Source organism: Ictidomys tridecemlineatus, chromosome 15 (assembly GCF_052094955.1).
Source record: "Ictidomys tridecemlineatus isolate mIctTri1 chromosome 15, mIctTri1.hap1, whole genome shotgun sequence".
Classification (NCBI taxonomy): domain Eukaryota; kingdom Metazoa; phylum Chordata; class Mammalia; order Rodentia; family Sciuridae; genus Ictidomys; species Ictidomys tridecemlineatus.
Genome location: NC_135491.1, coordinates 17,611,573 through 17,748,868, shown reverse-complemented (window position 1 = coordinate 17,748,868; position 137,296 = coordinate 17,611,573). Strand labels below are relative to the sequence as shown.

Genomic DNA, 137,296 nt, shown 5'->3' with positions numbered 1-137,296 from the left:
ACGACCGACCGACCGACCGAGGCAGGGTGTCCTAGCCCCTCTGTCACTTCCCATACTTGAGTCCTCTAAGGAAGGAGAGGCACAGTCCCCATGAGGAAGGATGTTTTACCGCCAATCTTTATGCTGTTAATCTTCCTCTTAAACTTCTCCAGACACAAGTGACGGTTTGCAAAGTGACTATGCTTTGGGGGAAAGGGAAATAGTCACTTTCCGGAGATTAACGGACATTGGGTTTGAACTGACCTTCTTTCCTAGAGACCCAAAATGTCACTGCTGGAGTTGTAGGAAGTTCTGTCTCACCGAGGGACTGACAGGTCCTGAATGCATCCGACCACTATTTCCTCAATTCTGAGATGAATCCTTGGAATTCATTGAGCAATTGGAGGAATTCCAACTTGGTTCCCCGACTCAGAGACTGAGGAAGATATGGTAGGAAAATCCAAGTGGAAGCCACTAGAACTCTCTCTACCCATGAAAATAATCACAAAAAGCAATGCCACATTCCCGACAGGGTGGCAGAGATTGGGGCCACCATGAAGGACTTGGCAGGTGCAGGGGTGTGGTGAGTCCCCTTACTTCCCCATTCAACTCACCTTTTGGAGACATAAAGAAATCTGATGAATCTTGAAGAGTGACGTTGGACCGTTATAAACTTAATTGGAGGGTGACTCCACTTTCACCTGCTATTCCGAGTGGGTTGTGAGTGCTGCAGTAATCACGCATCTCCTGGCACCTGCATGCAGTTATTGATCTGGAAAATGCTTTTCTACTTATACCTATTAGAAAAGACCATTTGAAGTCGCTTGTTTTCAGCCAGCAAAACCAGCAACACACCTTTGCGGTCCCACCTCAGGGTGGTATCAGTGCTCTAGACCTATGTCATAGTAGCATCTGGATTGACCTTTCTTTCCCATGGGACATCACGCTGGTCTGTTAGAATTGATGATATTGTCGTGATTGGAGCTGATGAACAAGACATAGTAACTACGGCGGCCACGTTGGTAAGATCCTTCCACACTGGAGGGGAGAAATAAATCGCCCAGAATTTTAGGGGTCTGTAACTTCAGCAAAAGTTCTTGGGGTCCAGTGATCTGAGGCAGGTGGAGAGCCCTTCCTAAGTGAAGGAAATGTTGCTGATGCTAAGAGAGAGGCCCAGTGTCTGTGGGGCCCTTTGGATTCTGCAGTCAACATCCAGCTACTCTGGGAGCCCTGCTGGGACTCATTTACCAAGTGACCGAAAGGCAGTCAGTTTGGGATGGGACCTGGAACAAAAGAAAGCCCCATGTCAGCTGAGGACCGAGACAGTAGAGCTTGTGCTGTGGCGGATGGGGAGGCTGTTTGCATACCCTGGAAGGCCTTGCAGGTGAACCCCATTGTGGACCTCTAGAATGTGGGGGGCCGCACCCTTCTTTGAAAATACTCTGCTGTTGAGAAAGAGCATTTGGCTTTCTCCTGGGCCTTAGCAGAGACGGAAGGCTGGACTCTGGGCCACCAAGATACCATGTGGCCTGAGCTACCCATCATGCCCTGGTGTTGTCTCACCCAACAGCTGCGAACTGGGTGAGCAGCAAGTCCGACAGCACTCCAGGGTCCAATGGAGCCGGTGTCACTGGGAGCAGGTGGGTCCTGAAGGTAAGTTGTAGGAGAAATGGTTCATGCTCATGCCTTTCCACGGCCTCTCTCTTAAATGACACTCTCTAAAATGACACGCTCTCAGCAGTTCCCTAGGGCCAGCTGTCACAGGAAGAAAACCTCAGGATGGTTCCCACAGAGTTCTGTGTGATCCGCAGGCATCATGCACACATGGATGGGCAGCTGCAGCCCAATGGCCTCGCACAGGACACCCCTGAAGGAAGGAGTGTTTCCTGACCAGCCGTGCACCTGGTGGCACTGTGACTTGGAGGAAAGATGTCCACAAGTGTGGGTCTGCATTTAAAGTCAATGCCTTTAACGATGTGTGCAACGATCGTCATAATCAATTTTAAAACATTTCCATCATCCCCATGCCCTATAATTACCCATCTCCCTGTTCACCCATTTCCCTCTAAGCATAAGCAATCATTAATCTCCTCCCTGTGTCTAGATTTGCCTATTCTGGACATTTCATATAATCTTTGACCTTTTGTGATTGGCTCCTTTCACTGGGCATAATGTTTTCAAGGTCCCTCTGTGAGGTCGAATGTATTGGTAATATATTCCTTTGTGTGTGTGTGTGTGTGTGTGTGTGGTACTGGGGATTGAACCCAGGTCCCTGTGCAGGCCAGGCAAGCACTCTACCAACTGAGCTATATCCCCAGCTCCACATTCCTTTTTATAGTTTAATAATATTCCACTGTAAGGTTTTAGTGTATTTCATTTATGCATTCATCAGTTGATGGATATTTGGGGATGGATATTTTGCCTCTTGGTTATTACGAATAATAATGCAATAAACATTCATGCACAAGTTTTTGTGTGAACATGTGTTTTCATTTCTCTTAGGAAATAGAATTATTAGGTCAACTCTATTTTTAGCAGTGTGAGGAAACTGCCAGACTGATTTCCAAATTGGCTGCACCATTTTACACGCCAGCGATGGATATGCACGAGGGCTCCAATTTCTCCACACCCTCACCAAGGCTTGTCATTATCTGACTTTTTATTCCAGTCCTCCTTGTGGGTGAGAAGAGTCTCTCATTGTGGTTTGGGATTGCATTTCTCTAAAGTCAAACACTGTTGAGCATCTTTTCATGTGTTGATTCGCCATAGGTATATTTTCTTTGGAGAAATGTCTACTCAGAATCTTTCCCCATTTTTTAAAAATCACATTGTCTTTTTATCATTGAGTTGTAAGAATTCTTTATATATTCAGAACACAAGATCCTTATCAGATATATGATCTATAAATATTTTCTCCCAATTGGTGAGTTGTTTTTTTTTGCTTTCTTGATGGTATCTTTGAGCACAAAATGTTTTTTTAAAAATTTTGGTGTGGGCTGGGGATGTGGCTCAAGCGGTAGCGCTCTCGCCTGGTGTGCGTGCGGCCCGGGTTCGATCCTCAGCACCACATACAAACAAAGATGTTGTGTCCGCCGAGAACTAAAAAATAAATATTAAAAAAATTCTCTCTCTCTCTCTCTCTCTCTCTCTCCTCTCTCACTCTCTCTTTAAAAAAAAAATTTGGTGAAGCCAGATTTATGTTTATGGTTGTTGCTTTTGTACCGGTGTTCTATCTAAATGTCTATTTGGGGCTGGGGTTGTAGCTCAGCGATAGAACGTTTGCCTAGTGTGCACAAGGCCCTGGGTTTGATCCACGGCATTCAGGGGGAAAGGAATCTGTTGCCATAAATGAGGACATGAAGATTTACCCTTGTGTTTTCTCTTTGGAGTTTTATAGTTTTAGCCCTTATGTTTATGTCTTGCTCCATTTTTGGATCAATTTTTGCCTATGTTGTGAGGTGAGCATCCAACTTCATTCTTTTGCATGTGACTATCTGGTTGTTAAACCACCATTTGTTGAAAATGCTATTTTTTCCCTGCATTTAATAGGCCCCAAATCCTTGTTGAAAGTCAGGCTACATGGCTGGGGATGTGGCTCAAGCGGTAGCGCGCTCGCCTTGCATGCGTGCGGCCCGGGTTCGATCCTCAGCACCACATACCAACCAGGACGTTGTGTCCACCGAGAACTAAAAAATAAATATTGAAAATTCTCTCTCTCTCTCTCTCCCTCTATCTCTCCTCTCTCTTTAAAAAAAAAAAAAAGAAAGTCAGGCTACAGATACCGGGACTGACTTTGGATTCTCAATTCTATTCTGTGGATCTTATGACTAGCCTTGTTCTTTCTTACTATTGTTTTGGACTAAGTTTTGAAATCCTGAACTTTGAGTCTTCCAGCTTTGTTTTTTTTTTTTTTTCAATTTATCTTGGGTCCTTTAGAATTGCATATGAATTTTAGAATCAGCTGATCAATTTCTATAAAGATAGGTATTGCATTAAATCTGTAGATCGACATGGGGAGTTTTATCATATTAACACTAGTAAGTCTTCCAATCCATGAACATGGAATGTTTTCCCGTTTATTTGTATCTGCTTTCATTTCTTTCTATTTCTGTTACATATATTTCTAAGTGTTGTATTCTTTTGGGTGTTAATTATGGATGTAATTGCTTTTTAAATTTTATTCTTGGATTGTTCTTTGCAAGGATATAAAAATACAATTGATTTTCATATTTAATCTTGTATCATGAAATCTTGCTGATCTTGGTATTATTCACAGTAGTTTTTTTTTTTAATAGAATCTTTAGGATTTTCTATGCACGAGATAAAATTCTCTGTGCATACAGGCAGTTTTTCTTCTTTTCCATCCTGGGTACCTTTTACTTCTTTTACTTGCCTAACTGCCCTGGCTGGAGCCCTTATTATCATGTTGGGTAGAAGTGGTGCGAGTGGACATAGTGAATTCTGGCTTTCACTATTAAATACAACGTGAAATGAGGGTAATTTTGAGGTTTTGTCTGTGTCCCCTCTTATATTCCTGGGGATAGAGCCTTGCTCCTGCCAGGCAAGCACATACCATTGGGCTACACCCCAGTCCCAAGCTGGATTTTTAAGAGGTGCCCTTGACCGTGTTGAGGAAATTCTCCTGTGTTCCTAGTTCACTGAACGCTTTCTTTTTATCACGAAGGGCTGCTGGATTTTGTCACAGGCCTTCTCTGTACCTATCAAAATGATCATGTGGTTTTTGTTTTTTTTTAAATTCTATTAATATGATATATTATTGATAGACCCAGCCTAATTCCCTCTTAAGACTGGGAGCCATCTCGCGCCACAAAGTCATGAAAAGTTAATTTCGGTTTTACTATAAATTTCTGTGATTTCTGAACCTGCCTGGAATGCCTGCCCGTGCCTGGAACTCACCCCTGCCCGGCTTTCCCTGACCAGAGAGCAGCCCTCTCTGAAACTGTAGTGGTGCCTTATAAATTCTGGCTTTCCCTGGCCAGATAAGGACCCTCTCTGAAGTCTCCTGTTCCCACGGTTTTTGGGGAAGAGGCGGCCCAGCCGGTCGAAGTTACAAGCTTGCTTTAATTTGATTTCAGCTGGAGTCGGTGGTCTTTTCTTTTTGTTCTGGTCTCACAATTATACTAACCGATTTTGAGATTTCTCTTAGATTCCTGGAGTAGCTTCCATTTGGCCATGGTGTGTGCTGGGAGTCTCCCTGAGAACTCTCTGGGCCTTTCAGATGAGGAGCCCCTAATGCAACACGGCGGCAGGCAAGTTGCCAGTGGGTGGATATCAAGTTGTTTTGAAAACCTTCTAATTGGTCCTCCTGCCTTCCCTGCTCCTGGACAGTCTGTGCCCCCCATGAATCTTACGCAGGGTGGACGTGCGTGCACAGTAAGGCGATCACCTGACCTTTACTAGGATGGGCCCCGGGAGCTTCCTGGTTTAAGGTAACTGACTCTCACTCTCTATATAAGCGAGACCCAGCTTGCAGTCAAGTGCTTCATCTTTGTCACTGCTGTCTGTGTGTGTGTGTGCGTTTTAATCTCCGACGACGAACCTTGGCCTTTCAGTGTGTAACTCTTTATTTTGCTAGGTTTGGTTTGCTGTTATGTAGAGGATTTTTGCGCATCTCTGTTCTTAGGAGATATGGGTCTGTAGTTTTCTGGTGATCTCTTTTTTTGTCTGATTTTGGTAAAAAGGTAACCTTGGCCCTGTAGAATGAACTGCAAAGTGTTGCTTTTTCTAATCTCTGCAAGAGTTTGAGAAGAAATGGATATTAATTCTTCAAATATTGGAAGAATTTTCCAGTGAAACTGAAGCAGGCCAGAGACCCCACCCCCACCCCCGCCCCCACCCCCAAAGACCCTTGCCATGATTAAGCTTCTCTCCTAGTCAGATCCGCAGGATGTCTGCAGAGGTTACTGTGGTTGGTAGTTTCCCTTTTCTTGTAAATGCCAGGTTTGCACATGAAAGATGTGAGTTAGTCTGCAAGGCTGTTGTACAAGAAGATGTTATCTCTGTTTTCTGGCCTTAAGAAAAGCACTTTCTGAGAATTAAAAAAAAAAAAAAAGGAAAAATATTTTTATGTACATCTCCAAACCCCTCCTGGCACTGGGTATAAAGTTCAAAGAATTTCCAAAATCTTTGTTCCAAGGAAGAATTCTAAGGCGAGAGCCACCTCTGAACCCTGCAGTCAATAAACCTGCCTCCTCTGTCTGATTGCTAGGCACCCAATCTCTTCTGTCCTCCCTCAAAACCTTCTGCCTCTGGATGTCACTGTGGGGAGGGATGCGTTTCTGATTATCTCTTCAACCTCTGCACTTATGGGCACTCTGTTCAGATTATCTATTTTTTTTTTCTTAGAGTCAATTTCAATCATTCATTTATGTCTTTCAAAGAATTTATACATTTGCTATGATTTGAATGTGTTCCCAAAATTCACGTGTTGGACCCTTAACCCGCAGGACAGCGGGGTTGGTGGGTGGGGTCTAAGGAGACCTGAGGCCCTGAGGACTGTTTCAGGTTGCTCCCTAGGAGTGGTTAGTTATCAGTTATCCCGAGAGCAGGTCCTCTAACTGAGTCTGCCCCTCCTGGGTCCTGTCACCTGAGCTCAGCGCCCTTCACTTTTCCACCTGGGGATACCACAGTCAGGAGGCCCTCACCAGGTGCAGCCCCTTGATCTTGGCTTTCCCAGCCTCCAGAACCGTGAAAAGTAAATTTCTTTTCTTTATAACTTACCCAGTGTCAGGTATTCTGTTGTGGCAACACCAAACAGACCAAGACACCATCTAAATCCCATAGTTCATCAGCTTACAATTATTTCTAGAATTCCTTTATAATGATTTTCATTTTTGTGAGGTCGGTAGTAAAGTTCCCACTTCCATTGCTGATTCTAGAAAGCTGAGTCTTGCCAATGTCTTGGCTGGTGGCAGAATCACGAGCCACCACACACCTTGTAGATTCAAACAGCAATTCTTTATTCCCGAACTCATACCGGCCTCCACACACGTTCAGGGGAAATCTCAGTTCTCCCGCTGCCCAATCCACCTACTCCAAGAGGCTTTTTTCCAAATACTTTTTGAATCTCACGAGAACTCAGCGGGAACTCAAGCAGCAGGAGCGCCCTATTCCCAGCAGCAATAAACTTAAACCTGGAACTTCCTTAAAACCCATATTGTCTTAAACCGGGAACGCCCTAAACTTGTCTTAAACCGGGAACGCCTTAAACCCAAGGACAGGATACTCCCTAAAACCTGATCAACTCTAAACCCGGATCCGCCCTGGTCCTTGAGCAAGGTCACCTTACTAAAGCATACATGCAATGTCCCAGCGAATGTCCTCTAAGCAACATGGGGTACGCTGGCAAGGAAATTTCGATGCGTCAATCCTACTTGGCAATGGCCCTCAGCAGAGTCTTTTTTTTTCCTTTGTCGATCCCGCTAAAATTTTGTCAATTTTGTTGATTTAAAAAAATAATCCTGGGGCTGGGGCTGGGGTGGTGGCTCCGTGGTAGAGCGCTTGCCTCTCATGTGTGAGACCCTGGGTTCGATCCTCAGCACCACATAAAATTAAACAAAATAAAGGTATTTAAAAAAATAATAATCCATGCTCCATTTCCTTGATGTCTCTCTGGTATGTTTTTAAGTCTCCGTTTCATTCGTTTTCACTGTGATGTTTATTTTTATTTTATTTTTTTTTTATTTTTTTTATTGGTTGTTCAAAACATTACAGAGCTCAAGACATATCATCTTTCATACATTCGACTCAATTGGGTTTTGAACTCCCCAAATACATAATACAGACTCACTTCTGTTACATACTCACATTTTTACATAATGGCATATTAGTGACTGTTGTATTCTGCTACCTTTCCTATCCCCTACTATCCCCCCTCCCCTCCCCTCCCACTGTGATGTTTATTATTTCCTTCCTTCTTCACAGTTTTGGTTTTGCTCTTATTTTTCCAATGTCTTAAGGTGTTTTATTGACTGAATGTCTGTGTCCCCAGCTCTGTTCATACGCTGAAGCTCTAACCGCTCGTGTGACAGGGGACACCAGTTGGAGCTGGGGCCTTGGGAGGTAAGGAGGGAGGTCGGTGAGACAAGGTCCTGAGGGTGGGGACTCCCGTGGAGTCAGCGTCTGTCTGAGACTAGGAGGAGGGACGAGCTTGCTTCTCCCCAGCAGCCCACGAAAAGACAGCAAGAGGCAGGCCCTCTCTAAGCCAGGAACCAAGTCACCCAGCTCCTGGATCTTTTGGACTTATCCGCCTCCTATGAGTGAGAAAACAAATTCCTGTTGTTAAAGACACTGAGCCTCGGGCATTTTGTTATAGCACTCCATGCCCACTAGATGGGAGATTAGAGTATTGATTTGAGGTCTCTATGTGTTTGCGGGTATAAATGTCCCTCTAAGCCCCGTGTAGCTGCATCCTATAAGTGTTAACATGCTGCATATTGACTCCTGTTTCTCTGAGTTATTTTTTTATTTCCCTTGGCTTTCTCCTTTGACTCATCGATTATTAAAAGTGTGTTGTTTAATTTCCACCTCTTTTCTACATACCACCTGGGAATAAGGACAGTTTTCCCCTTTCTAATAGGTGTGCCTTTAACTTATTACCTTATAACACTGGCTGAGATTTCCAATAAGATATTGAAAGAAATGTGGACCGTTTTTTACTTTTTCCAATCTTAAAGGGGAAAGCATTTATTTTTTACTATTAAGTAAGATGTTAGCTGGAAGATTTTTGGAGATGCTCTTTATCAGTTTGGTGAAGTTCCATTTCTATGCATAGTTGGCTACTGTTTTTAAAGCAACACATATTAATGTTTTATCTTGTCATTAGTTTTTCTTTTTCTATTGTTATGATCATATTTTTTTGATCTTTAGACTATTAATATAGTGGATAACATTGGTTTTCTTTCTTTCTTTTTATTTATTTATTTATTTTTGCACCCGGGATTAAACCCAGAGGCACTTAACCACTGAGCCACATCCCCAGCCATTTTTATTTTTTATTTTGAAACAGAGTCTCATTCAGTTGCTTAGGACCTCACTAAGTGGTTGGGACTGACTTTGAACTCACCATCCTCCTGCCTCAGTCTTCTAAGCTGCTGAGATTATAGGTCTCTGCCACCATACCCAGCTCCATTGATTGAGTTTTAAAAATTGAAACTACTTAGTATGAATCCCACTTAGCCGTAATTTATTATTCTTTATATGTGGAGGTCAATTCTTTGTTAATATTGTGTTGTGTGTGTGTGTATATATATATATATATATATATATATATATATATTTTTTTTTTTTTTAAATCTGGTGCTGAGGATCACACCCAGTGCCTCGCGCATGCCAGGCGAGCGTATGACCACTTGAGCCACATCCCAGCCCTTGTGTTGAATATTTTTGCATGTACATTCATGAGGAATCTTTTAGTTTTCTTATTATTTGTACTTTTTTTTTTCCTCAGGACAATTCTGCCTTCATAAAGCAAGTTGGGAAATATTCTTCTTCTTGTATTTTCTGAAAGAAGTTAAAAAGTTGGTGATTTTTCATCTTTAAATTGTTTATGGAGTCCTTTGATGAAACCACGTGGGCCTGGAGATTTTAAAATTTGTATTATTAACTATATATGAAGTTTATTTAATAATTATTCACATTGCCTAAGGCATCAATGGAAAGTCTTGGTAACTAGTGGTTTTTAAGAAATTGGCTCATTTTATCCAAATTTTAAATTTTATGTGTATAGAGTTATTCCTAATATTTCCCTATTACCCTTTTAATAATTGTACGGTTTGTACTGAGATCTTCTTTCCCAATCTTATACTAAGAATTTTTATCTTTCTTCTTGGCCATAATAGAGATTTCTAAACGTTACTCATCATTTCAAAGAACCAGCTTTTGTTTTCATAGATTGTTGTCTATTTCTTTTCTGTTTTCTGTGATTTTTGATTCATCATAATTTTTCCTTGTGATTGATTCTGGTTTATTTTCTTCTTTATGTTCTAGTTTCTTAAGATAGACACTTAGATTATCGACCTGAGATCTTTATTCTTTTCTAATATAAGAATTTAATGCTATAAATTTCCATCCCAAAAACTTCTTTAACTGCATTCCACAAATTTTGGTATTGATTTTTATTTTCCTTCTGTTAAAATATTTCCCAATTTCTCTTGAGACATCTTCTTTGACCCATGGATGCTTCTGGAACGTCCTGTCTGTTTTTCAGGTGACCAAAGATTTATTTTCCTGCTGACTTCGCTTATTAACTTCTAGTGTAGTTCTATGTGGTCAAAGAATGTCATTTTGCATGATTTCCCACTTTTTCAATTTCTTGTTTTATGACGCATGAGACAGTGTATCCTGGTGACTAAGCAATATAGACTCAGTAGAAACCATACTTTCAATTTTGATCTTTTCCCAGGCCAGCAATGTGTACCATTAGGTATGTAATAGGCATGTTCCTTCCCATTCTTGTGGTTGTACATGATGTGGAGTTTCACTGGTCGTGTGTTCATATACGAACATGGGAAAGTCATGTCGGATTCTTCTACTCTTTCCTATTCCCTTCCCCCTCCCTCCCCTTCATTCCCTTTTGTCTAATCAATGAGCTTCTACCCTCCCTCTCCTTTTATTGTGTGTGTATCCACATGCTGCAGTCTGGCTGGGCACAAATCACGAGCCACTCAAGCAGGAACAAACTTTATTTCCGAACTCCTGCTAAGGCCACCCACACGGCCTTCTCCCGGGACACACCACACACCAACAGGAAATCCCTCCTCTGCCACTTCCCCAACCAACTCAAGCTCTCCAGGAATACCCAGAGAACTCCAAAGTAAAGGCGAGGTGGACCGCAGGGGTATATATACAATTGAATACACAGCTTAACATAACCATCATCATCTCAATGGCTTGCTGGCGTCACCTCTCAACCACTCCGTTCTGGCAAAACAACTCGGCTGTGGCTCTCAGCATCCACATATCAGACAGAACATTCAGCCTTTGGTTTTTTGGAATTGGCTTATTTCACATAACATGATAGTGTTCAGTTCTATCCATTTACCAACAAGTGCCATAATTTCATTCTTCTTTATGGCTGAGTGATATTCCATTCTCTCTATATACCACATTTTCTTTATACATTCGTCTGTTGAAGGGCAATTAGTTTGGTTCCAGAGCTTAGATATTGTGAATTGAGCTGCTATAAACATTGATGTGGCTGTGTCCCTGTAGTACGCTGATTTTAGCTCATTTGGGCATATGCCAAGGAGGGGGATAACCGGGTTAAATGGTGGTTCCATTCCAAGTGTTCTAAGGAATGTCTATACTGCTTTCCAGAGTGGTTGCACCCATCTGCTGTCCCACCAGCAATGTATGAGTGTATCCATTTCCCCGCATCCTCACCAACATTTATGGTTACTTGTATTCTTAATAGTTGCCATTCTGAACTGGAGTGAGATGGAATCTCACTATGGTTCTAATTTTCATTTTTCTGATTGCTGGAGATGATGAAGTTTTTCATATATTTGTTGACCATTTGTATTTCTTCTTCTGTGAAGTGCCTGTCCAGTTCCTTTGTCCATGTATCGACTGGGTTATTATTATTATTTTGGTGCTAAGGTTTTTGAGTTCTTCTATAGCCTAGAGATCGACGCTCTGTCTGAGGTGCAGGTGGCCAAGATGTTCTCCCGGTCTGTGGGCTCTGTCTTCACGAGATGGTTTCCCTTGCGGCGAAGCTTTTTGTTTGACGCCATCCCATTTATGGATTCTTGATTTGATTTCTTGTGCTTCCCTAGTTTGATCTTAACAGGCTGCATGCAGAGCTGAGCAAAGTTTAAGGTCATCAAGGAGACAGACACCAAGTGAATGCAAGACACCCAGTTTATCTTGCTTTTAGCAAAGGCAGCCTTGTGAGTTGCTGGCAGCCATTGTGTCCCCCAGCAGGGAGAGGTGAACCTGAGAATGAGGACAAAAAATAGAGCCATGGGGAGCTGACAGGATGGGCAGAGACACATTCTTTCCACCACCCTCTGAGCATCTTAGATCCAGCCACACCTGAAGCTACATATATATATATCTGGACTTTTAAATGACACGTACCAACAAGTTCCATCTTTGTCATTTAAGTCTATTTAAAATTGGGGTTCTGGCTGCTGCAATAGAGTCAAAACAACTAAACTGACCCTGCCATAAAATATAATTTGTTTACATCTGAAGCGAGTTTGTTAGGGGAGGTTAGAGGCCCCATTCATAATAATAGCTGACTTTACTGAGCACCTATTACGTGCCAAGTGCTCTTTATTTTTTGCAGCTTGGAGGAAGGAAGCTGGGGCCTCACGCCTGCCGGGCAAGCTCTACCACTGAGCTGCCTCTCCCCCCCACTGCAGCAGCAGCTGCTGTTTAAACACCACCTGTGTGGTCTCTTACAACCCTCACAACCGCTCTGCAAGGCGGCTACGAAAACTGACCGAGGTTCTCGATGCCGTCCAGAGAGCTTGGGCAGCTGCCCCAAGGCCACACAGGAGCAGGAAGCATCGGCAGGAGAGCAGCGTTGACCACCCTCTGACCACAGAGGCTCTGAGCACTCGCCAAGTGTCGGGGAGAAAGAGAGGTCTGCTCCCCGGGTTTCTGCGAGTCCAGTTACCAAGAACCACCGCACGGCCCTCCTCGGCCAGTCAGGGACGGCCTTCCTCATCTTGGACTGTAGGTGGCCCACTTCTAAGTGCCCCCTCCTGGTCCTCATCCTGTCCTCTGTGGTCACGGGTAGTAGGCTCTGTCCCCCACACCAAGACCAGAGATGCTGGGAGCGGCCGTCTGGGCCCCGAGTCTTCTCTCTGACCATGTCGCTCCGTTGTCCTGCCGTGAGCTGATTGGCCCCCACACTGACCCCCCGACCTCACTTCAAAGACCATCTTGGGCTAAAGGGAAGCCATGAGACAGACTTCATTACCGGTGCCGTGCTGCTGTGTCCAGCTCTGCCTTTTGACTTCTTCTGGTCTCATCAGAAGTTCCAGAGGCTGATTTTTGAAATGCAAGTGTTTTTGTTTGGGGGTGGGTGGACAGGTACCAGGGATTGAACCCAGGGGCACTCGACCACTGAGCCACGTCCCCAGCCCTATTTTGTATTTTTTAAATTTGGAGACAGGGTCTCACTGAGTTGCTCAGCGCCTCACCTTTGCTGAGGCTGGCTTTGAACTCCTGATCCTCCTGCCTCAGCCTCCTGAGCCATCGGGATTACAGACGTGCACCACTGAGCCCGGCTTGAAATGCAAGTCTTCTTCATTAGCAAAAGCCATGTCAGGAAGAGATAGAGCAGACTCCTGCCTCCTGCTTCTGTAAAGGAGACAGAAAAATCTGTACCATAAATTGAGTTCATAGAATCTTCTGGTGTGATGCCGTACGAAAGAAGGAACGGACAAGATCATCCCTAGTGCAACCTGAGGAGAGCCTTGCTCAAATTGTTCTCAGCATAAAAATCAAAGTCCTAGTTTTGTCTGAAGCCACACTTGGCCTTGATGCTCATCGCGCCAAACTGGTCCCTTCATTCCTACTCTGTTGCCACCTCCTCCAGCAACATCGCTCAGATTTACCTTCTCTTTTGGCAAAGGGCTTTGCACATGCTGTTCCTTCTCCCTGAAACACAGTTCCCTGCATCCTTTGTCCACCTAAATCTCCTCGTCCTTCAAGTTTCAAGTTTCACGTCCCTAGGGAAGCCTTCTTGGGATCCTTTATATCATATGCTCTCGTGGGTTCCGTGCTTTTCCATCGTAGCCTTTATCATATTCCCGTGTGTTTGTGCCCCGCTCCTTAGGACAGAGCTCTGCCAGGGCAGGCACCGGGTCTTGGTCACTGCTGACCGGTCACGTGCTCACGAACTAGCATTTGCTGTTTTCTGTGATGTAAGGTCTGGCCACGGCTGACGTCAAGCTGTGAATGCGATTTCAAGCAACATTCCTGGAAAAGTGAGTGAGTGAGTGAGTGAGTGAGTGAGTGAGTGAGTGAGTGAGTGAGTGCCGTTAGTCCAGCAGAAGAGGCCCCTCGGCCGGCGCCTGGGCTCAGCACACTGTCCACCCGACTGCAGCTGGATTTGAAAAAAAAAAAAAAAAAAACCACAGCATTTTACATCAAGTAAAATCTATTCCTTCCGTTTGAGTGTCTTCCAGTGACACCCGGGATGGAATTTAATCCTCGCTGTGAAGGATTAAGACCAGAGAAGACAGTTAAGAGGGAACTGCTCACAGTGCGTTAATCCTTTCCTGGGTTATGGAGCCGGGGATCATCCTGTGATTCTAGCATCTCGGGAGGCTAAGGCAGGAGGATCGCAGATTCAGGGCCCACCTGGGCAGCTTAGCGGAAACCCAGCCTCAAAACAAAAAACTAAAAGGGGCTGGGGTGGGGGAGCTCAGTGGTCAAGCGCCCCTGGGTACAGTCCATGGTTAAAAAAATAAATAAATAAAAAGAAGGAGAAGGAGAAGGAGAAGACTGTGGGCAGGAGAGGCCACGGCCACGAGGTCTCCAGGGAAATTGGGAATCTAACTGGGAACGGAAGCAAAGGGCGCTCTTGTCCCACTGTGGCCAAGGCCCTGGCTGCAGTTGTGTCCACTGTGGGAGGAAAGGAGGACCTCAGGAGGCGAAGGGGAGGTCTGGTGGAGGAAACGTGTGCCCAGCAGGCGTCAGGCCCCTGGTGACTGTCCCCATTACCTGGATGGTGAGAGGTGGGACGTGCAGGCAGAGGGCGGCCCAGCAGAGCGCCTGGGAGACCCGGTCTGGCCGCGTGGCACAAAGTAATACCAGGAGTGTGGCCAGCGCTGCCACTTGTGAAGGGGACTCGTGGGGCAGAAAGGCAGCCAGGTGCCGGCATCAGCGCCTGGGCCAAGGCCTGAGGGCTTCGGGGACTTCTGAGGCTGCGCTGCCCATCACAGGCCCCAGGGCCCAGGAAGGCAGCGGGGGCCTGGGTGCTCTCCAGGCTCTCTGCCCAGGTGGCCTTGACACTGCTGCCCCACCCCAGTGGGCACAGCCCGTGGTCACCCCGACGTGGCCCAGCTCAGGTTGTGCGGGCACTCCGGAGGGTGGAGCGATAAAGCTTGGCAGATGTGCTGTGGATCAGGGGGACCCGGTGTGACTCATGCCACCTCCACCCTGGACGGCACAAGCCGCGAGTCTTGGTGGCCACGTGGTGCTCATTATGCAGGCGCACGGACAACAGGAGCGGAGGGGTCACAGAAACTGCCACCTAGGTTTCAAAGGACACATCAAACAGCTTTCCCACCCAGGCAAAAACTGGCCACGGAGATGGACCCACGAGAGTGCCCACGGAGACGATGCCCAGTGCAGCCACGGGAGGGCAGCATGCCACTCCTCCCCGGGTGCCAGTGCGCGACCCTTGAGAGCTGAAGCATGTGCCACACCCAGCAGAGCCAATGGAGGGGGCTCCCCAAAGCCTTAGTGACCCCTCCTCCCCAACCCCTAACCTGCTCCAGCTGCCAGACCTAGAGTTTTAAGGTCTAACATCTGCCCTGCTGGGTTTCAGACTTGACTGGAGCCTGGACACCTTTCCTACTGCCTCCATCTCCCCTTTGGAATGTGTAATAGTCTGTTTTTGTTACTATAACCAAATGCCCGAGACTGAGTACTTTATGAAGAAAAGAGGTTTAGTTAGCTCACAGTCCAGGAGGCTCCACAGTGCGGTGCCAGCTTCTGTTCAGCCCTGGTGGAGGCCTCATGGCGGGAGTGTGTGCAAGAGAGACAGAGAGAGAGAGTGAGAGAGGTCACATGGTGAGAAGGGAAGGCAGAGCGAGGGGAGGGGCTGGCAAGTCACTGTCACAGAGCCAACTGGGATCCCCCAGATCTGCTCCATCCCTCACGCGACCCACTCTGCTCCTCCTCTCAGGCTCCCACCACCTCAGTGTGACCCACGGAGGCCTGAGTCTTGGAGGTGAAGCTGGAGCCACATCCAGGTCACAGCTGCATGGGGGTGACCCTTGGCCTGTCCACCGTGGGCCTTGGTGGCGGATTAACTCGTTCTAGGTTGACCCAGGGGAGGGCGGGGGTCTCAGATGGGCCTGTGGCCTCTAATGCTGAGCTGACTTGGGGCTCGGGCGTGGGGGTGGGAGGAGACATTTTATATGTGAGAAAGACCCTCGTTTCGGAAGCTAAACCCCGTGCAGCAGTTGGAGGTCTCCCCGATGTTCGTGTTGGAGGGTACCCCGCTGTGGGGCGGGGGCTGTTAGGAGCTGATTGGGTCCTGGGGACTCTGACCTCAGTGAGCACATTAACGGTGAAGGAAGGAGTGGTTGTGCTAGGAAAGCCAGTCCTCTCTGCTGGCTTGCTCTGTCACACCATGGATGGCCTCTGCCATGTCATGACCCCCTGGAGGGCCCCCACCCAGGGCCGAGCAGATGCCCACACCACGCTCTTGGACTTCAGAACTGTGAGCTAAATAGGCCTCCTCTCTTCATAAGTTACCTGTCCGAGGTATTTAGTTATAGTCACAGAAAGCAGACCAAGACAGGAATACGCCAGGGGACAACTTCCCCATGTTCCCTGGTGTTCAACATGTCTCTAGTGGGCAGTGAGGGCTGGGCAGACCCTCGAGTAGTGACCATTTGTGGTTCATGAGAGCAGTTTTTAAAAAATGAAAATAAGTACAAGAGGAGATATTTCAGAGCATTAGCGTTTGTCTCCAGTCACCAACACTAAGTGTGATTGTGGGAAATGTGTGTGAGTGTGTGTGTGTGAGTGTGTGAGTGTGTGTGTGAGTGTGTGTGTGATTGTGGGAAATGTGTGTGTGAGTGTGTGTGAGTGTGGTGTGAATGTGTGTGTGTGTGTGTGAGTGTGTGTGTGAGTGAGTGTGTGTGTGAATATGTGTGTGAGTGTGTGTGTGAGTGTGTGTGTGAATATGTGTGTGAGTGTGTGTGAATATGTGTGTGAGTGTGTGTGTGATTGTGGGAAATGTGTGTGTGAGTGTGTGTGTGAATGTGTGTGTGTGTGTGAGTGTGTGTGTGTGTGAGTGTGTGAATATGTGTGTGAGTGTGTGTGTGAGTGTGTGTGTGAGTGTGTGTGTGAGTGTGTGTGTGATTGTGGGAAATGTGTGTGTGAGTGTGTGTATGTGATTGTGGGAAATGTGTGTGTGAGTGTGTGTGATTGTGGGAAATGTGTGTGTGAGTGTGTGTGTGTGAGTGTGTGTGTGTGAGTGTGTGTGATTGTGGGAAATGTGTGTGTGTGTGTGTGTGTGAGTGTGTGTGTGTCCTGGGTTGTGATATAAAACAACTCTTTTACCTTCCAATCAATTTGAAAGCCACCATGGCAGACGGCGATCTTTTGTAGTTCAGTGGCTTTGTTCTGTTTTCTGTGTCCTCACTTGGACTTTCCCAGGTCCCTGTCTCTTGCCCGCAGGGACCTGAAGGTGACCCACCGAGCTCCCAGACTGAGGAGAGGCCAGGCCGAGGGAGGCCTGGCTTGGAGGCTGGGGACTTCCTTTTCCTGTCTCCCCGCCTCACCCCAACTCTCAGCCCAAAGTGGTGTTGTCCTTGCCATCCAGGGGCCCCACCTGGTGACAGCGCAGGTGGGAGGGGGAGCACCGGGCTGGGCTTGCTGTCCCCATCCTCCCTGCAGGACCCTGGAGCTGAGTGGAGGCTGGGGAGGGCTGGAGCCATCAGGGAGGTCACGTGTCCTGCGGGAAAGCTTGGGGGCTCTCTCTGGCTGAGTCATGACATCGTAAATCAGACGGCGTGTGTGTGTGTGTGTGTGTGTGTGTGTGTGTGTGTGTGTGTGTGTGTGTGAGAGAGAGAGAGAGGGAGGGAGGGAGGGAGGGAGGGAGGGAGAGCCCCATTTACAGAGACAGAAACAGCCCAGAGCGGGGACTGTCACACAACCGTGGCTGGAATCTGGACACTGCGTCCCTGGGGTGGTGACGAGACCTCAGCCTGGTGCTGATGACACGGGGCTCCTGGAGGACACCCACTATCAGCAGAGCGCCAGGCCCCAAGTCCCTCATGGGGGGATCTTTGGTGGCTTGGGCTATTGTCACAGGGGAGAAGACCGAGGGCTCCATGGACTGGGGGACAAAGGAGCAAGGCTGCCATTCGGTGCCTGGCCAGGGTCCCTGGGCTCCCGGGTCTCCAGGGCTCAGCGGACCTCCTCTGTGCTACCGTTTGTGGGCACCGGGGTGACAGCTGTGGCACAACAGGGCCGTGACAAGACGGTTGCCGGGAGAGGAAGTGGCGCAGGGAGGGAAGGGGCGACGTGCAGCAGGGTGGCCGGGGGCTCTGCCGGAGGAGGGGACCTGAGGGCCGGAGGAGCCAGACTCCCCACGTTCTCAGGGACAGGTGTCCGGGCGGAGGGGACAGTAAGCACGGTGGCCCCCGTGGCCCGAGGAGGGAAAGAGCTTGTTACCTTGGAAGAACAGAAAACAGGAAGTGAGAATGGGGTGGGGGGACAGGGGCAGGTCCCCGCAGAGCCCGGCCAGCCTCTCCTCCTGCCTGGGCGGCTGCTCACCGCCCCTCACAGGCCACCTTCCCTGCCACGTCCCCTGAAGGTCCTCTCCCAGCCGCAGCTTCCTGCCCCCGGCCATGCCCTGGCTCTCTGGCACCGTCTCTGCAGGGCCGCCTGTGTGTCACCGTGGATCTGCCTTGGCTCTGTCCCCGAGGTGCCTCGACTTCACTACCATCCCCCAGGGCCCTCCGAGGTGCTCCCCCGGCCACCCCAGCTGGGCCCCACGGCCCTGGTAGCAGCAGGACAGCTCCTCACTGGGGCTTTGTGTCCAGAGAACACCCGAGGGACATTCATCTCCCTTCTCAGTTTTCTTTTGGAAGCCACCTTCCCTTCTCTTACGTGGACCGATTTGGTCGGGGTCCACCCCTTCCTCAGATCTAGCGATGAGCACATCATTCAAGTAACGCCAATGAGAAACAGCTGCAGGACTTCTCTGGAACGCTTGGGAAAGCAGATCTTCATTCTGCCTTAGTGACTTGTCTGTTAGGCTGCTGGGGACCATCCCTGCCTCACGAGGAGAGAAACTGCATGGAAACGAAGCCAGCATTGAAGAAAGCAAGAGAAGAAAAGAGGCACTGGTTGCCTGTGAATCAGTTTAGCACCAGGATCCAGCCATACCTGAAATCCCAACTCCCCCCTCCCCCAGAGTTTCTATTATAAAACCAAATAAATTCCTGGTTTGGGTTCCAGTCACTTGTGGCGGGGGGGGGGGGGGGGGGGGGCTGATTGAGAATAAGATGGGCAGGGAGTCAAGTTTAGGTACTTTCCCCCTCCAGGGATGTGGGCAGGTGCTTCCTTTCCCAGAAACCACTCCCCCTCTACAGACTCCCGTCTTAAGAGACCTGAGTGTTTGAGGTTTGTGCAACCCGAGGCAGAAAAGCAGAATCAAAGCAGGAGGTCAGAGGTCGAGCTGCTGCAGGAGCAGCCCGGCACCCCTCCCCCTGGCAGCAGGAACTGGGAATCTGCATTATTAATAAGAGATCCATTTCCCTTTACTCTCCTCCTGGGTGGGCAGAGCCTTCATTTTATCAGCCTGAATTTATTAACTCTGGCCACGTGTTCAGGAGAAGCAACCTCAGCCTCTGTGTGGCCCACGCCCGACAGGGTTCTCCAGTCCCTGGTTAGGAATTGGTGCTGGGAAGGGCTGTGCCACTTGGGACCCAGGACAGGTGAGAGGGAAACCCCTTGGGGACCGGTCAGCGGGAGGCTTGGGATGGGGGGGGAGGGTTTTGCCTTTAGAAAAGCAACACAGGACTCAGCAAAGCCCTGAGCAACTCAGTGAGAGCCTGTCTCAAAATTAAAAAAAAAATCAAAAAAGGGCTGGGGGTGGGGCTCAGGGGTAAAGCATCCCTGGGTTCAATCCCCAGTCCCCCCCACTAAAAATAAATAAAAAACAACACAGGAGAGAGAAACTTCATTTCCCCCTGGCCAGAGAGAGTGTGGCCACGTGGAGAGGCCTTGATTGGCATGGAACCAGACTCTCTCACACTCTCCACCCAAAGCAGACTTACAGCACTCCAGGGTTTTCTCTTTCCCTGCATCTGTGTGGGAGAAGAGCGGGTGGGTGTGACATTTTTCTGGCTTAACAAAGGAAAAACTCACAAATATTTATCCTTTTTGGGGTCTGCGTGCCAATTGAAGCATTAGTCCCGGGGTGAAGAATTATTAAGGCAACACAGCAGAATTACACACTTGGGAGGGTTAAGATTTCCTTACGCAAGATGTCCCGATGGTCTCTGAAGTCCCTGCCGCCCGCCCGCAAAGAGCATTTGCCAGAGGAGTTTTCTGATGCAGATGATTTTCTGCAGCTGCAAGGAAAGAGTCCATCCTCCCCACCGCATCTCTTTGACATAGCTTTCACTAGCACTCAGAAGAGCTAGAATTTCTTTAGTTAGTACAAAGAGCAAAATCAGAGAGGCTACACACTTCGATGAAGGACAGGAAATGGGCAGAGTCCATTTTTAGCCAAAGGAAGTGTCAGGTTGTGAAGCTTTGCATCTGTAGAAAACGATGGCTGGAACGATGGCAGCCATATTGCTGCCCTGAGGGATGATTAGGCCAACATGCCCAAAATCCTGAGTCCAGGAAGACACCATTTAATTGATAGATAGATAGCATCTCCTTACCTTTGTGGAACTAGTTGTTTTTGTAAAATAATAAAGGCCTTCATTACTTGCAGCCAACATAAAGGTGCACCTTGGTCAAAAGTCAGCAAGCGTGCATTTAGCTGGGCACAGTGGTGCACACCTGTAATCCCAGCGGCTTGGGAGGCTGAGGCAGTTCAAAGCCAGCCTCAGCAACTTAGTGAGGTGCTAAGAAACTCAGCGAGACCCTGTCTCTAAATAAAATGCAAAATAGGGCTGGGGGGTGTGTGGCTCAGTGTTGGAGAGTCCCTGAATTCAATCCCTGGTACCACCCCCGGAAATAAATAAAAATAAAGTGGTGTTAAAATTGCATATAAACCTTGCATTGTTCTTTCATACACTTTACTTACTTATTTGCGGGGCTGGGGATCAAACCCAGGGCTTCACACATGCCAGGCTCACACTCCGACTCCGAGCTCCCTCCTCAGCCTATGCTTCAAACCACGTCTAGCTCACTTCTAACGCCTCAGACGATGTGAACGGTCTATCAATCCTTGTTCTACTGCTTTAATTAGGGGACAATGACAGTGGGGAGCAAAAAGGGCTATACAACTTCAGAACAGATGCAATGGTTTTTCCAGATTATTTCCATCTCGGACTCCGCAGGAGCAGGCCCCACGAGCATCCTGCGGGCTCAAACCTGCAGCAGTCTGTGTCTCTCTCAGTGACATCCCAGCCAGGCCCTTCTCTCCCAGCCATGTGGCACCCAGAGGTGTTGTCCTCCATGGCTGGAGATCACCAGGCCACACTGCAGGCCTGGGAAAGGGAAGCGCAAGGAGAAATGGAGATTGTCTAAAGCGGGAAGGTTACAATGAGAAATCAGAGACGCCAACACCCTGCCCCGAGGTGGCCCTGCCTTGCTCTGGGTGGTTTGCAAGGCTCCTCCAGGTGCCCCTCACAGCCACCCTGAGGTGGGTGCCTTCTTGTTTGCAGATGTGGAATCCCAGCCCCTGGAGAGGGTGCACAGTGTCTGCAGGGAGCGGCAGGTATGAATCAGAGTCGCCCCTTCCAGGCAGGAAGTCAACAGAGAAGGGCTTTGTGGGTGACAAGGATGAGTCACAGAAGAGCCACAGAGACATCTGGTTAGAAAAGCCTAATGGCAGGAGCCGGGCTGCTGTTGGCCTGGGGAGGAAGGAGGAGGGACCCGGAGGATGGGTGGCAGCACCAAGCGGCTGGCCGGCCATTCAGGCCAGAAGGCCACAGGCCCAGGCTTGGACTCCAGAGCGCTCCCCTCATGACCCAAGCATCACCACAGCCATTCCGTGAGTGTCCCATCCTCCCCACGGTGTCCCAGCAGAGGGACAATAAAATCAGAACAGGGGACTGAGGTTTGGGGACCATCCTTGGGGCACCGACCTCCCGCCTGCAGGAGGACTCCAGCTTGGAACGCCTGGAATATTCCACTTGACACGCGGAATGTTCCTTTAGCGGGGCTTTGACGGGTCCTCCCCAGGGTTGACTGAGACACACCCACCCACACCAGAAAACGGACTCGGGCGTGTCTGGGTGTGACCTCCTCCACACCCAGGGGCATGCAGGCAGATCAGGTGACCCTGTGACAGACCACGGCCCTGGGGACCGTCCTCTGAGACCTCTTGCCATGACAGATCACTGCAGAGGAGGTACAAGCCAAACATGAGACCCCCTCCCTCGAGTCATCCCCGGGACCCTCACTTGGGTGGCAGCTGCACTGACCCCGACCCCAGCTGGAGAGGACAGCGGGACCCACGCACCCCCTATGGGAAGCCCTGCCTGTCGCCGCAGGCATGTTAAATGCCTAAATCTGCAACATGGGGATGGTGGTGGTATTTAGTGGAGAACCCACAGAGGGGTTGGGACACACACGAGCCCGTCTAATGTCAGCTCTTGTGAGAAATAGGATATGGCTTTGATTAAAAGAAAAAAGGAGGGGGGCTGGGGCTGGGGCTCAGTGGTGGAGCACTTGCCTAGCATGTGTGAGGCCCTGGGTGCAATCCTCAGCGCCGTGTATAAATGAATGAATAAAATAAAGATAATATTTTAAATCCAAAGCTGGATACTGTGAGATAAGCCTGTAGTCCCAGCTACTCCGGAGGCTCAGGCAGAAGGATCACCTGAGCCCAGGAGTTGGAGACCAGCCTGGGCAACACAGTGAGGTCCCATCTCCAAAAGCAAAAAGCACACAGATCAACAAGTAAGCAATAAGCCGGGGCACGGGGGCGCACGCCTGTCATCCCAGCGGCTTGGAAGGCTGAGGCAGGAGGATCGCGAGTTCAAAGCAGCCTCAGCAAAGGCGAGGCCCTAATAAGCAACCCAGTGAGACCCTGTCTCTGAATAAAACACAAAATAGGGCGGGGGATGTGGCTCAGTGGTTGAGTGCCTCTGAGCTCAATCCCAGGTCCCTCACCCCCCCCCCCCGCAAAAAAAAAAAAACAACGAAAGAAGAAAAGAGAGAGGAGAAGAAAACATTTTAAGAGCCAAGAGGAGGGTGGAGACGGGCGTGGAAGGAGAAGGCCGGCGGCAGGTTCAGGTTTCCAGGATCCCCACCGCCGGAGCAGAGGGTCTGGCCTTGAGGAGTGACGGCGGTGGACGTGGCCGCCCAGGGGCTGGTGACAGTCGGACACCCGCCGCGGCATGGGAGCCAGTGACCTCAGCCTCCGAGCCTCCGTCCCGCCCTCCCGGAGCCCCGCAGCAGGGGCCGTCTGCGGGCAGCAGCGTCTCTCCCCTCGGAAGGCGGCGCTGCGTTCCCGGGTTCGCTCTTGGCAGACAAATCAAAAAGCTATAAATAGGCGCATCTCGGTTTCTCATAAACGCGTTGAGTGTGCCTTGGCGTCCTGCCCAGGCTTCCTGTCGGGGCGCGGGGCGAGGACCGCTGTGCAGGGTCTGCGGGTGTCAAGGTCACGGTCACGCGCAGAACCAGAAGGAGCCTCGGCGGCCCGGGCACCAGGTGTCGCCCCTCCCACCCCCAGGCCCTCCTTGGCGTGGGCTCAGGGCCGCTCTGGGCCTCGTAGCCCTGCCCAGTGACTCAGGCCCAGCCGCTGCCCGGTTGCTGCCCTGGACCCGCCCTCCCGCCAGCCTGCGTTAGGTCTGTCCGTCTGCAGAGGAGTTCTGGGAAGGCTGTGCCAGGCCGCGGGGGGAGGCAGGCGCAGGGCCAGTGAGAGCCCTGGGCAGCCCCGGTCCCCTTCCACCTGGCTTCACAAAGTTCTCAGAGGCCGCAGAAGCAGATTCCAGACTCCGCGGCCTGGGTTCAAGTCCTGGCTGCCCCAGGTCACTGCGGGCTTTATCTACCCACTCACCGCTTCCACTTCCCCATCAATGAAATGGAGATAAAAACAGTGACCACCCAGCAGGGTTGCTGGAAGATTGAACCCAGGGGTGCTTAACCACTGACCACATCCCCAGTCCTTTTTATTTTGAAATAGGGTCTTACTAAGTTGCTGAGGCTGCCCTTGAACTTGTGAGCCTCCTGTCTTAGGCTCCCAGGTAGCTGGGATTACAGTCCTGCACCCCCACACCTGGCTTGCTGGAGGAATTGAATGGATGATGATGGTGATGGTCACGGTTATGGTGATGGTGGTGACAGTGATGGTGATGATGATGATGATGATGGTGATGATGATGGTGATAATGGTGATGGTGGTGATGGTAATGCAGGTGATGGTGATGATGATGATGGTGATAGTGGTGATGGTAATGGAGGTGATGGTGATGATAGTGATGTGATGGTGATGATGATGATAATGATGATGGTGGTGATGGTGATGGTGAGGATGATGATGGTGGTGGTGATGGTGGTGATGGTGATGGTGATGGCTATAGTGGTGATGGTGATGGTGGTGATGATTATGGATGGTGATGGTGATAGTGGTAATGGTGGTGGTGGTGATGGTGATGGATGATGATGGAGGTGATGGTGATGGTGGAGATGGTGATAGTGGTGATGGTGATGGTAGTGATGGTGATGGTGATGGTGATAGTGATGTGATGGATGGTGATGATCATGGTGGTGGTGGTGATGGTGGTGATGGTGATGGATGGTGATGGAGGTGATGGTGAAAATGGTGATAGTGGTGATGGTGATGGTGGTGATGGTGATGATGATGATGGTGATGAATATGGTGATGATGATGATGGTGGTGATGGTGGTGATGGTGGCAATGGCAATGGTTGTGGTGGTGATGGTGGTGATGGTGATGATAGTGGAAGTGATGAGGTGATGATGGTGATGGTGGTGATGGTGGTGACAGTGGTGGTGACAATGATAACGATAATGACCTTCTAACAAGGGATAAAGTAGGCACATAGTAGCTGCTGTGAATAACAATTTGCTACTATTAGTATTTTTCTGCCGGACTCTGTGATAGTCAGAGCAAGGGCCCTGGAGCCAGGCTGGGTGTAACTCTCAGCCCCTCCACTTAGAGTCAACGTAACCATAGACATGGAGTTAATCTCTCTGTGCCTCAGTTTCCTCATCAGTAAAATAGGAGGGGTGATTAGGAGGATAAAATAAGTGAACCCTGGCCAGATCCTGAGAATAGTGACCAGTGACTATAAAATATTCCGTTATTATTACAACTGTTCATAACACTGATGTTTTAAGAAGTGTGTGCTCCTTCTGCCCAGGTGGCCAGGCCGCCGTGATGTAGCGCTGGAGCTGCTGAAGGACGCCTCATCTTCCCTTGGGAAACACCTGCTGAGGATCAAGACAACGCAGAAAAGAGTGGACTGGAGATATGGAGGGAGAGAACTCGGAAGGACATTCTGTGAGCACCTCTGTCTAACTGTGCCTGAAGCAGAACCTTACCCTGGGGCTTCTCAATTCCAAGAGCCCATAAATTTCTTCTTAGCTTAAACCACTTTGCTTGAAATTCTATTACTTTCAGCCAAACACATCCTAACACAGGCTGTAGGAGGGCTCAACTAGTAGCTGGGGAACATTCGTGAGAGGGTGGGCGATGCCGAGGAAGAGGAGTAATACTGCTTGGGAGGAGCAGGCTGTGGGAGGCCAGTGGGCCTCCTGGGTTGGAGTGTATGACTGACTATGTATGGCAGAGTGGCTGACTCCCCCTCCTCCCCAGGAGTGCTCTTACCCTGTGACTTTGCCTTTCTTCTCATCAAGACATGGAGTCTGTCTCCTACCCCTTGAATCTGGGCCAAGCTTGCAGCTTGTTTGGCCCCTAGAACAAGGCGAACGTGACACTCTGCTAGTCCCAAGCCCAGGCTTTGGAAACCTTGCGGCTTCCGTTCAGTGTCTTGGACATTTGCCATGATCTCGTGGACCTAACTGGGTCAACCTGAGGGAGGATGGGAGGCCGGCTGCTGCCAGCCAGCCTCCTGAAGCAGAGCCACTTAGCTACCCAGAGCTGACCACGGAGGTACGGGACAGCCACGCCATGGCTAGAAGAACGGCCCTGCTGAGCCCAGACTCTACCACCCGCCTGCGGAGCAAGGAGTAAAGCACAGCCCTGTTTGAAGTCCTGGGTTTTGTGTGGCTTCTCATGCAACCGTAGATAATTGTTTCATCTGGTTCAACCCGGTTTTGCCTGGGAATCTTCCCAAATCCTGACGTTCAGGTCACATGCAAACTGAAGCCTCCCCAGCCCAGTCCCTGGTGACAGTGTGCTCTTGCTCTGTCTGGGCTCAAGTGGCCTTATAACTTCACGAGCTTTCTTGGATCTTTGCCACCACCTTGTGGACAAGGCTGGGCTGGCCCTTTGGAAGACAAATCCTGTGGAGAGGAGCCCAGTTGTCCCAGCTAAGGTTGACATCTAGCTCGGGGAAAACAGACTCCCAGATAAGAGATCCCAGCCAAGATCAGCAGAGCCAAGCCCAACCCGCTGCTGATCAGAGAAGCACCAACAACTTCAGCCAAGACCAGCACAGCATAGTTTGGAGACTTATAATAATAAATGCTTTCTGAAATCCAATCAGGGGGGATATTTTGTTTTGCAGCCCCAAAGTGATAGCTGAATTTTGCATCCATGGAAAAGTGACTTCACCTCTCTGGGGTTCAGTTTCCTCCTGTGAAAAATAGGAACCTCTTGGAATGGTTATAAAGATGCCCGGAGCCCATGTTCCTAAAGCTCAGATCCTGTCTTAGTCCCTTAGGCTACTGGGATAGATTGCCATAGACTGTGACTTAAACAAACGTTTAGTTCTTATGGTTCTGGAGACCAGGAAGTCTAAAACGAAGAAGCAGCCAGGTTTGGTGTCTGGTGAGGGCTGCTTCTGGGTTTGCAAATGGCAAAGAGCAGAGAGCAGAGAGAGGTAAAGTGAGCTCTTTTGTGTTTCTTGCAAAGACATGATCCTATGGAGGATTTGATGACCTCCCGAAAGACCCACCTGCTAACACTATCCCTTTGGAGGTTAGAGTTTCAGTGAATGGAGTTTGAGGGACACAAATATGCAGTCCTTAGCCACTGGCGGAGACTGGAGCAGTTCAATGGCAATGATTTTTAAACAGAGGCATAAGGAAAGGCAGAGTCAGCTGAGAAACACTCCTTTCACCCAGAATCTCCTTGCCTTGTGCAGTTAGCTGTGGATTACTCCAAGGTAGATGTCCAATTGCTCATAGGCTTCCTAGTCCCTGAGTCCTTAACACCATCAACACAGAGACGTTCCTTGGTGGGAGAGTCAAAGGCCCTTAGAAAGAAGCGCCAGGAGCTGGGACCCTGAGATCCTCCTATTCAGGTCAGGTGGCAGCACAGGTAATAACAAGTTCTGGACTCAGACCTGGATTCTGAGCTAGTCTCTGCCACTTATCTGTCATGTGACACTGAGCATCCAATGGGACCATTCTGATTTTCCATGCCATCTCTGTAAAATAAAGATCATCAAACCTACTTCCTAAGATTATTATTCATTCATTTCTTCCTCCAATCTGTTGACATAAATTTATTGAGTTCTTACCATGTTCCAGCTCTTTCAGGAGCTGGGGACATAATGGTGAAACAACAATTCCTGACTTCATGGCGCTGTGAGTTTAGCAGGCTAAAGAAAATATTAATTCTTAGTGATAGAAACAAGTGAAAAAATACAAAAATGACAAGTTTTTTTTTTTTTTTTTTTTAAAGTAGATCGTATCAGTCAGAATGTGCTCAGTTATGCTGTGGTAACAAATATCCCCCAATGTCTTAGTGGTTTACAATAACAAAAGTTTCTTTCTCACTTATGTGCTGTGTCTATTGTGGCTTAGTTGGAGCTCTGCTCCCTGTCTCTTCAGTTCCTCAGTCCAGGCTGGCAGAAATACCTCCATCTCAACTTTCTGGGTTCTTCACAGAGAGAAAGAGAACCCTGGAGGATTTTACTCTGGCTATTAAATGTGGTAATAGCTTCTGTCCACCGGTCATTGGCTGAAACTAGTTGCATGCCCCTCTGCACAGTAAGTCCAGAAAGAATCCTTCTTGCCGCAACCCGGCTGGGCACAGAAACACAAACCGCTCGAGCAGAAACAAAGTTTTATTTTAAAAAGGCCGCCAGTGACCCGTGTGCGTCCCGCTAGCCAGCCGGTCCACACACCCGTGTGCGTCTACTGGAACCGGGGCCCGCACCTCCCCCCGAAATACCCTCCTACTATCCTTCCCCAACCAATGGGAACTCTCCGGGAGTCCCGTAACATGAGTCCCATAACAGGCCGAGGTGAACAGCAGGAGTCCAATTTCCATATGAACGTAAATCTTAACATAATCATATCATCTCAATGGCTAGCTGGCAGTCACCTAAAACAAAGGTGCCATGTATCATAATACTTTTGCTGTGGCTCCTAGCACCTTCTCTCCAAAGCTTTGGAGGTGGAAATCCAGGAGATTCCCATAGCTGCACTGATGGTTCAGAAAGTGTGTGTGGTGGGAAGGTTTCCATGATGGTGCCAGAGCTGAGACCGGAGGATGAGAGCTAACTAAGAGGAGGGAAAGGGAGTGTTTTCTCGACGGAGGGCACAGAACAATGAGGAGGTAATGGTGGCAGAGAGGTGGTAGGGAAAAGGGAGGAGTGAGCAGCTAACTGCCTGTCTACACGTCCTGTAGACCACAAGGAGAGGTGGTTCTGACTCAAGGAGAAATGAATGGCCATTACCAGGGTTTTAGGCAAATGTAGGGTGGTCTTAGATTTGCTTAAGAATTCAGGGAGAACATGGCCAGACACCCACATAAAGGCCAAGAGGGTGTGTCTGGAGCTATTGGGGAGGGATATGGAACCTCTGAAATTCTCTAATAGGACTGCAGATTCAAATCTGCATTTTTACCTAAATATAAGTGAAGAGGTAGATCCCAATGATCCTCTTATCTGAGCAAAGAAGCAGTGAGTATATATGAGGTTAGAAATTCAGAGAAGTTGCCAGGTGTGGTGGTACATGCCTAAATCCCAGCAACTTGGGAGGCTGAGGCAAGAGGATTGTAAGTTGGAGGCCAGCCTCAGCAACTCAGAGAGATGCTCAACAACTTACTGTGGACTTACCTCAAAATAAAAAGGATTGGGATGTGGCTCAGTGATAAAGTGCCCCTGGGTTCAATTCCCAACCAATACCAAAAAAAAAAAAAAAAAGAAAGGAACTCAGAGAAGCCCATTTATTATTATCATTTTGGCCAGAAAATACTATTTTGGGCAGTAAGTAGATTTTTTTTCTTTTGGACAGGAAATTTTTAAGAGAAGTAAATTTAAATATTAACCTCAGGTAAATAGATTATTAGTGTGTACAAGGAGTCAGAATTACAGATGCTTTTTGGGGCTAGGTCTATGGCTCAGTGGTGGAGTGCTTGCCTCGAATGTGTGAGGCACTGGGTTCGATCCTCAGCACCACGTAAAAAAATGAAATATAAAAAGTTATTGTGTGCATCTACAACTAAAATTTTAAAAAATAAGAAGAATTACAGATGCTTTTTGGCAGTTCAAATTTTCTTTCAGAGGACACGGCTTCAATTTCTGAAACCTGACCTGTGGCATTAATTAGTCACATGCCCAACAATTTGCCTTCTCTTCCTAAAGGGATTACATTTCCCAGCTTTCTTTGCAATTAAATGGGGAATCATATGACTGAGTTCTAGCCAATGTAATATAGAGAAAACAATTGACCCTTCTAGGCCTAGTGGTATCCTTGATACCTGATTTTATGTACTGTCTGCTCATTCTGTAGTGATCTGGGAAACCAACACTTCAGATGAAAGCCTGGATCCCTGAGTCACCTGACTCAACTGGAAGAAGGTCATTGAAGCTGCATCTGATTATAATGTGAGCAGGAATCAAACCTTTGTGTTGATTCTGGAGCCTACTTATTACTGCGGCAGAACTTATCCTATACTGACTAACCCAGAATCATGCAGAACTTCTTTAATACAGTAACATCTGCCAGGACAATTTCATGATGTGAAAAGTGTCTGTATTCAGGTTGCCTTGTGGAGTTGTGCAAGTCAAGCACTGTGCAAAGTATCCAGCCAAGAGACGAGTAGGAATCCAGTCCATGCTCTATTCACCAAGCCAATAAGTACCCTCATATAGGGCTATGTCCATGTGGAAAGAGCCTTTATAAAATTTACACTGAGATGATACATAGGCTGTTGGCAGCCTTGCCTGCATTTCTGTGACTTCAAAAGAAAAAAAGGGACTATTTTCCCCTTCTCATCTCCTCCTCAGCAGGTCAGAGGAGCTAGATAGCAAGGCCAAGTACAGTAGCCCCACCTTATCCACGGGAGATGCATTCCACAGCCCCACTGGTGCCTGGATCATGGATAACACTGAACCCTATAGATACCTTTTTCCCCTATACATCAGTACCTATGATTAATTTACAAATTATGCATAATAAAAGATTAACAATAACTCATAATAAAATAGAACCTTTATTATTATACTGTAATAAAAGTTATTTATTGATAATACATTTATTAATCACTTCTGGAATTTTCTATTTAATATTCACAGGTCACAGTTGACCACAGGTAACCAAGAACATGAGTGACTGATACGGTAGAAAGTAACACGGCACAAAGAGGATACTTTCCTGGAATAACATTTATTAGCAATTTTTTTTTTCAAAAAAGTAAGCCTGAGAGATTTTTTTTTTAAAAAATGACGATACAGAAGGGAAAGGGCAGAATGGATGGTTAAAAATGGAATAGCCAGGCTCAGTGGCGTGCACCTCAAGTCCCAGCTACTTGGGGGATTGAGGTGGGAAGACTGTTTGAGCCCAGCATTTTGAGACCAGCCTCGCAACAAAGTAAGACCCAGCTCAGAAAACAAAGATTGGAGTGTGGAGCACACTGTGTCTTATGCTGTGCTCTGCAGTGAGGCAGAGGGTGGCCAGGGCAGGCCTGACCACTTGGTGGTGACCATTTCTCATTGTCCTATTGGTCACCTGCAAAGTGGCTGCTACTTCTCTTCCCACCCTGTCAGAATCACCACTTTAAATGGACATTCAATCATGTCCCTCCACTGCTCAAAACTCTCCGGGGGCTCCCATCTCATTTCTAATAAAGACCTGCTCCTGAAAGCTGGGCATGATGGTGCACACCTACAATCCCCGTGGCTTGGTAGGCTGAGGCAGGAGGATTGCAAGTCTGAGGCCAGTCACATAAATTTAGCAAAGCCCTAAGCAACTTGGCTAGATCCTGTCACAAAATAAAAAATACAAAGGGCTGAGGATGTGATATGACTGAGTAATTAACTGCTCCTGGGTTCAATCCCTGGTACCAAAAAAACCCCTGCCTCTGGTCCACAAGACCCTACAGGATCTAGCCCCTGGATATTTCCTGGATATCCTTCTCCATCATGGCTGCCTCTATATCCTAGTTAGCTTCATTGGAGCCGCAAACATGCCCCCCACCCCCAACGTGATATATACTATCTCTACAGGCTTCCTCAACATAGCTGCTATGTTAGTCAGTTTTTCATTACTATAATAAAATACCTGAAACAATCATCTTTTAGGGAGGAAAGGTTTACTCTGTCTCAGTTTCAGAAGCTTCATCCCATGATCGGTTAATCCAGTTGCTTTGGGGCCTGTGGGGAGGCAGCACCTCATGGTGGGAACACGTGGTGAAGAAAGCTGCCCATTTCATGGTGTCGGGAGAACAGGAGAGAGAGACAGGGTCCCTATATCCCATTCAAGGCCATGCCCCAAAGACCTAACTTTCTCTCATTAGGCTCCACCTTCCAAAGGTTCTACCACCCCCAATTGAGCCACGGGCTGGGGACAAAGTCTTTAACACATGGGCCTTTGGGAAACACTTATCCAAACCACAGCAGCTGCTTATGTCATCAAAGCAGCAAGACTCTGTGCTCCGGGCTGCCGAGGCAGGTCTTCTAGGACCCAGCCTCCTCGGGAATGGCCGTCTAACGCCGTCAGCACACGCTGTGGTCAGAAGCAGGGTCACAGATCTGGTCCACACAAGGGGCAGAGGATTGCACAAAGATGTGGATACCAGGAGGTGGAAAGTCACGGTCACCTCAGGGGCTGCCCGTCACAGTACAACGCTGACGGCCTCGGCTGTGGGTCACGAGACCTTCAGTGCTGTGTAGACCAGTGGGGGCACAGGCTGCTGGTTGGCACCTACTCTTCCCCTTCCGGCTGCTGCCCAGTGGGGGCTACTGTAGGTACAGGACATGGGCTGGGGGTTTCCTAGGAGCCAGCAAGGAGCCGATATTTCCTTTCAGTGTCCCCTTCCCAAACTCACTGCGTGACCTCAGCAGGTGATATGTGATATGACTGAGTAATTAACTGCTCCTGCCTCCCCACAGGCCTCCCGCACCTGGATGTTCTCAGCTGCAGAACAGGGCTCTAGTGGCAGCAGCCTCGTGGGTGGCTGTGGGGACATGATATTGGTGAAGGTGCAAGTTTTAGCTACGCCTCCTGAGGGCCAAAAAGGTTGATTCTCATCATCATCATCGTATCCTTGGCCTCTGCCTCCCAGGGAGTCCCAGTGAATGCTCAGGGGCCTTCCCCTCGTCCTGCAGGAATCTGAGGGTCTCTGGGTACCAGGCCTAGTGTTCTGGTGCCTGGTGGGGGGTGCTCTGCCCTGTCCTCCAGGACCCCAGGGCTGCCCTGGGAGAGTCTCAGGTCTGTCCTGTCACTGCTCCACAGTGAGGTTTAGAGCCATGAATTTTAAAAGGCGTCCTGTTTCCTCTCTCCCCCGGCACCCTGCTCGACAGTGTGAGCGTTTCTGGAAACAGCCAGGCCTGGTGACTCCCCTGCAGAGCCAGGCCTGGCACCTTGACCCACTGGTGGTCCTGAGGGGGCTTCCTCCACTTTTGCAAAAGCCCGGCAACATGAAGGGTGTTCAAGCCACCCTGGGCCCAGACTTGAGGCACGGTGGCTTGAAGGCTGGGACAATGAACAAGCAGGAGGGGCCAGGCAGGCCTGTTGTCTCCATGTTGTCCTTGGAGAGTGGATTGACAGGAAGCCGCGACTGACCACACCTGAGACTCCCCCGAGACCAGCCGGGTGCCATCCCTCACACTGCAGCAGGGCAGGGCCTGCTGTTGCCCGGGGCCCATTGTGGCCCACAGGGCATCTCAGCGGGGGACGGGGGTGGGCACGGGGTGGGCAGGAGCTATCGGTGGGACAGCGGAGGCCATAAAGGAACAGGAAGCCGGGTCCCCTTGGGCAAGCAGGCTCGCTTTATTTCACCAGCAGGACGGAGTTCTTCCTCTTGTCCCAGGCAGGACGGAAGACCCTGAAGAGTAGCCCGGCCAGGGCCAGGACGAAGACCATGAGCAGCATCAGCTTCAGCCCCTTGAGAACCGAGTCGGCCTCCTTGGGCGGCACCAGGACCTTGCCCACCTGCCACTGCTGCTCCTCCTTCTTGTTCTGCTCCTCCAAGGCCTCGGGACCCATCACGGGGCTGAACTGGGCCATGAACTCCTGGTGGACGTAGCACTTGTACGTGGCCGGCTGGAAGATCTGCAGCTGCCTGCCGCCGGTGGAGGTGTCCAGGACGGTGTTCATGCCCTGGCCGACCAGCTGGCCCCGCCAAGTCAGGGGGATGCCGTTGACTTCCCACATGATGGGCCTGCGGGGAGGACAAGGTCAGTGCCACGCTCTACAGGGAGGTGGCTGGGCGGTGAACAGGGGAGGGCGGGGCTGTCTTGGGAGCCCCAGAGTGCCACCCCTTCCTGGCTGGGTGACCTGAGCCACGGCCTCTGTCCCTTCCCGCCTCTAACCATGGAAACACAATCAAGCATTGCACCTTTCATGGAGTTATTTGGAGACACCAGCAAGACCACTCCCTAACTAGTCCCCTGTGTCCCCTCCTCACCTACCTGACTTCACCTCCTCCCCTCCCCCGAGTCATCTGCCCATCCCACAACATGACCAGGGCGTCCAAAGAACAGACAGTGTCCCAGATGTCCCTCAGACATGCTGGGTGCCCTCTGCCTCAGGACCTCTGGCCTGGCTGTCCCCTCTGCCTGGAACGCTGTTCCTCGCTCCATCCACATGGTTCCTTTGCCTCCTTTTGGTCTTGGATGCAATGGCATTGTCTCAGAGAGGCCTTCCCCGACCCATTTCCAATTTCCATGTCCTCCTCCTCTCCCTTTGACTCTTAACATCATCTAAAATATTGTGTTTTATTTGTCCTGAAATAAAAATACAGTGGTTCTGCCAGAGGGCGAGGGCGTGAGTATGTCTGCTCAGTACCAGGTCCCAGGCCCTGAGGACCGTGCTTGGTACATCAGGGAACAGGCCCCCAGCAAGGCTGGTGCCGCTGTGGTGGAAGGACAGAGTAGCCCAGGGGACAATATCCCAGTCTCCTCATGAGGCCAAGGCCCAGCGGTGAGGCCTGGACTGTCACTGGCCCTCTTAAACATCACAATGACACCCTGGGGCTGGGGTCAACCAGGCCTCAGGTGCTGACCACTCCTTCCCCCACCAGGTTGATACCCTCCCCAGGACATCAATTGCCGAGGTAATTAGGTGAAAACGAGGTCATGCTGGGGTAGGGTGGAGTCCTCCTGGAAGAGGAGGCTGGACAGGGAGGTCAGACCTACAGGAAGAAGGCCGAGCGGCGACGACGGCCAGATGCAAGGACTGGAGCAACACGGGGACAAGCGTCAGGATCTCTGGCTGCCACCAGCCCCCGGGAAGAGGCAGGGAAGGACTGAGGAGGAGCCTGGCCCCACGGACACCTGGGTTCAGCCTCTCAGCCTCCGGGAAGGCGTGAGAATAAACGTCTGTTGTCGTAAGCACCCAGTTCAGGGTACTTTGTGCATCACGAATGTGACCCCAGCCTACGGATGAGGAAACTGAGGCTCCGAGGGAAGCCCTGGGCCCAAAGTCACCAAAGTCTGGAAAATGGCAGAATCGGAATTGCGAACCCAAGGTTGGCGGAATCCAGAGCCCAAGATCAAAATCTCACCAGAAAGGCCGTCCCCTCCGTCCACTCCGTGCCTTAGAAACAAGGGCCCGTGGTGGTCTCTCTGTGCTGTCCCTCCCTTCTTATCTCATTCCCTGGGCCTGGGACCTGGGAACTCCTTGTGTGACACGGAGTAGGTCTCCCCAGAGAGGGAGAGGGGTCCGCACTCTGTTCTGCCTTCGTGAACTGGGCTGGTCTCAGGAAAGAGGCCGCGGCTTTTATACTTAGAGGAGGAGGGAGGGGGACAACAGGGTCCCAGAGCGAGGGGGAGGAACGGAAGTCACAAGAGGACCCAGTGCAGGTGCTGAGGCCAGATCCCACAGAGCTCGTGTCCACCGAGGCCCTCGGTGCAGATCAGGCTCCACCTGACCACGGCCCCAGGCCATCAGGAGCTGCCCGCCCTGGGTGTCTGCAGAGGGTAGGAGGACCCCACGGCCAATCCTCATTAAAAAATGACCTCCTTGGTGTCCCCACCTCCTGAGGCAGGAGGGTGGAGTGGGAAAGGACATTGTCCTGGGGTGGCCACCGATGCTGCCACCCGATGATGGGGGCAGGGTGGGAAGCGGGGATGGGGAGAGGAAGAGGCGCGCAGATTTCCCAGGGGCTCGGGGCCGGAAGGCCAGGACATGAGAGTAAGCTCTGGGGAACGGGCACTGAAGGACAACTGGGGGCCACTGTCCTGTCCTCTAGGGCCTTGCTGGCCCTTCTAGATGGCTCAGGGCCTCTCAGAAGCAACCCACCCCCACGCCCAGGTTCTTGGGCAGCCCATTGCTCTGCCAGGGCTCCTCCCAGCCCACTCTGGCCACCTGGGCTGTGTCCCCTGGGCTCAAGCCCGAGGACCCCTGAGCTGGCCGGGCCGGCCTGCACAGAACCCCGCCCTCCCTCCCTGCACAGAGGAACCACAAAGACTGCGGGGCTGGAGGAGCCCGGCCGGGGGCCAGGACAGCGCTGGTGACCAGGTCCTATCACCTGTAGATGGATCCCAAGGAGCAGGTGAGCCACAGAGCTTCCGACTCCTTGCTGAAACTGAAACTGTCAAAGACCGTGTACTCGTGGCGGTAGGAGCGTTGAGGGTCGCAGGGCGCGAAACAGGCCTCCACCTGCATCTCGGGGCGCAGGCGGTTGGACTTCAACTTGGCCTGTCCCAGGAAGATCCCACAGGGGACGGGCTCCTCCCGGGGCTCCCGGATGTAGCAGTAGCCCAAGCGCTTGCGCTCCCCCGGCACGTCGCAGCGGTTACAGTCCTGCCAGGGCTCCCAGTGCGTGAAGACCGTCTCCTGACGACCCAGTTCCAGGGACTCGTTGTGCAGGGGATCTTGGTCCAGGCTTTTGTGTGTGATGTGCAGGGAGCTCACATCCTGGAAATCAATCTCGTACTGTGTCTCCTGGGTGCCATTCTTGTTCCAGCAGCTGTAGAGGCCCGTCTGGGAGGGCAGTGGGTCTCTAATGAGCAGGTGACCTACGGGTGTGGTGACCATATTGGAAACACTGGTGTTGGCGGTGGTCCAGCCACTCCTGGTCTGCAGGAAGAAGTAGTACCAGTGTGCCCCAGCAGAGCTGCATTGCAGGAGTACGTCGTTGCCGGACAGCAGGGCCTTCTGGCATTGCTTGCCATGGGGACAGCTGACAAATTTGTAGATCCCCCGCACCGGGACAGCAAAGCTGAGCAGCAGCCACAGGGTACTCAGCATGGTGGACTGAGGCTGTGGCAGCGGGCTGAGCCCCACTCTGGACATTGTGAGGTCACTCACAAACTCAGACCTCAGCCCTGAGCAGCGAGATGAATGGCAATCTACCGCAGGGGGCTGTGAGGTCACCATCCCCTTTTGATTTGTGTCCAGTTGACAACCCCATTTAATTTCTGTTCTCCTGTTTTGCTGAGACAGGAAGAAACTTAATTGATCTCTTCAGGGTTTTCCCTACCACCTACCTCCCCTTGGCTCTCCCAGGAGGTGAATTTACATCGCCAGGGATGGTCAAGAATTTAAGAGTGTCACACGCGAACACTCAACACATTTTTCCTGAATAGGTGCTAAGTTCCAATTATGCTTCTTAGCACTTGGGACACAGCAGTGAACAGATCCTACCTGATTAGTGTTCTGAATTCCAACACTTCTCCCACCAACCCTATCTCTCTAGACATGCTGCCCCCCACTTCAGTTTCTAAACATGTTATTTAAGCCGAGGGGCTCCTGCCTCAGGACCTTTGCACATACTAGCTCCTGGCTCTTTCCCCAGATAGCTGCATAATTCAATTCATATTAAACAAACATTTTTTATAAGTTGCTCCCTTTTCAAATCTTTTCCTCAACTCCTTTACAGACCTGAAAATAAAAATTATTGTGTGGGCTTGATTTTCTGCCATTCACTCATCTTACAGATGTTCACTAAATGTCTATGGTGTGCCAGCCACTACTCACTCTAACCATAGCAGTGAGCAGGTTAGACAAAGCCTCTCCCTTTCTTAAGCTTATATTCTAGTGTAAAAGATAGGCAATAAACACAATGTCACATATGCTTAATTCCATTACTCATGGCAGTTATGAAATGTAGTTGCCAGGAACACTAAAAATACGTGAATATTGAATAATTGCCCCGAGGAGAAATATGGGGTTAAGTTCCTCTGAGCCCCTGGTCACGACATTTTTGTCAACCAATCAATATGTGTAACCTTGTTTTGTGTGCATTTTTGTTTAAAGGCCACAATCACTTAATACATAGGTAATACAATAGTGTTGATTTGTTGACATTGAACTCTGGTAGCACTAAGACTCCTGAGCAAATGTGTGTGTTTTTTTCTTTTTCCCTTTTTTTGGTACTGAGAACTGAACCCAGAGTTGCTCTACCATTACGTTAGATCCCCATCCATTTTTTTTTTTTTTTGAGACAAGGTCTTGCTAAGTTGCTCAGGCTGGCCCCAACCACGTGAGCCTTCTGTCTCAGCCTCAGAGTTGCTGGGATTACAGGTGTGTACCACCATGCCTGGGACACATGTTTTCTTAAACAGGCGTATCACAGCACAAAATGGTGAAAATCATGGACTAAATAGATCACCAAAAGGTTGCTTCTGAACAGCACGCAAGCTGGAATGAGAAGGCCGAGTGTCACCTTGTTTGACCTTGGGCTGGGTATATTAATCGCTTTGTGTGACTCAGAGTTCTCGCCACCCTGCACACGATGACAGATGACCATGAACACACTATGTGCATGGATTTCAAAGTTACAAATAAAATTCAGTGAATAGGAGGCAAATTTGCAAATACACAATCTGCAAATAATGAGAACTGACTGTAACCATGACTGCTCAAAAGAAAGCTGGCAGGGAAAGGAATAGGAATAGAAAGAATAGTGTGCGGGCGAGAGCTGTTTTAGGCAGAATAGCCAGGCACTTTCTGAGGATGTGAGGTTTCCCAAACAACTGGATGGAATAAGACAAGGAGCCTCGTGGCTTCCTGGTGAGTGTATCCAAAGGGCACGGGAACCAGAGTGGACAAGGGAGAGGTGGTGAGGTCAGGGGTTCATCTAGGTCTTTGCTAAGGTCTCTATTTGTCTCCTATCATTTCCAGTCACACCCCTGCCCCCTGCAGGGCCAAGACTACAAGCAATAGTTGAAGAGATATGAACTGAAAGCATTCCAAAAATTGATGAAAGACATTAAACCACAAATCCAAGATCTTTAATGTCACACAGGATGAACTTAAATGAAACATACCTAGGTACACGGTAGTGGAAGCACTGCTGAAAAACAAAGGGAAAAATCTTTTAAATACCAGAGGAGAAAAAGATGATTATTTTCAAAGCAACAAATATAAGATTTTGATTGAGTTTTAAATAGAATAACCGAAGCTAAAAACGATGGAATGATGTCATTGAGGCACTAAAAGAAGATAAGTGCCAACCTAGAATTCTATGCCACAGTAATGATATTCTTCAAAGATGGAGGCAGAGTAAATATTTTTCAGGTGAAAGCTGAGAAAAGTCACCACAACAGAGCACATTCGAGGTAATACTCAAGAGGATTCTCCAGGCAACAGAAAAATGATCCCAAATGGAAGTAAGGTAACGAAAGAATGAAAATCACCAGAAGAGCAAAGAAGTAGATACAGGGAGTGATTTTTTTTAATGACTTAACTTCTTTTTGTAGCTTTATTTTTTATGTGGTGCTGAGGATCAAACCCAGGGCCTCACACATGCTAGGCAAGCGCTCCACCACTGAGCCACAACCCCAACTCTGGATTTATTTTTAAATAAAGGAATGTGGAAGAGTTGAAAGTGAAAACATGGTGAAATATCACGTGAAAACTAACCCCAAAATCCCCAGATAAATCAATAACAGAAAGCAGACAAGAAAACCTAGAGTATTAATAGACAAAGAGACATTTTATAAAATGGTTGATCCAATAAGTAGATATTAACAATCCTAAGTTTGTAAGAACTAAAAATATATAAAGCAAAACCATGACAGTTTAAGTGAAGAACTAGACAAATCCGCAATCACAGCTGGCAATTTTAACATACATTTCTCAGTAACTGACAGAACATGCTAACAAAAATTCAGTAGAGATGTAGGAGACTTGAGCCACATGATAAACAAATGACCTAATTCATGCATATGGAAAACTGCACTCAGCAACTGCACAACATACATTCTTTTCATATGCATGCAAAACATGTGCCTAAGAAAACCATATTCTAGGCCATAAAGTAAGTCTTGATAAATGTTCAAAATTGGATCATATTTTTTGTCTGTGGAATTAAATTGGACCTCAATAACAAAAAAGAAAACAAGAACTTGTGCAGATATCTACAAATTATGCAGTATAATGTCTGAATAACCAATGGGCCAAGAGAAATCACAACTGAAGATAGAAAGTAATTTTTAACTGACTATTGATAAAAATATAACCTGTCAAAACTTTTGGGATGCAGGGAAGTTGTGCCTAAGTGAAATTTATGGCCTAAATACAAGTTTAATGGAAAAGGATGAAAACTAGTAATCTCAGGAAGCACCTTAGGTAAAGAACAATGTTTAACCCAACAAACACAGAAAAGGAAATAATGAACCAGAAACCAAAGAAATAGAAAACGAAAGCACCATAAAGGAAAACAAACAAAGCACATTTGGTTCTTTGAAAAGATGGATGAGGTTGTTAAAGCCCTAGAACAAGACTGATCGAGAAAAAAGGGAAAAGGTATATCTCAGTGATGAAAAGAGAGACAGTACTACAGACCCTATGGATCTAAAAAATAATGACAAAATATGATAACTTTTAGCCAAAACTTATGAAAATTTGGACTAAATGGGTAAATTCATGAAAAAAAAATCAACAACTTAGCATAAGGAAAAAAAATGAATAGACCTATATTTACAACCAAAGAGACCAAATCTGCACTTAAAAGCCTGTGCACAGAAGCTCCTCTAAGCCCAGGAAGACTTGCCAGTGAGTTCCTCTGAATACTTCTGAGACATTAAGACATGATATCACCTGAGCATGGTGGTGGTGCACACCTGGATTTCCAGCTACTCGAGAGGCTAAGGCAGGAAGATTGCAAGTTTGGGGTCAGCTTCCACAATTTAGTGAGCTCCTGTTTCAAAATAAAAACTAAAAAGAGTGGGATTATACCCCAAGTGGGAGAGCACCCCTGGGTTCAACTCCTAGTACCAGAAAAAAAAAATGACATTAGTATTATAAAACATTTCCAAAAATAGAAAAAGATGGAATGCTTAGGACTTCTATGAGGCCCACATCACTTTGATACCAAAACCAAAGGACATCACAAGAAAAGAAATCCTTAGGAAAATCTCTTTTATAGAACATAGACACAATATCCAAAAAAATTAGCAAATGTTAATTTTATCCAATGATAAAAACAAAAGCAAAAAGAAAAAGAAAGAAAGAAGAACATCATGACCAAATTGGGTTTATCCCTGTAAGGAAAGTTTGAGTTTACATGTGAACAGCAATTCCTTGAAGAGCAATCAATGTAATTCACCACATTGACATAATAAAGAAAAACATCATTATTATCTCAAGTAGATGCAGAAAATGCATTTGATAAGATTCAACAACCATCTATGGCTCAAAACTCTGGGCAAACTAGGAATAGAGGCAATTTTTTCTTAATTTAATAAAGTGTTTCTATGAAAACCCAGAGAAAACTGTATTCCATACAAAAATATTAAGAATAAGATAAGTATATCCACCATAGACTTCTCCATGTGATATTTTACTAAAAGCAAGTGAATTTAACAAAACAATTTAGATACAAGGTCATATACAAATATCAACTATAATGTAAATACAAGTAACATAGAACTAGAAAATGAAATTTTCAGAATTGAATAGTATGAAAAACTAAATATCTAGGAATAAACATAATAAAATATATGTCAGTCATCTTCATTAATAATTGCAGATTTTTGAGATATATTAAATGGGATTGTTTACCATATTCAAGGATGGGAAGACAATATTTAATATTGTAAAATAATGATTTCCCCACAATTTATTTAGGTTCAAAATAGTCCCAATATTTTTTTTTAAATAGGATTGGCCAGGGATGAAAAATACATACTGATTCCAAAATTTTTACACCAAGGACCAAGAGTAACCAAGACAATCTTGCAGAACAATATCGGAAAACGTTCACTGGCTAATATCATGACTTATTGAAAAAGCACAATCATGAAGATAATTGAACAGATGGCCTTGGTACAACGATGGACAAACCATGTTCATTGGGGTCAAGTCAGGAGACAGAAGCCATTCAGGTGTCTATGTGGGCAAGATCAAGGGCCTGAGTGTGTTGGTCTCTAGGTTTTATATTTGAATGGCAGGTGCCCGTGTGGGCAAAGACCAGGTATTTTTAAGCTGCCACACTGTGCCAAGATCACTCGCCCAGGGCCCGGCTCAGAGGCAGCATTTGGGAATTCTTGCCCAGTGAACATCTGAGTCAGCCACTGGGCAGACCCGTTCCTGCCCAGACTGATCCCGAAAGCTTATGGGCTGGAAGAAAAAAGCCTGGTTTTCTACAGGAGGGCAAACCCGTGGGCACAGGAAACAAAGCTTGGGTGAGGGCCAAAGGCAGGGCTGCCATCCTGGTCCTGTCACCTGTAGATGGAAGCCAAAGGGCAGGTGAGCCACATGGGGTTGGTCAACTTGCCCAGCTGGTAAATGTCATAGATGAAGAATGGCTGTTTGATTTCCTTGCCGGGGTCACAGGGAACAAGGCATCTTTCCACCTGCATCTCGGGCCGCAAGCGGCTGTATTGCACCTCCTCGTCCCTCAGGTAGAGCCAGCAGGGCATGGGTTTTTCCGGGGCCTCCTCAACATAGCAGTACCCCAGGCGCTTGCGTTCGCCTGGCTCCCCACAGCGGTTACAGTCCTGCCAGGGCTCCCAGTGGGTGAAAATAAGTACCTGGCCACCTAGGTTCAGAGTTTCATTCTGCAGGGGCTTTTGGCCCAGGTCTTTGTGTGTGATATGCAGGGTGGTGGCATCCTGGAAATCAATCTCATATTCTACTAGGAGGGCGTTGGCACTGTCCTCACAGCGAAAGAGGCCTGCCTGCGAGGGCTGAGGCTTGGTCAATTGCAGGCTGCCCCCAGGCAGTGTCTTTATATTAGGCCATGAGTTAAGCAAGAAGATATTCTCCCCAAGAATGGAAGAAAAATACCAGAGTGCCTCCTTATGGTCACAATGCAGGACAATATCATTGCCCGAGAGCAGTGCCTGCTGGCACAGACTCTTGTAGGAGCAGCTGATTAACGTCTGGGCCCACAGAACCGGGAAAGAAACGCTAACGAGACATAGGGAGGCCCACATGGTGGACCAACTACAGGCAGAGTCTGGGTGCCACACTGGGCATTGTGAGGTCACCCACAGAACTCAGGAATAATGCTTGGGCAGCGGAAAGAACCTTGGCTCAAGGTGCTCCCGGAGTGCCATGTCATGTCCGCTCATGTCATCCAGGGGCTGACGAGAGGATGTAGCGTCAAAAACTCAGATGTCCCCAGGAGCTGTCGAGGAAACGAAATGAGTGAGCCTAAGTCAGAAACGAGTGGACTAAAGAGGCAAATGATTCAATATACAATGATAAAATGGGAGAAAAGGCTTCACGTCCACCAAGATGGAGAAGGAGGGGGGCACACAGAAATCACTGTTCTGTACCATTCCTAAACCCAGGGAGAAGACATTCAGATCATAGATGGGGAGGATTTCTTATTAGCCTCAAACCAGCTCCCTGATAGAGTCAGACACTTCTGAACCATGTTCTCTGAGGTTCATACCTCTATCCTCCAGGGACAGACCTCCCTCCCCATCATCCTCCTTGGATATGTCTGAAGTAGCGTTGGAAGATGTGCCTCCTTGAGACATCATCCGTTTCTCAGTCTACTTTCTGTTCCCCAAAGTTTGAAACCTCTAAGCAACTCCCCCCCCCTCTTTCCTTCTTCTCCCTCTCCCCCTCCCTCTTATTTCTAGGTATCTTAACACGTTTCAGACTTCATCAGAGCCATGTCCTTCATCTCTATTTCAATGAGGTATTTGTCCACCTGGAAGGATTTCCTGATAGTATCTTAATTTATTCCCAGATTTGGAACTCAGGGGCACTCGACCACTGAGCCACATCTGCAGCCCTTATTTATTTATTTATTTTAAGTTGTTCATAGACTTTTATTTTATGCCTATGTGGTGCTGAGGATCAAACCCAGCGCCTCACACATGTGAGGCAAGTGTACCACTGAGCCACAACCCCAGCCCCCCAGCCCTGTTTTGTATCTTATTTAGAGACAGGGTCTCACTGAGTTGCTTAGCGCCTCTCTGTTGCTAGGACCGGCTTTGAACTTCAGATCCTCCTGCTTCAGCCTCCCAAGCCACAGGGATTACAGGCTTGTGCCACCACACCTGGATATTCCCAGATTTTAACAATAGTTAGTGATGATTCAACCATAATCTTTTATCCTTGCCAAAAGCTGAGTTCTAATTGGACTTTCAAAGGATTTCTCAATTTTCAGCCACCTTCGGCCAATATCCACTCCTAATATCCTGTATTCCAACTGCTTCCCCTAAAGCTGCAAGTTCATTAAATACATTACCTGTATTACCAAGTATCTCAGGCAACAGTCTCTGGGTCCTAATAATTTCCCTTGAACCCAAAATGTCTAAGTCAATGCCATCTATTTTTAGTTCTGAGTACAGTAGCCCCCTACTCCCGGCACTCATTTTGGTATCAATCAAGAGAGGCTATTTGCTACTATAATAAACTTCCCCCAAATCTGAGTGACTTTCAAATAGCAAAGGTTGGCTTCTCAGTGATGCTCCATGTCCACTGTGGACAATGGTTCCAGCTCCAAGCTTCACCTCTCTATGCCACACACATTCACTTACAACCCAAATAATTACTGACGACCCACCTTGCACCAGGTACCAAGGATCCAGCTTAAGTCCCTGAACTCCTGATGCTTACAGTTTAGTGGGGATGTATTCGTCGGGTTAAGTTAGATTATCCTATGTAACAAAAGAATTCTGGAATCTTCGTGGCTTAACACAATTCTTTTTTTCACACTCCATGTCCCAGTGTTGGTGAGTGGAGCACTCTATTCCACAAAGTCCCTAAAGATACCACTGGGAACACCACTAGTTGCTATGGCAAAAGAAGGGAGCAAACTGAGTCACATACTGGCAATTAACTGCTTTGGCCTGGGAGGCGTCCACCTTCGTTTTGTCAACAGGCCACTAACTAGAATTAACCACCTAGTCCCACCTGACCACGGAGGGGCTGAGAAATGTAGGAATGCACGTGGGATATTTGTTGAGTGATGCTGTCTTTACACTGAGAGAAGATTAGATGACAAATAAAGAATGACTAACAAAACATCAGATGATAGTAAATGCAGGAAAACAAAAAGTGGGGACAGAGAAATTAGAGATAGAGCCTATTAAGGTATGTATGCACCCCCCCACACCCCAAATGCATATGTCGACGCCCTAACTCACACTCTCACAGAATGTGACTATATTTGGAAATAGGGTACAAGCAAAAATAACCAACACGGTTTCAGCACCATTATGAAAACACAAAGAACCAGGATGGAAGCAGACCTCAAGCGGATCAGCAAGCTTTCTTTTATTGTGCAGCAGAGTCAATCAATCAGGCACGCTGGGGGCGGGGGGAGGGGGTGTCATTTTCTGTGTAGGAAAATAGCCACCGGTTACAGAAGGAGTCTGAATTTTATAGTTTACAACGAGGATGGTTGAATTATTGGAAACTGAGGCAGAATGTCGATTTGGGCAGGTCAGTGAAAAAGTTGTAAAAAGCCCCAAACTTATCGTCACTGGGAAAAGCTCAGAACTCGGTGTTCCCTGCTTCTCTTCTCCCTCTGGACCCACTGTTACCCAGAGCTTGGCTATTTGCTCTTCCCCTTCCAGGACTCGTTGGCAGCGGGACAGGGTGAAAGTCCAGGGCCCAGTGTTTCAGTGCCACCCTCCCTGCAGGTCCCACTGTGGTTGGGAAGGGGTGAATGTTTGCTGGTGGTGGAGATGGGAGGACAAACAGGGGAGGGATCAAAGTTTGCTTTCTTTCCCTTGGGGCCCATTGTTACTGGGAAAGGACTTAGTGGGAGAGGATTCATGGTTGCCTTCCTGGTCCCTCTTCCTCGGGGTCAGACAGTTTGGGGGAGTTGTTATTTCCCTGTCCTGGGGGTGGTCATATCCTTCAGAGGGAATTTAAAAATGCAATTGAACTAAAATGAGATTGCTAGGGTGGGCTCTAGTCCAATGCGATTGGCATCCTTATAAGAGGAAAAAAAATTAGGACTCAGAGAACACAGATAGAGGGAGACTATGTGAAGACGGAGTGAAAAGCCAGAGAGAATCCTCAGAATGAGACCAAACCTTCCAACATCTTGATCTTGTTCTTTTAGTTTCCAGCACTGTGAAGACATAAATTTCTGTTGTTTAAGTCACCTGGCCTATGGTGTTTATTATAGCATCCCTCAAAAACTAGTAGAGAGACTATTGTAAAGGGGGTAGGGAGAGAAGGTCTCTCTAAAGAAGTGACATTTGAGCAGTTCTCCATAAAATGAGCCATGAATATTCCAGGGGAAGGAAGTCTGGATTAATCACACAGCACATGCAAAGTCCTTCAGGTGGGCACAGGTTTGACATAGGTCAGTATCCTAAGACTCGCAGAAGCACACCTGACAACAAAGTTGGGTTTATTTGACCCACTGCAGGGAGGGAAGAGACCATGGGAAATGATACAGTGTCTCAGAAAGATGAGCTAGAGGAGACCGTGGAATGTGAACTCTGTTATGTGACTTTTGAGAAAAGTCTGAAGATGTGGGGAGTTGCTGGGATGGGGAGCTGCCAGGAAGTATGACTAATTCTATCTTCTTCAGGAGATAAGAAAAATGGAGCACAGCTTAACTTAAAACGGGTGAAGAAGCAGTCGTCACACATCATCTGGGATGGGGGATTTTTGATATCTTGTGGTTTGGACAATGTTCCTGCTTTGTCTGTGTTCAGACATGATAAAGACTGTTATGGCCAGTCTTAGCAACTCAGCAGGGTTCTGAAAAACTTGAACAACTTAAGGAGACCCTGTCTCAAAATAAAAAATTAAAAATTGAAAGGGCTGGTGATGTGGCTCAGTGGTTAAGCACTCCTGGGTTCAATCCCTGGTGAAGGAGGAGAAGGAGAAGGAGAAGAAGAAAGGAATTCTAAAATAAAAAAAAACTTATCCTCTAACAATCAGGGAGAAATTAAGACATCCTCACATCCACAAAAGCTGAAGGAATCTAGTACTACTAGACTTATCCTATCTAAAAATGCTAACAGGATGTTACTGTTTATCATCCAAAAGATAATAAGCAGTAACCTGAAGCCATATGAAGAAGTAAAGATCTCTCGGAAAGTAAATACATGTGCAGTTATAAAAACTAATTTTATTCTAATTTTGGTCTGTGATTTCAGTTTTTATTGCTTACATGATATGAAAGAAAATGTATAAAATGATTATTAACCTTTGTTATCAGAAAAACTCAGGCCACTCCAAGTCCTCTGAGAAAGAGCCACCGGAAGGCTTTGAGCGGAGGCAGGAGATCGACTTAAGTTTCACAGGACTCAGTCGGGAACTTGCCTGGGTCCGGAACCCACCAGCCGTCTGCAACCTCCCGTGGTTGTGGGGGAAGCGCCTGAGTCGTTTCCCAGGATGCGCTCCCCACTTGACGCCACGGGGAGGCAGCAGAGTCGCGCCTAGCGCTGCCCCGGTGGCTGGCAGAGCAGCACCCCGCCCGGGCGCAGGTGGCCAGTCCCAAGGAATTCCTGGGCGGAAACGGGTCCCCGGCCTCGCGCTCTGCTCGGCCCCTTTAAGAGCCCGAGTTTCCGGAGGTCTGACCTAGGGCGAGGGATGCCCGGGGGCTGAACCACCGGTGGAGGGTGGGGGGGAGGCGGGAAAAACTTCCCAAGTGGAATTCTAACTTTTTCAAGGGTTGAGTCCCATCGGGCGTCCCTAGAGGGTCCGAGCTTCCCTTCTGGGGACTTCATTTGATTCTTGAGGTCATCGAACTGGGAGGTGTATGAAGCCCGCAGCGCCTCCCCGCACCGGGGCGGGACGAACCCCACTGGCTGGAAACCCGGGCGCTGCCGGCGCGCGTCTCCCGGGCGGGACCCGCTGAGGCTCGCCCCTCCCCGCAGGGCGCACCTAGGCGGGTCCATCGCCGGCCCAGGAGAGGGGTGTGCGCAGGCAGGGAACAGGTGCGCGGCAGGGCCCGCCCCTCCTAACAGGTGGCTCTCTCCGAGCAGGTTCTCGTGGACCTCGTCCGCTCGGCTTGCTCGGGGCCGGACAGGGCTGCACGAGGCCCGCAGTCTGCGGGCGCCCTCCTGGCGGGCCGGTCACTTGGTTTCGGCCCTGGGGGCAGAGCGCACCTGGGTCAGCCCACTTCCGGGGAGGGAGGCCGAGGAGCCCCTCCCCGCCGCCCACCCCGAACCCGGCCGGGGCTCCCACCCTGTGTACCTGGGCCGATCCATTCCCAGGGGCGCGCCGGGGGTGGAGCGGCTCGGAGACGCGCCGTGGGTCTACCCAGTTTCTCCCCGAAAGCTGAAGGCGTGCGCTTCATCCACGTTATTTTTGTTGGTCGAACTCCTCGAGCGCGGCCGGAGAGACTTGGAATAGAGACAAGGAGCGGAAGTGGAAAGGGGAGGAGCGCGCACCCCTCCCGGCCTCGGTGCTCGCCGCGCCCCCTACCCTCCCGGTACTTGGGAGGGGACGCGCGGGGCCGACGCGCCCAGACGGCCGCGATGGCGCTGGTGGCCTGTCGGCATTCCTGGGCGCCCTGCAACCACCGGGTCGCGGTGGGCTTCTTGTTGCTCTTTTTCGGTACCTGGTGCACAGGTAAGCGACGTGGGGCCTCGGGTGCTGGAGAACCGCGGGAGGGCACCACACAGAAGCGGGTAGATTCAGTTCTCCGCGGCCCGGGAGGTGGGAGGACAAGGGCGAGGCCGGGGGGTGAGTGCGGAGGCGCAAAAGCCCAGGACCTCCAGAACCGCCGGGTTTGGGGAGACCTCTGCTGAGCCCGAGTGAGGGAATTCCCCACCCTCTCACCGAGCGCTCCCCACGCCCTGGTCGGAGACAGCAGGAAGTGAAACTCCCGGGATCGTGTGCCCTGGAGCGGCTGAGAGACGGGGACCCTTTGTGGGCTAGCGATGAAGGACCGCTCGATCACGGGAAAGGCTGAAATGGGGTCTTGGGCTTCCCTGGAGAAGGGTTGGGGTAACGGGGAAATGTTAGATTGAGGGGTGAATCAGACGTTTCCTAAAAGAAGGGATCAAGAAGTAGTGCCCAGGCTTCGAGTGGGCGTGGGATGGGGACTTCCCACCACCCCCGGCCCCACCCACCTCGCGCGGGTTCCCTGGTATCTGTGCGTAAGAGACTGGCAAGATGGACTTATGGACCCGAAACCATCTTCCGCAGGCCAGCCCTGAACTGGATTGGATGTTCGCCCTGGTGGGGGACAGGGGGCTTTGTCTTTCAGCAAGCATATTTAGGTGTGTGTTTGGGATGACTTTGGGTCGGGTCAGGTGGGATGTTGACAGAAATGTTGTGGGGGCTTTAGCCACTCCAGAGAACGCAGGTCAAACTTCTCCAAAATTCATAAAACCCCGGTAACTTGGAATCCTTGTGAAAGTTCTTTTTGAGCTGAGGTTTTGAGCCCTGGCTCGCCTTGCGGTGGCTATTTGGTCTTGCCCCTACAGGCCACAGAGGGAATGGACAAGGGAACAGAGAGTAGACTGGGGTGATTCAGAGGCCACAGTCTGGAAGGATGGACAGAACTTTCCAGTAAAATGGCCATTGACCTCATATCTGCCACTTTTCAACCCCAAGGGTCTATAAAATGGGCATGACTGTCAGAGCTACCTCACCAGGCCTGGGAATTAAAGAACAATATGTGCCAGGTGCTCTGGACAGCCACACACTTGTGGCAGATGATGTTGGTGGCAAGTGATGTGACTCATTCCTGTTGAAGTTCTTTCCTGAGCTTACAATGATCCCTACTGACTCTCCTCTTGCCCTCAGCTCCTGCTAGTGGCATCCAGGTGACTGTGTCTGACCCCTACCACGTAGTGATACTGTTCCAGCCTGTGACCCTGCCCTGCACCTATCAGATGAGCTCGACCCTCCCAGAGCCCATCGTTATCTGGAAGTACAAGTCCTTTTGCCGGGACCGCATTGCTGATGCCTTCTCCCCAGCCAGTGTGGACAACCAGATCAATGCCCAGTTGGCAGCAGGCAATCCCGGCTACAATCCCTACGTGGAGTGTCAGGACAGTGTGCGCACAGTCAGGGTTGTGGCCACCAAGCAGGGCAATGCTGTGACCCTGGGAGACTACTACCAAGGCCGGAGGATCACCATCACAGGAAGTATGTGGGGCCAGGGGGCTGGGAGGTTGGCTTGGGTGGGTAGTGGGGCAGGGTTCCTGGTGCCCAGCCTGGAGTCCTCACCTGGAAGCTGGCAATAGAACCTGAAAGGACCCACAAGGGAGGAATCCTTCCATTCATCTATTCCTTATCTCTACAACACAGATTTAGCGAGCTGTTCTAGGCTTTGGGAACACGGCAGTAAACAAAACCATCCAATCATTTCCCTCATTGGCTCATATTGCATCAAGGGAAACAAACACAACATACACTGTCAAATGCTTGCACAGTGAAAAAAAAAATGCGGTAGTGAAGAGAAAGGCAGGGGTGTGTTCTATAATAGGACCAATAGTACCAGCAATAAGAAGTAAAATTTAAAGAAGTAACCGTTGTAAAGGGCCTGCTATGTGCAACGCTCTAATCCAGGTTTCCGTGGATTAACTCATTTACAGAAATTGAATGAATTGAGTCTATTATTGTCATTTTACGAGGCCCAGAAAGAAAAAGTAACTTCCACAGCTGATCACTGAGCTGCTAAGAGCTGAGTTCCCACTCAGCCACTTTGGGCCAAGTCTCTAAGCTCCTAAGCTCTGGGCAGGGAATCAGCAGGGGGCCTCACAGAGGAGGTGAGGGGAGTAAACGACACTGGCAGGCAACTTAATGGAGAAAGCCTGTGCCTTCCCACGCACGGCACATGCATTCTCCCATTGAGTGGTCTCTAGTGCAGTTCACACTCAGGACCGAGGTGCAGATGGGTTAAGGAACCTGTTCAGGTGCACAGGTAGTAAAGAGCTGGTGCTGGGATTCCAATCAGGCAGCCCTGAGGGCCCTTGTTCTTAGCCACATTGCTGCCTCCTGACAGCCAGTGCCTGTTGGGATTAGTGAGGGGGAAGGTCGTTCGTGCATTCAGTGTTTATCAAGCATCTCCTACATGCCAGGTGCTGTTGTGTGTACTGGGGGTGGAGTGGGGTTCAGAATGGCCAAGGTCCCTTCCCCGTGACCTTGGGAGAGAACATTCTAGTGGGGTGAGACTGGTAACAAATAAATAGATTAAGAAAGAGCAAGGGAATTTCAGATTGTGCCAAGTGCCACGAGAACACAGCAGCGGGGGACGTGCTGTAGGGAACGGCTTGGAGGTGCCTGCCTTACAGCCTGTTCCAGTGAGATTTGAGGAGGTGCTGGGACCAGGCCCTAAAGAATCCAGAAGGCGGAGAGGAAGGGCCGAGCAGCAGTGAGCCAGGGATGAAGACTCGCGCACAGAACTGTGTGTCCTCAATCCTAGGCACGGGACAGAATAGGAACGAGAGAAGGGTGGATCCCTTTGCAGACCCCGAGTGACCAGGCCGTGGAACACTCTCCTTCTCCCACTGTGTCAGACACAGGTGACAGGCAGGGTTCCAGGGACTGAGCCCGGTGTTTCAGGGGAGGGACAGGCTTGCTCTGAATTTGCATGGCAGGTCAGCCCTAAGCATCCTGCCATTTTTTTGAGGTTGGAGGGCTTCTTGGGGGTTCACTCTATATGGACACCCTCTCCAACCCGGGGGCCTCTCCAGCATGGATCAGACATACGTGTCTAGCCTCCATCAGGACAAACCAAACACCGAGCCTGCCCTCGAGGGCCAGCTGGAATCACATCTCCTCTGCTGTGCACAGGAATGGCCTCAGCTCTATCGGGGAGGGGGAGGGGAGACCCTTTGGGCTCCAGAGGCCTCAAAGGCCTGGGCCTTCCAGACTCCCTGACCCTGAGCCAGTGTTTGATATGGGCCATGACATGTCATATGTCTGTCCTTTGAGGAAATCCAGTAGCCATGAGACCTTTCTCCACTTCAGCTCTGAGGACAGGGAGAAATGGACTTCTGTGGTGCTCCTTGGGTCACCAGCCTTCTTGGTTTTTAAAGCAAAAGCAGTTCTGGGCAAACCAGAAGGCGCCTCTCCACTTGGAGTGGATCTGCTTCTCTTCCATTCTTCCCTGCTCTGGGCAATGTGGGGTGCTAGTGTTGGAGGCCCTGTTCTACCTCTTCAAGCTGCTTGGGGCCATGTGAGTCCCCTCTTAGCCCCACTAGAGCAGAGACCTTGGACTTCTGAAATCATGAGGGCCACCTCTGTGGTCGGTAGTTAAGGAACCTGAGGCCAGAGTCAGAGGAGATCCAGCTTCTGTCCCCACTAGAGACCAGAATCTTTTCTTTGCACCTAGAATAATTAAAACAGTGCCCAGTCCCTGTGATCTTAGGGCCAGCCCTTGACCAGGAACAGGGTGCGCCTGCAGGAAGGAAGTGGGCCCAGGCCTGCCTTAGGATCAACCAGAAGAGGCCGGAAAGTCCTATTTGCTTGAGTTTTGAAACATGCAGGCCAAACAAAACACACCGAGACCCACAGGTCCGGTCCTGGAGACCCCAGGTTTCAACTTCTGGTTTATATAATTGTTTGCCGTGGTGGGGGGTTCCTGTCCGCCTCTTTGGCTTTGGGCTGGGCCCAGCTCTTGAGCACTGTTGTTGGAGGGATATGGTCAGGATCTCATTAGCAACTCTGCCTTAAGCTCATGGGGGACAGGAACAAGGTAGAGGCGATCCAGCCAGGAGAGCCCCCATAGCTTCATGGCCACATTCTTCCCAGCCAAGCACCTCCCCTTGGCCTGACCTAATGCTCCCCTTCATGGTGGCTCTTTGAGAGCATTAACTGTGGGTGCCCCAGTCCACAGCACTACCACCTGCTGATGTACCTCAGAGATACAGGTGGCAAACGGTAGGCCCAGAGGTCCCTGCAGAGGAGTCTGATGTGTTTAGGAGAGTCTAGTTCAGAGTTTTTGAGGATTCGATGAAAGGCTGGATCTATACAAAGAAACTCAGCACATAGTCAAAGCTCTATAAAGAGTGGCCATGTGCTCCGGAGGTCACCTCTGGCCTTCCCTGGTTTCCTTATTCAAAACTGCACACCCCACCTGCATGCCTGGTACTCTCTCTCTGCCTTCCCTGGCTCATTTGCTCCAAGCTCTTTATCACTACAGAATATGCAATATGGTGAAGTTTTGTTTTGTTTTGTTTTTAATTTGTCTCTCTTTCTCAGTTAGAATCTAAGCTCCATGAGGGCAAGTTCTCCATAGAAGTGATTCTTATTCTTGCAGACGTCAAAGTGTTTTTGTTTTTATGGCAAGCAAACTGAGAGGAACTTTAAAAATATTTCAAATCACAATGATAAACTCATTATTAAAATAACCTATCTTTTTAAATATTTTTATTTATCAATGAATGGACCTTTATTACATGTGGTGCTAAGAATCAAACCCAGTGCCTCGTGCATGCTAGGCAAGCACTCTGCCACTGAGCCACCACCCCAGTCCCCAAATAACGTATCTTTATGACAAAGTAACTACATTTTCCAAAAACAAGTCTTTTTTTAATGAGAAGAGTGGCGTTTTCTATTTTTGCAAGTCTTGTTGAATAGAAGAAGCTGGATCCTCAACCCTGCTTCAGTCTATTGTGATATTGCTCAAATGTCACCTACACTCTGAAAAGGCCACAGCCCACTCATAAGAAATGAAAGGGAGGGGAGCAAATAATGTCCAAGTATTATGAAAATAACTTTGACCTCACTGATCCCCTAAAAAGGTCTTGAGGAACCAGGAACCATGGTGCACAGATCATTTTGAGAACCATTGTTTGGTAGTATACCAGGTGCCTCAAATAGTGCCTGAAAAACAAGATGCATTCAGTGGTTATTTGTTAAATGTTGAATGGATGAATCAAGTTCTGTTTGACTATAGCCATGTGCCCAGAGTACTGGAACAGGCAGCGGAAACCAAGGAAGGTCAGCATGAGGAGAGAAGGGGGACTTTTCTGCACCTTGGCCAGCCCCTGTGTCTGGCCAGCAGTGACCAAGACAGACTTGGTTCTGTGTGCAGTGCCCATTCTTGCAGGGGCAGAGGTGGGCAGGCAGCACCTGGGTGATGGAGATCAGCAGTTGGGCAGGAGAGCCATGGAGGTTGGGATGGCCAGGGAAGAACACTCCTCCCTGTTGAGACTTGAGTAATGGGAAGGAACCAGCCTGAGAGGGTCTGCAGGGACAGGTGTGGGAGGTGGACCAGTAGAGGGCAAGCTGAGGCAGCTCTGAGCCCAGTATGTTGGGGACAACATGGAGGCCAGCCTGTGCAGAGCCCAGTGAGCAAAGGAGATGGCATGGATGAGGCTGGCATGGAAGCCACTGGCCAGAACATGCTGAGGACACGTGGTACGTGGTAGTCCAGGGAGGCTTTTGGAAGGATGTGGACAGTGTTGAAAGGCAGATCTTTCTGAGGACGTGAGGCCTACCTTCTGAGGGAGAGGCTCCAGTTCTGTTCTTCCCTCAGCACTTAGTGGCTGTTGTCTCACTAGGTGTTGGGTGCTGAGGATTGGGGCACCCACAGTTACTGCTCTTGGCACTATGGTGGAGAAGGACATTGGGTCCACGGGGCCAGGTGATAGGCAAGGCAATGGGAGCCAGAGTGGCTGGAAAGAAAGTGGCCCTGAACTGGGGCTGTCCTGGCTGGATTACCTGACTCTAGCCTGTTTCCTGTCCCCCATGGGCCCGAGGCAGAGTTGCCAAGCTGGTGCCACCCTGTTCCACACTGGTGTTGGCTGAAGGGATTTAACTAATGAGAGCCTGAGGAGTCCAGAGGAAACCGGATGTGCTGAAAGACTTTCATTAGTGGCATAATTAATAGGCTCCTGGCCTGAGGCTGCTTCAGACTGAGCTTCTCCAAGCCTTGGGCCTGGCCTGGAATGCGGGGACAGGCGGGGAGGGTGTGGGGGTGGACAGGGAACTGGGAGAGTCGTCTCTGTCTCCCACACATCACGCTGCTCTTCCTCCTGCCTGGGCATCTCCTATCTCGAATCTGGCCTAGTTAGCTCTGCCTCCTCCCTCTGGACCCATCCCCAGGTCTGCACCAGGCCTCGGGCCGTTTGTGTCAGGAGATCACACCTCGATTTGGAAAGGTCCTAGGGAGGATGGTTCTGAGCTGAAAAGCACTGACCCTGCCATGAACCTGACCCTGCTCTGCCATCAATGAGCTGTGCCACTTCCGGTGGATCAGGTCATTCTCACACCACCCCAGCTTTGTTTTTTTTTTTTTAATTATTTTTTGTTGTAGTTGGACACAATAACTTTATTTATTTATTTTGATGTGGTGCCGAGGATCAAGCTCAGCGCTCACACACGTGCTAGGAAACTATAACCCCAGCCCCCCACCAGGCTTCTTGAGGTGCCCCACGTTCCGTATTCAGAACAGTGCACGAGGAGCACCCAGCCCTGCCCCCTTGCTCCCTCCCCGCTGTGCCCATGGGATGGGGGGCTCTGCTCCTGTCAGGGTTAGACATCCCCCCTCATGAGGGGCCCTCACACCATCTCTTCCCGTCTCAGATGCTGACCTCACCTTTGAGCAGACGTCTTGGGGGGACAGTGGTGTGTATTATTGCTCCGTGGTGTCGGCCCAGGATCTCCAGGGGAACAACGAGGCCTATGCAGAGCTCATCGTCCTTGGTGAGTGGGGCTGCTCTCTGAGGTCCTTGGAAGGGGGAGGGGGAGCAGGCCCTTCTGTCCTGTCCCTTCTGTGTCCTTACTCTGCCCTCCAGCCCACTCACTGGGCTCTTTTCCTGCTTTGCTCTCCCCTCATGCCACCGCCAGTCACTTGAGCTTCTCTGTGCCCTGCACCCCAGGAAGGGTCCCTTCCCCTGCAGCCTTCCAAGTCAGCCAGAGCCGAACTACGAATGGAGAGAACTCTACCTCTTCCCAGTCTCCCCATCCTCAGATGTGGTTGACGAGGAGGGAGGAGGATGACTGTGTGTGTCGTATGGGGGGGGCAGGGGGGGTTCAGGACCCCGCCCCAGAACCACAGTCCCAGGATGCTCCCATCCCTTGTGTGAAAGGGCTTAGTTTACAAAGAACCTTCCTCTAATTCTCCTGTGCACTTTAAGTCATCTCTTGGTTACTTTTAATACTTGATACAATGTAATGGGTCAGGAGTTGTTACACTGTATTGCTTAGGCAATGGTAACATGGAAAAAAGTCCTGTCCATGTTCAGTGAGGATTTTTTTTTTCCCAGTCCTCCCTGGTCAGGGAGGGCCGACAGTGACATAGTGTAATTGAGAGGCTGGACCCACCTGTTCTCTCCTCATAGGGCCCTAGGGCACTTTGGAGTCCCTTGACAGACACAGCATCTTTGTCTTTTGACTGCTAGGAAGTGTGCAAGTTTGTACGTAAAATGAGGGTGGCCACGGGCATGGTGGGGTGTCCACCAGCAGCTCCCACGAGGCTGGGTGGTCTTGGCCCTGTGGAGCAGGTGCTGCCATGGGCCGGGTGCTCTGTTAGAAGCAACGCACAGCACAGTAGTGTGGGCTAGTGTGAGCGGTGCCGTGAGCTGAAGGGTGTCGTCCCCTCACGTGTGTGACAGAGCAGGCACGCCAGGGGGACATGGGTCAGGATGCTCTTGCACCCGCAATCCCGCCATCTAGGAAGTTCTGGAAACGAACACCGTGGCGGCAGCGATTCTCTGAGTTTAACCCCAGGGCCTGTTCACCCTGGAACATTCTGAGGCCTCAGTCGTCGTTCAGGGTCTTTGAGGCTATGTCTATAGTTGCTTAGTGTGTTAGAAACTGAAACTGGCTACTTTTTAAAGCATAAGATACACAAGTGCACAAGCCATAGCTACCAAGGCTATGACGTCATTGTGTCACAGAGGCTCTGGAAAGCCCCACATGAGAGGAGGAGGGCAAAGAAGGCAAGTAATGCCTTGGTCTCCTGAAAAGGGTCTGGGCTTAGAACCCGACTCACATGCTTCTGCGCCTCACGGGGGTGTGTGATGCCACGTGGGAGCCCCGCGAGAGCTCTGTGGTGAGGGACGGCGTGTGTGGGCTCCCGCCATGTGCTACTCGCAGGACGCAGGCCCCCATGGCACCTGAGGGAAGGCACCAACTGGGTCAGGAAACATGCACATGTGACAGAATGCACAAACAGAGGATGGAACCCTGGTGGGTCACAGGACCAGGATCCCATGTGACTTCTATGGGCCACAGAAGCTTCTGCCTTTGTGGGCCCCTTCCTCCATTTAAACAAAACAAAACACACAAAGACATTCCATTTTCATAGACTTAGTATTATACATTTTTTTTCTCCAGATTAAAAAAAAAAAAAAAAAAAAGCATGTTTCTGGGTCCTAGGGTGCTGGGCCTGTTCTGCTTGACACCACGGGATCCTTGCTGTTGCCTCTTGGAACCCTTGGATGGGAAAGATAGAGTGACCAGACTAAGGTCAAACCTTCAGGACCCATGGCGTGTGTTGGAACCTGCTAGGGCTGACAGCAGGTGGATTATGTGATGGTGGCCTTCACACCACCAGCACCCACATGTGAGCAGGGGTGGAGGGCAGGCACCACACGCCAAGTCTCTTCTAGGCCTCCAGCCTCGCCCCCGCCTGCTTGCTGCAGGACACACCTTCTACTGAGCAGCCTGGAATGGGGCACTTTTTTAGGGACAGGACTGCCTGGGCTGGCTCTGGCCAGCATAATCTCCTGTTCTCTTTTGTCCCTCCAGGCAGGACCTCGGGGGTGACTGAACTCTTACCTGATTTTCAGGCGGGGCCCATGGAAGGTATGGGGTGGAGTCCTCAGTGGGGCTTCTCTCTGTCATTCTCCTCCCCCCTAATCACTCTCGCTGTGAACTCCACTAACTCTGTTTGACCTTGTGGCATCTAGTGGCCTGGTTCTGGGCTTGGAGGTGGGCTGGGCTGGCTGAGGAGGGACCTGGGGTGTAGGCAGGGGCTCCTGTGACTGGCGCCAGCTGTGTTCTTCAGGGGTTGGGTCTGGGCTATGGCTCTCTCCCCTCCTAGAGGCTACACTCCATCTTGCTTTGGCCAGGTTACTCGTTTTCTGCCTTGTCCATTTGAAGCCCGAGGGATCCCTAATTTGGGGATTGGCCCTGATTGTAGAGGGTTCGGCATCCCTCTGTACTGTGCCCCCAACTCTGGCACAGAGAATCCAATGAGGGCTGCAGGTCCCCGGGCCCAGGTTGGCTCTGTGCTGCCCCTGCAGAGCCTCTCTGCCCCTGTTGGTTTTTCCCGGCTCAGGGCCTCCTCTGGTCTCCCTGCAGACTGGCTCTTCGTGGTCGTGGTGTGCCTGGCTGCCTTCCTTGTCTTTCTCCTCCTGGGCATTTGCTGGTGTCAGTGCTGCCCACATACCTGCTGCTGTTACGTCAGGTGCCCCTGCTGCCCGGAGAAGTGCTGCTGCCCTGAGGCCCGTAAGTGCTCCTCATGCCACCTTCATGCAGCTTCCCTGCTGGGCAGGTGCTGCCTACCCAGGACAGTGCCCAGATCTGGAGGTGAGGAGGTCAGCACTAGGGAGACAGGACGCCAAGGAGGACCTGCTGTTTTAGATTATCACTTACTTACTTCAGCTTATATTTTTCATTTATTGAGAGTTTTTGGTTTTTTAATATAATTTATAAACATGGTAAAAAAAAAAGTCCAACAATATAAGATTATTCACAGGGAAGCAAGGATCGCTTTAAAAACAAAATCTCAAGTGTAAAAGTTAAGAAAACAAGATTTACCGCACCATGTAATTTCAGCACATTTTGAAAAACACATATTCACATGAACACTATACATTTTACATGAAGCCTGCGTTTAGGGGCACTCCTGATGTATCAGAGTGGGGTACCTGTGGAAGTTCAGAAATAGAAGTAGGACCAGAGATGAAGTGGGCGGAGGACACAAGCAAAGAGAAAGAAAGTGAGTCTCCCTCCCACCTCTGCCTGTTTCCCTCCTCAGGGCACCAGCTGTTACCAGTTCCTTAGTCCTTCAGGAGGGCGAGTAGATAGACCACTACTTCTGCACACAACCCAACGAGTATTAACGGGAAAACAGGCAGTTACGAGCCTGAGTAGGTGGATGTTTGAGGTTGGCCTGATAATGCCTAAAGGGCTGGCCCAATGAGTGCCTTGCCCTTCTCCTCTGTAAAATGGGGCTCATGGCAGAGCTCACTAGGCAGGGTGAGTCAGGGATGTAGTGAACTCAGTTCACAGCTTTCAGCACAGGGCTGGACCTTTATAGTGTTTGGAGCCTACTAGCTGTTGGACGTGGGTTTAGCCTACATTAGCAATGCCTTCAGGCTAGGATACAGCTCAGCCCCCCCCCCCTACACTGTGACCTCTGACCTGCACCATTCCCTTCTCTTTGAGCTTGAAGGGAAGACTGGGAAAGTGCCCAGGAAGCTGCAGCTCCGTCCATGCCAGTTGGTACCATGGTGGGCAACCCGGCTCCTCAAAGTCTCGCTCCCATCACTTAGTTGAGAGCTTTGGCTCAGGTGGTGGGTGTTAGTCCATTTTACAGATTCAGAAAAGAACTTTAAAGGGCTGCCACCAAGTTTTCAGTTAGCCCACTGAGGCTGAGGTCAACGTGCACAGGCCTGTCCCCAGGCACACCTCCTCCACCTACCGCCTATCCCTGTTACTTCAGCTCTAGCCCCAGCCACAGCCCCCTGCAGATCCATCAGGAAGCAGCTCCCACTGCTAATTATAACACAGCAAATCAGTCACCTGAGCTGATGTAGGGTTTTGTCCTAGGTGGGGCTCAGGACTTATTCTTCTGCTTTTGAACCAAATCAGACTAGTAGGGCGTCTCCCAGGGCCTGTGGAATACCAAGGAGGAAGTGACTTGCCTAGAGCCCAGTGACTTGGCCACAGAGCAGCCATGGGACCCCACCTCCTGCTGTGGGAGGAAGGAAGCAAGGATTTGCCCTTGAGCTGTCAAGCCTAGAGCCAGGCTGGCTGGCCCTCTGGGTGAGAGTGGGCGGGGCCAGGAATTGGAAACCCTAGAGGAGCTATTTTGCTCCTGGCTGAGGTGGCCCAGTTAACTCCTGGGGCCCTTGTGGCCTGTCTCAGACCAACTTCCTTTCCTTGCCATCTGGCTCTGGAAGATGACCCAGCAGGCATGACAGCAGAGTGGGCATGGGATATCTCCTGGGCAACTCCCTGTTCCAGAGTAGGGACTCTGCCACCCAAAGGGAAACTTGGTTTCAGCTCGTGGGATAGTGTAGGCCCAAGAGGTGGCTTTGCTCACTGTCGCCTGTAAGCACACAGTGCAGCCAGAGCTTTAGGGAAGGTAGCTGGAGAACTGGAATTTCACATAAATCTTTTGACAAATGTTGGCAAACCACAAGGTCAAACAAAATGTATTGGCCTACCAGATTGGGGACCGTGGACTGCCAGTGTGCCACACGCCCCCTATTCTGAAAGCTCCATGAAGAATCACAGGAGGTGACAACCTAAGTATAGCTGATGTTCCCTGGCCTCGGGGTACTGTAATAATGTGGTGGGGGAGGCAGGCGCACAGCCCTTAGAACCCCCTCACACAGCAGCGTGGCTCCTGGCCGCCTTCTCATGCCAACTGTGCTCTCCCAGTGTATGCAGCTGGCAAAGCAGCCACATCAGGCGTCCCAAGCATCTACGCCCCAAGCACCTACGCCCACCTATCCCCGACCAAGACCCCACCTCCACCGCCAGCCATGATTCCCATGGGCCCTGTCTACAATGGATACCCTGGAGGGTACGCTGGAGACTTTGACAGGAATAGTTCAGGTAAGGGCTGACCTGAGTGGGGCTGGACTGGGCACTGGACACAAAGGGGGCTGGGGCTGAGAGGAAGAGTGGGTGGGAGGTACTGGGAAGGCAAGGCTGGGGGGGGGCAGCCACTGACCACCAATCTCCTTCAGTTGGCCACAGCTCCCAGGTACCCCTGCTTCGGGACACAGACAGCAACATGACCTCTGGTGAGAACCTGTCATTCCCAAGTTGGATATGCCTGGAGAGGGAAGCTGGGTGGGTCAGCATCCATCTTCCCAAATCAATCACCTTTTCCTATCCCTAGAAGTACGCAGTGGGTACAGGATCCAGGCCAACCAGCAGGATGACTCCATGAGAGTCCTGTACTACATGGAGAAAGAGCTGGCCAACTTCGACCCCTCTCGACCTGGACCTGGCCCCCCCAACGGTCGTGTAGAACGGGGTGAGGAGACCTGGGGTCTGAGGGCTCCTTGAGGGGGATGGGGAAGCATGGCTCCTTGATACCTGCCCCAAGGAGACTGTAAACACCTTGAGCATAGTTCCTCCTTCCCAATCATGTCCCCTAGGGAATTTTTGAGCCAAGGGGTGACAACTGCTAGCCTAGCCCTGGCCCCATCCAGCATCATTCCCCATTCCCTACAGCTATGAGTGAAGTCACCTCCCTCCATGAAGACGACTGGAGATCCCGGCCTTCCCGGGGTCCTGCCCTCACCCCAATCCGGGATGAGGAGTGGGGTCGCCACTCCCCCCGGAGTCCCAGGAGATGGGAGCAGGAGCCCCCCACAGAGCGGCCAGGGGGTGGCTGGGGGGGCAGGCGGCCCCGGGCCCACTCCATGGATGCTCTGGATGATCTAACCCGGCCGGGTTCTGCTGAATCTGGGAGGAGGTCTCCCCCAAGTAGTGGGAGGAGAGGACGTGCCTATGCACCCCCACGAAGCCGTAGCCGTGATGACCTCTATGACCCAGATGACTCGAGGGACTTTCCACATTCGCGGGATCCTCACTACGATGACTTCAGATCTAGGGACCGCCCTCAGGTGGACCCCAGATCCCGCCAGCACCGATCCCGAGACTCCCGGGATGAAGGCTCTAGGTCGGGGGACCCGCATTATGATGGGCGTCTACTAGAAGAGGCCTTAAGGAAAAAGGGGCCAGGGGAGAGGAGGAAACATTACAGGGAGGAAGAGGAAGAAGAGGAGGCCTACTACCCTCCACCGCCTCCCCCGTACTCGGAGACGGACTCCCAGGCCTCACGGGAGCGGAGGCTTAAGAAGGTGAGCGAATGGTCCTCCCGAGGTTAGACCCTGCCCAGGCCCCTCTTCTCAGTCCCTGCCCAATTTACACTCTTCTTTCTCCTTTGCAGAACTTGGCCCTGAGTCGGGAAAGTTTAGTCGTCTGACCTCATATTTTGTATGTAGTTTTTGTACTTTTTTTTTTTTTTAATTTGAGGGAGTATTGATGAAGATCTTCTTGTAAATCTAATAAAATTGATAATCATAAAAGTGATGTCTCGAGAAGCATTTGTTCTGCTGCACGAGGTGGGGGACCTGGGCAGCTACTATGTGTCTGAAAATGCCATGTCCCATTTCTCCGGGAGCTGGAGTCCTGGGTCAGAAGGAAGAGACCCAAGTCAGCCTTCTGCCTTCTACCTCTGCCCCGGCCAGGAGTACGTGCCCCACGCCGCCTCCGCCCGGCCCCTGCGTGCGCGCCGCGGCCCCGCCCAGACGTGCGCATGCGCCTCCGCCTTCTCGCTCAGAAGCCGGGAGCGCGCGCGCGCGCCCCTCTCCCTTTCCACCCTGTTAGCCGCCCCCCCCCACCCCCGACCTACTTTGCTGTTTTCAAACCCTGGCAGCTTCCCTGGCCCCCTGGCGACCACAGTCCCACCTCCGGGTCCCCTGGCGTTCCATCTGGGCCCGCGTTCCATCCAGCGGCGGGCCCCGGGCGGCTGCGGAAGGCTGTGGCGGCGACCTCGCGCCCCGCCGAGACCCGGGCCCGCGCGCGCGCGCCCGCCTGCCATCGGAGACAGACAGCGCGCGCGCTCCCCGGGGGCTGCCCTCCCCCCGCGCGCGTCAAGCCCCGGGCTCGCGCCGCCGCCGCCGCCGCCGCCGCCGCGCGCGCGCAGCTCAAGTAAAGGAGGAAAAAAAAGGGGGAAAAAATAGAAAGCGGCGGCGGCTGCAGCAGCGATCCGCCGCCGAACGGGTCCAGGTCGGGAGGCGGGCGCGCGAACCGGCGATCTAGGGGAGAGGCGGCGGCCATCCAGAGCGGGCCTTGTTAAAATAAGTCGCGGCGGCGGCGGCGGCTGCTCAGGGAAGGAGGCCCGAGGGCCGCGTGCGGCGGGCGGGGGGCGGCTGCGCTGAGTCCCGGAGCCTCGGGCAGCCCGGAGTCGGCGGGCGGGCGGAGGCGGCGGCGGCAGGAGGAGGCGGCGGCTGCAGGAGCGACGACGGCGGCGGCGGCGGCGGCATCTCCTCCTCACATGACCCCACTGTTTGTCCCCGTGATCAGCGCGAGCGGCTCCCGTGTCTCCTCCGTCCCCTCCTGCCGCGCGGCGTGAGCGCCGGGCTCGGGGCCCCCCCGGCCGCCCGCCCCCTCCCCTCCCTCCCTCCCCCCTCCCCTCCCCCCCCGGGCCCCGCGCCCCCCCCGCCCCCACCCCCCCCATGGACATGCTGGACCCGGGTCTGGATCCCGCTGCCTCGGCCACCGCTGCTGCCGCTGCCAGGTAAGAGCGCCCGGCAGACCGGTGCCCTCGCGCGCCCGGGTCCCGGCCCTTCGGCCTGCCGGCCGGGCCGCCATGATCCGGAGCGGCCGCCGGGCCCGGCTCAAAATGGAGGCCGCGAGGGAGGGGGCGCCCGGTGCCTAGCGCCCCCGGCCCCCCACCCTGGCGGCGTCCGGCCCCATGCGGTGCCGGGCGGCCTGGGGCCCTGCCCCCTGGCGAAGGGGCGCGGGCACCCCTGACCCTGACCCCTCTTCCTCCTGTCCCTGCCGCAGCCACGACAAGGGACCCGAGGCCGAGGAGGGCGTCGAGCTGCAAGAAGGTGAGTGCTTGCGGGTCCACTGGGGCTGCGGCCCACGCCCGGAGAGGGGCTGGGGGCGCTCTGACCCCAGGCGACCGCTGATCATTGCTCTCTACACTCTGACCGCAGGCGGGGACGGTCCTGGGGCGGAGGAGCAAACGGCGGTGGCCATCGCCAGCGTCCAGCAGGCGGCGTTCGGTGACCACAACATCCAGTACCAGTTCCGCACAGAGAATAATGGAGGACAGGTGAGGCAGCGGGCCGGGAGCCCCGCGGGCCAGTGGTGGGCTGAGCAGAGGGCGGCGCGCGGGCGGGCTGAGAGGCTCTGACCTGGCCCCAGCCCCGGCCCCAGCGCCGGTCTCGTCGCTCTGCCGCCCCCTGCAGGTGACATACCGCGTAGTCCAGGTGACTGATGGTCAGCTGGATGGCCAGGGAGACACAGCTGGCGCCGTCAGCGTCGTGTCCACGGCTGCCTTTGCGGGGGGGCAGCAGGCTGTGACCCAGGTGGGCGTGGACGGGGCAGCCCAGCGCCCTGGCCCCGCCGCTGCCTCTGTGCCCCCAGGTCCCGCAGCACCCTTCCCACTGGTAGGTGCCCAACAACTTCTGGGAATATGGAGAGGGATGCTAACTATCCTGGAAGCTCCAGGGGGTGGGGCAGGCGAGGTGGCACACATGCCACCTTTAGGCTGTGGATGATGTGGGGTCAGGTGCCTTTTGGGCAGAGGGAATCCTTAAATCTCTTGGAGTTTTGTCTGTTTTTCCTGTAAAATGGGGATGATGTCTGTAAGTGAAAATCCTCTTGGAGTAAAAAATGAACAGATTCAGCAAGTGAAGGCTGAGTCAAGGTGCTTGGCTGTCACACTGTCACAGACACAGGACAACATAGTACGCGCAGAGGGCTTCCTCCTCCCCACAGAAAATGCACCAAAAATCAAGTACCACAACAAAGGGGACAGAGATAGCTAAGGGTGGCCTCTGTGTCCTCCTACTTCCCAGGCTGTAATCCAGAATCCCTTCAGCAATGGTGGCAGCCCAGCAGCGGAGGCTGTCAGTGGAGAGGCGCGGTTTGCCTATTTCCCCGCATCCAGTGTGGGAGATACCACTGCTGTGTCCGTGCAAACCACCGACCAGAGCTTGCAGGCCGGAGGTAAGGAGAGGAAGTGGCGAGGGTGGAAGGCAGGGGAAGCAACAGGCCTATCAGGGAGGGAAGTCCCCAACCAGTTCCAACTCTGCCCCATCTTGGTGCTAACCCCTGCTTCCCCTGCAGGCCAGTTCTATGTCATGATGACACCCCAGGATGTGCTGCAGACAGGAACACAGAGGACGATCGCACCCCGGACACACCCCTATTCCCCGTAGGTGCAGGAGTCTCAGTCCCAGGGATGCTGGGAGGTCTGGTATTGAGACCAGAAGAAGGGAGGGTTTTCTGTCTCTGAGCTGGGCAGGTCATCACACAGCAGGCACCAGGTGCATTTTTAGTCTGTTTCTACATCTGAAGGGCAAGTAGAGAAAGACCATGCTCTTGCTTTCTGCACATGAGTTTACCATACAAAGATAATTGCAGAGTCTGACTTTTCAAATAAATGCTTAGGTAAATGAGCCTGAGATAATAGGTGCCCATTTTTTTTTCTCTTCTAGAAAAATTGACGGAACCAGAACACCACGGGATGAGAGAAGAAGAGCTCAGCACAATGAAGGTAAGGACAGATGAGGCTCCTGGGTTGGCCCAGGCTGCAGCCTCCCAGGCACAGCCAGTCCTGGGTTTGGCATTACAGACACGGAGGCAGCTGAAGCCCGTCGCCAGACTCGTTCCTAGTGTTTGACAGGTGCTTGTTGAATGCTGGAACAATCAAAATGGAGGGGCAAGAGAGGAGAGCATGGGCTCAAGAATAGAGAAGCAATTGATATTGGCCAGCTGTTTATGTGGTACCCGGCTCCTGGTTTTGCATTGGTGGTCAGCATGTAAAATGGCAGATTTTACATTCACATAGAGATTTCTTGAGAAATTGTGTTGATCCGGCTGCCCTGAACCAACCTGGCAGCTGTTGTGTCCTTGCATGACATTTCCATGCCCATCTGGCCCTCCAGCAGTAGCTCTGGTCCCCTGGGCGCACACTCAGGGGTGAGCTGTGCCTCTGGCTGGGTGAGCCCAGACCCTCCTGCCCTTCCTAGAAACAGCACATCCCATCCTGAACTCTTGTCCCTTGGTGCCGTTCTTGGGTCTTCCTGCCTTAGTCGTCATCACTGCAGATACAGCAGCCTATAGGTGCCAAGGGAGCACTGATACCCAAACAGACATCACTGGATAAATATTTACTGACCCTGCATCCCTGGCGTGGCAGCCCAGGCCCTGTGCCAGGTCTAGAGCCTGGCCTGAACATGGAGGCTCAGAAGAGGGAGGACCTGTGGCTGAGGCTTTGAAGTGCAGTGATGTGAGGAAACCAGGAAGACTTTGTGAGCAGACTGGGGGGGGTCATATTGCTTCAGGGGTGCTGGTTCAGTTGTAGTAGAGGTTCCATGTGGTGGCCTGGGGAGCAGAGCCTCAAGGGTTGAGGAAGGCCTTGGGTCCTGAACTGTTTGCCGTGGGGTGGGGTTGCGTTTCTGTTCTGAGCTGCTGGCTGGGTTCAGGCACTGGGCCGACAGGTGCGTACTCTGGCAGCCCAGAGTTCAGGCCCACAGGATGATAGGTCTCGACAATCACAGTGCGCCCTGGGATGGTAGAAACAAGTCACACGAAGCTGCAATGTGGCTTTAGGTGGCATGGTGGACACTTGCAGAAGATAAAGCTGGGTGAGGAGGGTGACAGGAATGATGGCTGTGTGCTCTGATGGCCTCTCAAGGGGTAACGTTTCTGCAGAGGCATGAATGGACCTTAGGGAATGAGACACTTGGGGATCTGGGAGGAGTCCCAGACAGCAGGGAGCATGGAAAAGGCTCAGGCCCTGCGCTGCTGCCCAGCTTGTGTGTAAGAAGAGAACTCGTGGAAGGACGGAGGAAGGGGGTGCCGTCCGGGCCAGATTCCTCTGGGCCTTATGAGAGGCTTCCCGGTAGCTGTCCCTGCCCCTGAGTGGGGTTCTGGTGTGACAGGAAGCCAGTAGAAAGTTCCTGAGTGGGGACTGATGGTAAGAGTGGCAGAAACCAGAAGTTTTGAAAATAGGAGGTGACCACGAGTGTCCACCTGAGACGGCCAGGTGTGGAGAGAAGACTCCCATTGCTGAAGAGTCAGGGCCTTGGCTGAGATCAGGTTGCTTTAAAGGGACAGGGTGAGTTGGAGCTTGGTTTGGGTTGATTTGAGGGGCTGAGGTTTGAGGGCCCTGCAGTGGGCTACCAGAGCAGCCATGGTTCCAGCCTCCTGGCCTCAGGCTAGCATTGAACATCTTTGCCTGTGTTGACCTTTGGAAAATGGCACTAACACGCTCACTCGGGGGCTCCCAGTGGAGATCAGTGAGCTGAGGTTGGGAGGCCCCACCACTGTTGCATGGGAAGCTGCAAGTACACATCCCTGTCGCACCCTCCTCCACCTCTCCCACCGTCCTCCACCTCTCCCACCGTCCTCCACCTCTCCCACCTCCTCCACCTCTCCCACCCCCCTCCACCTCTCCCACCCCCCTCCACCTCTCCCACCCTCCTCCACCTCTCCCACCCCCCTCCACCTCTCCCACCCTCCTCCACCTCCCCCACCCCCCTCCACCTCTCCCACCCTCCTCTACCTCTCCCTGCAGTTCATCAGCCTCCAAGTGGTTTCCAGTAGTCCTCATCCTCCAGAAAGCAGTTTTCCTCCTAAACTTGCCCTCACCCTCCAGCATGTCCTGCCCTCCCGCTCCTACACTCCATAACACTAGAACCACCATCTGCCCATCCTCCTTTTCCCGTGGCTGTCTGGCCCTACAGATGGGCTCCATTGAAGGTCACCCAGGATGACCTCATTGCCAAATATGCTGGCTTCCTTTCCCATCTGAGCTCCAAGCATCTGACCATGCTCCACCCCCTTTCCAGGAATGTCCCCTTCTCTTTTACCCTCTCTGATTCTTCTGCAGTTCCGCAACTAAAACATGCAGGGTCACTCCAGGGGAAGTGGGCTGCACGAAATAATCACACAGAGACAGAGAAATACCTTTTTATTTGGGTTCTGTGACGGCTCCTCTCACCTTAAGGGTCCGTGGAAAGAGTGAGAGGAGCTGAGCTGAACCCTTTTAATGGGGAGAAGCCATTCAAATGAGGCAAGGGGTCAGGTTTCAGTGGTGGAGTCTAGCTTGGTGATGTCTGCTGTCAGCAGATTGACATCTAGGGAGGCCACGCCCATCTCATGAGCGGTGTGGAGATCTTGGCAGAGCAAGCGAAAAGGCCACAGCGAGGCCCCCCCAAAAAGAGGGGCAGCGTTGGTTCAGTTCACCCTGTGCGCTCAATGCCCATAGTTCACACACACACAGCCCGCGGCTGGCTTGCCACAGCGCCACATTCTCATTGCTCAGGGCTAAGGGGTGCTCAGTTCCCATGTGACAGCTCCCAACATTCCAGTCTTTGCTTCTTCTTCTCCATCTGTTCCTCAAAGCAAAGTCCCCCAACTTTTCTTGGAAGGTTTATTAACAAACTCTCCAGGACCCTCCCTGCAAGTTCCAAATGACTAGATCAGAGGGGAATCTATTTCTGATGCATGTTCCAGGTACTTCTTCACATCAGGCAAGTTTGGAGAATGGCTTTGGTGGTCTCTTCCATCTGCCTCACAAGTTTGACTCATGAGGTCCAGGGATGGCCCCTCAGAAGCTCTGGTTGGTCAGTGTCCCTAATACTCTGACCCCAGTTATAAGTACCTGCCATTCTCTTCTCCAAGAGTCTATGGCTCACAGCAGGCTGAGCCTGCCTCTGTGTCCGCCCAGGGTTTTGCCCACCACCTGGATGCTGGTGCTGTGCAAAGCTGTGCTGACTCCATTCTTCTCCCTTGGACTCTAGACCCCTGTTTGGAAGTGCCACTCAAAATCTCCATCGCTCCTGTCTGAGATGCCTCAAGATCAACTTTGTCCAAAAGAGAACTTTGTCTCCCCTCCCCAGAGCTTCCCCTGCAGCACTTCCTTGTCCGCAGCAGCTGAAGGCAGTCCTATCAGTCACCCAAACCTGAAACCCGAGGCCAAGGCAGCTTGCCACTCTTGCCCTACATCCACGTCTTGAAGGCTCTGTGTAAATGGCTCTCACTCAGCTTCTCCTCCTCCTCCCCACCTTGGCCGCTCTGCAGGGGCCTCTCCCAGGAGGACTCCTGCAGGGGCCTGAGGGAGTGCCTTATGTTTGGTGTGTCACAGAGGGGGACAGGGGACCCTAAATGAACTGGGGTGCATGGGTCAGCCTGTGGCCAGAAATCCAAATCTTTATATGAAATCTGACTTAAATACCAGATAGAATTACTTTTTGTATTTCTTGGTTTTCACTATTAATATTCCTAATTCCTTTCATCTACTTACTTTCAACTTCAATTTGCAGGGTTTTGTTTTTTGTGTTTGTGTTTCTTTTCTGACTCCCTCACTTTAAAATATGATTTTAAGCCTTTCTTTGTTTCCTAATGCAAGCACTTATAGTTGCATATTTCCCTCTAACACTGCTTTTTATTTATTTATTTCTATGTAGTGCTGAGGATGAACCCAGGGCCTCACTCATGTGAGCAAGAGCTCTACCGCTGAGCCCCAGCCCTCTAACACTGCTTTAGATAGGTTGTGTCTTTATTATCCTTGAGTTCAAAATATTTTCCAATTTTCCTTCTGATTACTTCTTTGACCCTTGGGTCATTTATAAGTGCGTTGTTTAACTTCCAAATATTTGTGGGTTTTCTGGATATCTTTTTTGTTAATTGATGTTTAATTTAGTTCTCTTGTGGTCAGAGAGCATACTTTATGTGGTTCCAAATTCTTTGAACTTTCTGAGACCTTAGGGCCCAACGTGTGGTCTAGCTGGATGAAAGTGCCGTGTGCACTCGACTGGCCGTGTGGCTGTGGCTGTGGGCAAAGGTTCTCTGTGTCAAGGAGGCCAGTTTGGCTGAGTGTGGGACTTTTCTCTCCTGGTGTTATTTTTTGTTTGTTTTGTTGACTTTTTCTTGCGGTTGTTGAGGAATGTTGACTTCTCAGACTAGATTTGTGAGTTTGTCCGTTTCTCTCTTCAGTCCTGGTAGGTTGTGCTGCTCGACTATGTTTTAAGTGTTGCGTGGGTGTAACAGAAGTTCTCCCATGGAGTCAATGTGACCCTAGCCTCCTCCATTCAAAAGTGCTCTGATGTCTTCCCAAGCCCCAGGCTTGATCCTGTCACCACTGCTTGGGGTGACAAGCCCTGGGCCTGAGGGGCTGGAGCTCTGGAGGAAGAGCTGAGGTCCAGCCCCACCAGCAGAGCACGCAAGACTTGACCACCTGTGGCACCTCTTCTCGCTCCCCCTACCCACCCACATTGTGTTTTCATGTCACCATTTCTGGGCCCTTGCCACCTATCACCTGATGCCCCTCCTCACGGGAGCCAGCTCAGATGTTCTCAAGTCTCCTCTGAAGATTCATCCCAGCCTCAATCCCAAGCAGAAAATTCTGCCCCACCTGCCCTTCCCGGGCACTGGGTAGTCATCAGCTGTGGGGTCACTGTGGCCCCGCAGTGGTGCTGAGTGTCAGCAAGACAGGACCAGGAGTTGATTCCACCCTAGATCCCAGCCTTGTGGAGGGTCCCGCAGGCCACCATGAAGGCAGCAGGTTTTTTCAGAAGTAAATGTAAACTACAGAGGCTACCCCGCCCCTATCCCTGCCCTGCTGGCCTGGAATGACAGTGCCGGGAGATGAGTCTGCGCCCGGGCTGGCTCGGAAGGCTGAGGTGGAGGGAGAGGAAGCTGAGAGGCAGCTGCTGTTGAGAGCTTTGGGAAGAGCACATTGTGGAGGGATGTGGTGGTGGTGCTGCCAGGCCTGGGGTGGACTCCGCTTTGCTGCTCCTTTTGGCCACAGAGTCCCCATAGGTGCGGCCACCCTCCGTGGCAGACCCTACTCACCATGACCGTGATGGGAAGCGAAGCTGCACCAGAGCCCAGCGCAGAGTGAGAGAGTGAGCTCGGCCCTGCAGCAAGTGCAGCCCCGGGCACCGGGCATCGTTCTCAGCATGGTGTTGGGCAGCTTCCAGAGGAAGAGAGGACAGCGAGGAGAAGTAGGGCTGGGAGGAGAGACCAGAGGGGAGAAGAGTCGTCCTTGGAGGGTGATGTCACCCAGGCCAATGCAGGAGGCTTTTGGAGGCAGGAAAGGCTGGTCAGCAGGAGTGGACGAACCCAGAGAAGACAGTGGCTCTGCGCTCACGGGCCATGAGCAGCCCTCGAGGGGTGGCAGGGCTGGGTGGAGGTGCTGAACTCCGGGGGAATGAAGAGGGTGCCCTCACTCTCGCCTCCCTTCTCCCCCTGCCAGTTTCCCGTCACCACTCTCCGACCCTTAGAAAGTGTCCCCTTACCCACTTTTTAAGCTCCCCACTCCACAGACTCCACAGACTTCTTGAGCCTTCCTGGCCAGAGGGTGGGGCTGGGGTGAGGGCAGCTGGGAGTGCCTGGGGCTTCTGTGTCCCCAGGGGGTGTGGTCCTGAACGGGCTGCTAATGAAGGCTTGAGGCAGTCTGGCCTCTGGGAGCCTGAGAGGATCTGGGTCCAGTGCACCCGGCTCCTGGGGAGAGCAGGTTAGGGACTGAGTTTGGCCAAAGGAAGAGCACACAGCCTGCCTGCAGGGGTGACTGCCACCCAGCTCAGCTGCTTCGGAGTGACACTGTAGAGATTATAGAATAAAATCTCAAACCCAGACTTTCCAGGTGAAGTTCTCTATTAGTTCACCATTTGGCCTTCAGGGTATAGGGTTCCTGCTCATGTTCCATCGTGCTCCCCAAGAACAAATGACCTTGGGGAGCCCTTGAGAGCCATGGGTGCCAGTCTGGGGAGCTGGAAGATGTTGCCAGGACTCTGGAGAAAGACTTTAAATAGGGGCAAGATGAGATTAGACTTTGATTTTTAAAGATGAGAGGGAAAGCCAGATGGTGGTGGCGCACACCTGTAATCCCAGTGGCTTGGGAGGCTGAGGCAGGAGGGTTTCGAGTTCAAAGCCAGCTCCGCAACTTAGTGAGGCCCTAAGGAACTCAGCAAGACCTTGTCTCTAAATAAAATATAAAATGGGGCTGGGGATGTAGCTCAGTGGTTAAGAAGTGTCCCTGGGTTCAATCCTTGGTACCAAGAAAAAAAAAAAAAGTGGGAAAACAAGATCATGGGACCCAGAGTTTCTGAAACGATGTAGAGAATCAAACGTAGGGGTTGTGGGCACAGGAGTGTTATAGGATCCTGTGTCAATTTTGCCTCCCAAGAACATGAGCCCACTGTGCCCAGATGCCATCTTTTAAAAGAAGCCCAAGATGCCCATCATGAGTGAAATTTTTAAATGTTGACTCAGATTCTGTCAGTACGCTGGGCAGGCCAACAAAATGGCCACCGTCCCTGGCTTCTGGTTTCTGCCAGGGTGTGAGGTGTGCCCGAGGTGTGAGGCACGTGGGGGTCAGGGTTTGATCCTTCCTCCTTATGAAGCAGCAAAGCCAGCTTGGGGGAGGCCTGTCAGGGTTCACATCTCTGCACTTCCTGGCTATAGGCTTAGGCAGGGCCCTCGCTGTCCCTTGGTGTGCTCAGCACCGACAGTCTGTGCTGCCAGGCACACCGGAAGTGCTGTCCTTGTAGCCGGGACTGTTGCTGTTTTTCCTTCAGTGGAGCGGAGGCGGAGGGACAAGATCAACAACTGGATCGTCCAACTTTCAAAAATCATTCCAGACTGTAATGCAGACAACAGCAAGACAGGAGCGGTGAGTGCCCGCCGCCCTCGGTGGCCCAGTTTCCCAGGCCTCTTCCAGGAAGTCTGGCTGGCAGTGGGCACAGAATTGTCCTGGGATGGGATGGTGGGCAGTGCTCCCTCTGATGCTCTTGCCCACCCGCTGCCCCAGAGTAAAGGGGGGATCCTGTCGAAGGCCTGCGATTACATCCGGGAGCTACGCCAGACCAACCAGCGCATGCAGGAGACCTTCAAGGAGGCCGAGCGGCTGCAGATGGACAATGAGCTCCTGCGGCAACAGGTGAGAGCCAGGCTGGGGCCAGACAGGGGCCTCAGGAGCCAGCCCCAGCTCACTCCCTTGTCCCCTGTCTGCAGATCGAGGAGTTGAAGAATGAGAACGCCCTGCTTCGAGCCCAGCTGCAGCAGCACAACCTGGAGATGGTGGGCGAGAGCACCCGGCAGTGACGTGACGCCCGCCCCCAGTGTGCAGCCGCTGGCCTCTGCTGCCCCCTCCCCCAGCCCTTAGCACAGAGAGGGACAGACGCCCCTCCCCCAGCTGCGTTTTTTATAGTAGATTTTTAACAAAAACGGGGAGAAATAATGCATTTCTGTGGATACATTGCCCACCGCCCTCCTCAACTTGGAACGATACCCCTCCCCGTCTGTCTGTCGATCGGTCTCCCTTCCCCTGGCCCTCACCATGCCTGGCACTTCTAGTGGTCTCACCTGGAGGCTAAAGGAAGGACAGAGGCCCTGCCGCTTCCCGCTGCTTCCTTGGTTTCTAGAGGTGCTGAGACAGGGTGCTTATGGGAAGGAGGGAGCTTTGGGGGGGCCATCCCTGGGACCTGGACCTAAGCAGGGAGGCCATGTCCCACCCCACCTCTTGTTTCTGGATCCCTGCTCCCTCTGGGTGTGTGTATGTGTGTGTGAGCGCGTGTGTGTGCGTGTGCGTGTGTGTGTGTTTGTGTGTGTGTGTGTGTGTAATTTTCTTTATGGAAAAATGGACAAAAAAAAAATAGAGAGAGAGAGGTATTTAACTGCAATAAACTGGCCCACGTGGCCCCCGCCTTGTCTGTCTGTGTCTCTGCGTTTCAGGTGTGGGGAGGGCTGGCGTCTGTACAGAGCTCCCTGAGGCCAGGGCCTCAGCTGCTGTGGTCATGGCTGTGTGCCAGTCCTTGCCATTCCATACCAATGGGTACCCAGTCTGTGTGTTGGAGACCCAGGGGACATGGATGTGGGGTCAGGGGAGCTGGGGTCAAGGACATGCTGCATGTTGAAGAGGCTGGGGTCCCTTGTGTCAGCAATTCCTGTCATTGGGCCTGGCTCCCAGCCTTGTCCTTGCGAAGCCCTCCCCTCCGCACCAGCCAATGATGGGGCCTGGCCTTGAGCCCCCCACCCCCAGGGAGGGCAGATGGCCAGGAAGCCAGGCTTGGCCCGTCAGCCTGTCGCCTCGCACCGTGGCTCTGGCGCCTGTGCTGTGACCCCTGGCCCTGGCTGGTGATGAAACCTGGCCTGAGCTGTGACGCAGCCATGCTGCTAGGGCTGGGGACGCTGCTGTCTCGGGTGAGCTTCCCATCGTTCATGGCCTCCTGTGGCCCCTGTTCATGCCCTCCCCAAATCCAGGCGTGCTGCAGGTCACCATGCTGAGCTTCCCAAGTGCCTCCAACTGGCCTCTCCCCTCTGAGAGCCCTTTTCCTGATCATCCCCCTTTGAAGTCGTCCTTGAGAGTGGGTGGCAGGAGGAGCTACCTAGCAGAGTGATGGAGGGGCTGTGGCAGGAGCAGCCCTTACTCCCCCAGCAGCCGTCCATTTTTGTGGTTTCAAATGGGTCCTGACAGCCTGGCCAGAAGTGTCACTCCTTGACAACATCATTCCCAAGTCTCCAGTGGATTGCGATGGCATGAGTCAAAATGGCCAACACCCTGTCTCCAGAGTTGAAGTCCGTGGGTCTCCTGAGCCACATGCATCGTGAGGTGGCTAGGTGGGAATGAAGGCACCACACAGCCCTGGTCATTCCCCTCCTAGGAGCAGCCTGGGAACAAGCTCAAAAGCAATTCAAAACAAAACCTTGCTGATTTCAAGGTGCAGGTGTGACACCGTGAAATACAGTGTTGGGATGGGAGGGCGCCGGCTGCCCCTGTTGAGCCAGGTCTAGTGCTACTGTGCCCTGCCAGGTTTGGGCCCTGGAGTCAGAGATGCCAGGACCTGGGGTCAGTGTGGAGAAGGCAACCAAGGCCCCCAGATACAGAGCAGAGCCCAGGTTGGGGAAATCAGGGGCTACCTAAGTGGCACTGGCTGACACAAGTGAGTTGATACAAATGCTGGCATAGAAGATGTAGCCAGCAGATGCCAGCTGTTGCCACGACTGCCATCTTTCATGCTCAAAAGTTCACTCAGTCATTTTCCAGCGACTAGGCCTACGTCTCAAGGTTCTGACACTTGGGAAGCAGCACAGAGTGTGTTGGAGACTCCTGTGGGCCGAGTTCCCCAGGCACCTGGCTCTCCGGTGTCCCCCCCAGAGCCTGTGTGAAGAGAACACTAAGGAACGGGACGCTCTCCCCGCAAACCATGCCGGGCCCTTCTGAGGGGCCCATGAGCAATAGAGAGGTGTGAATGAGGATGCCAGGGAGGGGCGGGACAGGAGCCAGGGGCACCCCTTCCTTTCACAAGTCTGGAGAGGACCACCTGAGAATCTGACACCAGAAGATGGTCCTGGGAGACAAGGTCGAGGTTTCTACTAACAAACCAGGTCAACTTCCGGGACAAAAAGTGGAATTTTTCTTTCTTTCCCTGAGATCAACAGGGTGACGTTATATTGGGGAAAAAGGTACTCCCGGTGACTGGCTAGACGCCTGTGTCTGTGGCCCCGTCTGCCCCACCCCCTGAACACACCTCTGCTGGCTGAGGGTGACACAACCCTGTTCCCTGTCACTCTGTTCCCGCTTATCTCTCCCGCCTTTTAGGCGCCACCACCTTCTTGGAAATGAGTTAGGGCAAAGGGGTGGGGGCTCGGACCACCTCCTCCAGCAGGCCCCATAAAAGCCACTGTAACTGCACCCCAGTCACCACGGCAAATCCTAGACCCAAGAGCAGGTCAGACAGACAGACAGCACAATGGCACTGAACACCCAGATCCGGGCTGCCTGCCTCCTGCTCCTCCTCCTCGCCAGCCTGGCCACTGCCTCCAGCCTCCAGCAACAGGTAAGAGCCCTGGGGCCAGGACGGGGATGGAGGGTCAGCCCCTGGGAAGGGGCTGCTGAAGGCAGCCGGAGGACCCCTAGCACTGAGCAAAGCTCAGGACAACTCAGAGGGACTGGCAGTTGCTGAAAGAGCAAGGATGGAGTGGCAAGTTCAGGGGACCCTGATGTAATGACACAAGTATCATTGAGGGCCTCCTCTATCAAATCTTATTGTATACAATGGGGATAAAGCAATGCGCAAGGCAGAGACAACATCTTTGCTCTTATGGAGTTTATGTCTTGGTCAGGTCATTAGTTAATGAGCAATTAAAACAAATAAATAATTCTGTTTAATAAATACTGTTCACAAATGATGTAAAGGACAGTGGTAGTGTGACCACAGGGCAGGGGGACAAGAGGTGGAAGCAGGGGCCCATAGTCAAGCAAGAGTGTTCTGTGAGAAAAGTCCAGTTGGCCTGTGCTTTGGACGGTAGCAGGTGAGCAGGAGCGTGGAGCTCCTGAGGATGGGAGGAGATGGTGCCAGGAGACAAGGTCGGGTGGGCAGGTCACAGATCAGGCCAGCCTCGTGGGCAGCTGCACGGACACTGACTTTTCCTGAGTGCTGGGGAAGGGCTGTAGGCTTTTTCAATGAAGAAAGCCACATTCTGATGGTAAGAGTCTGAGTGAAAGTCACTGGATGGTAAGGGGACCGGGGCAGGAAGACCTGGCTGATGCTGGCATCCAGCCAAGGGAGGGTGACAACCCCGAAGAAGAGAATTGACCGCAGAGAGTAAAGGTGACATATCTGGGATGCTTTTAGGAAGGCAGGGAGGAAAGCAGAAAGGCAAGATTCCCTCCTCCGAGCCAGCTGGATGATGAGGTCACCAGGCACCTGGGGAGGAACAGGTTGGTGGGAGCAAGTCCAAGATCTCTGTTGGACTCTGCCATCCTCAATGCCCCCTTCTCTTTCACAGACAGGGCAACTCACGAGGCAGCCCGCAGAGCGCCACCCCCAGTACACAGCTGTGACCGAAGCCCACTTGACGGTAAGAGTGGTTGAACTCCCTACCCTGTCCCCTCGCCTGCCCAGGCCACGCTGCATCTGGCCGCTCACTCTCCCTTCCTTCCCACAGCCGGTGAGCCAGAGGCTAAGGAGGCGAGACACCCACATTCCCATCTGCATTTTCTGCTGCAAATGCTGTACAAATTCCGGGTGTGGAATTTGCTGCAAGACCTAGAGTCTTCCTGTCCTGAGCCCCTGGGCCTCCCTCCCTCCCTTATTTATTCCTGTTGCCCTCCAACCATCGTCTTGGAATAAAATGCCTGGTTCTTGTATTTTTCAAACTGGAGTGTCTGCTGTCCTTTCTCGCAGCCCGTGCATTGCAAGGGCCAATGTTAGATTGGTGTGTTATGGGAGCTTGCCAGAAAGTTGGTGAAGTAAATTTGCTTTCTGTTCTCTCCCTTCTTTCCCCACTTCAAAAGACCTGGAATTTATGTTGCAACAGCAAGAAATGAAAAGTTAAACAAAGTTGCCTCTCCTCAGAATCTTGGTGTGCATCAATTGAAAACTCTGGAGCCCTCTACACTAAGCTCCATCTCCAGCCCCATTTATTTTTATTTTATTATTTTATTTTTATTTTGAGACAGGGTCTCTGTAGGTTGCCTAGGCTGTCTTTGAATTTGGGAACCTCTGTCTCAGCCTCCTTAGTATCTGGGGTTATCCATGAGCACCACTGTACCCAGCTCTTTGGAGTCTTCCTAAAACAGGGGTCATGAACTCTATTGCCTAATAAAACTTCTCATAGTAAGATTCAGGGACTCCTTCTAGGGCTCCATGAAGTGGAAACTACTAAGACATTATTTGCCATTTTTCACTCTCCAAAGTGTACAGTGTCTTGTTTGCAAGGCTCTGTGACACGATGACATCATTGCAGATAGCTGACGGCTTGTGTGCTTGTATATCTCGCGCTCCAAAATCCATCAATTACAACTTCTATTACATTAAGCAACTACAGCTTTAACATACAAAAACTTAAAAACAAAATCTCTCTGAGATTTTAAAACTTTTTTTTAGAAGAGTTCAAAGATCCTGATACCAAAACATCTGAGAATCACTGACCATCGGGGATCAGAAAGGTACAGTAAGTGAGTGAGGAATGTTGGATTTGCTTTACGGGAGCATCTTAGGTTGTGTTCTCTCAATAAGACACACTTTTCACGTGAAGCACATAGGAATACTGTTCACCTTCACAGTAATGAATTTCCCTGAGTCAGTCTCATTCTTATTGACCTAATTTTGGTAGAAAGAGATTATCTCCCTCCCTCATAAGATTACAACAGCTCTTGCAGGATGATAAAGTGCCTTGGCCCTTTGATAGGAAGGGTATTGACAGGAAGGAAGGCGGCCTGGGGCCCCCTTAAGGGGACCTTCAAAAGATGGCAACCAGACCCAAAAGCAGGCCAAAGCGTGAGAACTTCTGATTTCATCCAGAGGAGATGGATATTCTTATTTTTTAAATGAAATGTTCTGATTTTTTTAAATATTGACAACTGGTGCGAGGGGGCAAAATTGTGACGTATGCAGTTGAGGGGAGAAATAAAGAATGTCCACACATTTCTGCCCTTTATTCACTCAAATCACTCAATACCATTTCACTCTATAGGTTCTTAATCAAGAAAATGACAATCCTTAATGCTGGGTACTGCCATAGACATGATCAGTTCACGGCAAACAATTCTCAATTAACTCTAAGCACAGCAGACACACTGAATCATGACAGGCTAATGACACACCTTCCCTCTGCGTGCTCAGCTCAAGAGTCTCAAGCCTCAGGCTTTCCGTCCAGCAGATGTACACTCACTCAGACCGCGGTAACCAGGTCCGGACCAAGGCAGGCTTCTCCTGGGTGGAGTGGACGACCGGTTGAGGAGAGAGCCGTAGGGAGCAGTTGCGGCTCTCACCAGGGTCCAGACGAGGCGGTAGAGTTTGAGGGCGGTGAGGATCACACAGAGGATCAGGCAACGATGACAGTGATGGGATGCCAGGTCCTCATCAGGCTCTCCAGCTCCAGCTCCTTGTTTCTGCTGGCTGAATCCCTGTTCATCAGCTCTATTACTTATACTAAATCTGGGGGCTTTTGAACCCCCTTTCAATCCTCATCAGCTACCACCAGATTTCTCCATGACGTCATTTACCCTGGGGTCAGAAACATCTGGTCTGGTGGTCTCCACCCTGATCTTCTGGCCTCTCCCTCTTATCAGGGGAGGGCCGCCTGCCAGGGGCTTCGCTGTTATCAGGGTGGGGGGAAGTGACTTGTCACACTGGAGGGCTCTGTGGGTGTGCCTGGGGAGACTGCAGGTTTCAAACTGGAGTTTTAAAAATGGAGTTGCTTAGGCTCAGGCCTAGGGCCATCCTCACAACAACTGATTAAAAGAACCTTTTTTTTAAAATCAACACTCTGTAAGCCAAACTAAACCCAACCAGGAGCAGGGCAGCCCTGTATACTACCAACTTTTTTGCCTTCTGCCTTAGAAGCCATCAGAGGCTGCACAGGGGGAAGATGAAGGGATGGAGGACCCCAGAGGGCCAAGGTCATCACTCCTATTTCTTGTAACCTTGTCATTTCTGCTTCACTAACTTCTCAGGTAAGCGCAACCCAACAGACACTAAAACCCCAAGCCCTGATCCAGTTGAAAGCAGAATAGAGCATGTGCAGTACCATGAACAGTGGACATTCCCTCTGCGTGCTCAGTTCAAAAGTCTCAAGCAGCACGCCTTCTGAACAGTGATATTAGGTGTCCCACCCACCCTAATTAGAATGCCCAAATCTCCAAGCCCCGCCCCCTCAGAAAATGGGAGCATCCAATAAGCTCCTCCCCATGGCCTGACCCCCATCCCGCCCCTCAAGACTCCTCTTCCCCTCCTGCTAATGTCAAGGCTATAACCTATGAGTACCCCAGGAGAGTGGAAATGTCAAATAACACCCCCTCTCCTGGACAGTCCCATATCCCATATCCGCCAACAACTTGTCCTTGGAGAACTTGGGTCCTTTTGGTGGCCATATTGCCCAGGTCCCTGAGTTGTTCAACTCAGCTTCCTGAAGGAAGCCCGAAGGGCAGCGGGAGGAGCCTGCAGTCGATTCAGTCTCCTCAAAGCCAAGCCCGATGCCAGGTCTTTGCCCTTCTGCAAATGGCTTATGGGGAGGAGTATGGAGAGGCTGGAAACTGTCACAGTTTCCAGCCTCTCCATACTCCTAATAACTACAAATCAGAGCACTTAAAAAATTAGACTCTTATATGCTGAACCGTGCCCTCTCCCCCCAATTCATATGTTGAAGTCTTAAACCCTGGGCATCTCAGAGTGTGACCTCTGTGGAAAGTAGTCTTGACTGAGGTCATCAAGTTAAAATGAAATCATTATGGTGGGTCCTGACCCAATCATCCTGGTTGAAAGGGAAAATTTGGACAGATATAGGTAGATCACCATGTGAACAGGAAGCCAGCCATCTACAAACCAAGGAGAGAGACCCGGAACAGATCGTTCCCTTGTGACCCTCATAAGGAACTATCCTGCTGGGCGTGGTGGCACATGCTTGTAATCCTAGTGGCTGGGGAGGATCTCGAGTTCAAAGCCAGCCTCAACAACTTATCGAGGCCTTAAACATCTCAGTGAGACCCTGTCTCTAAATAAAATATAAAAAAGTCAGTGGTTAAACACCCCTGGGTTCAATCCCCAGTAACAAACCAAAAAATATATACACATATCTAGGAACCACCCTGGCTAACACCTTGATTTTGGAATTAAAGTATCCAAAACTGTGAGATAATACGCTATTTTTTTTAACCACTCAGTTTGTGATGTTTTGTTACAGCAACTCTAGCAAACTAATACACCTGCTTTCTCTCAAAACATCAGCTGATTTACCAGTTGGATCTGCCTGGCAGCTGGCCCCTTTGGAGAGGACACTTGCTCTCTGGTTCCATGGCCCCCTCACCGAGTCTATCACTCACTCTCACACCACCTGCCTCACTCCTGCATTGCGGAGGGCAATGGCAGATCTTGGCAATAATTAGCAGGATCCTTGTGTGATACCCATGCCTGTGCGTCCTTTCCCTAGAAGCAGCCTTCATTTCATGCCCAGAGAGTCCCCAACTGCAACCCCAGAGGGTTGGTGTAGATGGATGGTGGTGACACATGAGTACCCCAGCATCTCTGTGTCCTCCCCCAAAGCCCAGGCACCAGGCCCTTCTCTTCTCCAGGACCCAGGCGTTCAAGCCCCACCCCACTTTCAATGAGCCATTGTCCCAGACTGGGAAAGGCACGGGCAGAGTCTGACATCATGAAGCCTGAGGTGGGGGTGGGACTCCCCCTCCCCCAGCCTTCCCTGACTCCTCGTTCTGCTCTGGGTCTGAGGGATTTCCCCGCCCCTCACCCCCACCCCGACCCGGGTTCTCCCATGGGAGAGAGGACCCTCCCTGCACCTCCCCAGAGCTCTGGCCACCACAGTGCAGCTGACCTACTTGTATCAAACCTCCGCTGCTCTTAATCAGACCATCTCCTTCCTGTGCGCCTGCCCGCCTTGTAAAGGTCACCACCCAGGGCAGGGCCCCGGGGCCTCAGGACCCCTGTGGAACCTGCACACAGAGGGACTTCATGCCCAGTCCTCCTCGCACCACACACTGTTCTGAGGACACAGGGTGCGGAAGGCTGCTGAGATCCTGCCCTGGGAGGTGGAGGCTGGCCCAGTAATCAGAGGACGAGCCACAGCTCCAGCCCCAGGTGCCTGAGTCCCATGGGAGGAGAGGACGGCATTTAAACGGAGGGGCAGGTAAGGAAGGCCTCGGAGAAGTGGTGTCCACGCCACGCTCCGTGCTGAGGATGAGTGGGCTGTGGCCAGGGCGGTGTGGGCAGTGGGGTGAGACGGTGACCGCTTTCCAGGAAGGAGGAGCGACACTTGCGATGGCCCTGAGTCCGAAGGGGTCACGGAGTATTGGAGGAATGTGTTCGGTCACCCACTGGCCGTTCATCAATAAGAAGGGACATACTCAGAATAATGTAAAGAGGCGTGTCCCCATGCCAAGAGGCAGGTCACACCTCAGGTCATTTGCACAGCAAGAGCCAAGAAAAGAATAGAGCCGGAGGACAGAGGACCGAGGGGAAGTGTGGAGACAAGGCAGAGGTGACCCTGAAGCTGAGGGCGGGAAGGACCTGTCTCCTCTTCCTCCTGCTCACTCTGGCTTCTGCTGGCCCCTCGGTACCGGACCCTAACGTTGCCACAGCTCCCTGAGGACAATGCCTCTGTTCCTCAGCTTGGGACTTCCATAGAGAAGAGACGGTCCGCCAGCAGGGACTCAGAATTGGGGTGCACAGGGATGAAGGAGGGGGAAGGAGTGAGGCAGCCCCCCACCCCTTCAGGAAGGAGCTAGTAGAACCCAGGCGTCAGGCCGCCCAGTCCCAGCCCTAGTGACAAGGGCCCCTTTGTGCCCCCCTCCCTCGGGGGCAGGGAGGAGCTGGGCCCTGGAGGCAGGCGGCCCCTGGCACCCAGGGGGGAGGGGAGAGGCTGGCCAGTGGGGGCCTAGACCCTGGGAAGCCAGGGGACTGTGAGCTGGGCCGGTGGAGCCGAGGGCGCAGAAGCAGCTTCCAAGTGAGTACCTCGAGGGCCAGGGCACGGGCGGGGCCCAGCACCCTGGGGAGCTGAGAGGAAGGGCAGCACCCAGAGCATGTGCAAGGTGAGGTGCTATGGGCGATGGAGGGTCACTGTGAAGGGCCACTGATTCAGGCAGGGGCAGTTGCTTGGGGCTGCTTTGGGAATGTGTTGGGCTCACAGTGGGGACAGCGATGGGGTTGGGGCTGAGACCAAAAAAGAAAGTGCAAGAGACCCTCCTCAGCACCCCTGGTGGCTGGAAGTCCTGCGACAGTGGTTCTCCTGGGGCCCCCAAGCTAGGGACACATGAGGTGGCCATGGTCTGGGGAGGGCAAAGGACAGAAGGATGCCCAAGTGATCAGACACCTGCATGTGGTCATCTGGTAGTGGGGGAGGACAGCAGGTTGTGAAAGAACAAGTTCTAATATCTGGCTGCACAGCAGGTGTGTGTGTGTGTGTGTGTGTGTGTGTGTGAGAGAGAGAGAGAGAGAGAGAGAGAGAGAGACAGACAGAGAGACAGACAGACTACACCTTGCCTATCAGTCTACATCAGTGTTTCCAACTTTTTTCACTATACCTCACTAAACAACTTTTTGCATAACTTTTTCCTATGTGGATCCCTCCTCTGAAAGTTTAACCTGCAGATGTGCTGTCTGCCTGTGAATGCATGTGGGTCTTTAGAGATCCCTCGGCCATTGTCACGGCCAAGATGGTCTGGTTCCCCGCCTAATGTTCATGTTCATGTTCATCTCACATATCTGCCCAGGACGTGGCTGGTCCTCACCTGTGCCAATCTCCTGTACCTTCCTGACACAGGTGCAAGGGCCATATCTGCCATGGCTATGAGTCTGGGTGGACCGCTTTAGGGTTACACCTCAGCGTGTGCATGTCTGTCCTTGTGTCTTGTGAGCAGAGCCCGGTGTGTGTGTGTGTATGTGTGTGTGTGTGTGTGTGTGTGTGTGTGTACCTGGAGTCCAGGCCCAGGTCTGTCCAGGTGTGGGGGCACAGGAGGGAGGGCAGCCTGGAGAGCTGCAGTGGCATGGTGCGATAGGAGGCACATCAGTGTGGACACAAGGGTCACGGTGCCCACGTCCTCAGGAGTCTGTTGGGCGAGCCTGCTCCTTCTGGCCGTCACATTGCTTACCAGCGCTTGCCTGTGTCTGTGCATGAGTCTGTGTCCGTGGGAAGAGGGCAGCAAAGACTGGGAAAGCAGCCACTTGGAAATCCTGGCTCCAACCCCCAGGCGACCCACAGAGCAGCCGTGTGCCAGGGGCTCGCTAACCCCTGGACCTGCCTGGCCCCACGCAGAGCCCAGTCAGGAGAGTGTGACCCCCCTTCCCACCTACCCCAGGAGCCCCCCAGGACGAGGAACCCGCACCCTGAGGGAACAGGGCTCTTTTGTACTGGGCACTGGCCTCTGGTGAGGGTGGGGACACCAGGGCCGGCCACGGGGTGGGAGAGGGCGGCAGGAATTCACGCGGCATGTTGGGAATGCTGATGCTGTGAAACCCCGTCATTGATGGGGCCGGGTCCCTGCCTGCCACCCCCAGGCCTCGGCGGTGGGACATCTGCTCCTTCACCCCACTCACCACACCCGCCTGTTCCCCCAGCCCGATGCTGTGGCTCCCATTTCTTCCCACAGTTCTGCCGTAGCCTTAGAGTGGCTTGGGGACTGAGTGGGTGGGTCCCAGCATCCATAGCAGAAGAGGACCCATGGGCAGACTTACGACAGGGCTCAACCCGCAGAAAGAAGGGGACAGTGGGTACTTAGGCCCCCACCCCCTGGCACCTGTGTGACTCTTGTTCCAGGTTGGTGACTGGCAGCTTAAAGTGGAACTAGAAGATATCCCCAACTCAGGGAGACCGAGGTAAGGGACAGGTACCAACTTCCCTTTCCTCCTGGCTTGCCTGGCTTCTCCCTTCTCCGTGGCTGGCCCAGCCTCAGCACTGTCCCTGGAGACCCCCCGGGCACATAAGGATGCTGAAGATCATTATCCGTGTATCCCTACCACACAGAGACAAGGGACTTGGTGGCTGAGATCACAGATCTGCTGAGTGGCCTTAGGCAAGTTACTTAACCTCTCTGGATCTCAGTTATAAAACGAGGATAATAATTCTTCCTACATTGAAGAGATCAGAGGCGTTAATGTAGCAGAGTGAGGCACAGGCCTGGAACATGACCGTTGTTATATAAGTATTTGTAATTAAAATAACAGCAGCAGCAGCAGCAGCAGCAGCAGCAGCAGCGGCTCCTTCCTGAGGCCTTTCAAAAGCTCCGCCTGTCACTTCCCTGGCCTCTAACCTGCCCCTCTCCCTCTCCAGCTGTGGCTCGCTCACGTGCCGCCCACAATGATATTCCTCACGGCTCTGCCCCTGTTTTGGATTATGATTTCAGGTAATGTCTGGGGGGGAGAGGGTGCTGGGGATGTTGAGCCTTGGTCTCAGGATCCCCAGGCCAGTGGCAGGGGATGGGAGCCGGAGGGGGTTATCGGGTAGGTAGTGTCCCTCAGCCTCAGCTGTCCTGCCTGCCCGCAGCCTCTCGAGGGGGTCACTGGAGTGCCTGGATGCCCTCGTCCATCTCCGCCTTCGAGGGCACCTGCGTCTCCATCCCCTGCCGCTTTGACTTCCCGGATGAGCTGCGGCCGGCCGTGGTGCACGGAGTCTGGTACTTCAACAGCCCCTACCCCAAGAACTACCCGCCCGTGGTCTTCAAGTCCCGCACCCAAGTCGTCCACGAGAGCTTCCAGGGCCGCAGTCGCCTCCTGGGGGACCTGGGCTTGCGCAACTGCACCCTCCTGCTCAGTACCCTCAGCCCCGAGCTGGGGGGCAAGTACTACTTCCGCGGGGACCTGGGGGGCTACAACCAGTACACCTTCTCAGAGCACAGCGTCCTGGACATCATCAGTGAGTCCCCAGGGGTCGTGCAGGCACCAGGGGGTTGGGGACAGCGCTGGGCTGGGCAAGAGTGTGGGAGTCGGTCCTCCCCAGCATCCTCCCAGGAGGTCTTTGGCAGATGCAGGAGAAATGGGTGGGGGTGCAGACCACATGGACTGGCCACATGACCCAGATGAGCAAAGCAGGACCCTAAATAGACTGGCTGCCCTCGGAGGAATATAGTTGCTCTTACTCATCTAGAAACATCTGGAAGTAAAGGAAGTGGGGCCCAGGGGTCAGGGACAACCTCTCTGGATCGATGCTTTAACTGGGTGGTCTTGGGCATGTTTTTTTAACTCCCCTAGGAGTTGGTTTGCTCTTCTGTAAAATAGAGATAAGAACAGCACTTGCAGCCAATGAGTGAATAGTTGTCAAGTGCCCCTGGCGGTGCCTGGCACCTGGTACCCTGCTCAGGCTAACAGAATGCAGGGCCACTACTGTCAGGCATTGTGAATTTTCAAGGGAAACCAAACTGTCGATTTTTCAGTGTAAACTCCTAATTCCTAAATATTGGTGCTGATTTAGATATACTTTTTAAAAAATCCTGGACCTGGGGTGTAGCTAGTTGGTGTGAGACCCTGGGTTCCATCTCTAGCACCATAAAATTAAAAAAAAAAAAATCCTGTAGGCCAAATAAAATGTGGCTAACTCCAGATTTGCCAATCAAAATAGAGCCTAATTTCAGGCAGTGCCACTGCCTAACTTATGGACGGACTTATTACTTAGAGATCTAAGATTCAGATTCCCCAGGAACACAAGGTCTATATGGGGAGCTGGATTATAGCTCTGGTGTAGAAAGAGACCACATCACACACGCCACACAGTGTACATACTATATACACACATGACACACACACAAACTGCACACACCCCACACATACACAACGCACACACACAGGCAGGCAGGTCAATCAAAACAAGCATGGGACCAATGCAAGATTTCTTAGAGAATATACTTAGTGTCACCAGCACTGATGCTGACTGCAGGCGGCAGGGTTTGAAGCCCAGTTTCACCCTGTGCAAACTATGACCTCAGTTTCCTCCTTTGCAAAATGCGCAAAATAATAGCGTGAGCTTTTCGCATTGCTGGAGGGATGGGGTGAATTAAGCACCCACGGTGAGTATTCAGAACATTATTATTGCACCCCATTGGGTCTGTGGAGGGCTTTGGGGGTGACCAGGAGGAGGGAAGGTTATGGAGATTTCGGTATCCAGGTACCAGGAATGGAGTTGGACAAGGTGGGGAAGCCCCGGAGCCCAATGCTGTCTCTTGGACCCTCCTTTTCTTCACTTCACCTAGACACCCCCAACATCGTGGTTCCCCCAGAAGTGGTGGCAGGCAAGGAAGTGGAGGTCAGCTGCATGGTGCCCGACAATTGCCCAGAGCTACGCCCAGAAATAAGCTGGCTGGGCCACGAGGGACTCGGGGAGCCGACCGTGCTGGGTCGGCTGCGCGAGGACGAGGGCACCTGGGTGCTGGTGTCGCTGCTACACTTCGTGCCCACCAGGGAGGCCAACGGACTCAGGCTGGGCTGCCAGGCCGCCTTCCCCAACACCACCCTGCAGTTCGAGGGCTACGCCAGCCTGGACGTCAACTGTGAGCCTGGGTGCGGGCCGGGGGGCGGGGCCGGGGGCGGGGCCACGGCGGGGCGAGTCTGCAGCCCCCGCCCACCTGCTGACCCGCGGTGTCGGTTCAGACCCCCCGGTGATCGTGGAGATGAACTCTTCAGTGGAGGCCATCGAGGGCTCCCACGTCAGCCTGGTCTGTGGGGCCGACAGCAATCCCCCGCCACTGTTGACCTGGATGCGCGACGGAACGGTGCTCCGGGAAGCCGTGACTGAGATCTTGTACCTGGAGCTGGAGGAGGTGACCCCCGGGGAGGATGGCATCTATGCCTGCCTGGCAGAGAACGCCTATGGCCAGGACAACCGCACCGTGGAGCTCAGCGTCATGTGTGAGTCCTGGCCCTGTGCACCCCAGGCACCCACACACCTCAGCAGGGGACAGATAAGAGCCAAAGTGTTCACTAGAGGATCCCTGGGACCTGCAGTAAACGTGGAGGAAGCCATGAGCCTGTCATAAACGTGGAGGGGAGGACTGCAGATCAAAGGTGTTCCTTTGTTTTTCCCACAAGTGTCTATCTGGTGTGCTCCTGTTCTGCACCACTCTTATTCCAAGGACAAGACCGGAGGACACCGATTCTGTCCCTGCCACCTAGGAAAGCCCTTTAAATGGTTTCCTGGGGTCAGCCCTTGGCTGATGAGAGCAGATCTGGGCCTGTGTGTGTGTGTGTGTGTGTGTGTGTGTGTGCACCCTCTCGCGCTTGGAACTGATCTACCACTGATCTACACTCCAGCCCAGGAATCTGTGTTTTAATCTGTTACAGTTCCAGGGGGAACCCAGCCCCATTGAGTGCACTGTACACTATGGGGAACAGTGAACCAAGCAGAGGCCATTCATTCATTCACAAATATTTATTGAGGCAAAGTGCCCAGGATTGGGGATAATAATGACAGCCACAGCCAATGTTTACTCAGCACTTTCTGAGTGTTTACACGCATGCTCTTCCCCCAGGCATCCCCTGCCCACCTCCTCCTAGTCTCCCCAAGCCTTCTCTAGCTATCCTATTTTAAACCATGACTACACTGACTTTTCCTTTGTTTTTCCCCCACACTTACCCTATTTTGTAAATATATTTGCTTATAGAGCATGTCCCCTCGTGGACCTTATTTAAGCTAGAACAATGCCTGTCACTCAACAGACTGTCAATGAATGCAGGATAATCAACCCCTATGAAGATGGAATTATTATTAAGCCCATTTTCCACATGAAAAAAGTGAGGACTGGAAATGCACATAGGTGGGAAGCGGTAGGTAGTGCCAGGAGCTACAGATAAGCATTCTGGCTGCAGAAGCACATTCTTATAAATTTATAAGACAGCCAGGACTGGGGTTACCTGTACCATCCTGAGTGGTTGAATTAACTTTATGGTGCTATGGTGAAAGTTGACTGGTAGGGGCAGCAGCACTGCCTGGTTTTTGACCATGGGTCCTCTGTCCTGTCCCCTAGATGCACCCTGGAAGCCGACCGTGAATGGGACAATGGTGGCTGTGGAGGGGGAGACAGTCTCCATCCTGTGCTCCACACAGAGCAACCCGGACCCTATTCTCACCATCTTCAAGGAGAAGCAGATCCTAGCCACGGTCATCTATGAGAGCCAGCTGCAGCTGGAGCTGCCCGCAGTCACGCCCGAGGATGATGGGGAGTACTGGTGTGTGGCTGAGAACCAGTATGGCCAGAGGGCCACCGCCTTCAACCTGTCTGTGGAGTGTGAGTACCCCTTCCACACACTGGTAGCCCTCACTCCCTTCACTTGTGATGGGCGGTACAGCCACCTGCCATAAAAGTTGGGGACACCTGGGAGGGACACACACATTTCAGCCAGGGAAAGCTTTGCAGGACCTCATCAGCAGATGAGAATGGGGGTGTCAGGGAAGCTGAATCCATAGCAAAAAATCCACAGCTAATACTGTGTTCCCACCTGTCAGCGTGGAACTATGACCAAGGGAGGTTGCAGGGTCCTGGGGCGACTGCCCCTCCACATGAACTAGAACAGAGACTCTGTGGATCATTCCTATGTACGAGATGCTGTTGGAAATACTGCCCAAGGACCCACTCATTTCATCTTCACGAGGGAGGTTCTATTACTGACCCTAGTTTACAGAGAAGGAAACTGAGGCTTGGAGACGTTATGCCACTTGCCCAAGGTCACATAGACAGCAAATGGCAGGATTTGAGATTCAAATCCAGGTGATCTGGTTCTACTCTTCTGTACTATCCAGAACGGGCCTCATCCTGGGTTACTACATCAGAATTCATGGACTGAGAAGTTGTTTTGTGCTAAGGGCTGAGCGGCTCTGTGGGAGGTGGGTCACAGGTTTAGAAGACACCAAGCTTATTAACAGATACAGTGCAGCTTGAGTGGTGAGAGGGATGCTCATTAAAAAAAGCTACTGTCTTGGCAATGAAATGCATCGTTCATTGCAAACTAGGGCCTCTCCTGACCTCCTCTCTGCAGATAGCACCCTCTGCTCCCGCCTCCCCACCCCAGGCCAGCACTGCAGGTTGTAGCAGCCAAGTCACAGTTTCCATTCCCCTTGGGCAAGTAACTCCCTCTGGATGTCACTTCTGGGTTTCCATTCCCCTGCTTCCTCCTCAGCTTTGCTTGGCCTCTGGGCAGGTCTCTCAGCACTTCACCTCAGGCTTCAGTGACTCTTCTCTAACAGCCCCCTCCACATGAGTTTGCCAGTGAGATTCGACCTGTAAAGCGTTCAGTAGTGTCTGCCCCACAGTCTGTGCTCAGTATTCCATTCGTGGCAGTAATTAGGACATAGTGGATAGGAACGATCGTGAAACATCATCTCCTGTGGTTAAGCCTTGGTCAGCAGCTCCTCTGTTGACCTATAATCCTGGGCACCATGCCCCCATCACTGCCCCCTCTAACTTCCTCATGATTATAGCAGATGGCTGTACGGTGCTCTGCTTTCTCATATGTGCCATCCCAGGCCCAGTGTCCCCTCTGCTTCAGCGCTCTTTCCCCCATGCTGCCCCGAATCAGTAGTTCTTATATTTAAGGGCTGGAGAACCCTCTGAGAATCTGATAGAAGCCTCAGAACAGACACACCCCTCCTGGGTCAGAAGACGGGGCAGGACACTCTCCTTAAGGGCCTGCCCCGGGCCATGGAACCAGTTCTTCGAAGGCATTATCTTGCAAAGCAGATACACCTCATCATCATCCCCTTTAATTGAGGAGAAAATGAAAGGTCAGAATTCCCTGTGGCCATGTAGCCTTGGCCGTGTAGCTAGGATGTCTGGGTCTTTAGAGTCCTGACAGCTGGCCTCCGCTCTTAGATCTTTGGCTGCTTCTCCTCTCTCTAGCCCTTGACACAGGAGGACTCACTGAATCTTGTTTTGAAAGCAAAGGACCAAATTTGGAGCAAGAGGCCTTCAACCTACTGGAGGCAGGTGCAGGGTAGCAGTGGCCTTGTCCCCTGCCCCGCCTGCTGAGGTCCTCCTTCTTCACCAAGAACTCTGTAAACTGCTTGCCCCCAGATCCCTTCTGTCCATGCAGTCAGTGTCCCCATAGGGCATGTAGGAGGCAGTCACCTTTACTGAGTGCTGACAATATGCAGGAGACCTGTCTGAGCAAGGTGCCCATATTGACTGACTTCATTGTCACACCACACTCGGGGGAAGAAGGGACTGTTCTTCACCGCAGCTTAATAGAAGGAAACTAAAGTTTTACTGGAGTCCCAGACCTGACAAAGTTGAGCAGACCTAGGACAAAATCCCAGCCCTGTTTTCCTTTTTTTGATGCACGATTCCAGGCAAGTGACCTCAGCTTTGCTGAGTCTCAGATCCCTCCTCCGTAAAAAGGGTATGATCAACAGTAACAGTACCGCACAACAAGCAAGGCTTAGAGGACTAAGGGATTCGTGTTGAGCCTCCCAGCACCTGATGAATCCTGTGCACTCTATATGTTCGTTTTCAATCTCTTTTCTCATCCACCTTTTACTGGGACACCAGCTTGGGTATTTGTCACGAGTTCCTGCAGCCAAGACGTGGCTCATGTGCTATCTCTGCTAGGATGCTGCTCTCTACCTAACCTGAGTAGGACACTAAGTATTTACAGTGCACTCCTGCACCAATCTGCAGAGCCCCGAAGCCCTTTGCAGGTTAAGGACCACAACCCCTGTTTGTACAGAGAAGTCCCTCAGGAAGGCCCAGGGAAGCTGGGTGATGTCACTTAGCCAGTAGATGGCAGAGCTGAGACTCAAGCCAAAGCCATGCCACCCCTAACTCCCCATTCTTTGTTCCCCTTGGGATTTATACATCACGTCAGGGTTTCATAGGTCTTCCAGGTTCCCTGCAAAGCTGCCAAGATACTGAGCACATGCCCTGGACTAAGGTGTTGGCCAGTGTCCCCCATGGTCCAGGGTGGATGCTCCACCATGAGAGTGACAGCTGTGCTGGTTTGAGTGGAAGGGATTTGGTAGAGTTCAATCTCCATCATTTTAGATTGATGGTTTTTCATTTTCTGTGGGCTGTGTCGATGGTCAGTAGTACAACGAGCATCATGCACATTTGTCTAAATGGCATTTTGAGCCTTCTGTATTCACTTGGTAGACTAAGAGACAAGTGCATTGAGATTCTTATTGGAATTGTTCCTGGTGCAATCCATCTGCTCATGTGACTTCCTGGCCCACTCTTTTGTTGCTAGAAATTGAAAATTCATGGGGTCAGTAGACCAAGGGTCTTTGCCTGCATGTAAATGGATTTGGGTCAGAATTAACAGGACCAGTGTTCAGTCCAGAGTAAGCAGAGGAAAGTACCAATTTTTTCAAGGGGGATAAAGAACATGGTTTAAAAAGCAACATTCAACGTTCTCATATCATTTCATATTTTGAAAAATGAAACAATAAAAATTCCAATACAATATTTGTAATCAAATGGTAGCAAAGAAAAGCTCAACCAAATGACTTGGGATGGATTTGGTATTTGGTGCTGGTGGCAATGGGGAGCCCAATGAGAGGGGAGCAGGGGGATTCTGGGGGAGGAAACAGGTGGGAGTCACGTGATGGTTGGACTGAAAGCGGGCTGGAAGCCAGGAAGAAGGCAGGAGGCTGGATCTGTGTGCAGGATTCTGGGGGCCGGGGGAGAATCAATAGCTCTTCCCTTCTAAGTGTCTGAGGGAGACACAGCAAGACCCAGTCTTGGAAATGAGAGAACAACCATAATCAGTGTATAACCAGGGGGGGATGAGTGCCCGGAAGAAAACCTGAGCAAGGCAAGGGGTGAGCGATGAGTGTAATTTCCATGGTGGGTCCCTCCTATGGAGGGAGGGAGATGGGCAGGTGTCCTAGGGACGCTCTAGGTAGAAGGAGGAACCACAGACCTGGGGATAGGAAGGTGCTCCATGGGTCTGAGAAACAGCAAGAAGGCCACTGTGACTTGCAAGGGAAGGGACCAAGGTAGAAAGGAAGGAGCAGGGCAGGGAAGAGAGAGGACTTGGTCAGGTCCCTGGGGTTTTGTAGACCAAATAATTGAGGTGTTTTTTTTTTTTTTTTAATTCTGTGGGATTTTTTGGCACTGGGGATTGAACTCAGGGGCACTCAGCCACTGAGCCACATCCCCAGCCCTATTTTGTATTTTATTTAGAGACAGAGTCTCACTGAGTTGCTTAGCCTCTAGCTTTTGCTGAGGCTGGCTTTGAACTTACAAATCCTCCTGCCTCAGCCTCCCAGGCCACTGGGATTACAGGTGTGCACCTGGCCTGAGCTGCAGTTTTATTCTAAGTGATCCAGGTAGCAGCTGGAAGAGGGCTTTGAGCAGGGAGTGCTCTGTTTATGTTTCATAAGATGAACAAAGTTAGAGATGGTGCAAGGGGGGAGGTGCAGTTCATCCCTGTGACATGATGTCTTGATCTGGCCCATTTTGAGGTTGGAGTGGCAGGAGGAAATCCTGAACCCTCCAGAGCTGGGGCCAATGGGGTTCTAAAGGAAGAAGTTCTGAAGGCCAGGGTGGTCGGTCCAAAGCATTTATTAGAGAAACTCTCACACAGATGGTGGGGGTCCCATGTCCTTGCCAAAGACAGCTAGAGAAAGGGACATTCTTCCTAGGGATCTCTGTCATGAGGGTGCTGGAATGTGGTGTTTATAAGAGGGTTGAAGGAACTGGGCTCAGGGCCGGGGCTGAATTGTTTTTCAGTGTTTTGAGGAACGACCTAAACATCTTTATCAGTGCCTGGGAACGTTCAAGGCCCTGGCCTAGGTTCAACTCTGCAGGGAAAACCTGCAGCTGGCCAGATCACACAGGGGTCAAGGCGCTCCGTGTTTCTTGGTCAAGACAGAGAAAAAGAGCAGGGAGAGCCGGGGATCCCACACACAGCTACCACCCCCACCCGTGGCCACCCTGGCCCTGCCCTCGGCCAAGGAGGCCTTTGAGGTCCAGCCCTGGGTGGGCTCCAGCCTACTCCGTCTTGGTCTTGACCCTGCAGTTGCCCCCATGATTCTCCTGGAGTCGCACTGTGCCGCGGCCCGTGACACGGTGCAGTGCCTGTGCGTGGTAAAGTCCAACCCAGAGCCATCTGTGGCCTTCGAGCTGCCATCGCGCAATGTGACCGTGAACGAGACGGAGCGGGAATTCGTGTACTCGGAGCGCAGTGGCCTCCTGCTCACCAGCATCCTCACACTGCGGGGACAGGCCCAGGCCCCGCCCCGGGTCATCTGCACCGCCAGGAACCTCTACGGCACCAAGAGCCTGGAGCTGCCCTTCCAGGGAGCCCGTGAGTGCTGGGGCCTTGGGGTGGGAGCCCCAGGAAGCAGAGGGCCCCTTTTCCATCCAGGCGCCCCCCTCTCCACCAAGGTTACTTGGATACGGGTCAGTGGTGCGGATTAATAAAGTAGCACAAGCTACTGAGGAGCAGCTGCCCTGAGTCTGCCTGCTCTTCTCGAGCCCCTTCCTGAGCCCTCTAGCAATTTCTAAAGGGATTCTGCACAGAGCCGGGAGCCTCCTATCGGCCAGGCATTGCAAGAACGTGTCAATATTTTGACTCTCCCAACCTGTCTTTGGAGACCCCAAGTGTCCTCATTACCACCAGCATCCCTGAGGGCACCTGGGTCTTCTCTGTCCTCAGACCGACTGATGTGGGCCAAGATTGGGCCAGTGGGAGCTGTGGTCGCCTTTGCTATTCTAATCGCCATCGTCTGCTACATCACCCAGACACGCAGGAAGTGAGTGCGGGGGCGGGTGTGCTGATAGGGGGAGGGGGAGGCTCCAGGGGATGGGAGCGGGAGGTGCAGCAGAGGCCGGGGTGGGCAGGGAGGGCAGCCCTGCGTGAGTGGGGAGGCAGATTCTGCTCAGGGAGAGAGGGCTCCTGCCTTCGTGGGTCAGGGCCCAGCCTGGCTGAGCACGTGGATTACACAGGACCTGTCTGCCCAGCTGTGTGCTCAGCCTCCCTGCCTATAGGGACAGTCCCCTGCCGTCCTCCGCCAGGGAAGGCGCCCCAGGGCCGGGAAGGGTGGGCAGCTGTGAATGCAATGAAGGGCATTTGGTCTGGTAACAGAAAGAGAGGGCTGGGAGCCACTGTGGGGTCCCTTGGGCCAAAGTCTTAAGGTGAATGTGGGTGCAGAGAGCTCAGGGAGAGGGCGAGCTGGGAGTGCCACGAGGGCTGACATGTCCTGCCCTGCAGAAAGAACGTGACAGAGAGCCCCAGCTTCTCTGCGGGAGACAACCCTCATGTCTTGTACAGCAGCGACTTCCGCATTTCTGGGGCACCGGAGAAGTACGAGGTGAGGGCCAGAGCCCCGTGGCTCTAGGCTAGCCAGGGGACCTGGATGTCAGGGACACTGAGGGCCTGAGCAGGGCCCGCGAGGCCAAGGAGCAGAGGGGGAGAGGCAGGAGTCGTGGCGGGCTGGGTTGGCTGGGAGGTGGGGAAGGGGGTGCCAGGCTGAGGCTGTGGGGGGACCACGAGGGACAGGGCTCAAGACAGCCCTTGCCCTGCCTGCCTGCCTGTGTCTATGACTGCCTTTCCTTCTCCAATAGTCCAGAGAGGTCTCTACCCTGCAAAGTCACTAAGAGCCCCAGGAGGTAGGTTCCGGGGCCTCAGTGTGCCTCCCTCTGGGCCCTCCGCGGTCCTGGGGTCGGCTTGCCTGTGTGTGTCCTGTCAGGCGTCTAAGGCAGTCTCTGGCTTAGTCTGGCCCTGCCCAGCAGCCCCGTCTACTCTTGCTGTTGCTGCTCCCTCCGTCTGTGGCTGCTGTCCCGTGTGTGTCCAGATACCTGGGGGTGGGGGGGTACCCGGTGCAAAGCATCATGGGAAGATGAAGTCACACCCGCAGGTCCTCCCAGATGGAGGAGGGAGACCACGCCAAATCCAAACGGGGGAGTTTGGAAACCTCTGGAAAAGTGGGATCTGAGTAGACTTCACCTGGAAAGGTGTTCTCGGTGGCAGCATGTGGCCCTGGAGTCCCTGTTGAAGAGGTTTCCTGGAGGAATGGACTTTGTAGGCCAGGTTCAAGCTCTGCAAAGAGAAGGTTGTGGTGTTAGGGGTATGGGCACCTGCAAAGGCCCCGGAGTGGGACATGGTGGCTGTGGGGCTCCGCGGGCTGGTGGTCCTTGAGAGAGGAGGCTCGTGCAGGGCTGTGGGGCTGAACTTGGGGACCGGGAAGGTGCCACCGCTCTGTCATTTTTGCATCACTTACTGATGCAAAGGAAAAAGAGGGAGAGGACACTGCTGAGGGGTTGTCACCTCCCACAGAGCGAGAGACGCCTGGGATCTGAGAGGAGGCTGCTGGGCCTCCGGGGGGAGCCCCCAGAGCTGGACCTGAGCTATTCCCACTCGGACCTGGGGAAACGACCCACCAAGGACAGCTACACCCTGACGGAGGAGCTGGCGGAGTATGCGGAAATCCGCGTCAAGTGAGGGGCCGGGCAGCCCGTGAGCCAGCTGCCCTCAGGACCCTCACGGCCCCCCCTGGCTGTGGGCTCCCGTCCTCCCGAGAGCTGTGGGGGCTGGGGCAGGAAGGGGCTGGGCAGGTGACACTGAGGTCCTGGGGCCTGGCCTCCCTCTCCTTCCCAGCTGCCCCCTCCCTGCCAGCACCCCACGTCCACATTACAGCTCCCCTCTATCCTCTCTAACCTCAGCTGTCTGGAGGGGAGCTCTGTCTGTCCATGTTATTTATTGCTGCCTCCCGTCCCCACCCCACCTGGTCTCCTGTCCCCACACCTGTGCCCTGGACCTGTATAAAAGGGACATGAAATAAATGCCCCAACACCAAGTGTCTAGGCCCTGATGATTTCTGACTTGTCTTTGGGGAGCCTGCCATCCTGCTTCTGGAATGATCTCAGTTGCTCCTCACCCTCTGCTGGGCCCTGGCGTGGGCTGAGCCCAGGGAGTCTGTTCTCCTCTCTGGTGGCTGGGGGAGGGGTCTGCTCTGGCTTCCGGGGGATTTCATGTGACAATCCTCATTCCTGCTTTGGCGGCAGTCAGGATAACTGACAGCACCCGGGTTCCATTTGCATGAGGCTCACTGAAAGGAAGGCAGGTCCCTGAAGGACGCAGGGTCCCATCGACCACAGTCCCCACCGCTCCCTCTTGTCCACACCGACTGGCTTCACTCGTTGACATTACCTTCTGGTCCCTGCAGGTCACGTGGGAGCCCCAGACCCAGGCAGCTCATGAGCCTGTGTTGGTTTTTCTCCCACCCTTCACACTCAGGCTGCACCCTGTAGCTTCCCAACAAATATTAGGTGCCAGTTGTATACAGAGCCCCTTCAGGAAGCTCAGGCCATCCTGAGACAAGACTCCCAGAAGAAGGCTATGAAGATGAGTTTATTGGGACTGGAGAAGATGAGTGATTTTTTTCCAGGGTCCCAGAGCCAGGGAATGGTGTGGCCAAACTCTGAACTCGGTTCTTCTGGTTTAAATATGCCTCGTTTCTATCACACCTGTCAGGAATTTAAAGGGCCGGTCTCCCTAATATAAATGGGTATTAATGACACCATTTTTTTTTTTTAAAGAGAGAGAGAGAGAATTTTTTTTTTAATATTTATTTTTTTTTTTTTGTTCTCGGCGGACACAACATCTTTGTTGGTATGTGGTGCTGAGGATCGAACCCGGGCCGCACGCATGCCAGGCGAGCGCGCTACCGCTTGAGCCACATCCCCAGCCCGAGAGAGAATTTTTTAATATTTATTTTTTAGTTCTCGGCGGACACGACATCTTTGTTGGTATGTGGTGCTGAGGATTGAACCCGGGCAGCACGCATGCCAGGCGAGTGTGCTACTGCTTGAGCCACATCCCCAGCCCGACACCATTTGTTGATTGCTTATTATGGGCCACAGGATTCTGTGCAATTTACATTAATTAATCTCCATTTCCTTTTCCTAACAACTATAACAATAGTTCCCAAAGTGCAAGTCACCAGCCAGCAACATAAGCATTCCCTGGAAAACTCTTTAGAAAGGCCAGCCGTGTGTGTGTGTGTGTGTGTGTGTGTGTGTGTGTGTGTTGAGGCCTCTGGGGGTGGGGGGTGCTGATGCCCACGGATGTTTCAGGACCTGGAGTTGCTAATGCACAGAGAGATCAAGTCTCCTCCTCTAGGGCCCCCAGCTGGTGGGCGTGGAGCCCAGACTTGAGCACCTACCCGTGGCTCAGAGGCCACCCTCCTATGAGCGTTTTGTCCTGTCATTTTGGTGAGAACAAACGACAGTTTGCAGGGCCCTGGGACCTTGAAAGAAGATTTAGAAGGAAGCTGTGGGGCTGCAGGTATTCAGGAAGGGGATCAGGAATAAGGGGACGAAGATAGCAGTTGTCCCTTGTGGTGGAAGATGACAGAAGATACAGGACCCAGATCAGGGGCTGGAGCTCTCTTCAGGAAACAAATAGTCTCTGTCACACAGGACACCAAACAGTGACACGGGACGCCTGCTGCTAGGGAAAGCGAGGGGCTTTCAGAGCATAGCATGAAAGTGTGACTTAGGGACTCAGCCGTCAGGAGAGACTTCCCAGGGGAGGAAAATCACGCCTGGGTGAAGGACCCAGAGAGGAATGTGATTGGCAGAATTCCAGGAGCTGAAGCGGCAGGAGACGCGTGAAATGGGGCAGAGAGTAGGAGGCTCTCTTGACCAGCAGGATGGAAGTTTCTTCCAGTTTCCCGCACACGAGCTCCTGGGCCCCACCCTGGCGCACCTGTCCCCTGGCAACAGACCCTGGCTCCAGCAGGTCTGGCCCAGTAGGAACGTGCTCTGAGGACTTCGCCCTGAAGAGCAGAGTAGTGTCAATAACCAGGGATCGGGGAATGACATCTGGCTGCCCAAAGGGCAACCCCAGCGTGATGGTGGCCCTCGAGATGATCCCAGAGGGGCCGTCGTGACTTTTACATTACTATTTGTGCTTCGTTTAGTCAGTCTCCCAACAAAAGGAAACCAGCGTACCCAACAGGCAATTTAAAAATAAATGATTAAATAAAAGCATCGGAGGAGACTAAGCCAAAAAGAATAAAAAAAAAATCAAGTGAGTTGTTTTAAAGAAATGTATTAAATGAAGATTTTTCCCGAGGTTTGCAGACAGAACCCAGGTCCTGAAGACTGTGGGAAAATCTCTAAAGTTTGGGAAACGGTGAAATCATCTGATGGCAAAGTCCCTTAGGAGAGACGGACACTCCAAGATGATACCCAAGTAGGACTCACGCTCTTGGACTTTCTCTACCCTGCTCCTGGACCCTTCCAGAACTCAGTACGTGCTTAGCCAGGCCTGTGGATGGACCCCAACAGAACCAGTCTCTGCCTCTTGGAGCTGATATTGTGAGACAGAGACAGACAACAATGAGGTCAGCAAGTGCCACATTATTGTACTTTAGATGGCAATCATACCAATATGGCGCCTGAGCAGGTTGGGAGGCGAATGTGTGGGACAAGCCTGCATGTGAGGAAGAGGGGTCATTTTGAGTGGAGCCCAAAAGGAAGGGAGAGGGGGAGCTCTGGGGGCTTCTGAGAAATGTGGGTCCAAGGAACGTCAAAAATCAGTGGCAAAGGCCCGTGGTGGGAGTGTCCTTGTGGTCCTCATGGAACAAGAAGGAAATTAGGGAGTCGGAACGAATGAGGGAGCCCAAGGCTGCCAAGCCCTGGATCAGAGGGCTTCTATGCCAGCGGCAGAGTGTGGGCTTTTACTGTGAGTCGGGAAGCCACCAGAGAATGGGACTCAGAGAAGCGTCCTGGGCAGGCTCGAGGTGTAGCAGACCTCCTGGCAGCGGGGTAGGTAGGGTGCAGAGGTGACCCTCAGTAGCAGAGCAAGGACTTCAGAGGTCCTGACTGTTGTCCAAGACAGAGGAAGTGGACATGGAGAGAGGGGCCAGGCCGGGACCCTAGAGGAGGAAGAGATGGGAGAAGGGGATTCCCGAGGAAGGGAAACCAGAGGCGACTCCCCTGTTCCTTAGGTGCCAGAGGAAGAGAGAGGACAGGTTCAGTGGGGAACACAAGAGGAGTGTCTTCTGTCCTCATTCAGGCCCAAGGAGGGGCTGCTGGGGACCGGAAAGGCTGATGGCATCCTTCCCTGGAGAACCCGTGACCCAGTGACTCACAGCCACCAAATCAGAGACACAGATAAACTCCAGAGATGAGCTGTGGGCGGGCCAGACCAGAACGAGCAGGTCTCATGGTGTCAGATGCGGGGAGGGATGGGCTGCCACACGCAGGAGGGAGGTCACCCAGGCACCAGGGACAACTCTCCTCCTATCAATTCCTGACACTGAGTTACTTCTGGTTCAGAGGACCCCACCCCCAGCCTGTCCCTGGGACGGTGCCTGGGGCAGGCATCTCCATTATCTTCCTGGATGAAAGGGCTCCAGGCTGCTGCTGCAGGGTCCATGGTTGGAGGAGGACCGGGCTCTGGATGGGCCCTGGCGGGAGCTCACAGCACAAGAATAGCCAAAGCTCCTGCCTTCTCCATCTCTTCCCTCTCAACTCCACGTGCTCCCCAGACAGGAGGTGACAACCTCATCCCAGGCAGAACAGCAGCCAAGCAGAAGACCCGCCCACAAACTCACTGGGTTTAGAATATCTTCCCTGGGGACAAGGAGGGGAATCGATTTGGTCTCAAAAGCCCTCTCTATCAAACTCAGGCTAGGGTGGGATATCCAGAGGGGCGGAAACCCATGTCACCATGGAGCCTTGTTCAGCAGAGCAAGTGACAATGTCCATAATAACAACAGCTCCCTTTACAGAGTGCCCTTTCGGTGACAGCTAGCACCCAGTGCTGCAATACTTGTGACCATGGTAAGAGTGATGCCACAACACACCCATGAACTCGGTGACATCAATGTCATCCTTAGACAGAAACTGAGGGGATAGCACTGTGACGAATGGAGAACTGGCATTTGAACCCAGGTCTGGTTACCACGTGCTCTTCCCAGGGGCAGGTGCTGCAGAGCACTGACCCTGTGTGAGTCTGCTGACCCCTAACAGTCCCTCAGCCAGGTGGGGAGTGGCAGTCTAGTTGCCTGGCTCCGCAGCTTCCCTAGTAGGAGTTGACAGGCAGGTCACCCCAAGTGGAGACCATATACATCATTCAAATAAAAGAAGAAAGGAGGGGCTGGGTTGTGGCTCAGGGGCAGAGCACTTGCCTAGCATGGGTGAGGCACTGGGGTTTGATCCTCAGCACCACATAAAGATAAATAATTAAAGGTATTGTGTCCAACTGCAAGTAAAAAAATATTTTAAAAAAAGAAGAAGAAAGGATTAGCAAGGGCATCAAAACTTGGGAATCCTGCACCCCAGTCTTCACCTTCTCCACCAGGTTTCCAGAAATGAAGTCACTTCCTGTCACCCAATTTCCTCCTGGCATTGTGGCCAGCAGAATCCTCAGACACTCTTCTCAGGTGACGAGCAACGATCCAGTGAGTCCCCTGCCTGAGACTTTTGGGAGCTGGAAGATCTCAGTCCCACACTGAGATCACTGTTTTTTTTTTTTTTTTAAATCTTCTATTTTGAAATAATTATAGACTCACAGGAAGTTGCAAAGATAGAACAGAGAGATCTGATGTTCCCTTCACTCAGTTCCCCTCTTTAGATGCTCCTTACATAATTACAGTCCAATATCACAACCAGGAATCTGACCTCGGCAATAATGCACGTGGATGACCCCACATCGTTCTTATTGTGTCTGCACATGTAGACCCATCGCTGCAGTCAAGGTACAGAATTACTGCCTTCCCCAAAGAGCTCCCTCCTCCTCCTTCTCCACCATCCCTAACCCCTGGCAACCAGTAATCTCTTCTGCATCTCTGTAATTTTGCCATCTGAAGAATGTTACAGGGTATGACCATTTTGAGACTGGTGTTTTTCACTCAGTAAAATGACCTTCGGAATCATCTGTGAGGGTGTGTATCAATACTCCATTCCTTTTCCCAGCTACAGAGTACGGCCAACCCTCCATATCTGCAAGTTCCACATTTGATTCAACCAACTGTGAATCAAAAGTATTTGGAAAAAAATTGCATTTGTAATGAAGATGTCATTTTTTTGGTCATTTTCTCTAAACAATACATTACAGCAACTATCTACACAGCGTTTGCATTGGTTTAGGTATTCTAATTAATCTAGAAATGACTTTAAAGTATATGAGGGGCTGAGGATGTCGCTCAGTGGTAGAGCACTTGTCTAGCATGTTCAAGGCTCTGGGTTTGATCCCCAGCATAGCAATAGAAAAAAATAAAATAAATACATTAATATATTTGAATAGTTGAATGCAAATAACACCACCAATTTATATAAGGAACTTGAGCATCCACAGATTTGGGTATCTGCTGGGGATGCTGGAACCCAATCATCCCCAAATACTGAAGGACAACTGTCTTCTCTGGTATGGATGCTTCCCAATTCTTTTAAATACTGACTTCTTGAAAGACATGTTGTTTGCTTCCAATTTTTTGTTATTATAAATAAAGCTGAAGTGAATAATTTGAATAAGTTTTTGTACAGTTGTAAGTTTTTTTTTTGTTGTTGTTGACAGAATGCCCATAAGTGTAATTGCTTCATCATCTGATAGGTGTATTTTTTTTTCCTTTTTTAAATAAACTCCTTTTTGAGAGCGGTGGTCCCTTTTTGCATTCCCACCAGCAACGTGTGACCCAGGCTCATTGCCTCCTACCAGCCCAGGGTGTTGGCACTATTTTTTATTTTAGCTATTCTAATAAGCATGTGCTGATCTCTTGTCATGGCCTTAATTTGCATTTCACTAATGGCCAGTGATGTGGAGCATCTTTCTGTGTGGTGAGTTGCCACCTGTTAATCTTCTTCTGTGAGCTGTCTCTGTCCTTGCTCATTTTTTTTTCTTTTTAAACATTTGTTCTTTTTAGATATACATGACAGTAGATTATATTTTGACATGTTATACATACATCATTCTAATTAGCATCCCATTCTTGTGATTGTCCATGATGTGGAGTTTCTCTGGTTGTGTATTCATATATGAACATAGGAGAGTTCTATATGATTCATTCTACTATCTTTCCTGTTCCCATCCTCCCTCTCTTCCCTTTATTCTCCTTTGTCTAATCCAATGAACTTCTAATCACCTCCCCCACTGTGTGTTAGCATCTACCTTTCAGAGAGAACAATAGGCCTTTGTTTTTTGGGGGACTGGCTTATTTCACTAGGCATGATAGTCACCAGTTCCATCCAGTTACTGGAAAATGCCATAATTTCATTCTTCTTTATAGCTGAGTAATATTTCGTTGTGCATATGACCACATTTTCTTTATCTATTCATCTGTTGAAGGGCACTTAAGTTGGTTCCATAACTTAGCTATTGTGAACTGAGCTTTATAAACATTGATGTAGTATGCTAATTTTAAGTCCTCTGGGTATATACTGAGGATGAGCTAACTGGGTCAAATGGTGGTTCCGTTTCAATTCAATTGTTTGAAGTATATTGATTGAGTTATGAAAATCACCACAACCAATTTTAGAACATTTTATCACCCCCAAACAATCCCATTCCCATGAACAGCCAACCCCCTCCACTCTCTGCCCTGGGCAACCACTCAGTCTACTTCTTGCTTCTATAGATTTTTCTTTTCTAGACACTTCATGTAAATGGAGTCATAAGTATGAGGCATTTGTGATTTTCTTCATTTAATGCTTTCAAGGGTCATCATATTGTAGCATCTATTATTAAACCTTCCTCACTTTTTATTGCCAAATAATACTCTGTTGTGTGTATATACCATGTTCATTCATCACTTGATGGAAACCTGCATTGTTTCCTCTTTTTGTGTTTCATGAATAATATAACAATATTATTATTACAATAATAATAATGTGTTATTTCATGAATAACTCAACTCTTGTTTCTATCTCGGCTATTTGTATACCTAAGTGTATAGCAAGTGTAGAATCCTATATTAATTCAATGCGTAAGCTTTTGAGGAACTGTTCTGAGAATTTTTTTTTCCCAAAGTGGCTGCATAATTTTTTATGCACACTAGCAATCGAGAAAAGATTTAGCTTGTAGCATTTGATAATGCTACTATTTTTAATTTTAGTTGTTTTAATAGATGTGTCATGGTGATTTCCCATTGTGTTCTTAATTTGCTTTTCCCCAAAGAATGATGGTGCTGAACATCTTTTTATGTGATTACTTTCTGTCTTTATATTCTCTTTGGTGAAATGTCTCTTTATTTTGCTCATCTAATTGGATCATTTTATTTATGTCATCTTAATGTTTTTTTTAAAATGTATTATATATTCCTCCTAGATACGAGGTCTTTGTCAGATACAAGATTTGCAAACATTTCCTTCCAGAATGTAATTCATCCCTCCTTTTCTTTTCTTTAATATTTATTTTTTAGTTGTAGTTGGACACAATATCTTTATTGTTTTTTAATGTGGTGCTGAGGATTGAACCCAGGGCCTCACACGTGCTAGGTGAGCGCTCTACTGCTGAGCCCCAATCCCAGCCCCAATCCCCTCCTTTTCTTAATGGTGTTCTCCATAGAGTTAAAACTGCTAATTTTGATGAAGTCTAATTAATCAATTTTTAGGGACCATGATTTTGGTGTCATGTCTAAGAATACTTCATCAAATACTAGTTCCTAAATATTTTCTCCTATATTATTACCTTCCGAAAGTTTTATAGACTCATGTTTTACATGTAAATCTATTGTCCACTTTAAGTTTTGTACAAAGTTTAGGTTGAAGTTCATGTTTTTGCCTATGAATAACCAATTGCTCTATCACCATTTGTTGAAAAGGCTGTCTCTCTACCTTTGAATTGCTTTTGTCTTTTGTCAAAAATCAGTTGGCCCTACTTGTACGGGGCTATTTTTTGGCTTTCTTGACTGCTCTTTTGATCTGTGTCTATATCTCCACCAATTACACACAGTTTTCGTTACGTATATTAATTCTATAAAAAGCCTTGAAATCGGATAGAATGATTTCCTTTTATTCTTTTTTTTCCAAGAATTTTTTCTATTCTTGTTCTTTTTTCTTTCCATATGAATTTTTAGAATAATCATGAATATATCTATAAAAAGGCTTCCTGGATTTTGAGAGTACTTTTATTAAATCTGTTTCACAGTCTCGGAAGAAAAGACATCATTCTCATGCTTAGTCTGATGATTCATGAACATGGTACATCTCTCCATTTACTTAGATTTTTGATTTTTTTTTTCAGGAAGCAGTATTTTTAGTTTTCAGGGTACACATCCTATATATGTTTTGTTAGATTTATATCTAAGTAATTTTTAACCATTGTAAGTGGAGTTGTGTTTCAAATTTCAGTTTAAACAAGTTTGTTTTAGTATAAAGAAATGCAACTAATTTTTGTGTTGATCTCACTTTCTTCAACTTGCTGAAGTTACTTACTAGTTTTAGAAGGTCCTGGGGGCATGAAGTTCCCAACTATACTCTCAACCTTCTCTGGCATCACTCCTATTGAGCATAGGGAATGGTCTAGGGGCCTTTGTTACAGCCTGGAAAGGGTGCAGGTCTAGGTCCCCACTTTTGCCAGCAGAGATGAGGGTGAGGCTGCCCGGGTTGTTTGTGTGTGTGTGTGTGTTATTTGGTTGGAGTATGGCACTTACTGGCAGAAAGAATTTTTCTTTTTAGGATGCCTATTTGTTGTTTCTTTGGCTAAAATAGAGTTTTGTTGGAATTTTTTATCCCCCAGTATTATCTTCTTCAGCATCCAGTCTAGGACATATGAAGAAAAAAAATATCCAGGGAATTCATAACATATTATCCCTGTGTCCCAAGACCCCTAATCTGTCTGCCTTCTGTCTACCTCTCAGTCTGTATATGCTTGTTTCATAATATCAGGGGTTTCAATTGTACTCAGTAGAAGAAATAGGGAAAAACACCATCAGCTCTCTGGGTCCACAGGTTTGGTATCCACAGACTCAGTCAATCATAGATTGAAAATGTAATTAGGACTGAGCAGGTGGTGCAAGCCTGTAATCCCAGCAGCTTGGGAGGCTGAGGTAGGAGGATCACAAATTCAAAGCCAGCCTCATCAAAGGCAAGGTGCTAGTCAACTCAGTGAGACCCTGTCTCTAAATTAAATACAAAATAGGGCTGAGGGTGTGACTCAGTAGTCAAATACCCTGAGTTCAATCCCTGGTAAGCCTCCACCACCACCAAAAAGAAAGAAAGAAAGAAAGAAAGAAAGAAAGAAAGAAAGAAAGAAAGAAAGAAAGAAAATGTAATTAGGTTTACCATGGTTGCATCTAAAATAAAAATGTATGGACTTTTTTTTCTTGTTATCATTCCTTAAACAATATAGTACAACAACTATCAACATTGCATTTTCATTGTATCAGGTATTATAAGTGATCTAGAAAGAACTTAAAGTATGCAGAAGGATATGTGTAGGTGATATGCGAATACTATGCCATTATATATGAAGGAATTGAGCAGCTATGGATTTTGGTATGTTAAACCATGACACAAATAAAAGACCACCAACTCCAATTTAAATCAAATTAAAGCGAGCTTGTAATCCCAACCAGCCAAGACTGTCTCTCCTGAAATCCATGGGTTAGAGAACAGTATCCCAGCTCTCTAGGAGCGCAGTTTTATAGCACAAAAAGTTGCAAAAAGGCGGGTGTCTTGAGAACTTACAGATAACAGGATTTTGTCAAGCATAATACAAAGGTAGGTAGTAGTTTAATGGTCTAAATAGTTCAGCACTTAGGGAGTAAATTTAGATCCCAATATCAGAATTTATGAGGCGCCAATAGGGTTTCAGAGAGGGTTGTTATCTGGTCAGGGAAAACCAGACATAGGTGACTTCAAGGCATGGGCAGGCATTCCAAGCAAGTTTAGAAATCACAGTAATTTATAGTAAAACAGAAATTAACTTTTCATGACTTTGTGATGAGATGTGTCCCAATCCTAAAATGGAATTAGGCTGGGTTCATCATTCCCCCTTGTCTTATGTGTCCCTTTCAAATCTTTGATGGGGCAGAGGAAGAGCTCTGAAGGTTACATTTTAATTTTAATCCCTCTTGGACTCACCCTAAACTGGCCTCCTTGATCTGACCTGACTAGATTTACCTATCTATATTGACTATCTATTTCTGGCTTCATTGTTGTAAGGAAAGGGGTGGCGCTTGTTCTGGCTTCTTCGCAGCTGAGAGGGGGCGATGTGGGGTTCAGGTCAGATTGAAGTCTGGTTGGGGAAGAACAGGTTGTAAAGTTCTGTGAGGATGGGTGCTTCTATGAAAGAGAAACAAAAAAAACATGAGTACTGAACAAATATTGCTGCCTCTGGAACATGTCAATGAATATCATGAAGACAGCAGAAGTTAATATTTTCTCACCAGGAGGTGTGAAGATTGAGAAGCTGTCCGTGTCTAGTAGAGAACCCTTTATTTCTGTTACTTAGGGCTGGATAATCATACTCAAATTAACTAAAAACTTCTGACTCTGGCAGTTCCTCTTGATAGTTTCTTTTGATAGTTATCAGGCATTCCTGCCTGAGAATCCCTCTTTGTAGCCTCCAGTCTTACTTATCTTGGGGGCTAACATAAGTGTATAGGTTAAGTTATATTTAACTACTATTATTTATCTTTAAATGCCCAGGAGTGGCTATCTTTTGGTTTTAACTATTTTTGTTAGGTGTTTAGGATGAAGCAAGTCAAAATGACTTTTGTTTCTATCTATTATTAAGAGTCAGCTGAGTTCCCATAGGAGTCACTCTTGCGGGGACTTGAGAGCAGCTTCTCAGTTCTGCTAGTGCCATTTGCGCTAGGAGGGATCCAGGTCTTGCAGACCATGTGGCTTCCCTTGGAAGCACCAGGGATGTCTCCCTTCTCCAATGACCCTCCTCTTCATGGCAAGTGCATCGATTGGCTTTCTGTTCTCCAGGGGTCTCATTAATCTCCCTGATCGGGAGGTTATGTGGCCCAAAGTTGCAAAGCTCTTTAGAGAAGTTCCCTGTTCCCTGGATTCAGACTGACTCAGAGGGCAAGTAAGCCAAATATTGGTTCTTGGCCCCTTTTAATTTAACTTTAATTTTTAAGTCTTGATCTTAAACATCTAACAAGTCAGTCTCACCAGTCTTAAATTAAGAATACTGGGCTTTAACTTTAATCTCACATTAATTGGGGTCTGTGCTATCCTATCTGTCCTTTGAGTGAAGGCTCATTATCTTAAATTAACCCAGATTGTGTGTTCTTGAAGCAATACCTCTGTAAAACATTAACAGGAAACATTTAGACTGTTTATAAGGAAAATACAAAATAAAATTAACCAGAGTAAAAACGTATTTAATTTGTGCAATATCTACCTTGGACTTTGACTGAGTTATATTATAATCCCTATTTGAGATCCTAGTAATCTTTATTTTTTTTTAAGAGAGAGGAGAGAGAGAGAGAGAGAGAGAGAGAGAGAGAGAGAGAGAGAGAGAGAATTTTTAATATTTATTTATTTTTTTTAGTTCTCGGCGGACACAACATCTTTGTTGGTATGTGGTGCTGAGGATCGAACCCGGGGCCGCACGCATGCCAGGTGAGCGCGCTACCACCTGAGCCACATTCCCAGCCCCGAGATCCTAGTAATCTTAACAACAAAAATCAATCTTTAAATACAACTTTAAATGAACTGAAGTCTGGCCTGCTGTGGAGTCATCTGACAAGTATTGAGGTGGATGAAAAGTATTGAGAGCCTTATCTTAGGTAAGGCAGGGCTCTTTATAAATAATCTTAAGTAAGCTGTTCTAGCTTTGAACCTGATTTTTGTTCTAAAAATATCATTTTATAAAGTTTACATATATTGTTGCTTGAAGTCACATGAATATTAGCTAACACAATATGATATTACATTTAAAACATGAATTATAGAAAGGCTGAGAACTTTTAACCTTTTGTGGAAAAGTTGCAAAATGTTTTGAGTTCTACAATATTAACCTTTACATACATTAGGCTCTCATTAACTTAAAAATACATTTAAATTGTACCCCAGTAGGGCTGGGGCTGGGGCTCAGTGGTAGGTAGAGAGCTTGCCTAGCATGTGTGAGGCACTGGGTTTGATTCTCAGCACCACATATAAATAAATAAAATAAAGGTCCATTGACAGCTAAAAAATATTTTAAATAAATAAATAAATAAATAAATAAATAAATTGTACCCCAGTATAAAAAGTAACATAAAACTTTAGATCTTATTGATAACAGGTCCAGTTATAGAACATTACATGTTATAAATAAATCTCCAATAAAGTTTATCATCTTTATAAGCCCCAAATTACCATACAACTTTAGTTTGGAGAACACCAGCTTGATATAATGTTCTTTTAAAGTTTCTACCTTAAAAACTTGTATACCTGGAAGATATGAACATATTTAATATATAAATAATAGCAGTAGCACCATAATTACCTTGATATTTTTATATTAATTAAGTTTAGCTCTTAAGGAAACAACATAATATTTTAAAATAACAGTTGTTGTTTAACCATAATTGTATAATCCTTAATTCCTTTAAGATTACTTGCTCAAAGAAACCCCAATACTTAATAAATACAATGTTATAGGTAATTCAATGTTTTAAGAAATCTTCATTTTTTTAACATATAGATTAAACTTTGGTTTATATCAGTATATTATCATTTGACCTTATGGAAAAACTTCAAATAGCCTTGACTAATTGTTGTTTATATAACAATTATATATATAAAATAACCAACTCATATAATTAATTTAATTTTAATTTCTCTTTTCTGTTATCCCCTTTTTTGTTCACAATATGAAACAATCCTTGTAAATTTTTGAGTTTAGACAAATTATTTCATTTAAAAAAAACACTTTGTTGTTTACATCACTCTTAATTGGAAGAGTTGAAACTTTTGGGCCTTTGCATATTAAAATCTTCAATAAACCTTTGTATATAGAATTACATCTGTTTACGATTTCATGAAAACACAATGTTAAGTATATAGAATTATGCCTGTTGGGACTTTAAATTTTTAGTAAAACCTTTTTGGTGATGATAAAGCAACTTTTTTGTTCATTTACCAGTTCATGAAAACATCAATAATGTTACCCAATGGAATTTAAAGAGTTAAGAGTACTTGATAGTATATTTAACAGTTAGCATTTTAACCTTGTAAATTAATCAGATGTCTAACAAACAAAATTACTGATAAAAATGAGTAATCTCATGTCAAAGCTACTTTACTTATTTTTCCAAAATGTCAGAGAAGTATATTGAACAGTATTAGCCATTTTTCCTTGTTGAAGAAAATTTCTAGAACCAAGGAATATTAGACATGTTATAGACATCAATGTTTTATTAATTTTTTTGACCACCTAGAGAGACTTGTGAGTTAAGTCTAATTTTAAAGATATTTATTTCCATCTGTTTACCCAATTTAAATTAAGCCACTTTAAATCACATGAATAAAGGTATTTGGATTCATTTTTTTTCTAAATTTTATGAGTGCTCCTTATATATCTGCCAATTTTCCTATCATGTACATGATATATGGACATAAGCACATATAGACATACAACATATAACAGAAGTGTGCACACATAACACAATAGCAAAGGCTTTGTAGCTTTTTTCAGGTGAAATCTCCATTGCATTGTTTAAAAACTCCAAACTCCATAGTTAAATAAAAAATAGGGCTGATTAGAAAAACATTAACCAAGTCTGTGGGATCAAAATTATGAGCTCAAAACTTATACAGAATCTAAGAAAAAGCAAGAATCCTGGAAAAAATGACCAGCCAGTAATTAGTAAAGTATCATACAATTTACTTTTTGGTTTAGTCTAATATAAGTTCAGGTAAAGGGCACTTTTACTCTCCTGTTTTAGGGTCTGAGACTGGTCTCTTACTGCGCCTCCATTTGCATTTCAATGTGAGTCCTGGCTTAGGTCAGGAAGGAGCTGGGAAAACTGTTATTCTGAGCAGAAACCTCAAGCCTAAGGCATTTTAACCATTTTTTCCTAGTTGGTGGTTGGACAGGTTTGGATTTCTAAAATTATGATACCTTACTTCCTATTGACTTTGGGAACAAAGCTATGATGTTAAGTTCCTTACTAAGAGGAACTAAGCCACTTGCTGTTGACAGGTCCACTTCCTTGTGTGGCTATTCCTAGGTTTTGTCTTCCTCTTTCAGTGACAAACAGGATAAATCTTGCTCCAAAGCCTGCTCCTAACTCACGGGAAGTAAACCTTTTGGTAATAGGCTGTTCAGCTATTTTTAAGAGGTCTAAGGTAAGAGATGAGAACGGAAAAGCTGGCACTTCTATTCTATTCTGGCCCCCTACAGAGAAGCAGGAGAAGCGTACCTCGGGCATTTGAGGCTAAAGTTTGGCTGAGGTTACCTCCACACATCTAAGGCACATCAGAACTTGGACTCTGTGTAGTCACGACCACTGCTCTCTGGGCCTGGACAGAAAAGTAGGAAACGGCTTCAGAAGGCAGAGCCCAACACGCCTGCTCTGTGTAGACGGTGACTGAGAGCTACCTAGGCTGGGATACCTTTCTCCTGAATTTCCAAGAGTTGGGGCTGCATTAGCTGCATTTAAGTAGCCATCGGGTGCTCATATCATCCTCCAGAAAGAAAGAAAGTGGCGAGAGGATAAAGAGGAGCTGAATTATGGTTGGGGGAGGATCCTCCTGAGAGTCCTGCTGTGCTCACGAATTAGAGGCAGCACCTTTGCATCCAACTCAGCTTTTGACTGTTAAGACTCCTTATTAATTATTTGATCTCTGACAAACCAACTTTTAACTGCAAGAATGTACCGTGCTTCAAAAACCCATTCAGATACCAGATTGTTACAGTAAAACATCATCTTCTTAGACACATTTACATCTATAAGTAGCCCATTCAGCCAAGATTATTCCCAAGAAACAATCTATAATATCAACACATCAGTGCTTAGGTCTTGAAGGGCCAGAAACAGATACAAAGACAATGACAGACAGACAGAAAGGAGCTCCAAACTATGGCTGACAGACAGGAGCCTTTAAAACAGACCAGATAAGGGAAAAATCTCCCCAAGTTTCCAACTCCCATTTACCATGACTCCCACACCAGTGGCACCATAGATGTTCCCACGATTGGACCAGATGTCCTCACAAAGGGGGAACCAGAAGTGTAAAACCAAGGGTCTCAGTGTGGCAACTTGACTGCATTCAGTTTCCTTTTTTTAAAAAGTACACAGAGATGGAGCAATCCTCACAGTGCAGGGAAGGAAGGCGGGGGTTCCCCCAAGCAAAAGGGGCTTGGGCAGCTGCTGGGAGTCCCTCAGTCCCTCCTTTTACCCACAGGAATAGCTCCTCTGGTTCAGTCCCACCCCAGGCACGCTCGCATGTCTCCCAACTTTCCAGGAGTCAGCTCTCAAAAAGTTCATCCTTCATCCTTGGCATGCAGCTGCTTGGAGTGCTAGGCTTCCCCAAGAAAGCAGAGTGGGGGCTCCTCTGGAATCCCACCTGGGGTGTCAAAATCTTTAACTGCAAGTTTGATTCCTGTCCTCAAAGCCAATCAATGCCAATTTCATAATGAGGAGAGGGTTCTGAGAAAAGGGAAAAGGTGGTTTATTTCTTTGCTAACAAAGGAGAAACACCAGGGAATCCGTCCCAAAGGTTGTGACTCTCTTGATCTGGAGGAACAAGGGGTTTTAAAGGAATTTTCCAAGAGTTAATTTTGGTAGGGGTTCCCAGGGTGCCCTGATGGCAGGTTAATTTGGGAGATATTCATTTCCCTCTGTAGTGGGTGTACTCAAGGCAGCCAACTAGAGGAAGAAAACATTGCTTCCCTAATCCCACTTAACTAAGGGGGGTAAAGTTTACCAGAGTTCCTTAAAACACAGCTCAAAGGGGTGTCAGGCTCACTTGCCTTATTACCCATTTTGATGTTCAATTGTCTTAAGTTTCTACTAGAGAAGACACACAACAAAAACGCAGAAAAAACATGGAGAACACAAAACAAGACACAAGAAAACAAGAACCAGGCGCCAAAACCGAGGGAGCAGGGCAACATCTTGCTAATGTTCCCAGACAGGAGTGTGTGCATACCCCATCGGGTACCTCACTGTCCTTCCAGAGGAATTCCTTACCAAACCAGTACCAGAGCGACACTTTGCTACTGTTCTGGACAGGAGTGTATGTGCCTCGCCAGGCACCTCTCTGTCCCCAGAAGAGATCTCTCTTAACCGGATGCCAGATGTTATAAGGGTGCCACTTACCTATGGAGGCCTCCTCCACCAAATGCTTGCTAAGTGTTTTAGGGCTGCAGTTCACTCCAGCAATCCGATAAACCGGAGTCACACCCCAGGGCCTTGGAATGTCTCAAGGTGCGCACTCCCTAGAGCGGCTCTCCAGCCTGGAGTCCCAGAGCGAAGGTCCAGCTTCAGAATTTGTGGTGGTCTGATCTCACTCAGGCCTCCAAATGTTAAACCACGACACAAAGAGCAGACCACTAACTCCAATTTTAAATCGATTAAAGCAAGCTTGTAATTCCAACCAGCCGGGATTGTCTCTCCCGAAATCCGTGGGTTAGAGAACAGTACCCCAGCTCTCTAAGGGCGCAGTTTTATAGCACAAAAAGTTGCAAAAAGTGGGGAGGGTTGTCTTGAGAACTTACAGATAACAGGATTTTGACAAGCATGATACAAAGGCAGGTAGTAGGTTAATGGTCTAAATGGTTCAGCACTTAGGGAATATATTTAGAGCCCAACATTAGAAAATTCTGAGTTGCCACTAAGGTTTCAGAGAGGGTTATTATCTGGTCAGGGAAAGCCAGAATTTATGAGGCACCATTAGGGTTTCAGAGAGGTTGGTATCTGGTCAGACCAGGCAAGGGTGAGTTCAAGGCACGGGCAGGCATTCCAAGCAAGTTTAGAAATCACAATAATTTATAATAAAACAGAAGTTACTTTTCATGACTTTGTGACGAGATGGCTCCCAATCTTAAGACGGAATTAGGCTGGGTTCGTCAGGTATCTGAGGGGTTCCGGAGCCAATCGCCCTCAGATTCTAAGGGACAACTATCCTCCTACTCCGTCTTTCAAAAATAGCACTACTTTTTGAAGAAGTTGTTTGTACTCTTTCAGTTTCCATTCCTCTGGCCAGTGGCCCTTAACGCACAGTGGTGTCAAAGTGAAGACTTCTCAGAAGCCTCTTTCATCATCTGTAGGATTTGCATAGTTTGGGCTGCTATCTTGTTCTGCTCTTGAGATACTCAAAAACAAGAAACTTGATAAAAGTGGTGAGGTTTCAGTACTGAGACTTTCCCACTCGGTGACACTTCATGCAAGATCGCCTTTTCCTTCCTGATGGCGACGCGCTCCTCCCTCCACCCTGGGGATCCTGAAGCATCAGTGTCACTGAGCAGATTTCCCGCCATTTCTGTCCAGAATGGAAGGTCATGGGAATGACTGTAACCAGATGGTGTCCCCAAACTACAAATACCTTTAAGCACAATGATGTGAAGAGTTGTAGAGAAACCCGCTTGGAAATTTGATGCAGAAAACCCGTCCACTGACCCTAAGACCCGACCGTAGAGATGGACGTGCCCCTTTTCAATCTGACCCCAAGCCCACCTTCCTTCCACTGTTTCTTTTCCCTACTCTCCACATCATGATGCCTCTTGGTCACCCTCAGAGTCATGAGAGGCAGGAGGTGTGGCCAAGGAGAGTGAAAATCAATCATTGGAGACTTCAGTGTACTTCCTGTTTCACTTGCAGATGTCGCCAGGGTCTCTGAAGAGGGAAGACACGAGGAGACAGGTAAAAGCCTCATTTTGTTTTTTCTTCTTCTTCTTTTTTTTTTTTTTTTGCTTCAAAGCAAGTATGGAGAGGCTACTATGTCTTTGGGCACAATTCCCAGAGCTGGGAATATAGGGGGGGGACCTCCTTTCCTCTTTCTTGCTTGCATGGCAACAGGTTGTAGACAGACGCTGCGTTTGAGCACTCCCTGGCCAGGTCTGGTGAGTCTTCTGAGATTGGAACGGGTCCCTGGATGCTCAGGAGGGAATGATGGACTTGGAGAAGCTGGCTCAGAGGTCCCACAAAGCCCTAATCTGGCCCTTATTGAGCAGGCAGTTCTGGACAGGTGCCTTTTGAACCTAATGACATGATTCCGCACACCTGCCCCTTCAGCCTTACAGTTCTTATAGGGCCGGGGTCTCTCTTCCTTTTTTTTTGTTCTAGGGATTGAACCCAGCGGTGGTTAACCACTGAGCCACATCCCCAGCCCTTTTTATGTTTCATTTTGAAACAGGATCTTGCTAAGTTGCTCAGGACCTCGATAAAGTTGCTGAGGCTGGCCTTGAACTTGCGATCCTCCTGTCATAGCCTCCCAAGCTGCTGGGATTATAGACATATGCTACCACACCTGGCCTGCATCCCCATTTCTTATGCTTCAGAGACTGTCGGGAGATCCTTAGGAGGGCACACATTGTGTCCCTTTCCCACTCAGCCAGGACCTGATAGGACGTGACTAGTGGGTGCTGCCAGAGGGGTACAATGGCCCAGCCCCTGTTGTCACCTAAGGGGAACTCAAAGTTATCTCTCAGAAAATGGCCCTGTGACTTTGTGAAGCTTTTGGTGGAAAAGGTAAAATGATCCCGTGGCCAAAGAAATGTAGGTAATATACTACACTCTGGCCCCCATGTCTGGAGATTGCTGGTGTATATAGAGCTTATTAAAAGATTCAGAATGTTCTACAGTAAAGAATCTTTATTTTTTAAGCTCAGCTTTTCCCAAGTGGCTGACTTTGAAGACTTTTTTTTTTTTGTATAAAACATTGCTAACACCTGCAGAACTGAGGTCAGCTTTGCCTGGGAGGATCTGACCTGGCTTCCGTCCCCTCACCCCTGATCCATGCCCAGGCCAGGCCAACCCCAACACCTGGGGACAGAGCACCTCCTGCCTTCAGCAACAGCCTAGCTTTCCCCTGTCACCAGTCACCCAACAACCCAGAGCCTGTACCCTGCAGCCTGGAGAGATAAACAGCCAGAGAGCCGGCCACTGATGCGATATATTGTGTGGGAAGTGTTGGTGGGGCTGGTGGAAGGGGCCAGGGTCTGTGGTGACACCGGAGACACACTCGGTTGACACATCCTGTTGGCTTCCTGGGGACCAGAACAGAGTTCATAACCATATAAATAGGGACTTAAATTTAACTCTGTGAATGTAACTCTGTGTAAAAATGTAGAATGGTTGAGGGTAAGGTTATTGCCCAGGGAGGGAGAGAGGGAAGAGACAGAGAGAGAGAGAGAGAGAGAGAGAGAGAGAGAGAGAGAGAATATCAGTTGCCAATTGGTGGCATTGGGCTACCTCCAGCCCACAGATAAGTTTTGTTTGACCAGCCCTGTGTATTGGACTTTTTGTTGTTGTTATTGTTCTGTTTTGTTTTGTTTTGTACCAGGAATTGAATTGTACCACTGAACCACACCCCAGCTCTTTTTATTTTTTATTTTGAGACAGGATCTCACTGAGTTGCTCAGGGCCTTGCTAAGTTTGCTAAGGCTGGCTTTGAGCTCACGATTCTCCTGCCTCAGCCTCCTGAGTTGCTAGGATTATTGCACCAAAGGCCCCGGAACCTGTGTATTGTTTTTAAAGCGGGACATTTAAATGTGCAAATGTGTCTTCTTCCTTCTCCTGAAACATTGGAAGGTCAGACAGTGCTGGGATGCTGATTCCCACTAGACAACAGTCGGCTGGATTGAGACAGCCATCAACTTTAGACAAGATATGACCTTTGCCCTCACTTGATTGACTGATGTTTCCTACTCAGCCCTGGGACGCATGAGCAGGTCCCTTAGACAAGATTCTCCTCCCGAGACCTTCCAGCTCTCTGTAAATATTCTCCTTGGCTTTTGAACTTCATTATTGGTTTTGGAATGACTATTTTTTTCCTGGTCTTTCAAATCAAAATATGTCTTCCCCCTGTGCAAGGTCCTGCACCAGTAGTCCCCAAGAGAGCTCCCCATTACCTGGGAGCCTGGCTTTCAAGACGCCTAGGGATCTGCTCTATTCTGAGCCTGAGAACTGGGCAGGAATTTTAGAAAAGCATAGATGGATGAATGAACAGATGAAGGGAGAGAGGGAGGGAGAAAGAAGAAGGAGGGAAGGAAGCTCTTAGGCTGAAGGAGAAGCACAGCATACCCAGAAAAGACTCCATGAGCATCCAAGTCCCACATCCCCACAATGCAACCAGACGTGGCCCCCAGGATCAGGAGCAAGGGGTCAGAGCTCGGTGTGGATGAGCCAGAAGTGGGTGACCAGATGGCTCAAAGACAAACTCTTCCCAACTCAGGCTCCAGCCCAGACACGACATCATGCATCTCCTCGGTCCCTATATCTTCCTGCTTCTGGGTAAGGCTGTGGCCCAGGCGGGTACCTGGATTCTGGGATGTCAGCCAGTGGGCACTGGAGAAAGAGGACAGATCTGGGTCAGAAAAGAGGAAATGTGAGGTGGGCGGGCAGGCAGGGTGTACACACAGAGAGAGAAGCTTCCCTCTCTTGGTCTTGCTCCTCCCATGTCTCCCTCTAGCTTCAGAGAGAACTCTATTCCTTCAAAAGCTCTCCGTAGCCCTAAATAATGCTTTCTGATCACTGTCATGGGTTTCAGAATATTTGGCTTTCTCTGATTCAAATCCGTGGATCTTCGAACACCCCACCACCTTCTATGCCTGGGAAGGGGCCTGCGTCTGGATTCCCTGCACCTACAGAATCCCAAAGGCGGATGCACAAGTGGACAGGCTTGTCGTATTCCACAATCCTGAGTACAACGAAACCATCAAACGATACGTGGGGACTGTCCTCTATAATAACACAGTGAACAGGAAGTCCCCTTCTCAGCAGGGAAGGGTACGGTTCCTGGGAGACTCAAAAAAGAACTGCACCCTGAGCATCGAATCATTATACGTCAATGACAGTGGCCGGCTGGGGCTGAGGATGATGACAAAGGACGACAAATGGATGGACCATGTAAACCTCAGCATCTCTAGTAAGGCCTTGGGGAAAGGCGTCTGCTTACCTCAGAATAAGGAGGGGGGCTAGACAGAATCAACCACTGGGACAGGAGTCACAAACTGAGTTCCCTGCAGAGGTCAGGCAAAGGGATGCCCTAGCTATGTGATGGGGCAGCATAAGATGGGCCAACTGCAGCATGAGCACTTGTCCCTGCCCCTCCGCCCCCGCCCATTCTAGCCATCTGGGTTCCAGGTAGCCAGAGCTTCTGGTCTTTAGATGGAGAGATGAATTTTCAAATGAAAACTCCCCTTGTGTTAATGTTGGGGACCAATTCTAATTAACCTTTCAAGGCCGGATGATACGCGGGCAGGGTGTGGATGTGACCCATCAAACGCAGCAAGGGGCCTCTGCCCTGGCGAGAGTGGTCACGTCATGCCTGTTTCTTTGGTGGTCGGTTCTAAGCAGCGGTGCCTGGGTGCCTCCCATATTGAAGCCATTGAACAAATAGAAAGGTGTCACCAAAGCTAAGAAATACACATTGAACTAAACTTGTTCAATTCACCTACGGGTGGAGAGAGTCTTGAACTTGAAAGCCATTTAGAAAGCAAACATCAGCAGGTCAGAGAGAAAGAAATGGGAAATACATCCCCAGAGAGGCTCAGGGTCCCCAGGGAATGACAGAGAGTATCTCAACTGAGTCAAGAGGTAGCTGATAAGGATTCCTGCTCAGGTTCTTTGGAACGGGACCTCTAAATACAGGTGTAAAAGACTGGGATGGAATCCAGGTCCCCCGGGCCTCTAGAACTGTCCCCACTCTTTTGCAGAATCTCCTTTTCCACCTCGCATCCAGATCCCTCCAGAACTTCAGGAGTTCCAGACTGTCACTGTGACCTGCTTGTTGAACTTCACCTGCTTTGGATATGACATTGAACTGCGGTGGGTCCTGGAGGGGCTCCCCTTCACCCTTGCTTCCTCCACCATCTCCTCCTCACCTACCACCCAGAATGTCTCTACCAAGAGCCAGATCGACTTGAAACCGGAATGGACTCACCACGGGAAGAACTTGACCTGCCAGGTGTGGCATTCTGCCCAAGTGCTCTCCCAGGAGACGGTACAGCTGAACGTGAAGCGTGAGTCCCCCCCTCCCCCATACACCATGTTCCCACGGGAGTGACGCAGTCCTTGCCACCTTTTCCCTAATGCCCCATCGAGCCCCTGAAGGGTAAGAGGAGCCTTACCTTACAGAAGGATGCACAATCCATCTGCTGCCCGCCACCTGCAGCGTGGCATTGCCTGGCCTCTCCCCCCACTCCCCTCTCAGCCCTGGAATTTCGTGACACAGATTCATTTCAGCCTCCGCTTTGGCCTAACAGAAATAAAACGATCCATCCTCGCCATGGCGTGGGATCATCTGGTTGGGTTTCTCTTTCACCCCTTGTGGGAATTCTTTTCATATCATTATTTTGTGCCTGATTCATTCATTCATTCAATAAATATTCACTGCCCGTCTACCAGGTGCCGGGTCCTACAGTGGCCGCCAGCTGGAAGGGTGGATATAGCAGGGAGCCCAGTCCTTGCCCACATGAGGCTAGCCTTGCAGTGGGACAGGCAGACGAGAAATAGATGAACAAAGAAACACAGAACCTAATTGTAGGAGTAGTATGTGTCTTAAGAAAAAAATAAATAAAGCAGGGTTAGGGTTGAGGGGTGACGGGATGGACGGGGACTTCTCTGAAGAAGGTGAATGTGTAGGGTGACCTTGAATGGAGAGAGAGACTGGGGCAGGTAAAGGGGGTTCCAGGGAGAGGAAAGAACAGGTACAAAAGCCGTGGAGTGAGACCCCGGTGTGTGTATGATGAAGCCCAGGGCCTGAGAGGTTGGACTCCACAGCATTCGAGGGCCACCTGGCAGGAGAGGACTCTGGGTCTCCTGCACTGTGGGACATGTTTGGGGTTTGATTCTAAGTGTGGAATCCACCTTAGAATGGCTGCAAGCAGGCACCGACAAGCTCTGAATGACAGTTAGGAATCCTGGCAGATGCAGGTGGGGACCAGAGAGTAGAGGACATGTGGAGAAGGGGGAAGGAGAATGGAGTGAGGAGGCTTTGACAGTCACCTGGGTCCACAAGGGAACTACACATGTGCAAGCACTGCCATTCCTCGCCACCCCCAAACACTCTGAGAATTCCCAGTCCCCTCCCCAATCACCCCTCTATTCCTCCAGACACCCCGAAGTTGGAGATCAAGGTCTTTCCCAATGAAACCACTGTAATGGAAGGGGCGTCCGTGACCATGACGTGCCAGGTCACCAGCAGCAACCCAGAGCATGGCACTGTATCCTGGCTCAAAGACGGGACCCTGCTGGGGGAGAAGAATCTCTCGCTAACTCTGTCCTCAGTGACCAAGGACAGTGGTGGGAAGTACCGCTGTCAGGCCTCCAATGACATAGGCTTAGGAATGTCGGAAGAAGTGGCCCTCAAAGTGCTGTGTGAGCCTCCGCGGAGCTGAGGGTGGAGGTGACAGTGGCTGCTGGCTCATGTCACAGGGTTCCCCTCACCTCTCGCCTCACCTCTGCCCCTTCTTCCAGATCCCCCGACAGTTTCCGAGGTTTACATCCACCACACACCTGCTAAGGAGGGACAGTCAGTAGAGCTGGTTTGCACGTCCCCGGCCAACCCTCCTCCAACAAATTATACCTGGTATCACAATGGGAAGAAAGTGCCAGGAGTGACAGAAGAGAAATACTGGATCGCCCAGGTCCTTACTTGGCATGCAGGGCATTACGCCTGCGTGGCAGAGAACAGGCTTGGTTCTGGACAGGTTGGCCAGGAAGCCGAGCTGGACGTCCAATGTGAGCAGTCACGGAGCCTCTGGTTCTTGGGAGAGAAGAGGAAAGTAGGGGGAGGAGGAAGACAGAGGGGGCAGAGGGGGTCCCCAGGTCCTAGAACGGAGAACAGGCAGAAGCCAGGCTCTTCCAACACAAGCTTCTCAGGGATCACACTTGTGTTCCCAGCATCTACCTAGCTCAAGGCCTGAGTCTTGGCAGGTGCTCAGATGTTTGTTGAATGAATGCATAACCGATGCTGGGCTCCACCAGGAACAGAGAGACTTGGCGCCAGGCAGCAGCTCGGTCCCAGAAAAGGTCCTGAAAGTTTCAAGAACTGGAGCAAGTGTCTCATTACCTCTCCATTGGTAGAACTTCTTTTACCTCTTTTCTAAGGGTTGCACTGGAGAAGTTGAGTCACTGAGATCATGAGATCTGTGGGCCCTGAAATGTCACATTGATGGGTAGGGATCTCCAAACTCTAGGCAGGCAGGATATGCAATAACAGCGGCATCCCTGGCATTGATTGGTGGTTTACTGAGCACTGCTCTAAGGCATCCTCTTTGCTCATCCTTGAGAGAATTCTGCAAGGTGTGATCTTCTCAGGACCCCATTGGACAGGAGGGGCACACCGAGGCCTGCAGCCACAGCCACACAACTTTCTGTGGCAGGATCAAATAGACACAGGTGCAACAGAGAAGCAGGGATTTCCCCCCCCCCACGGAGCAGCTGTGTGAATACAAGGGCAGGTGGCTCGGGGATTCAGTCAGGAAGAGGCATTATGGCTTGGCCTTACTTTATTCACCTCTCTGGTCTACTCCCAGATGTCCCCAAGGGGGTAACCACTGTGATTGAGAGCCCCACACCGATTCGAGAAGGAGACAGCGTGACCCTGCGCTGTAGGTACAACTCCAGTAACCCAACAGTTACCCGGTATGAGTGGAGCCCCCAACGCTTGTGGAATGAGCCATCCCACGAGGTGATGAAGATTCAGAACGTTGCCTGGGACACCCCACCCATCTCCTGTTCCGCCTGTAACCAGTGGTGTTCGCCAGCTTCTCCCATCGACCTGGATGTCCAGTGTGAGTGACAGGGTGGGGGGACCTGGGAGGTGGCCCCACGGGATCTGGGATGGAAGGGCGAGGAGGTGGGACCTGGGTCACAGTCTTCAACAGAGAATTGAGGGGTGGGAGATAGGCCTTGAGACCAAGGGGACGGGAAGTACTGGAGACAACAGAGGGAGAAGAGATCTGAGAGGTCAGCATGAGCCCTGGCCCTGCAGATGCTCCCAAGGAGGTGAAGGTCCTGCAGATCAGTTCCCTGTCAGAGATTCGTGCTGGGAACCAGGTCCGACTTCAGTGCCACTTCTCAAAGAGCCACCCGGAAGAAGTCCACTTCTTCTGGAAGAAAAACGGAAGCCTTCTGGAAGCAAAAGGAAGAGAACTGAACTTTGACTCTGTCTCCCCGGAAGATGCTGGAAATTACAGCTGCTTGGTCCAAAACTCCATAGGACAGTCAGCATCTGAGGCCTGGAGGCTGCAAGTGCTATGTGAGTGGCTGGCGCTGGAGGCTGAGAGTGGAGACCAGCAGAGACCCGGAGACCAGCTGCCTGGACCCTGACTTGTTTCCCCCTTTCAGATGCACCTCGGAGGCTGTGGGTGTCCATTACCCCGGGAGACAGAGTGATGGAAGGGAGAAAGGCAGCCCTGACATGTGAGAGCGATGCCAACCCTCCCATCTCACAGTACACCTGGTTTGACTGGAATAACCAAGACCTCCAGTATTCTGGCCAGACGCTGAGCTTGGATCCTGTGAAGGTCGAGCACTCGGGCTCCTACTGGTGCAAGGGGGTCAACAAGCTGGGCGAGGGCGAGTCACCCCCCAGCACCCTCACCATCTACTGTAAGGCCCCTTTCTGTTTCTTCTCAGGCTCCTTTCTGGGGCTGACTGCGCTTGAAGCTCCTCCCACCACTAAGCCTTTGCTGCTAGATCACAGTCTTTACAGTCCGCTTCCTCCCTCCCAGTTCCTGCCCAGTGCAGCCCAGCTACACTCCCTGCTCCATAGCTTCCTGCTGCCACCGCTGGAGCAATCGCCTTGTCCTGCTTCACAGGAGCCTCTCCATCTACCTCCCCTTCTGGACAGGGAATCCTCTGTCCAGGATTCCCTCAGGCTGCACCTATCTTCCAGGCTTCGTGAGCTCCTGCTCGGTCCCTCTCTCAGGAAATGTAACTGGCGCGTTGCATAGAAACGCCATGCCCTGGGTCTCCACTTTTTTGGACAACTTGAGACTTGCCTCTTTTTCTAATGGTGGCACTGTGTCCCCTGAATGGATGCTGCCCATTTAGTTTCCCCAGCCCCCTCTTCAAGGCTGAGCAGGTAGACCCTTGTTTTGGGCACGCCTACAAGGACAGGCACAAGATACAAATGCCTAGGTGGAATTGCTGAGTCGAAGAACCAGTGTGTTTTAAGGGCTGATAGTGTGTCCAAAACGCCTGGAAAGTTGTACTTGTTTAGAAAGCTGAGGATGCTGCATTCTGTGAGGGCCAGGCCTGCATTAAACTCCTGCTTGGGAGAAAGACAGCGCTTTCCTCCTAACCAGAGATCCTTTTCCTAACCAAGGGCCCTTCTCCATCTTTCTTGCCTCACTCTCCCATGCACAGAGGAGATGTGCTGGGAAGAAGAACGGGGGCTGGATACAGAGATAAGTCAAGGATGCTGGAGTGCAGAGCGAACCTGTGACTCTTTTCTCTACTAGATAGCCCGGAGACCATCGCCAGGCGAACGACCATGGGAATTGGCATCTGCCTGGCCATCCTCATCCTGGTCATCTGGGGGGTGAAGCTTCAGCAAAAGTGAGCTCTTCCTGCTGCCCCCTCCCCGGGCTCATCCCACTTCCAGTTACTCAGTCCCAAAGCCTCCAGTCTCCTGAATCCACAGGGTCCTGTTCTCATTCCCTGACCCCCACCAAGCCCGTCTCTTCTCCTTAGCTGGAAGAGGACTCGGAGCCAACAGGGGCCTCAGGAAAATTCCAATGGTCGGAGCTTCTTTGTGAGGAATAAAAAGGTAGGATGGGAGGAAGATCAAATGCAGGGCAGCCCTTAAAGTGGAGTGAGGAATCGAGGGAAGAGCTAAAGAAAAGTGATCAAAAGTCCTCTGGGGCCGGGCGTGGTGGTGCACACCTGTAATCCCAGTGGCTCAGGAGGCTGAGGCAGGAGGATCAAAGCCAGCCTCAGCAAAATCCGAGCACTAAGCAACTCAGCGAGACCCTGTCTCTAAATAAAATACAAAACAGGGCTGGGGATATGGCTCAGTGGCCGAGTACCCCTGAGTTCAATCCCTGGTACCAAAAAAATGTCCTCTGTGGGGTCAGAGGCTGGGGGAGGGTGGGGAGAGACACTCAGAACTGCAACCCTGCCCCTCTCCCAGGTTAGAAGGACCCTTCTCTCTGAAGGGCCCCACTCCCTGGGATGCTACAATCCGATGATGGAAGACAGCATTAATTATGCTACTCTGCGCTTTCCGGAGACTGACACACCAGGAACTGGGTACTGAGGGTACAGGATGGGTGGGTCTTGCAGCCTGGGAGGGATGTAGGGGGGAAAATAGTGGACTAGCTCTTTGTGTCAGGCACCTCCTGACACCATCTACCTATTACCTCATTCCTGTTCTATAACAACCTCTGTTAAGTAACAGGCCCCACAACGGGGACCTGTTTCTACAAGCCAAGAGCATGTGTGCCCAGAGCCAACCTTTGTCACGGAGGCTAAGGCGCGGTGACTCATACCCATGCATGCTCATTCATCCGGCACACGTTTTTTTATTAGCCCCTACTGTGTGCATGGGGCTCTTGGAAGACAGCGAGTTTGTGTTTTCCAAAAAAGGGCTGAGGTTGGGGTGCTGCTGGGGGGACTAAGGGAGTCGGGAGAAGGAAGAGAGTTCACAGGAAGCACTTCATTGATGGCTCTCCATCTGTTCTCCCTCTTAGAGGTACAGGCCCCTCAGAAACACAAGGACCTCTCCCAAATAATGAAGACACTTACTCAGTGGTGCAGAGGTGTCATGTGGTAAGAGGCCAAGGCTAAGAAGGTTGGGGGGCCTGGGTCCTGGTCTCAGCTGGGAGCCCCACAGGGGAAGGACTTGGGTAGATGTCAGTGTGGCCAAAGCTAGATGTTGGCTGGGGGAGGTTTGTGGCCTTAGTCTGTTTTCTGTTGCGATCACTCAATACCCGAGACAGGGAAATTTATAAAGGAAAAGGATTTATTTTGGTTCTGGAGATCCAAGGTCAAGGGACAACATCTGGTGAGCGCCATCTTGCTGATGGGGATTCTCTGCAAAGTTCTGAGGTGGCACCAGGCATTGCTCAGCAAGGGGGGGTGCATGCCAGAGAGAACTCATTTTATGACAAAGCCACTCTCTCAGTCACCCATCAACCCATTAATCCAATCACCTCTCAAAGCTCACACCTCCACACACCATTAGCATACAAATCTGGGGATTGAATTTCCTATGCAAAATCTGGGGGACACATGGGTGGAGCCAGGGTAGGGACCTCTGTGTCCAAAGGCCAAAAACAGCCAGTTTCTGGGCAAGGGGACTCTTGTGTGGGCTTTTAGACCTCCCTCCCCGAGTGGAACAAGGGAAAAGGGGGGAGGTGGAGGGAGGCTGGCCCCCATGGCAAGGCCAGGCTTACCCCCGTGTGGCTTTCCCAGGGTGACTACGAGAACGTGGCTCCAAATCTTCCAGAAGATGACGGGATTCATTACTCGGAGCTCGTTCATTTTGGGACTGGGGAGCGGCCTCGGGCACCAGAAGATGTGGACTATGTGACCCTCAAGCACTGACAGCAGGACACAGGCTGCGTTGGATGTGCCCAGAGCCAATGCGGCCAAGGAAACCCCAGGGTGTCCCCAGCTGCAGCTGTTCAGCTGCTAAGTCACAGGACCTTTTTATCTCCCTGCACACACACACACACACACACACACACACACACACACACACACACACACACAATCACTGAGGAGAACCTGTGTCTGTCTGGTTCAGAGCCATTTTCCTTCCCAGGACTGGTAACCCTGACCCTCCTGATCTTTTTCCATTCTCCTTCCCACCCGGGAAATTCACCTATGCACCCATCCAGGATGGCACAGCCCCCTGTGTCCCACACCCGAGACACTGCCACCCTCCATCCCCTCCTGAGCCCTCCCCTACTGCCCTGGGATTGATTTGACACTGTCTTGTCTTCCCTGTCCCTTGGACCTCCCCACCCCCACTGCCACCCACGAATCCTATGCTCACTTTCTGCTCCTGGGGAAATCCCAGGGAAGGACAGAAATGAGGTAGACAGAGGCATGGTCCCCAGCTGGCTTCTCCTCTAGAAACTGTCTACAAGCCAGCTAAGCCTTCCGTGGAGGACGGTGCGGTGACAAGCCCCTGCCCTCGGGGTCTCGTGGACTGCACAGATGCACTGAGAAGAACAAAGATCATGTACAGAGAGTTGCACAATAAAAATGGCACAGAGGCCACTTCCAGGAGCCAGTGAGCTCTTTCCCATCTGTGGAGTCAGGGCGGGGACGGGGAGCTGGGGATGGCATTGTGGGGTGTAGGGGGAAGGAAAAGGGTCACAGTTATCTCATGATCATATCAGGGTCCAGTTGTCTGGCTGGGAAAAGCACACCCGCTTTTCAGTTGGGCGAACTTGAGCTTGACTCTGATTCTTCTGCTTCACCAGTTGAGTGATCTTGGGCAGAGTTCACCAACCTGCCTGCAGCTCAGTTTCTGCATCCGTAAAAGGAGGATGCCACTCCGTGCCATGCAGGTGGCTCATGGCAGGAAGTGAAGTCTGACCTTCAATACGCCTGAGTCACTTTACAGGAGGCCTAGCAGAGAGGCCAGAGGTCCTTCATGGGACCCAGGCGCACTTTACCACTGAGCCACATCCTCAGCCCCTTTTTATTTTATTTTTTATTTTGAGACAGGGTCTTCCTAAGTTGCCTAGGGCCTCACCAAGTTGCTGAGGCTGGCTTTGAACTTGCAGTCCTCCGGCCTCAGCCTCCCAAGCCGCTGGGATGACAGCCATGTGCTCTCACACCCGGCTTTTGTTTATATTTGTAGAAGAATATTCAAAAGGAAAAAAAAAGTCGGGGAAGCCGAATCGTTACTCACAGCTATTCTAAGAAGGGGATCTACCAAGTTCTTTCACAACCCACAGTTGTGGAACCTCTCAAAGGCCAGCTGCCAGGAGAAGCCGCACAGTTCTCCTGCCCTTCACTGTCACCCCACCAGTTCCCTGTTATGTTCAGAGACATACTTGTCAAAAGACAACACTTCGCAGTCGCTGTCCCCAGTCCCCTTGACGCTTCTCAGGTTGAGTTCTCCTCACCCATTTACCTGCTTACCAAAGGACTGAGCCCCATTCTGCTCAGAGGCTGGAACAGGTGGCGAACCAACCACCAACGTGATGGGCATACAGTTCCTGGCACATAGTAGGTCCCACCTTCCTTTTGGGTCCCCCCTCCCATCTCCACTCATCAATGCATGGGTCCCCCCCCCCCCCGCCCCGCCCCGACCCGCCTTAAGCCCTCTTTGTTGCTAGTTTGATTTCCTGTGAGCATCGTTAACTTCTCTGGAGGACAGTGGGACTTCAAGAACTGTTTAAATGAAAGAAGGAACGTTTGGGGGTTTCTGTGCCCCCCGATGAGGTCCAGTGTCATTTGACCATTCATTCATTCCCGCAGCAGACCTTCACTGAACACCAGCACAGAGGCGGTTGTTGGGGTGCAAACAAGACACACTTCCAGCCTTGAGGACTTTCCGTCTAGTCTAGGGTCCCCAAAGCTTTTCGGGGCAGAGTCACCTGGAGGGAGCTGACGGCAGCCCTGGGCCTCACCAAGCCTGGCTCAGGCTCCCTGGCAACCACCGGGAGCCTTCCCCTCCTGTCCCTGAGCCCAGCTGCTGACATAAACCTACTTCATGACCCATTGACCACGAGATGGGACTGTCAACAGGCATTGTTGAGGCGTGAAGAGCAGGCGGCCAGGGACTCCAGAACACAGGCACCCCCACCCCCGCCCCCGCCCGGGTTGGGTTTTACCATCCTCCCAGTGCCCGGAGCCCCTGCAGGGTGCCACACAATGGACAAAGCAGCCCAGAATCTTTGCCCTCCTGAGGCCAGCCTTCTAGCAGAGGGGCCAGCAAACGTGATGTGGCAGAATCACAGAGGCTCCGGATTCACACAATGCAAGATGGATATGGAGGGGGAGAGGGGGTGGGTTTGGGGGGAGAGATGGAGGAAGGCCCGCTGAGGAGTGGCGCAGGGCAGCGGCCCCAGCAGCCAGGTGGTGGGGGGCTAAGCAGAGATCTGGAAGATCCCACGTCACCCCTAGAGCTCAGCTTTTCTCCTAAATAGTTGTCACAGGAGGTAAAATGGCACCCTTGATTCTTTTCTCCTTTCTGTCCGTTTCTCAGTATTTGCCAAAGATAAAATACTAAGCAGTCGGTGGCACGTTCTTCTCCATTCAAAGTGAGGCGCTTTGCCACAGATGCAGGATTGGAGAGGTGCAAGCAAGATGTGAGGTCTAAGCCAGGCACAGAGGTGCAGGCCTATAATCCCAGCGGCTGTGAAGGCTGAGATGGGAGGATTGCAAGTTCAAAGCCAGCCTCAGCTACAGTGAGGCACTCAGCAACTCAGTGAGACCCTGTCTCTAACTGAAATAAAAAATAGGGCTGGGGATGCAGCTCAGTGGTCAAGTGCCCCTGAGTTCAATCCCCGGTACCCCCTCCAAAAAAAAAAAAAAAGAATCTGAGGTCTAAAAAGGAAGTTGGATAATCCTTCTGGAGGGAGTTGTTGATGGGCTGAGAACCCCATGCTGCTCACCCCTGCAGCCTGGTGAGAGGACTCATTATTTGGACGGGGGATTTGGAAGGGGCAGGGTGGCCTGGTGACTACCACACACCCTTAGGAAAACTGAAGCTGAGAAGTTGAGGCAGAAAGAGTCCGAGGCAGATGAAGAGGTGCAGGCATGGTCGGAGAATCAGAGACTGAGAGCATTCTTTTCCACTGACCAGATGTGGACCACATTTTTGAGAGAGAGCCAGACTGGAGCCATTTTAAGTCTTGCTTAGGAGATCTTTCTGGAAGGTCAACATGACCTCCATGGGGAGGTAAATGGCCAGGCATTTCCCTAGGGTTGAGAAAAGCAAGCTAAGCTGGAGGCACCTCCTGTCCCCAGGGAGCATGGTCCAATGTCCCTACCCAAACTACCTGGGGAGGAATTGGCCTGGACATCCTCGCTGTCCAGAGAGGCTGAGCAGAGGCCACAGCCCAGTTACTCCAGTGCCCACCACACAGACTCTGCTTGTCTCTTCTTTCTTCTCCTGCCTTTTACCAACACTGCAAAGGTCAGCAGCTGCTGTCTTGAAGCTAGGGAGAGAAGGAGAGGGAGCATGCCCACAGCCAGGGTAAGCTCTCCCTCGGAATGACGCTTTTGACATCCCAACACCAATGGGTTGGTGACTAAAGTCACTTGGAATGAGCCAATAAGGCAGGGGCCTGGCCCAAGTGTTCCTCCTGCACTGGGGAAGACGTAGCCCCTGGGGCAGTTTGAGCTGGCAGTGGCTAGGCACAGAGCTGTCCTCTGGCGGATAACCCCCACGATCTCGGCTACACATGCATCACCTGGAAAAAAGCCCCGTCCTATCCTGGCTCCCTTCTTAGCCCCCGGCCTCTGGCAGTCCAGCCTCGCTCCAGCCCGGGATGCCCCATTAGCTGCTCACCCAAGCTGCTAGTGCCTGAGGCTAATGGCCCTGCCACCCCGCCCTCCTCTCTTCCAGCTCACTGCCCATCCCGGGCATCCTCCGGCAACCCAGTGAGGGGACTCCTGAGCCTCAGAGACATCTGGCAGTACCAAGAGGTGAGTCCCTCTTTCTGTGGCTCCTCTTCTCACCAATGATCCCCCAGGTCCCCTGCCTGGGGTGTCCCCTGAGATCTGCTAAGTTCCTCCCCTATGACATGGATGGGACGTGGCTTACCCTGGGCTCTCCCCTGGGGACCTCCTCTGCTCCCTGTAGCTCATATCCAAGCCCAGGGTCCTCCCTCACCTCTGCAGCTGCCCTGTGGGCTCCCCACTGGCAGGGAGTGAGCTTGGGAGTGGGACCAATCCCCAAGGAAGCCACTCTGACCTCTCTAAACCCCTTCCCTCCCCAGAGCCTAAGGGAGCCAGAGGCCGTCCACCCTCCGTGACTGCATGCCTGGCTGTTTTTTCCTGTTACCACACGGCTGTCCTCTTCTTTGCAAGAGGTGACATGGTGGAAAGACAGCTGAGTCCTTGCTGCTGATCCTGGCTCCACGGCTGCCTGGCTGCCACCTCCTTCAGCGGCCTCGGTTTCCTCTGCCTCACCCCAGGCAGCACTGAAGCCAGCTCTCTCGTCGCGATCTGAAGACCAAGTGGGACCAAGCGGAGTGCAGGAGCGGCTGCCTCATGAACCTGCCTCCGCAGCTCTCCTTCGCCCTGTATGTGGCCGCCTTTGCCCTGGGCTTCCCGCTCAATGTCCTGGCCATCAGAAGCGCGGCTTCCCACGCCCGGCACCGCCTCACTCCCAGCCTGGTCTACGCCCTCCACCTGGGCTGCTCTGATCTCCTGCTGGCCATCTCTCTGCCCCTGAAGGCCGTGGAGGCCCTGGCCTCAGGGGTTTGGCCTCTGCCGGTCCAGCTGTGCCCCGCCTTTGCCCTGGTCCACTTTGCCCCGCTCTACGCTGGCGGGGGCTTCCTGGCTGCTCTGAGCGCCGGCCGCTACCTGGGCGCAGCCTTCCCCCTGGGCTACCAAGCCCTCCGGCGGCCGCGCTACTCCTGGGGCGTCTGTGTGGTGATATGGGCCCTCGTCCTGTGTCATCTGGGGCTGGTCTTTGGGTTGGAGGCTCCGGGAGGTTGGCTGGACAACACCACCAGCTCCCTGGGCATCAACAGAGTGGCCAATGGTTCCCCCGTCTGCCTGGAAGCCTGGGACCCTGCATCTGCCGGCCCCGCCCGCCTCAGTCTCTCCCTCCTGCTCTTCTTTGTGCCCCTGATCATCACCGCGTTCTCTTACGTGGGCTGCCTCCGGGCCCTGGCCCACTCAGGCCTGAGCCACAGGCGGAAGGTCAGGGCAGCCTGGGTGGCCGGTGGAGCCCTGCTCACGCTGCTGCTCTGCTTGGGGCCCTACAACGCCTCCAACGTGGCCGGCTTCCTGCGCCCCGACATGGGGGCCCAGTGGCGAAAACTGGGGCTCATCACAGGGGCCTGGAGTGTGGTGCTCAATCCATTGGTGACTGGCTACCTGGGAGCAGGTCCTGGCCGCGGGACGGTGTGTGTGGCAAGAATGCAAGGAGGAACATTCCAGAAATAGCAGCTTCTGCTGGGAGAAAGGGGCTTCTCCAGGCTCCATGTCGGGGCTGCCCCATCAGAACTGCAGGGCAGCCTTGCCCAGAGCCATGCCCGGAGCCATCCCCGGCGCCACCTGTGGGAAGAGCTAAGTCTGGAGAGGACAACTCCCCGTCCAGAGAGAGGAGTGGAGGCCAGGGGCTGGCACCTCCACACGTCAGCTTGCCTCCTGCCTCTGCCCACCCCTTGCGTCCTTCCTGCCCACTAGGAGGACGACGTCTGGCTTCTAATCCAGAGGAACACCACCGTGCAATGCTACCCTGCAGTCATTTGTGAGGAAAGAACATTTTAATTTCTAAAGAAGAGATGGAGGCACTAGCCAAGATAACGAGGCTGCCATACCACTTGGAACTCACAAGGGGGCAGCATTTGCGCTGTGAATGAGAAGCTGGCCCAGGTCAGCCACCATGCCCAGTTCTTTATAATGAGCGTTGTCTCATTCTATCCTCACACAACCCTCCCACTCCCTTTATTTTTTTAAGAGGCAGGATCTGCTCTGTTGCCCAGGCTGGCCTTGAACTCTGTCCTTGAACTCTGGTGCTCAACCGATCCTCCTGTCTCAGCCTCCCAAGAAGCTGGGACGGAGGTATATGCCACGGTGTCCAGATCACACAACCCTTGGATTTAGCCAGGTGACTGCAGCACGGATGGGCAGGCTGTTCATTGCACAGGGGCGTCAGGCAGAGGGGACACACACTGACTACTAACCCGTGCTGGGCTCACTAAGCCGTGTGCCTGCCTTGCTTCCAACCAAGGGAAGGAGCCTCTCATTTTAATTTCAACAAAGACACCACCCGCTCCTCCAGTAGCACCCCTTGGTGCAGGGTGGCACTCCCCCAAAAGGGTGCCTTATCCTCTTTGCTCAGAAGGCCTGCATGGGGTAGCCTCTGTCCTGGGGCCAGGTGTATCACATCTTCATTTTGTGGGGTTAACAAACTTGCCCAAGGCTTATAGCAAGGAAGAGGGATGAGTTAGATAAGTGCTTTCCAAGCAGGCTGCCCCGAGGGTCAGGGGGAAACCTGGAGTGTCAGGATAATACCTGTATTGGTGACCCATTTGGGGAAGCTGAAGGGTGGCCCCACAAGGGGGAAGACGGAGAAAAGTAGCTGTAGGAGACCTGGGCATCTTATCTAATGAGGGGAGGAATGGGAATCAAATTTGTTCGATAATGCCACCGATGTTCACAGAGCCCCTATGGGGCTGTGTGGCCGGCATGTACAAACTGGGCTCTCCCAATGGTCTCTTGGCACGCTTCAGTGTCTACAGGTGTCTAGAAGATCGATGGGCACATCACAGGCACTCCATAAATGTTTGCTGAATGAGTGAATAAATGCTCACAATAGCTCTCCAAAGAATGTTCCAGAACCCCTATCTTATGAATATGGAAACAGGCTAGAGAGGTTAAATAACTTTCTACCAAAGACAGAAATAAACTCAGTCCCTGTGCGGAGGGGACATCAGCAGATTTTAGTAAAAACCCCAACTCCAGCCCAGGAGGCCCCCTGCCCACCCTCACCCTCACAGTGCCAGGGACGGCCTTCCCGTCTCACTGCTCTGGGGCATCTGCGAGGTGCTGGGCCGCTGCTCCCAGCGACCCGTGCTTCTTCCCACTCGGGGGAGAATGCAGTTCCTGCCTGGTCCCGTGAGGCCCTGCAGGACTCGCCCCAGTTTCCTCTGTTCACCTTGAGCCCAGGAGGTCGAGTTGTATATCAGCCATTCTTCTGGCACGTTCTCTGAGACGTCTCTCTGCATCTTTCTTTTTAAATTGATTCTTTTTAGTTAGACATAGCAGTAGGATGTATTTGACATAATTATACATGCATGGAATATATATCTTTTTTTTTGTGTGTGTGGGGGGTGGTACCAGGGACTGAACTCAGGGGCACTCCACCACTGAGCCACACCCCCAACCTTTTTTGTATTTTATTTGGAGACAGGGTCTCACTGAGCTGCTTAGCGCCTCACTAAATTGCTGAGACTGGCTTTGAACTCTTGATCCTCCTGCCTCAGCCTCCGGAGCCGCTGGGATGACAGGCGTGTGCCACCGCACCCAGCATGGAATATATCTTGTTCAGATTCAAACTCCAGTACCTCCTCCTCCCCTCCCTGTTCCCCTCTCCCTTCTTTACCTCCCAGGTATTGATGTCTTCATCAAACCTCCCTCTTGGCTTGTCCTCCTCACCAGAAGTTAGGACACCACCACTAAAACTTTGTTCAGGGCTGTACCTTTAACAACTTGAGATCCCATTGGCATAGAAAAGGCACCCTGCCAAGTCTCCAAGGCCATGGTCTTCAGGAAACTGACCTCAGGGTGCTCTCGTCACCCTGCTCCCCACCCCATAAGACCCCTCAAGCTCAGTTAATTCACAATTAATTACAATTAATGTACAATTAATCCTTTCCTCCTCAGCCCCCAGGCAACTGCTGATCTACTTTCTGTCTCTAAAAAAAGTCTCTCCTCTAGACGTTTCTTATAGATGGAATCACGTACGGTGCGGTCTCTTGTGTCTGAGGCTTGCCGCTCTCAGCGTGGTGGCTTTGAGGTTCACCCCGGCTCCAGTGTGTGGTTCATTCCTTGTCATCGCCAAATAGAACGCCATTGTGCGGATGTGCCCGTCTGTTTATCGGTTCACAGCTGGACGGACAGCCCGCGATGTTTCCACTCTTTGTAGGAACTTCCAGGAGCAAGCTTTTGTGCACAGGGGGCTCCATTTCTCCTAAGTAGATATCTGCAGTGGGACTGTGGGGCCTTAGGGTAACTTTTTAAGAAACTGCTAAATTGCTTTCCAAAGTGGCTGCACCAGCAATAGATGAAGAGCCCTTGTTTCCTCCGCTGGGCTGCTCAGTGCTTGGAACTGTCTGACTTTTGGATGATAGTCACCCTGATGGGTGTGAAATGGCATCACATTGTGCTCCCTCAGTCTTTAAGTGAATGAATACATTATCTCTGAAGCCAGAGAGAACTTGACTTTGAACCTTGGTGGTCGTACTTAATGAGGTTTATGCCCTGGAGCAAGTCACTTCCCCGTGGAGAGGCTGAAGGATTTCACACAGTGAGATAAAGCAGTGATCCCCTAAGGAACAGAGGGCCTGCTATGGATCTCGTGCCCACCAGGATGAAGCCGGTAGCAGCCTGGCCACCTCTGTCACTTCGACCATCGTCTTCATCATCATCATCATCACCCTCCAGAGACAAGCCTGCATCATGACAGGGACTGTGGCAGGGACAGTTCCAGGCTCCATTGGAGGCACCTGGCCTGTGTCCATGTTTTAATCTCTGACACTGTTTCTATAACCATCCCTGTTTTATAGATGAGAAAGGGGACCCAGAAGGGGGACCCTTGCCCCAAATCACAAAGTTGGCGAGTCACAGAGCCAGTTCCAGAGCCCAGCCCTCCATCACCGCATCACACTTCCTGCCCTTACAAGGCAAACTGGAGAAGTACCATTCCTAGAGAAAACAGACCAAATTCAAGTGGAAAAGAGGAGAGAGGACCACGGCGTCATCGGAGCATGGGCCTGGACGGGACATCCCGGCTGAGGCTGCTCAGGAGGAGGCCCGTGGTGGAGTTTGCTCTTCTTCTTTGCATAGGGACACGGCCCTGGGAACAGAGCTCAAGGCATCTTTTGTGCTTCTGTTCCACAGTGAGTGACGTCACGGGCACTGCTAGGTCTTTAGCATTTCTGCCAGATACAGAGCTCAGAGCACTGGTTCTGGAGAGGAGAGCAAGGTGACGTGCAGCAGAGGGCTTGCATCTTCAAAGAAGCAGGTGAGCACGGTGCTGGGGGAGCACCTGGGTGCTTTCTGTGCTGGGGGAGTGACAGGAGAAAGGGCAGGTCCCCGAAGGCAGGCTGGCTGATCCTGGGGCTGTGCGACGGTGGGGGTGGGGCTGGCACTGGTGACAGAGTTCCTGGCTGATGGGTGAGGGACAGAAAGACCCCTCCCTGGACTAGTGCACTCACTTCTCCTCCTCTTACCTGTAGCTGTGACCATGGAGACCAGCCCAGACAGGTTCTTCTTCCCGGGAAACCACTGGCTGTACTTCTCTGTGTACCTCTTCTCCTTCCTCGTGGGGCTCCCACTCAACCTGATGGCCCTGGTGATCTTCGTGGGCAAGCTGCGGCGCCGCCCGGTGGCGGTGGACATTCTCCTGCTCAACATGACCCTCTCGGACCTGCTCCTGCTGATCTTCCTGCCATTCCGCATGGTGGAGGCGGCCAGTGGCATGCGATGGCCGCTGCCCTTCATCCTCTGTCCCCTGTCCGGGTTCCTCTTCTTCACCAGCATCTATCTCACGTCCCTCTTCCTGGCAGCCGTGAGCACTGAGCGCTTCCTGAGCGTGGCCTACCCGATGTGGTACAAGACGCGGCCCAGGCTGGGCCAGGCTGCCCTGGTCAGTGGCATCTGCTGGCTCCTGGCGGCTTCTCACTGCAGCGTGGTCTACGTCGCTGAATTCTCTGGGGACCAATCCCACAGCCAGGGATCCAACGGGACCTGCTACCTGGAATTCCGGGAGGACCAGCTGGCCTTTTTGCTGCCCGTCCGGCTGGAGATGGCCGTGATCCTTTTTGGGGTGCCCCTGCTCATCAGCGGTTTCTGCTACAGTCGCCTCGTGTGGATCCTCAGCAGGGGGACCAGCCGGCGCAGGCGCAGGAGGGTGGTGGGGCTCGTGGTGGCCACTCTCCTCAACTTCCTCGTGTGCTTCGGGCCCTACAACATGTCCCACGTGGTGGGCTACATCGAGGGTCAGAGCCCCACCTGGAGGAGTTACGTGCTGCTCCTCAGCACCCTGAATTCCTGCGTGGACCCCCTTGTCTACTATTTCTCATCATCCAGGTTCCAAGCCGATTTCCAGGAGCTGCTGGGGAGGCTGATGGGGGGCTGCAGCCCTTGGAGGCTGGAGGTTAGCGTGGAGCTGAAGGTCAAGGGTGGAGGAGAGGGGCAGGTGCAGGATTGTCTGACCTAGAGAGCAGGGACAGACTTCAGAAGGCTAGGGAGCAGGTAGCCCCAAGGTCTGGGCTGAGCGTGTGGTCCTCTGGGGCAGGGAGGTGTAGCAGACCCATGTCCCCGGGGCAGGACCATGCCATGCCGTGACAGGTCGACTGGATGTGGCTCAGGGGCAGAGCAGACACCCTGCCCCCTTAGGGATGTGCTCACAGAAGCCAGCTCTTGATTTTTGCCTCTTCCGGTTCTCCCATCTGCTCTGGATCTGACTCTGGGAAGTTGTCAGGATCGGAGACTTCTCTGGAAGAAAATGACCTCCCCCAGTGTCCCCCCTCCCTCCTCCCGGGCCCTGACAGCAACAGGCCAATTCCTGTGTCTTTCTGAGGGAAAAGGAGGAAAGAGCAGTGCCCAGGGTCAGAGGGAGCGGCCAGGCGACAGGAGAGGGGAGAGGGAGGAGTTCACTCTTCAGGTTGGGAGGGGAGCAGACAGGGCCCCAGGGGTGGGGAGCAACCTGCCCCCCCAGGGTGGGCTGTACCGGAAAGTTCCCAGTGCTCAAAGAATTCAGATCTTCAGGGACGGTTTGTGAACCTTGACAGAGAAAAGTCACCCAAATAAATTTGGTAGCGAGCAAAAGAGAATGGTCTCTCCTGATTCTCCTTTTTTCTCACGTGGTGAATGGGAGTATCAACACCCAGATTTGGAAGGGAAAGAACTAGAGGACAGGATGCCTCTGGCCGAGGCTCTGGGTCAGGGAAAAGAGAAATAATAGTGAACCCATCTTAGGAGCTGGCTGGATCCATTACCTCCCCAATAGCCACACGGTGGGGACAACATTATCACCATTTGGCAGAGCAGGGAACCAGCCCAGAGAGGCCAAGTATTCCCCTGAGATGGCAGAGCTAGCCTAGTGCGTGACTGGAGGAGGACTGGAAGTTGGACTTTGTGACTCCAAAACCTAAACCCCCAGCCCACTCTGCATCCTTCCTTCTGCTGTGGGTCAGTCTGCAGAGACCTGACTCAGGCAAACTTCCAAAGTTGGGGGACCCGGTATAAACAGGAAAAAAGTAAACAGGCCGCAAGGGGAGACAAAATCAGAGACAAAATCAGAGGCAAAGCAGGTCTGCTCTCTGTGCAGGTCCATTCTCCTCCCAGGAAAGAAATACGTGCAAAAAAAATAATAATAATTATAATTAATTAATTAAGGTCATTAGCACAGTTGACTTCAGAGGGTGAAAAACATAGATGGACCTTCTTAAAAGCTGTTTTTGCTGAGATGTGGTCATCGTGCAAGTTTTCGCTCTGCACTGAGGGGTGACAAATGGGAAACAGCAGGCCAGGCCTCCCTTCCCCGCAGGACAACCAGAGAAATGCTGGCGCCTGTTTGTACTCAGTCTTATTGCCAACGCATTTATTGATCACCTACTCGGGGTAGATGGTTGAGCTCAGAACTTCAGGGATTTCAGTACCAAAGTTAAAAAATGTTCGCTTTTTTCCCGGGAGAATGAGGCCTGGGTGTGGGCAGGGGCTGGGTTTGGGTGGGGAGAGGAAGGTGAACGCTGTCACCCGTGTGGCCCAGGGCATTCTGCCACAGCGGCTGCTAACAAGCTGATGCAAACCTGGGTCCGCCTGGTTCTGAAAGAAATCAAAGGTGTCATGAGTCCTGTGACCCCTGAATGGATCAAGCTGGGAACAAGTTGAAAACCTCACGTTCTGAAGAAAGCCGAGAAGAACAGGGGCGCGACTCCTTCCCCTGGGCTTCTGGCGAGGAGTTAGCGGCAGGGTCACTGGCTTTGCTTGCCCTCCATCCTCACCAGGCAGCCCCCCAACTGCGTCTGTGCCCGTGATGAACTCGGGTGCAGGGAGGTTCGGTCATCAGAGTTTGGGGCCATCGTCTGGGTGGTGTGAGGGGGTGTCGGGGCATTTTCTGGGACTCTCCAGAAGTTAAGGGAAAGGGGGCCACTCTGGGAGGGTGGATTCCGGGCCATGTGAGCGGGGGAGGGAGAGTGGCAGAGAGATGACAGTGGAGTGTCCACGGGTGACAGCAGCAAAGCTTTCCTGCTGGTAGGGCAAACAGTGAATCGCCCGTGGGGGAGGGGACGCAGCAAGGGCAGAGGTTCTGGGGAGA

At 51.0% G+C, this 137,296-nt stretch overlaps 9 protein-coding genes and 1 long non-coding RNA gene across 26 annotated transcripts; 7 read left to right on the top strand and 3 right to left on the bottom strand.

Moving 5' to 3' along the window:
• Positions 1–33,180: 33,180 nt before the first annotated feature.
• Positions 33,181–48,085, bottom strand: LOC101972689 (protein FAM187B). 3 transcript variants are annotated; one of them, XM_040279505.2, is made up of 3 exons: positions 47,953–47,986; positions 42,856–42,955; positions 33,181–33,595 (listed from the first exon to the last, which is right to left on the bottom strand). In XM_040279505.2, exons 2-3 carry the CDS (start codon positions 42,897–42,899, stop codon positions 33,205–33,207), a joined length of 435 nt encoding a protein of 144 aa, XP_040135439.1. In that variant the 5' UTR covers positions 42,900–42,955; positions 47,953–47,986; the 3' UTR covers positions 33,181–33,204. The 3 variants fall into 3 exon arrangements, with proteins under 3 accessions (XP_040135439.1, XP_077889358.1, XP_005330664.3); XM_078033232.1 differs by lacking the exon at positions 42,856–42,955 and having other exon boundaries at positions 47,953–48,085; XM_005330607.3 differs by lacking the exons at positions 42,856–42,955; positions 47,953–47,986 and adding an exon at positions 35,906–39,668.
• LOC144371019 (protein FAM187B-like) lies at positions 40,766–42,862 on the bottom strand. The gene has a single exon (XM_078033211.1). It carries the CDS (start codon positions 42,759–42,761, stop codon positions 42,045–42,047), a length of 717 nt encoding a protein of 238 aa, XP_077889337.1. The 5' UTR covers positions 42,762–42,862; the 3' UTR covers positions 40,766–42,044.
• A 110-nt stretch (positions 48,086–48,195) lies between the features above and the next one.
• On the top strand, positions 48,196–61,943 carry Lsr (lipolysis stimulated lipoprotein receptor). 4 transcript variants are annotated; one of them, XM_021730030.3, is made up of 10 exons: positions 48,196–48,330; positions 49,513–49,857; positions 55,246–55,365; positions 57,415–57,471; positions 57,970–58,116; positions 60,280–60,456; positions 60,591–60,647; positions 60,749–60,883; positions 61,084–61,715; positions 61,805–61,943. In XM_021730030.3, exons 1-10 carry the CDS (start codon positions 48,237–48,239, stop codon positions 61,838–61,840), a joined length of 1,800 nt encoding a protein of 599 aa, XP_021585705.1. In that variant the 5' UTR covers positions 48,196–48,236; the 3' UTR covers positions 61,841–61,943. The 4 variants fall into 4 exon arrangements, with proteins under 4 accessions (XP_021585705.1, XP_077889262.1, XP_040135390.1 ...); XM_078033136.1 differs by having other exon boundaries at positions 60,746–60,883; XM_040279456.2 differs by lacking the exon at positions 57,415–57,471.
• Positions 58,268–62,465, bottom strand: LOC120887940 (uncharacterized). Of its 2 annotated transcripts, none has more exons than XR_013431179.1 (2): positions 62,326–62,465; positions 58,268–62,046 (listed from the first exon to the last, which is right to left on the bottom strand). It is a non-coding gene; the product is annotated as an uncharacterized LOC120887940 (long non-coding RNA). The 2 variants fall into 2 exon arrangements; XR_013431178.1 differs by having other exon boundaries at positions 62,270–62,409.
• A 516-nt stretch (positions 62,466–62,981) lies between these two features.
• On the top strand, positions 62,982–73,316 carry Usf2 (upstream transcription factor 2, c-fos interacting). 4 transcript variants are annotated; one of them, XM_078033187.1, is made up of 10 exons: positions 62,982–63,157; positions 63,427–63,473; positions 63,582–63,700; positions 63,837–64,037; positions 64,449–64,599; positions 64,720–64,807; positions 65,091–65,149; positions 72,183–72,277; positions 72,416–72,544; positions 72,619–73,316. In XM_078033187.1, exons 1-10 carry the CDS (start codon positions 63,096–63,098, stop codon positions 72,706–72,708), a joined length of 1,041 nt encoding a protein of 346 aa, XP_077889313.1. In that variant the 5' UTR covers positions 62,982–63,095; the 3' UTR covers positions 72,709–73,316. The 4 variants fall into 4 exon arrangements, with proteins under 4 accessions (XP_077889313.1, XP_077889316.1, XP_077889314.1 ...); XM_078033190.1 differs by lacking the exon at positions 63,837–64,037; XM_078033188.1 differs by lacking the exon at positions 64,720–64,807.
• Positions 73,317–75,211: 1,895 nt separating this feature from the next.
• Positions 75,212–76,765, top strand: Hamp (hepcidin antimicrobial peptide). Its single transcript, XM_005330605.5, has 3 exons — positions 75,212–75,443; positions 76,396–76,467; positions 76,555–76,765. Exons 1-3 carry the CDS (start codon positions 75,357–75,359, stop codon positions 76,657–76,659), a joined length of 264 nt encoding a protein of 87 aa, XP_005330662.1. The 5' UTR covers positions 75,212–75,356; the 3' UTR covers positions 76,660–76,765.
• Positions 76,766–80,891: 4,126 nt separating this feature from the next.
• Mag (myelin associated glycoprotein) lies at positions 80,892–95,835 on the top strand. Of its 6 annotated transcripts, none has more exons than XM_078033131.1 (12): positions 81,961–82,065; positions 83,875–83,933; positions 84,388–84,460; positions 84,601–84,969; positions 86,300–86,596; positions 86,697–86,954; positions 88,070–88,330; positions 93,057–93,344; positions 93,696–93,792; positions 94,251–94,350; positions 94,604–94,648; positions 95,316–95,453. In XM_078033131.1, exons 3-11 carry the CDS (start codon positions 84,415–84,417, stop codon positions 94,634–94,636), a joined length of 1,749 nt encoding a protein of 582 aa, XP_077889257.1. In that variant the 5' UTR covers positions 81,961–82,065; positions 83,875–83,933; positions 84,388–84,414; the 3' UTR covers positions 94,637–94,648; positions 95,316–95,453. The 6 variants fall into 6 exon arrangements, with proteins under 6 accessions (XP_077889255.1, XP_077889260.1, XP_077889257.1 ...); XM_078033133.1 differs by lacking the exon at positions 95,316–95,453 and adding an exon at positions 94,897–95,309; XM_078033129.1 differs by lacking the exons at positions 81,961–82,065; positions 94,604–94,648 and adding an exon at positions 80,892–81,249 and having other exon boundaries at positions 95,316–95,835.
• Positions 95,836–107,491: 11,656 nt separating this feature from the next.
• Cd22 (CD22 molecule) lies at positions 107,492–125,343 on the top strand. 3 transcript variants are annotated; one of them, XM_078033096.1, is made up of 15 exons: positions 107,492–107,566; positions 113,755–113,796; positions 116,330–116,388; positions 116,645–117,022; positions 117,813–118,118; positions 119,212–119,475; positions 119,575–119,838; positions 120,636–120,893; positions 121,094–121,360; positions 121,450–121,713; positions 122,568–122,664; positions 122,800–122,875; positions 123,239–123,357; positions 123,798–123,876; positions 124,522–125,343. In XM_078033096.1, exons 3-15 carry the CDS (start codon positions 116,352–116,354, stop codon positions 124,651–124,653), a joined length of 2,541 nt encoding a protein of 846 aa, XP_077889222.1. In that variant the 5' UTR covers positions 107,492–107,566; positions 113,755–113,796; positions 116,330–116,351; the 3' UTR covers positions 124,654–125,343. The 3 variants fall into 3 exon arrangements, with proteins under 3 accessions (XP_077889222.1, XP_040135375.2, XP_077889221.1); XM_078033095.1 differs by lacking the exon at positions 116,330–116,388 and having other exon boundaries at positions 107,495–107,566; XM_040279441.2 differs by lacking the exons at positions 119,212–119,475; positions 119,575–119,838 and having other exon boundaries at positions 107,493–107,566.
• Positions 125,344–129,018: 3,675 nt separating this feature from the next.
• Positions 129,019–131,796, top strand: Ffar1 (free fatty acid receptor 1). The gene has a single exon (XM_078033193.1). It carries the CDS (start codon positions 129,289–129,291, stop codon positions 130,189–130,191), a length of 903 nt encoding a protein of 300 aa, XP_077889319.1. The 5' UTR covers positions 129,019–129,288; the 3' UTR covers positions 130,192–131,796.
• A 169-nt stretch (positions 131,797–131,965) lies between these two features.
• On the top strand, positions 131,966–135,815 carry Ffar3 (free fatty acid receptor 3). The gene is made up of 2 exons (XM_005330603.4): positions 131,966–133,996; positions 134,211–135,815. Exon 2 carries the CDS (start codon positions 134,219–134,221, stop codon positions 135,191–135,193), a length of 975 nt encoding a protein of 324 aa, XP_005330660.2. The 5' UTR covers positions 131,966–133,996; positions 134,211–134,218; the 3' UTR covers positions 135,194–135,815.
• Positions 135,816–137,296: the final 1,481 nt, after the last annotated feature.

Bases quoted from the DNA above. Each gene is read 5' to 3' on its own strand.
- LOC101972689 (XM_005330607.3), bottom strand. From the start codon at position 36,756: ATGGTGACCTCACAGCCCCCTGCGGTAGATTGCCATTCATCTCGCTGC. The intron at 33,596-35,905 runs GTGATAGGACCT...TCCTCCCCGCAG, and splicing joins TCCTTGGGATCCATCTACAG to GCCCATCATGTGGGAAGTCA.
- LOC144371019 (XM_078033211.1), bottom strand. From the start codon at position 42,761: ATGTGGGCCTCCCTATGTCTCGTTAGCGTTTCTTTCCCGGTTCTGTGG.
- Lsr (XM_078033136.1), top strand. From the start codon at position 48,237: ATGGCGCTGGTGGCCTGTCGGCATTCCTGGGCGCCCTGCAACCACCGG. The intron at 48,331-49,512 runs GTAAGCGACGTG...TCTTGCCCTCAG, and splicing joins TTTCGGTACCTGGTGCACAG to CTCCTGCTAGTGGCATCCAG. The intron at 60,457-60,590 runs GTAAGGGCTGAC...AATCTCCTTCAG, and splicing joins CTTTGACAGGAATAGTTCAG to TTGGCCACAGCTCCCAGGTA.
- Usf2 (XM_078033187.1), top strand. From the start codon at position 63,096: ATGGACATGCTGGACCCGGGTCTGGATCCCGCTGCCTCGGCCACCGCT. The intron at 64,600-64,719 runs GTAAGGAGAGGA...CTTCCCCTGCAG, and splicing joins CCAGAGCTTGCAGGCCGGAG to GCCAGTTCTATGTCATGATG. The intron at 72,545-72,618 runs GTGAGAGCCAGG...CCCTGTCTGCAG, and splicing joins ATGAGCTCCTGCGGCAACAG to ATCGAGGAGTTGAAGAATGA.
- Hamp (XM_005330605.5), top strand. From the start codon at position 75,357: ATGGCACTGAACACCCAGATCCGGGCTGCCTGCCTCCTGCTCCTCCTC. The intron at 75,444-76,395 runs GTAAGAGCCCTG...TCTCTTTCACAG, and splicing joins CCTCCAGCCTCCAGCAACAG to ACAGGGCAACTCACGAGGCA. The intron at 76,468-76,554 runs GTAAGAGTGGTT...TCCTTCCCACAG, and splicing joins TGACCGAAGCCCACTTGACG to CCGGTGAGCCAGAGGCTAAG.
- Mag (XM_078033129.1), top strand. From the start codon at position 84,415: ATGATATTCCTCACGGCTCTGCCCCTGTTTTGGATTATGATTTCAG. The intron at 86,597-86,696 runs GTGAGCCTGGGT...GTGTCGGTTCAG, and splicing joins CGCCAGCCTGGACGTCAACT to ACCCCCCGGTGATCGTGGAG. The intron at 93,793-94,250 runs GTGAGTGCGGGG...CCTGCCCTGCAG, and splicing joins ATCACCCAGACACGCAGGAA to AAAGAACGTGACAGAGAGCC.
- Cd22 (XM_078033095.1), top strand. The intron at 113,797-116,644 runs GTAAAAGCCTCA...CATGGGTTTCAG, and splicing joins GGGAAGACACGAGGAGACAG to AATATTTGGCTTTCTCTGAT. The intron at 121,714-122,567 runs GTAAGGCCCCTT...TTTCTCTACTAG, and splicing joins CAGCACCCTCACCATCTACT to ATAGCCCGGAGACCATCGCC.
- Ffar1 (XM_078033193.1), top strand. From the start codon at position 129,289: ATGAACCTGCCTCCGCAGCTCTCCTTCGCCCTGTATGTGGCCGCCTTT.
- Ffar3 (XM_005330603.4), top strand. From the start codon at position 134,219: ATGGAGACCAGCCCAGACAGGTTCTTCTTCCCGGGAAACCACTGGCTG.